General features: G+C 62.4%; 4 protein-coding genes across 13 annotated transcripts; 1 reads left to right on the top strand and 3 right to left on the bottom strand.

Annotated features, from left to right (window-relative positions):
- Positions 1–40,750: 40,750 nt before the first annotated feature.
- MICALL2 (MICAL like 2) lies at positions 40,751–60,623 on the bottom strand. 4 transcript variants are annotated; one of them, XM_066343887.1, is made up of 17 exons: positions 60,389–60,623; positions 51,402–51,450; positions 50,538–50,607; positions 49,688–49,875; positions 49,233–49,345; positions 47,851–48,639; positions 45,555–45,811; positions 45,272–45,365; positions 44,324–44,469; positions 43,714–43,881; positions 43,507–43,571; positions 43,307–43,430; positions 43,095–43,185; positions 42,934–43,007; positions 42,249–42,363; positions 41,491–41,537; positions 40,752–41,102 (listed from the first exon to the last, which is right to left on the bottom strand). In XM_066343887.1, the coding sequence occupies exons 1-17, from the start codon at positions 60,529–60,531 to the stop codon at positions 41,026–41,028; spliced, it is 2,610 nt and encodes an 869-aa protein (XP_066199984.1). In that variant the 5' UTR covers positions 60,532–60,623; the 3' UTR covers positions 40,752–41,025. The 4 variants fall into 4 exon arrangements, with proteins under 4 accessions (XP_066199986.1, XP_066199984.1, XP_066199985.1 ...); XM_066343888.1 differs by having other exon boundaries at positions 50,538–50,710; positions 60,389–60,528; XM_066343885.1 differs by having other exon boundaries at positions 40,753–41,102; positions 50,538–50,679.
- Positions 60,624–68,561: 7,938 nt separating this feature from the next.
- On the bottom strand, positions 68,562–94,770 carry INTS1 (integrator complex subunit 1). Of its 2 annotated transcripts, XM_066387932.1 has the most exons (46): positions 94,435–94,770; positions 93,719–94,000; positions 92,829–93,025; positions 92,339–92,476; positions 91,873–92,032; positions 91,632–91,737; positions 91,327–91,513; positions 91,096–91,241; positions 90,868–91,009; positions 89,880–90,056; positions 88,586–88,694; positions 88,318–88,438; positions 86,993–87,070; positions 86,287–86,444; positions 85,740–85,836; positions 85,142–85,233; positions 84,883–84,943; positions 83,762–83,959; positions 83,331–83,460; positions 82,911–83,090; positions 82,535–82,684; positions 81,950–82,234; positions 81,074–81,241; positions 80,883–80,994; positions 80,177–80,338; positions 79,582–79,728; positions 79,164–79,262; positions 78,843–78,967; positions 77,465–77,719; positions 76,843–77,002; positions 76,424–76,564; positions 75,940–76,114; positions 75,744–75,867; positions 74,860–74,990; positions 74,252–74,339; positions 73,934–74,160; positions 73,695–73,818; positions 72,607–72,740; positions 72,064–72,256; positions 71,043–71,170; positions 70,739–70,851; positions 70,002–70,115; positions 69,629–69,699; positions 69,163–69,254; positions 68,964–69,073; positions 68,562–68,866 (listed from the first exon to the last, which is right to left on the bottom strand). In XM_066387932.1, the coding sequence occupies exons 1-46, from the start codon at positions 94,490–94,492 to the stop codon at positions 68,751–68,753; spliced, it is 6,561 nt and encodes a 2,186-aa protein (XP_066244029.1). In that variant the 5' UTR covers positions 94,493–94,770; the 3' UTR covers positions 68,562–68,750. The 2 variants fall into 2 exon arrangements, with proteins under 2 accessions (XP_066244029.1, XP_066244030.1); XM_066387933.1 differs by lacking the exons at positions 91,873–92,032; positions 92,339–92,476; positions 92,829–93,025; positions 93,719–94,000; positions 94,435–94,770 and having other exon boundaries at positions 91,626–91,734.
- Positions 94,771–107,564: 12,794 nt separating this feature from the next.
- Positions 107,565–120,478, top strand: MAFK (MAF bZIP transcription factor K). 3 transcript variants are annotated; one of them, XM_066341752.1, is made up of 3 exons: positions 107,565–107,711; positions 115,614–115,693; positions 117,865–120,478. In XM_066341752.1, exons 2-3 carry the CDS (start codon positions 115,658–115,660, stop codon positions 118,282–118,284), a joined length of 456 nt encoding a protein of 151 aa, XP_066197849.1. In that variant the 5' UTR covers positions 107,565–107,711; positions 115,614–115,657; the 3' UTR covers positions 118,285–120,478. The 3 variants fall into 3 exon arrangements, with proteins under 3 accessions (XP_066197849.1, XP_066197848.1, XP_066197850.1); XM_066341751.1 differs by having other exon boundaries at positions 107,565–107,784; positions 117,865–120,477; XM_066341753.1 differs by lacking the exon at positions 107,565–107,711 and adding an exon at positions 109,758–110,105.
- Positions 120,479–123,253: 2,775 nt separating this feature from the next.
- Positions 123,254–133,583, bottom strand: TMEM184A (transmembrane protein 184A). 4 transcript variants are annotated; one of them, XM_066344287.1, is made up of 10 exons: positions 133,306–133,360; positions 132,572–132,802; positions 129,505–129,670; positions 129,010–129,100; positions 128,304–128,379; positions 128,118–128,209; positions 127,344–127,513; positions 126,261–126,458; positions 123,624–125,672; positions 123,254–123,435 (listed from the first exon to the last, which is right to left on the bottom strand). In XM_066344287.1, the coding sequence occupies exons 2-9, from the start codon at positions 132,800–132,802 to the stop codon at positions 125,446–125,448; spliced, it is 1,251 nt and encodes a 416-aa protein (XP_066200384.1). In that variant the 5' UTR covers positions 133,306–133,360; the 3' UTR covers positions 123,254–123,435; positions 123,624–125,445. The 4 variants fall into 4 exon arrangements, with proteins under 4 accessions (XP_066200384.1, XP_066200383.1, XP_066200380.1 ...); XM_066344286.1 differs by lacking the exon at positions 133,306–133,360 and adding an exon at positions 133,088–133,295; XM_066344283.1 differs by lacking the exon at positions 133,306–133,360 and adding an exon at positions 133,373–133,583 and having other exon boundaries at positions 123,257–123,435.
- Between the last annotated feature and the right edge of the window lie 2,167 nt (positions 133,584–135,750).

Raw genomic sequence — 135,750 nt, 5'->3', positions numbered from 1 at the left:
CACGTGTGTGCAGATCTTTGTGTGGACACGTGTTTTCCTTTCTCTGGGGCGTGTACCAGGAGGGGCATGGCTGGGTCACCCGGTGGCTCGACGTTGAACCCTTTGAGGAGCCCCCACAGCGGCTGCACACCAGCTCACCTCTCCCCCAGCAGCGCCCGCGGCTTTCGTCTGGTCCACGCCCTCGCCAGCACACGTCCCCTGGTTTATTTCAGCCGTCCTCGTGGGTGTGGGGTGGCATCTCGCTGTGGCTGTGATCCGTGCTACCCACGAGGGAATGGGGCATCTTCCCAGGGGCACATTGGCCGTTTGTATTATGTCTTCTTTGGAAAAAATGTCCTCGGCTCATTTTAAAAATCGTGTTGTCTTTTCGTTTCTATTTTTTTTTTTTATAAATAAATTTTTATTTTAATGGGGTGACATCAATAAATCAGGGTACATACATTCAAAGAAAACATTTCCAGGTTATCTTGTCATTTAGTTATGTTGCATACCCATCACCTGAAGAGAGATCGTCCTCCGCCACCCTCCATCCAGTTCTCTCTGTACCCCTCCCCCTCCCCCTCTCCTTCCTTCCCTCCCCCCACCCCCCATAGCCACCACACTCCTGTTCATGCCTCTTAGTCTCGCTTTTATGTCCCACCAATGTATGGAATCCTGCAGTTCCTGTTTTTTTCTGATTCGCTTATTTCACCCCTCACAATGCTACCAAGACTCCACCATTCCGCTATAAGTGATCCGATGTCACCATTTCTCCTAGCTGAATAGTATACCATGGTGTATATGTGCCCCATCTTCTTCATCCAGTCCTCTATTTTTTTTACAGTGATTAAAAGCCTTTAAGCAAACTCTTGGCCAATACAGCAAGAATCCATAAATGAGTAGTGTCCTTAACATGTTCCCCAAGTCCAAGTTGGCCCCATCACCATGCCAAATCCCTGAAAAATGCAACCCAACCACAGTTCAGTCTGTTAGGAGCTGTCACAGGGAGCAGAAGTCCAGGAAAGTTCCCCACAGGAAAAGTCCGCATGGCACTGGAATTGTTGTCACCATTCTATACTTTGCAGCTCATGTCCAAGTCCCAATGACCGCTGCTTCTAGCTGGTAATGGTTCAGGTAGACTGGAAAAAGCCATTTGCAGCATGCGTGGTTATGGAGCTTCTGTTCTCCTCTGCCTGGAGAGTTGAGACCAGGTTGCTTTTCCCTGGAGCTCTGTGACTGTGGCCTGGTAAAGAGAACCTTGGGATACACTAAGCCGGGTGGCAAAGGTAAATTCATAATACAAGTTGGCAAAAGGAGGAAAGAGAGCTCTAAATTAAGAGTAGGTCCCAGCCTGAAATATGAGTGGGGCAATGAGGTAGGAGGGATAAAGGAAACACTATATATTAAGCAAAGCAGCAGAAAATAGGACTATCAACACCCACAACAGAGATCTTTGAGGGAAGAATAAAAAACCTGACTATTCAGGCAAAACATAGTTAAGTGGCCCTTCGTTTCTATTTTGTAGCTACTGGTCCCTTTTCAGATCTCTGGCTCGCAGAAATTTCCTCCCACTTTGTAGGTCGTCTTTGCACTTTCTCCGTGGTGTCCTTTTGAAACACAAAAATTTTACATTTTGGGCCCTGGCCGGTTGGCTCAGCAGTAGAACGTCGGCCTGGCGTGCGGGGGACCCGGGTTCGATTCCCGGCCAGGGCACACAGGAGAAGCGCCCATCTGCTTCTCCACCCCTCCCCCCCTCCTTCCTCTCTGTCTCTCTCTTCCCCTCCTGCAGCCGAGGCTCCATTGGAGCAAAGATGGCCCGGGCGCTGGGGATGGCTCCTTGGCCTCTGCCCCAGGCACTAGAGTGGCTCTGGTCGTGGCAGAGCTATGCCCCGGAGGGGCAGAGCATTGCCCCCTGGTGGGCAGAGCCTCGCCCCTGGTGGGCGTGCCGGGTGGATCCCGGTCGGTCGTAGGCGGGAGTCTGTCTGACTGTCTTTCCCCATTTCCAGCTTCAGAAAAATGCAAAAAAAAAAAAAAAAGTTTTACATTTTGATGACCGTGTTATCTATTTTCTTCCTTCGCTGCTTGTGCTCTTGGTGCCATAGCTGAGAAACCATTGTCTCTAGCCAGTCCCGCAGATTTGTTCCTGTATTTTCTTTTAAGAATATTACAGTGTTAACTGTTACATTTAGGTGGTGATACAGTTTGAGCTCATGTTTCTTAGGTTTTGATACAAATGGAGCTAATGTTTCTCTCATCATGTAGATAGGGACCCCACTTTTTTTTTTTAAAGAAGATTGTATTTATTTATTTTTTTTTTCTTTTACAAGGACAGAGAGAGAGTCAGAGAGAGGGATAGATAGGGACAGACAGACAGGAACAGAGAGAGATGAGAAGCATCAATCATCAGTTTTTCGTTGCGACACCTTAGTTGTTCATTGATTGCTTTCTCATATGTGCCTTGACCACGGGCTTTCAGCAGACCAAGTAACCCCTTGCTCGAGCCAGCGACCCTGGGTCCAAGCTGGTGAGCTTTTTTGCTCAAGCCAGATGAGCCTGCACTCAAGCTGGCGACCTCAGGATCTTGAACCTGGGTCCTTCCGCATCCCAGTCCGACGCTCTATCCACTGCGCCACCGCCTGGTCAGGCAGGACCCCACTTTTTTATGTGGGTATCCATCCAGCTGTCCTGGCTCTATTTGTTGAAAACAGATGGTCTTGGCCCCTTGTCCAAACTCAGTGGACACTGGATGCGAGGGTTTATTTCTGCACCCTTAGTTCTAGCTCGTTGGTTTCTATGTCCATACTGATGCCCCGGCCACTGTCTTAAGTCCTGTCCCCTTGCAATACATTTTAAAGCCACGACGCACGAGTCCTGCAACTTTGTTCTTTTTTGTCAAGACTGTCTTGGCTATTTGGGGCCCCTTGCACTTCCACGCGAACTTTAAGACGACCTCTCCCGGGGCTTCCTCGCAACATGGCGTCTGGCTGCCCCCTGAGCGAGTGACCCAGAGAACAGGGGAGGGGCTGCCGTGACCTTAGGACCCAGCCCCAGAACCCATGCACTATCTCTCTTGCCACAGTGTCTTCCCTGGAGGCAGGTCACCAAGGCAGCCCACGCTCAGGGGAAGGGACTTTATCTCCACCTTTCTGTGGACCTGTTTTTTTTTGTTTGTTTGTTTTTTATTTTATTTTTTCATTTTTCTAAAGCTGGAAACGGGGAGACAGACAGACTCCCGCATGTGCCCGACCAGGATCCACCCGGCACGCCCACCAGGGGGCGATGCTCTGCCCATCTGGGGCGTCCCTCTGTCACGACCAGAGCCACTCTAGCGCCTGAGGCAGAGGCCATGGAGCCATCCCCAGCGCCCGAGCCATCTTTGCTCCAGTGGAGCCTCAGCTGTGGGAGGGGAAGAGAGAGACAGAGAGGAAGGAGAGGGGGAGGGGTGGAGAAGCAGATGGGTGCTTCTCCTATGTGCCCTGGCTGGGAATCGAACCCGGGACTCCTGCACACCAGGCCGACGCTCTATCGCTGAGCCAACCGGCCAGGGCCTGTGGACCTGTTTTAAAGCCACCGCAGGAGGCAGCTTTAGGAGGGACCGTGACAACACCATGGCAACTGGAGTCCCCAGCCTCCCTGCTCCAGGCCCTCGGTCCAAAACGCCCAGGCCCAGCAGCTGGAGAAGCAGGAGGGGACAGAGCGTGGGGACAGAGCGTGGCCTCGGCTGTGCTGGGGTGTCCACCTCTGGCCAGGCTAGTCCAGAGCAGCGAGCAGCTCAACCCCTGGGCTCAGAGCCACCACGTGTTACAAGAGCTACAGCCGTTCACCTTCACACGTGCTCACGGCCCTGGACAGTTTGCAAAGTCCACCGTGTGCCCAATAGGGCATCGAGCTGGGCCTGCCGTGTGCCACTGTGGCGACATCCCCACTTCTGTCTAGATGAGCAGCTGAGGCCAAGACGGGGCCCCTGCTCTGTCCAGAGTTCCACGTGTCACATGGGGCGGCCCCAGGCCCCTGAGGGCCTTCTAGCACACTAAGTGGCCTAGACGTCAAGGACGAAGAGTGGGCCTATTGCAGCCTCTGATCCCTCCTTACAGAGCTCGGAGCCCCTCAGCTCTGCAGTCCCCCAAACGGGCAGCAGTGAGCTTGCCTCTGCACCCCAGAGACCCAAAACCTCTTAGGATTCCCAGAGGAACCCCCAAAATGCCCAACCCACAGTTCTCCCTCACGTTTGTAACTCGAGTTTCCAGTGGGTTCTGACAGCCCTGCCCGCCCCACCCCCAACTTCCTGGGACTGTTAATTAAATGGAGGGCTCTGGGCGTCCGCCCACGCCTGGCCGTGGCCTCTGGGGCTGGACCCTGTCTTCGTGTAGGGCAGGAGCTTCTGCCAGGAAGCCCCCCTCCCCGAGTTATTTACTTTCCTTAATAACCTTTTATGAGAGCCTCGCTGCGGTCTTCGAGAGCACGGAGGAGCGGCTCCGAGGTCATCCTCAGATGTCATGTGATGAACGTGAAGTCGGGCGCGGGCGGGTTAGGCAGCAGCCTCCTCCCCGCAGCCGCTCCGGCCGCCAGCACCCCCAGCTCAGGTGAGACAGGGCCGGCCGGTGTCACCAACTCCTCCCCACTCTCCACCGTGTGTCCGCTGGGGCTACCGCAGCAGCACCACCACCGCCACTGGCGGCTTCTAACACATGGCTGCCACCTGCCTCTGAGCTGCGGGCCTGGACGTTAAAATTTGATCCATTTCTATCTAATCAATCAACATCGGTCAATTTTATTAATTCTACCAGTCATCTATTGGCGTCGAAGTACAGTTGACACGCCCTGGCGTGCTCCCACTCGGAGCACGCAGCTCGATGAGTCGTGACCACTGTGTACACGCGTGAAACGTGGCACGCGGGCAGGATGGGACCGGGAGGCAGGCAGCTCAGGCCACCGGGCTCCCCAAGTGCCCGACATGTGACCAGGATTCAGAACCAGGTGTGCTGTGTGTGCGAGATGCACATCGGGGTTCAAGACTTTGTCTTGATAAAAACACACACACACACACACACCAAAAAGGTAGACTGTCTCCCTAAGGATGTCCACAGTGATTACATGTTAAAGGTGACAGAGCTGCCGGGGGTGAGCACGGCGTGGCCCGGGTGTGCCGTTTCCCAGCGGGACTCTCCGATTTCACCACCGAGAGAGTTTCCTGCGCTGTCCTGTCCACAGGCACCCTGCCCGCCCCAACCTCTCCATTTAGTGAAGACGATGCTCGGGAAAGACAGCTTGTTCTGGTAGCTGGACTTTCTCCTACATCCAGCGCCCTTCACCCTAACCCTCTAATAAAAATACTGAAACTAAACAGGACACACGTGTCGGGTGACTAGGTCGCTGGGGTCTGTGACTCTGTTCCGGTGCAAGAGACCTCAATAGTTTGTCAGTCTGTCTGCAAGAGACTTTGCTAAGAGCACTGGAAAAACGCTCAGGGCAGCCCCGGGTTTCCTGACCTGCCGTTGCCTCATCTTGTCCCTCGCTCCGTGTCCAGGCCCTGCAGCCACCGGGGAGCCCGTGGCCGGGACACCTGCCCGGCTGGAGGGGCTCCTCTCCGTGAGGCCCCGCCTGGCAGGGGGCACACTTCCCCCTTCCAGGCTAGAAGCTGACCCCATGGTTCCCTCTTCTCGAGACCCTCCCTGCAGTCTTCAGCATGAGGCAGGGTCGTCCCATCACACTAAAGGACCAGAGAGGTGCAAGCACTTTCCTGGGCCTGCTCAGCCTTCGAGGGGCAGCGCATGCCGCCCTCCCGGTTCCTGGCCACCTGGTGGCCGCCTCGGGCACCCCTGTCCCGCCCTGCGCGCCCGCCCTGCACGCCTGCTGTCCCTCCACACTGGTCCTGCTTCCTGCCCCAAGAAGAGCCACCCCCAGCTATTTACCATAGACTCATTTAAGTTGGTTAATTTTTAATAATGTTGAAATTTTCCTGTGAATAATTCAAGTAAATTATTTATTAAAGTGCAGGATAAAGGGATCAGGAGAATTACCAGTCGACAGTGTTACCTGCAGTGCAGGCAGGGTGGGTGTGAGGCCAGGGCAGCCTGGGGGCCCCCGAGAGCTCTCCCTGGGTTGACAGGCGGCGTGAGGATGCATGCCCTCCAACCTGCTCAGAGCCCCTCGGCCCCACTGACCACCCAGACGCCTGGTCCTGCCGTTCAGAGCCCCTCGACCCCCACTGACCACCCAGACGCCTGGTCCTGCCGCTCAGTGGCCCTCGACCCCCACTGACCACCCAGACGCCTGGTCCTGCCGCTCAGAGCCCTCGACCCCCACTGACCACCCAGACGCCTGGTCCTGCCGCTCAGAGCCGCTCGGCCCCCACTGACCACCCAGACGCCTGGTCCTGCCGCTCAGTGGCCCTCGGCCCCCACTGACCACCCAGACGCCTGGTCCTGCCGCTCAGTGGCCCTCGGCCCCACTGACCACCCAGACGCCTGGTCCTGCCGCTCAGAGCCCCTCGGCCCCCACTGACCACCCAGACGCCTGGTCCTGCCGCTCAGTGGCCCTCGGCCCCACTGACCACCCAGACGCCTGGTCCTGCCGTTCAGAGCCCCTCGGCCCCCACTGACCACCCAGACGCCTGGTCCTGCCGCTCAGAGCCCCTCGGCCCCCACTGACCACCCAGACGCCTGGTCCTGCCGCTCAGTGGCCCTCGGCCCCCACTGACCACCCAGACGCCTGGTCCTGCCGTTCAGAGCCCCTCGGCCCCCACTGACCACCCAGACGCCTGGTCCTGCCGCTCAGTGGCCCTCGACCCCCACTGACCACCCAGACGCCTGGTCCTGCCCACCCAGACGCCTGGTCCTGCCGCTCAGTGGCCGCAGCTTTTCCCCGGAGCCCCCGTGGCCACCCCAGCCCCTGGAATCTGTTCCTAGCCGCCAGAGGGGACTCTCTGTGCGCAGACTGGATCGTGACACCCCAAGTTAATCCCCACAGCAGTGACTGGCGTTGATTTTAGGATGAGAATTCAGGGAGCCCGGTGAGCCCCTCGGGTCTGGTGGCCTTGCCCCCCCCCACAGCTCACCCCAGCCCTTTCTGGCCTCTGTGCCCCCGAACCTGCCCACACCAGGCCAGGGCCGCGTTTTCTCACTTCTGCCCACTCCTCGCGGGGGTTCTGGGGTGTGCAGGGCAGAGGTGCCCACAGAGCTGCCTGGACATCTGAAGAGACACCCCCCCCAATCCAGAGGCTGCAGCCCTGTGTCCGAGAGCTGCCCACACTGCTCTTTCCCTTACACCTCTGCCATCTGCAGCACTGTCAGCTCCGCCCCTCCTCGGCGGTCACCTAGGCCGCTGGACCGCCTCGGCCTCCTTAGCCATCCCTCCGTTCAAGGCTTCAGCTTGCCAGGACTGTTCTGAAAGGTAACGCAGTCGGGTCCCTCTAATACTCCACTCCAGGGCTCCCCAGGGCTCCCGGGGTGAAGGCAGGCGTGTGACTCCCCAGCCTTGCGTTCCGACCACCTGGCACACAGGTGTTCTTGAGGGACCGAGGCTATCTCGGGAGGTCCAGGGTGCCGGACAGCAGAGCGCCCATCCGCCTGCTGAGGTCGGGTGGGCGCTCGGAGAGCCACCGTGAGCTCACAGGCTGCTCCATGCGGTTGTCCAGGCCCCAGGGCCTCGGTCCAGTGAGGGGACGGTGCGCTCATGTCCCCGGGCAGCTCTGAACCTCAGATGCCACAGATGGTAAGTGAGGATAGGCCCCTGCCCATCTGGGAGCAGCACCCACTCGGGTCTCACTCCGGGAGGGTGCGTTGAGCACCCCAGAGAGAAGGGCTGTCGGGGCATTGAGTCAGCGGTCAGGCTGGATGGAGCCAGGCCACAGGGCTGCATGCTGACTCCACCACCTGCTGACCGGGCCTCTCTGGGTGCCCTCGGTGTTCCCATCTGTGAACAGGGGTAGCAATGCCTGCTTGCTTGTGTGGGGTTATATGCTGTAATGACCACAACAAGAACGGAGCCCCAGCGTGGTCACTGCTGCAGCTGAGCCCAGGCTCAGGCTCACATGGAGAGTCCAGGGCTCCCAGTGTGGGGCTCGCTGTGGGCCCCCGGGCAGTGTCCACAGAGACACCGGAGATACCTTTGGGCTTGATCAGTAGAGGTCCCACTGACCTGGGACTGGAGGCGGGGCTGGAGGGGGCAGAGCTCCCTGAGACCCACCACAAAGAAACCATTCTCTGCCTCCTCGCAGGGTGCAGACAATGATCAAACAGCTGGAAGCCAGGGTGCTGGACGCTTTGCCACTTTTCCTCATTGAATTTTCACCCACCCGAGGAGGAAGGCACCACTAGAGACTGGGACACTGAGGTCGGAGCGGTTAGGGACCCGCCTGAGCTCACACAGAGGTTAGGGACCCACCTGAGCTCACACAGCCAGCACTGACTTGAGTAGGTTTGGGGGCAGCCTGCAGTGGCCAGAGGGAAGCTCTCGGGGTGTCAGGGAGGCTCTGACCCCGATAGGGGCTGATGCCAGTCACAGAAGCGTCCCCCACTCGCATCACTGAGGCCCCCTACCTCCCCACTCCAGCTCCCTAACGGCAGAGAGTATGGGGGAAACACAGCAGCCCCCCCCCCCTTTAAAGAAACATCCCTATTTAATCAAGGAGTGCTGGTGTTTGCAAACGGCTATCACCAATAAATGAACAAACAAGTGCTGGCGAGGGTGTGGAGGGAAGGGAACCGTTGTGTGCTTTTGTTGGGAATGCTGACCGGTGCAGCCACTGTGCACGGCATGGAGACGCCTCAAAAAAATTAAAGCTGGAACTGCTTAACGGCTTTATAACCGGGTGATTCCTCTGCTGGGAATACATCGAAAGAAACCCAGAACACTAATTCGAAAGACTAGACGCACCCGTATGTTCACTGCAGTGTTGTTTACAGTAGCCAAGATCCAGAAACAGCCCAGGTGCCCATCAGTAGGTGAGCGGATACAAAAAGCTGTGGTGCGTTAACACAGTGGAATACTACTCAGCCTTGAAAAAGAAGGAGAGCTTATCCTTGGCGACAGCATGCCTGGACCTGGCGAGCATTATGCGAAGTGAAAGGAGCCAGGCAGGGAAAGACAAGTAGTGTATCATCTCACTGATGTGTGGAGTCTAGTGAACAAAATGAACTAACAAGCAAAACAGAGACAGACTTGTAGACAGATAGCTGGCTGACAGCTGTCAGAGGGAGGGGGCTGGGGACTGGAGGGAAGCCAAGAGAGGAGGGGGAGGAGGAGGCCCTGGCTGGTTGGCTCAGTGGTAGAGCGTCGGCCTGGCGTGCAGGAGTCCCGGGTTCGATTCCCGGCCAGGGCACACAGGAGAGGCGCCCATCTGCTTCTCCACCCCTCCCCCTCTCCTTCCTCTCTGTCTCTCTCTTCCCCTCCCGCAGCCAAGGCTCCATTGGAGCAAAGATGGCCCGGGCGCTGAGGACGGCTCCATGGCCTCTGCCTCAGGCGCTAGAGTGGCTCTGGATGCAACAGAGCGACGCCCCAGATGGGCAGAGCATCGCCCCCTGGCGGGCATGCTGGGTGGATCCCGGTTGGGCACATGTGGGAGTCTGTCTGCCTTCCTGCTTCTCCAGAAAAATACAAAAAAAGAGGAGTGGAGGAGGGAAGGGCACCAGAGGGGGATGTGGTCTGGCCAGGTGGGGACGGGGCATGGGCGGAGGAGGTGGGAGGGCTCCTTCTTCCCCAGCAGAGGCAGGGAACGAGAATGAGATAGCCCCGCTGACTCCTCTCTTTCCCTGGACGATCAGCAGTGTGTTGGGCCCCCCAAAGCTGGGTGAATCATCCTCACTGGAGTTTCCTCAGGAAGAAGCGTGGCCGGGCTGAGCTGTGTGGTTCTTGCAGACTCGTGTGCTCCGCTCCCGCGGGGGCCTGAGCCCCAGGGCTGTGATCACCCCGCCGCCTCCCAGCAGTCTGTTCTCAGGGCTCCCTCCCAGCAGCCCGACTTCCTGTCTGCCGGCACCAGGGCCGGCCAGGGGCCAACCTTGATCCCCACTGTGGCCTGGCCTCTCAGGGTCATCCTGGGGCTGGAGCCCTGATACAGACCTTTTCTCCCTTCTGTGCCCTGTGTCAGGATTGCTGGGTCCCAGAGAAGCCAGGAGGCCGCCTCTGCCGCTGGGCCCCGCCCCCGCCCCCACGCCAGCCCTCCGTCTCGCCTCTGCCGCTGGGCCCCGCCCCCGCCCCCACGCCAGCCCTCCGTCCTGCCGCTGCAGTAGCGTCCAAGTCACACACACAGGCTGCAGATTCTGCCCCCAAACCCGGCCAAGGCCTGTGCGGACCCTTCCAACACACACGCGGCGGGCTTTATTAAACGTCCTTGTTAATTGCACAAGTTAACGCACGAACACACCGGAGTGAGTTTTACACAAATCCCAGACACCGTGTCATTTCCCTCGTAAACTCTTCAGTATACAAATGAGGCTCTGACAACCTGCAACGGAAACAATGCTGGTGTCCCCTGCGGTCCCCTGTGTGTGTGTGTGTGTGGGGGGGGGGTTCGTGCACCCTGTCCTCTCACTGTGTCCCGTCACCAGGATCCCCGGGGGCTGCCCCCGCGGTGTGGACGCTGCGCTGACCGCTGCTGTGCTGGGGGCTGTGTGGTTTTTGGATCATTCTCCCAGGGAAGTTCCCAGACCCTGGACTCCACAATCAAAGCCTCCACCCCCAAATGGCTTTCCAAGAAGACACAAACACTGTCAGAACCTCATAAATCACCATGGGCGGGGGGGCCCTCAGTGGTGACAGTGTGGGGCAAGGTGGCCTGGAGGGTGGGGGCTGCTCCTGGTGGCCCCACTGCCTGGCCCCCGGGGCGGCTGGGCCTGTCCTTCAGACCCCACTGCATCAGCTTCCGGGTCTGTGGGTCTGTCCGCTGGACGCGGTCTGTGTCGCTGTGCCCATGCTCCAGGAGGCCTCCTGTCCCTGCGCCTCAGGGGAAGCCAACCCCAGAACCCAGAGGGACGACACAGTCCATGTTCTGTGACTGCACCCTCTGGAGGAACTTGGGAGGGGGTGGGCACAGGGCATGGGGTATAGGTATCCATCTCCGGGGTGGGCACAGGGCATGGGGTAGGTATCCATCTCTGGGGTGGGGCACAGGGCATGGGGTAGGTATCCATCTCTGGGGTGGGCACAGGGCATGGGGTATAGGTATCCATCTCCGGGGTGGGCACAGGGCATGGGGTAGGTATCCATCTCCGGGGTGGGCACAGGGCATGGGGTAGGTATCCATCTCCTGGGTGGGCACAATGGCATGAGGTAGGTATCCATCTCTGGGGTGGGGCACAGGGCATGGGGTATAGGTATCCATCTCCGGGGTGGGCACAGGGCATGGGGTATAGGTATCCATCTCCGGGGTGGGCACAGGGCATGAGATATAGGTATCCATCTCCGGGGTGGGCACAGGGCATGGGGTAGGTATCCATCTCCTGGATGGGCACAATGGCATGAGGTAGGTATCCATCTCTGGGGTGGGGCACAGGGCATGGGGTATAGGTATCCATCTCCGGGGTGGGCACAGGGCATGGGGTATAGGTATCCATCTCCGGGGTGGGCACAGGGCATGAGGTATAGGTATCCATCTCCGGGGTGGGCACAGGGCATGAGGTATAGGTATCCATCTCTGGGGTGGGGCACAGGGCATGGGGTAGGTATCCATCTCTGGGGTGGGCACAGGGCATGGGGTATAGGTATCCATCTCCGGGGTGGGCACAGGGCATGGGGTAGGTATCCATCTCTGGGGTGGGCACAGGGCATGAGGTATAGGTATCCATCTCCGGGGTGGGGCACAGGGCATGGGGTAGGTATCCATCTCCTGGGTGGGCACAATGGCATGAGGTAGGTATCCATCTCTGGGGTGGGGCACAGGGCATGGGGTATAGGTATCCATCTCCGGGGTGGGCACAGGGCATGGGGTATAGGTATCCATCTCCGGGGTGGGGCACAGGGCATGAGGTATAGGTATCCATCTCCGGGGTGGGCACAGGGCATGGGGTATAGGTATCCATCTCCGGGGTGGGCACAATGGCATGAGGTAGGTATCCATCTCTGGGGTGGGGCACAGGGCATGGGGTATAGGTACCCTCCCAGGGCAGGAAGGTATTTGCATTAAACCCAGGCCCGGAAAGCTGAAATCTCAACCTGGAGACCCACAGACCTCACCTCTTTCCACCTGCTCCTTTCCCAGCTCAGAGAGGGAATGTGATTTGCCCAAGGACACACAGCATCTCTTGCAAAGCTCAGAGCCATACTCATCCCTTCAGGGGTCTGCCCGTTTCCTGTCAGCTCTGAGAAGGATAACGAGGCTTCCCCCTGACCAGCGTGCCCACCCCACAGCAGCGCTATTCCCTGCCACCTCGGGGGGGCCAGCACCTGGCCAGGCCACCACCTGCGTGAGCCTTGCCTGGGCAGGTGCTCAGAGCGTCCCTGTTTCACAGACCAGCAAACCGAGGCTTGGCTCGGCCAGGCTCCCACAGGGCACCCAGCCAGCGGCACCTGCCAGGGGCGGGAGGGTGGGCTTGGGAGCTCCCCTGCCCGGGTGTGAGCTGGGATTCCTGTTTATTTGTTGATACCCTGCCCGCCTGGGTGGGTTCCAGAGAGGGCCCAGATGGGACAAAACACTCCGGGTGGAGGGAAATCGGGGGTGGGGGCGGCAGATGGATGGCACCGCCCCCTGGGGGGTCCAGGGGAGAGAAGGCGGGCGGGTGGGGTGGGCCCTGCAGCCCCCCAGCGCTCTCCCCGAAGCCCGCCCCCCGCAGGCGCAACCCCAGGTGCACGGCGCGGGGCCTGCGGCTCCAGCTGTCAGTCGGGCGGTGAATTACACGCTGTAAGAAGGTGTTGACAGGAGCAGCTGGACGCGAGCGAGCGGGTGATGAAAAGAAGCAAATTCGCTGCGATTTCGGGCGCGGGGCCTCGGGAGCGGCGGGGGGCGCCCCCTGGCGGCGGCGCGCGGCACTGCCCCCCACCTTGCCCACGCGTGCAATCCCATTTCACCGGCAAGGACGCGGAGGCCGGAGCTGCGGGCAGGGGTCCTGCGAGAGTCGTGGGGCGGTGGGGGACGAGCACTTGCAGGCTGCGAGGAGGGGGCCCGGCCGCTGGCTTCCCTTCTCTGGGCTGCAGTCTGGTCACTTGTCCACCAGCAGAGTGAGGTCCATTTTGCAGGGCCAGACTGGCACCCTGGGAGCAGCGTGAAGGCCTTGGTAGAGAGCTGAAATGTGGGTGTGGCTGGGGAGGGGAGGCCTCAGGTCCAGCAGAGACTGCCTGGCTTCCTTCCCCGTTGTACTGCTTCCGGATGTGGGGCTCTGGGGATAGAGCAGGAAGACCCACCACCCTCATGGCCAGGCCCCCCCACGCAGAGACCCAGTCTCAGGGTTGGAACTTGCAGAGGTAAGTGGGGAAACCTCCAGTGCTTCAGAGTGAGAGCTCAGTGCTTCCTCCCCCCAGAGACAGAGACAGATGGAGACAGAGAGACAGTGACCGGGAGAGACAGAGACACAGGGAGATGCAAAGAGAAGCTTGGAGCGCCCAGTGGACAGAGGGCGAGGATGGGCAGGCACGTGACTGCACCTGTCTGCAAGGGAGGCTGGGAAGTGTGGTCTCGCTGGGCGCCCGGGAGGAGGCCCGGTTTTTGCTGTAAGAGGTCAGCTCGAGACGTTCCGAGTCTCACCAAGGGGACAGGACACAACCAGGGCCCAGGAGGGAACATCAGGTGCTCGGTAACCAACACCTCGCGACCCCACCTCAGTCCCAGCCAGGGTGGCTGCCAACAAAAAGAAGTCCCCAGAAAACATGTGTTGGTGAAATGGGAACCCTTGTCCATATAAAATGGCGCAGCTGCTGTGGCAACAGTGGAAACAGTATGGTGGTTCCTCAGATAATCAAACCTGGGACGACCACGTGACCCGGCCCTGCCAGTCCAGGTATCCGCCCAACGGAATTGACAACAGGGCCTTGAAGAGACACTTACTTACACACCCGTGTTCACGGCACCATTATTCAGAGTAGCCACCAGGTTGAAGCAAAGCAACCCAGCTGTCCACGGATGGATGAAGAGTTAAGCAAAACATGGCCCGTCCTCCACACGATAGAATATTCTTCAGCCCTAAAAGAAGGAAGGACTAGCCTGACCTGTGGTGGCGCAGTGGATAAAGCATCAACCTGGAAACACTTAGGTTGCCGGTTCAAAACCCTGGCTTGCCTGGTCAAGGCACATATGGGAGCTGATGTTTCCTGCTCCTCCCCTTTCTCTCTCTCTCTCTCTTTCTCTCTCTCCCCCCCCTAAAATGAATGAATGAATAAATAAATAAAAAAGGAAGGACACCCTGAGCCGCAGACCATGGACGAGCCTTGAGGACGTTGTGCTGAGTGAGATCAGCCCGTCACAGAAGGACGGACGCTGACTCTACTCCTGCGCGGACGCTGCAGAGACAGATGCGTGAGCAGAAAGAAGAAGGTGGGCGCCGGGGGCTGGGGAGGGGAGGGGACAGTCAAGGTTTTAACGGAGACAGTTTCCATTTGGGAAGACGAGAAAGTTCCGGATGGATGCAGGTGACGGTTGCACAACAGTGCGAATGTGCTTAATGTCACTGAACTGTGCACTTAAAGAAATCTCTGGTTGGATGACGTCATTATGCCCCCTCCTTCCACCCAGGGCCACGCCACCCGTCCTGGCCACGCCTCCCGGGTCCGTCCCCTCCTGCTGCCGTAACACATTGCCCTCAAATCAGTAACTTAAACAACAACAACCTATTTTCTTTTTTATTTTTTATTTTTTTCTGAAGCTGGAAACGGGGAGACAGACTCCTGCATGTGCCTGACCAGGATCCACCCGGCACGCCCACCAGGGGGCGATGCTCTGCCCATCTGGGGCATCGCTCTGTCGCGACCAGAGCCACTCCAGCTCCTGGGGCAGAGGCCAAGGAGCCATCCCCAGCGCCCGGGCCATCTTTTGCTCCAATGGAGCCTCAGCTGTGGGAGGGGAAGAGAGAGACAGAGAGGAAGGAGAGGGGGAGGGGTGGAGAAGCAGATGGGCGCTTCTCCTGTGTGCCCTGGCCGGGAATCAAACCCGGGACTCCCGCACGCCAGGCCGACGCTCTACCGCTGAGCCAACCGGCCAGGGCCAACAACCTATTTTCTTACATTCCGGACGTAAGAACAGAGCTGGCTCCTTCCAGAGGCTCCAGGGGACAGTCTGTCCTCATGTCTTTTCCAGAGTCCACAGGCCACCTACATTTCTTGGCTCGTGGCCCCTTCCTCCCTCTTCAAAGCCAGCAGTATCGTGTCTTCTTGCCTCTCTGACCGCCTATCTCCCTGTAAAGACCCTGGTCCTACGTCAGCCCCCCCCCAATAGTCGCAACAGCCTTCTGTACTCACAGAGGCACCCCCTTTTGGCCGTGTAGGGCGACCTATTCACAGGTTCTGGGGATTAGGACAGGGGTATCTTGGGGGGCCATTATTCAGCCACTACACCTGAGTTTGGCCTCAGAATCTTTCTTACCTCTGTGGTCCAGGAAGAACAAGAGACAGAATTGGCCCGTGTGCTGGTCCAGCATCGTGGCAACTATGTCCCTTGATGTAAAATGAAACATTACCAGGAGCTATGAGTCGAGCAAGGGTCTGCAGGCGAAACTTTGTCTGTTCTCGTATACATGGAGTTTTCTAATTTTTACAATGAACATGTACTCTTACAATTAGATAGAGGATAGGTAGAATGATAGGTAGGCAGATAGCTAGATAGATATAGATTTAGATATAGATGACATAGATATAGATAAGTGGATAGATGATAAGTGAATAGATAGATGATGGATGGATGGATGAATGGATGAATAAACAGATGACGGATGGATGGATGGATTATGGATGGACAGAGAGTAGGTAGGTTTTCTCGGGAGACATGGGGACACTGGCTGCAGCAGCAGGCTCCATGGGGGCGCAGGTGACCCCTGCAGGGGTGAAGGTGGGGGTACACGTACAGTTAGTGCCCTGCTAGTGGGTCGAAGAGGCAGCAGGGAAAGGGGTGACCTCCGTGTGCCTGGAGGCCAGCAGGGGCGGCTGAAGGGGGCCAAGCAGGAGGAAGGGCGTGGATGGAGGTAGGAGCCAGGCAGGGCGGGGCTCAATGCGGCGGGGGCTCCCCACAAAGTCCAGGATGGAAGGGGGCACCAGGAAGCCACCGGGGGCACCGGGCAGGTCCTTCCCACCGCGTCTGTCTTGATGCTCCCGGCACCTGCGGAGGCACTCGCGGTGGCCCTTGCCGCGAGCCCGGGTGCTGTGTGACCGCCCCATCTCACCCAGCTGGACTGAGCCGGCAGTGCCCCGAGCTCTCACCAGACGGGGGCCCAGGCGCGGAGGGACAGGCCACTCCCGAGAGCTGGCCCCGGGGGCCAGGAAGGCAGGTGTGGGGCAGCCCTGCCAGGGCTGGAGGCTGGCGACCAGCCCCAGAACCCAGGGCGGCACCATGCCCGCGGCCGCGGCGCCTCCGTTTGTCAGGAATTCAATTAGGTGGGAGAGCCGTTATTAATTTTATGGGCTCTGCTGGTCTGGAGGCTGCGCTGGGGGCGGAATCCGGGGTCAGCCCGCAGAGGGGCACGGGGCCCTCGTGGAGATATTAATGAGATGCCTCTAGGTGCAAATAATAGTTTAATAGGTGCGACTTCACGGGGCGCCGCCTCCCCGGCCACCCCACACCTCCCCGCCTTGTCAGAAGAAGTCATTAGTGTACGAACACTCACTCTGACACTTTAATAAAGTGTCAGCCGTCACCGATTTGGTATTTAATAAAATAATATTAAATATTTATTACGTTCTTTGTATGTACTGTATTTTAAAAACACACGTGTCCCACACTCCTCACCCCCTGCTGGCTCCCCCAAGGTTCCGATCCCGGGGACACCTCATTCCCCCCTCTCAGAAACCCCAGCGTGGCTGAGAGGACGCTGATGACAAGGAGATGTGTGAGGCAGAGTGGGGGAGGGGCCGGGAGGGGTGTGGCCGGGAAGCACCTGCTCAGGTGAGGGAAGAAGGCAGGGGTGGGGCGCTCTGCAGACACCAGCAGGTTCGAAGGCGTTGTTTCTCCGCCTTCCTGTCATTCCGGGGGGGGGGGGGGGGCGGGACTTATCCAAAAGCCCCATCATCTCCCTCGAACCCGTTTGCAAAACGGCCACTTGAGGCCCCTGCTGAGCCAGCCAGTGTGGACAGCAGGTGTTGAGGGCAGTGGAAATGGGGCGGCTTCACAGACCCAAAGTGTCCAGAGACCTCAGAACACCTCCAACCTCCACCCTGGTGACCAACGGGCACGTCCTGAGGACCTGTCGGGGTCTGGGGGTTTGGGGATCTCGCTGTCTGTTCCACGTGTGGTGGAAAGCAGAAAGACCCCCCCATTCCGCTGACCGCACCACCCCAGACCCCCCTCCAGCTAAAGCCTTGATATTCCTCCCCCACCCCCATACCCACACTCCCACAACAACTACAAAAGCATTTTTTCTGATTACAAAAGTAACCCCAGGGGCCCTGGCCAGTTTGCTCAGCGGTAGAGTGTCGGCCTGGCGTGCGGGGGACCCAGGTTCGATTCCCGGCCAGGGCACATAGGAGAAGCGCCCATTTGCTTCTCCACCCCCCCCCCTTCTTCTCTGTCTCTCTCTTCCCCTCCCGCAGCCAAGGCTCCATTGGAGCAAAGATGGCCCGGGCGCTGGGGATGGCTCCTTGGCCTCTGCCCCAGGATCTAGAGTGGCTCTGGTCGCAGCAGAGCGACGCCCCAGAGGGGCAGAGCATGGACCCCTGGTGGGCGTGCCGGGTGGATCCCGGTCGGGCGCATGCGGGAGTCTGTCTGACTGTCTCTCCCCGTTTCCACGTTCAGAAAAATACAAAAAAAAAAAAAAAAAATAGTAACCCCAGGGAGGTCCAGAAAGGGGAAGGTGGGTGATGTCAGGTGAACCACAACATCTAGGAAGAAGCCCCAGCCGTGCTCCAGTCCACGGACGGAGGTAGGACTACAGCAGAAAGCATCGAGCAGGGCAGGAGGGCCGCGTGGTAACCAGGACAGCCACCAGGACCCTCCGTGGGGAGCCACAGGTCCGTGCGCTTGACCAGGAAGCTCAGGACCTCGGGGCAGCACACACGCCCAGGACAAGGCATGCTCTCAGCCTGTGTGCACCTGAAACGTGGCCGGGAGCGGACTCAGCTGCACCGTTCACGGTGGCCAGAAACAGAAACACCCAAGTGCCCGGCGTCGGGAGTGGAGTTCTACGCAGCAAGGAAGAGACTCACCCCACCGAGCGCATTAGTGTTGACGGGAAGGAGCTGGACGTCACAGTGGGACCCGCTGGACGCAACGTGCTGGGACAGGCAGGGTGGACGGCTTCCTCCCCCTCCTCTGCTGTGCTGACCAGGAGCCCCTCCTCAGAGCCCCCAGCTCCCTCCGCAGGCCCCAGACTCAGCCGCCTCCCCAGGCATCACCCCGCCCTGGCGGCGTCGGCTGAGAGGGCAGGTGGACCCTGCGGCGGGTCACCCGCAGAGAAGGGTCCTCGTCTGTGCGTCTGTGTTCAACTCTCCCATCCCACTGTGACCCACGCCCACCCTCAGCAGGACTCCTCTGTCCCATCGCCCGACCAGACGGACAGTCCCCTCCCAAAGGCCCCAGCACCAGCCCTTTCCCAGCCGGCTGTAGCCCGCTGCTGACCGGGGGCCCCGCCCGGGACCTCTGCCGTGCTGGACCTGCTGCCTCTAGGGCTGGACCGGACCTCCCTGGGGTTTGAGGCTGACCCACGGCCACGCCGGGCCACGCCAGAGCCTGAGACCAAACCACAGAACAGTCACAGCCCTCCCGTCTTTATTTTGCGTCTTGATATTCTGTTCATTGTAGATTTTTCTGTGTTAATTTTGAGTATTTTAAGTATCGGACTAAACTAACTGATCTTGGTGGCTGGGTGCGTGCCCCCCGCCCAGTTCCCCAACATCCATGCCCTGCTAACTCAGGTCGGTCAGCGCTAGAAGCCCCGCTGGAGGCCTGGAGTTGAGGCTCAACCCCGAGGCCGCTGTCCCCAGCCGGCCGCTGTGGGTGAGGACGGCCCCTAGCACACACACGCTGTGTGGTTAACCTTGGGCTGTGCCCCCTCATTGTCAGTCTAGGTGGCAAGGGCGGGCGGGCTCTCTTCTGGCCCGACAGGGCAGGGGTCTGGCTCAGAGGTGCAGCTCCAGGGCCTGAACGGACCCCTCCTCACAGGGGGATGTGAGCCTCGCTGGAGATTTTCCCACAATGCCCTGCGGCCCGAGACGCAGCCAGTCGCCGTGCAGAGCCCCCACCCCGTTGTGCCCCCACATCCCTCCTGCTGTCCCCGCTGCCCAGGGCACAGCTAAGGCAAGAGTGAGTGGGTGACCCTGTCTGACCCGAGGGGTCTCTGAGACCACTGCCTCCCCCCACCCCGTGCTGGGGGCGGGGCTGCCAGGGTCCAGCCCAGCCTGTTGGCCTCTTCCTCAAAGACCCGAAACCCCCAGGACCGCGTTTCCCCCTTCCGTCTCTGCACTGTACCCCCAGAACCCCAACCTGTGCTCAGACCCGCCCTGAAGGAGCCACCTCCTGGGCGCTAGCGGGTACGAGATAAAGTGACATTGCCTCCGCCAGCCAGCGGGGGTCGGGGACGAGTGCCATCCCGCCTGGAGCCCACGTGCCGGCATCAGCCTGGGACTTCTGACACCTGCCCGAGGTGGGGACTGTCAGGGTCCCGGGGCCCCCCCAGCCACCCTGCTCTCGGGAGCTTCTCTCTCAGCTTCCAGTCTGTACCAGATAACTCCTCCTGTGCTGGGGGAGCTGGTCCCCAGGGCCACCCTCTTGCCACTGGGATGTCCCTGAGCCCCGTTGCCGGGCAACCGCCCGGTGCAACCAGAGCAACCACCATCCCGGTCCCAAAGCCCTGTGTTTCCACTGCGTCAGCGCCTCTGGGCCCCAGGAGCCAGGACCCACAGCCCAGGGCAGTGCCGGCCTCCTGCCCATCACCCGGGGCAGGGGTGGACGCTCAGTGTCTCCCAACCTGGACACGCTGGTGTCCACTAGAGACCCAATGGTGGGCACCCTTCCCCTGTCCACAGGCAGGTGGGACCCCAAGGGCCTTGTGGAGTCCAGCCCAACTCTCAGGCCCTTAGTTGACCATCAGCCCAGCAAGAGGTGATTTCTGTGTGGCCTTGGGCCTCCCTGCCTGTGACAGTCCCCAGCTCTGCCATCGTCTGGGTGGGCTGGGTGACCGGGCTTTGCACACCACAGCGTCCCTGTCTGGTGCCCTCGGCCGGCCGCCCTGGAAGCCCTGTGTGCACGCACAGTCCAGTCGCACAAACAGCCCCAGCTGCATTCGCATCAAAATTAGTTGCAAAGAGCAATTAGCACTTCATTAATAATCAATGAGGAAACCAATTTACACTCGGGGGTTTGGCCTGTGACAGGGAGGGCAGTGGTGCCAGGGGCAGAGAGAATTCCAGAAGACTGGGCAGGCGCTGGGGCCCCTGCCCCCTCGCCCATCCCTCCCACCGCCCACCCCCGTGCTCCCACAGGGGCAGGCGTGCAGGCAGGCGTGTGGGCGCACCTGCAAAGGAAGGAAGGGAGGGAGGAAGGAGAGAGGAGCTCTCCCCTGGGCGCCCGGAGATGGGATAGCGAGGCTGCCCTTGCTGCGGTGGGACAGGGACCCCGCTGTCCTCACAGGCAGGTCCGAGTGACTCCCTGGGAGGGTCCTACATCGAGGGGGAGGAGCCCGCTCCTGAAGTGTTGGCGGGCGGCTGAGGAACCCAACCCACTGCTTTGCTTCTCCCTTAATGAGCATACGAGCCACGTGTCACTCTTCACACAGGTGTCCTTCTGCCCCCACTGGACCCGAGTGTGGCCTCCTGGCTCCGCACAGTGATCCTGCAGGTGGTGGCTCTCACCTACCATCCCCACCGCCCCTGGTTAGCAGCCCCTTTCCCGGCTCCTGGCAGACGGAGACTGGCAGGCAGGTGAGGCCTCTGTGGTTTGGGTCAGTCAAGGAGGGCTCCCTGGAGGAGGAGGGGCACAAGTCAGAGGACTCTTCTCCCTTCCTGCCCTCAGACCAGCCGCACCCTCAGCCCTCTCCTGCTGTAAGGCTTAGCTCAGGTTACCAGGGAGCCTGCTCCAGCCCGCCCCCACTCCACTGTCCTCTCACCCGTCGGAGGTGTCACTGGTCAGAGGTACAAAGCGCTAGCCATACATTGGGTACTCGGTATGTAGGGAGTGACCCTGGGCAGGCAGGGCAGAGGCCAAGAAGAGACCCACGATGAACAGTTAAGATGACCTCAGAGGGTGGTCAGTGTGCTCAGTCCGTGTGTCCCAGGCGTGGGGACGTCTCAGGTGGTCAACGAGGCCCCAGGGTGGGAATATCTGGAGGGAGAGCCCTCCTGGCAAAAGGAACAGCCGTGCAAAGGCCCTGAGGTGGGACAGGAGCGAACAGAGAGAATGAGTCAAAGCGGGAGGAGGGTCAGAGTTGAGAAGGGAGGGCGGGGAGGTTGGCCCAGACAGGGGTCTGCATTTTATTCTGGGGTCTTCAGCAAGAGACAGAGGATGTGGCCTGGGGTGCTTGGGAGGGAACGGGGACAGGGAGCATAAGGGGGGGAGGTCCTGAGGGCAGCTGGGGCCCAGGTGGGCGGGACGGGGCGTGGCCATGCTATTGGGTTCGCAGCGCCCCTGCCTGTGGCTGGCAGGTGGAAGGGGACCCCCGGCTGAGGCCACACAGCACCTCTCGGGTTTCACCCAGGACACGCCCCCCCCTCACGGGCCCCCCGCTTGCACCCGCCACCCTCACCGTGAGATTGAATTTACAACGGACACCAACACATTTAAATCCATTTATTGCAAAATTACTTTTCGATAATTACATCACCGTGCCGACTGTGTTGCTTAATGAAATTAGCATGAGGGATATTAGAGAGAATATAAAATTATAAGAAATATTGAAACACCCCTTTCCCGTCTGTCTTCATGAGGCCCCACAGCTTAACTGGGAACCAGGGGAGCATCATGGACGAGGCTGGGAGGCGGGTGGCGCACCGACTGTCAGATAAATTAATTATAACGATTACTGTGGCTTCCCATTATCAGGATGAAATTTCCCCCCCACTAGAGCCTATTAGGGGAGAAGGAGACCCCAGTCAGCCAATGGCCCCCCCATCCTCTGAGGTCACAGCGAGGAGGAGGCAGGAGGGTCGCATGGACTTCAGGGTCAGGCAGGTCAGGGTTCAAGTCTTGGCCCTGCTGTGTGTCTTCGGCGAAGCCACTTAACTTCTCTGAGCCTGTTAAAAACTGTACCGTCGTCAGGCCCTGGCCGGTTGGCTCAGTGGTAGAGCGTTGGCGTGGCGTGCAGAAGTCCCAGGTTCGATTCCCGGCCAGGGCACACAGGAGAGGCGCCCATCTGCTTCTCCACCCCTCCCCCTCTCCTTCCTCTCTGTCTCTCTCTTCCCCTCCCACAGCCAAGGCTCCATTGGAGCAGGGATGGCCTGGGCACTGAGGATGGCTCCTTGGCCTCTGCCCCAGGCGCTAGAGTGGCTCTGGTCGCGGCAGAGCGACGCCCCAGAGGGGCAGAGCGTCGCCCCCTGGTGGGCGTGCCAGGTGGATCCCGGTCGGGCGCATGCGGGAGTCTGTCTGTCTCTCCCCGTTTCCAGCTTCAGAAAAAAAAAAAAAAACAAAAAAAAACCACTGCACCGTCGTCTGAGGCTCTGTCACAAGCCGGAGTCTGCTCTCAGCTCCTGCAGGCAGGCCCAAAACAGGCAGCCTTCAGGGGAGTCCTCCCGGCTCACCTCCAGCACAGGTTCTGCACATACTCAAGGGGAGGGGACCTCGGGGGCCCAAGGTCACTCAGCAAGGGAGGGGCGGAGCCAGAACCCAGCCCCGCTCTGTCCACCCGAGCCCTCCACACCCCTCCCTTCTCCCCAGGTGGACATCTGGCTCCGGGAAGGGGGTGGAGAAGACCCTTGCTTGTAGAAACAGAGATGCTCAGAGGTGGAAATCGTTGGGTGAGGACCTGGCCGGTTGGCTCAGCGGTAGAGCGTTGGCCTGGCGTGCGGGGGACCCGGGTTCGATTCCCGGCCAGGACACATAGGAGAAGCGCCCATTTGCTTCTCCACCCCCCCCTCCTCCTTCCTCTCTGTCTCTCTCTTCCCCTCCCGCAGCCAAGGCTCCATTGGAGCAAAGATGGCCCGGGCGCTGGGGATGGCTCCTTGGCCTCTGCCCCAGGCGCTAGAGTGGCTCTGGTCGCGGCAGAGCGACGCCCTGGAGGGGCAGAGCATCGCCCCCTGGTGGGCAGAGCGTTGCCCCTGGTGGGCGTGCCGGGTGGATCCCGGTTGGGCGCATGCGGGAGTCTGTCTGACTGTCTCTCCCCATTTCCAGCTTCAGAAAAATACAAAAAAAAAAAAAAAAAAAAAGAAAGAAATCGTTGGGTGAGGTGGGAGGCCACGAGGAGAAGGGGAACCCAGGCCCCAAAGAGCCTTGGAAGCCACGCCCAGGTCTGGAAACCACCGCGGGGGGGGGGGGGGAGGAGCCGGGGGTGGGCGAGGCCATCAGGAGCCTGCACTGTCACGGACGGACGGACGGATGCTGTCCAGCGGGGACAGGCGGGGGACAGGCGGCTCAGTGGCAGCATTCTCGTACCACCTCGCTAAGACCAGTTCCGAGCATGGCTTCCTCTGTGAAAGAGGGTGGGGGCCCTGCTGGTGACAGCCAGCGCTGTCCCTGCCAGCGATGGTGACGGGTGGGGCTCCAACAGCCACGTGACTGGCTCTGCTGTGTATGGATTCTAACCACCGGATGTGCACATGCTGAGGGGCTCGGCCCCCTACCTGCACCCCAGAGAGAGGCAGGTTAATAGACGCAGCTGTGTGCTCCCCGCCCACCTGGGAATCCCCCAGGGTTGGTGGTAAACTACTCTTTACCAGATTAGTGGATGAACAGTCTTCCTCTCTCAGCTGGACACCCCCAAGCCTGGGAGGTGGGCGAAGGGGCTTACAGAGCGGGTGGTCAACGTGCAGCTAGGCCCCGTCGGGGTCCACCTCTCACACGTGGTTCTGCTCAGGAGGGTCGCAGGCCAGAGGACCCCGAGAGCCCTGTGCTAGGGGCTACTGAGAGTATCCTTTAATGCACAGTTTTTTTTGTTGTTGTTTTGTTTTTAAATTTTATTTATTTTTTACAGAGACGGAGTCAGAGAGAGGGATAGACAAGGACAGACAGACAGGAACAAAGATGAGACGCATCAATCATTAGTTTTTCATTGCGCGTTGCAACACCTTAGTTGTTCATTGACTGCTTTCTCATACGTGCCTTGACCACGGGCCTTCAGCAGACCGAGTAACCCCTTGCTGGAGCCAGTGACCTTGGGCTCAAGCTGGTGAGCTTTTGCTCAAACCAGATGAGCCCGCGCTCAAGCTGGCGACCTCGGGGTCTTGAACCTGGGTCCTCTGCATCCCAGTCCGACGCTCTATCCACTGTGCCACCACCTGGTCAAGCTGCACAGTTTTTAATATCAATGAGTTTATATGCTTTTTAAAAAATTTTTATTGATTGATTTTAGAGAAAGGAGAGAGAGCAGGGGAGGAGTGGGAAGCATCAACTCATAATAGTTACTTCTCGTATGTGCCTTGACCGGGCAAGCCTAGGGTTTCGAACCGGTGACCTCAGCATTTCAGGTCGACGCTTTATCCACTGCACCACCTCAGGTCAGGCTATATATTTTTTCTTTTGCCTGTGATTTTGGGATTCTGTGCAAGAAAGGACAGCCAAATCTATGTCACAGAGGTTTTCCCCCTATGTTTTCTTTTAAGAGCTTTACAGTTTCTCTGTTATTTTTAGGTCTTCGACCCGATTTGAGTTACATTTGTGTATGGTGTGAGGTGGGGCTCCAGCTTCACTCCTCTGAGTGTGGACGAATGTCCCAGCTGTCCCTGCATCACAGCTGAGAAGACTGTCTTTTCCCTGTTAGATGGCCTTGGCACCACGGCAGCGGCTTTGATTTGCTATTTAAGTGTCATTCTAAGTTTTTTTAAAAAAATCAAAAGTTTAAATTATTTAGCCTGAATTTTACTCTTCACCTTGCGTTGTGCAAAGTCAGTTTTAAATGCAGATTAAAGGACACTCACCTCGCATGCAGAGCCACCCTGTCACACGATGCGTATGTCCTGTCGTACGTCGCGCGTATTTTCTTCGTGTGGGGACAGTGACCACACTTCCCAAGGACGGCTGCCGCTCCACACGCTCTGTCCAAACCACCCTCCTCAGGAGGTGGAGTCCACGTCCCTCCCCTGAACCCGAGTGGATGTCAATGACTGCTGCCTCCACCAGCAGCAGAAGGGACTCACTCCCAAGGGCAGGGCATGAAAACCCCACACCACCCCCACGTTCTCTTGAGACGCTTGCTGCTGGAGTCCAGCTTACCGTGGCGCGAGGAGGCCCCTCAGCGGACGGTTCCACAGGCTCCCAGCACGGCCATATACATGGACAAGCTAGCTACAGGCTGAACCGACCACACAGCCCCCCACACCTTCCAGGGCAAAGTAAACGTGTTGTTGTTGGGGGCCACTGAGGTTTTTTTGTTTGTTTGTTTGTTTTTTTTGCATTTTTCTGAAGCTGGAAACAGGGAGAGACAGTCAGACAGACTCCCGCATGCGCCCGACCGGGATCCACCCAGCACGCCCACCAGGGGCAACGCTCTGCCCACCAGGGGGTGATGCTCTGCCCATCCTGGGTGTCGCCATGTTGCCACGAGAGCCATCCCCAGCGCCTGGGCCATCTTTGCTCCAATGGAGCCTTGGCTGCGGGAGGGGAAGAGAGAGACAGAGAGGAAGGCGCAGCGGAGGGCTGGAGAAGCAAATGGGCGCTTCTCCTGTGTGCCCTGGCCGGGAATCGAACCCGGGTCCTCCGCACGCTAGGCCGACGCTCTACCACTGAGCCAACTGGCCAGGGCCTGAGTTTTGGGGTGGTTTGTTACACAGCATTTGATGGCTGACGACTGATGTTCCGAGGGCTGGACCTGGTCCCTCCAGCATTGCAACCGTGGATACACTGCTGTCCAGACATGACAGTGGGACCAGGAAGAAATGAGCAGACTCAGGGTGCTCAGGAGTAGGGTGCCGACGGTGGGGACTGGACAGGGGGCAAGGGGCAATCCTGGAGGGCTGCATGCTGAGCTGGGGAACGCTGAGAGAGGACCAGACGGGGAGGAGGCATCTGGGGTTCGCTTTGGGGCACCCCTGGGAGCCGCCACTCGGTCGTCTGGTCGAGGGGACGTGGCGAGTCAGCATAACTGAAGTCATCTGTGTGGGCAAGACCTGGTCCCTCCCAGGCGGCGATGGGCTGAACAGTGTTCCCTCCCCCAAATTCAAGTCCTCACCCCTGAAACCTGACCAAGTGTGACTGCATTTAGAAGTAGAGTCCTTGCAGATGTAACCAGGGGGAGGCCCATCCTGCCACCTGGGGCCTGGATCCCTCTGCGTGTCCTCGCCCTCCTCCTCGCCCTCTACCCCGCACGCGGCACATCAGGTGGTCCACTGAGCACCAGCGGTTTCCATGGGCCGACTATCATTGATGGGAGCACCTGCTGTGTGCTTCTCACATGCTTCAAACATAACCGCAAACTTCTATTCATCCTACAAAGCCCAGCCCGGGAGTCACTTCTTCCACGAAGGTTTCCCTGCCAGCAACTCCCAAAGAAAGGGGAAGACACCTCACCCTTTGTGAACTAAGTTCTTTCAGCGTCCTCTTGTTTACCTCTAGACAACAGGACAGAGCAACGCGAGGTCTTCCCAAGAAGCTGTGGGCACGGAGAATCTTGTGCATCTCTGTGCCCCAGCACTTGACACAGGGACTTGCACACAGTAGGTGCTTAATAAATATTTGTTGAATGAATGCGTGGACAGATGTTTGCTCTAGTGGATTTGGGCTGAGTGTCTCTGAGTTTGCTCTTAAGGAGACAAACAAGTTCTCATTTTGCTAAATACAAGGAAAATGTGGCCAGCTATGGGCACCTGCTGTCCACCAGAGTCTAAGGGGAGGAAATCCAGGAGGTCTTCCAGGAGGAGGGGGGGACATCTGAGACCACTCTTTGAAGCATAGATAGGTTTACTTTGCCCAAGATGTGTAAAAGGGATGACCTTCCAGAAAGGAGTGAGGTGGTGGGGGACAAGACTAGAGAAGGAGACATGGGGGGCTGCCCAGCTGGACCCCAGGCGAACCCACCCTGGAAGATGCCACATTCAGAGTCTGCTTGCTGTACCTCATACTGCAGTACCGGCTCTCCCACAGGTCCCCGTCCTGGAAACCCTGGAGGATCCATGAGGTATGAGTGTGGATGATGGGGCCCTCTGGACCAGCTGCCAGTCACCCCAGATGTGCCTGCTCCCCAGCATGCGCCTAGACTGTCCCTGCTGTCAACTAGATGTCCCCAAACTCTCCTGTGACCTCTGGAGACACTGCTCCAGCTTCTCATCTGTTCACCAAAGGGTCACACCTAAGACTTCCTGACTCCCCTCTGGCTTACCCGCCCCCCAGTTTCCCCCCAAGGGCAGGCTTGCCCCTTACTGTACCCCTCACCACCACCATCATCCCAGGCCCTGGCAGCCTCTGTGCAAGCTGACCCTGACATTGGTCTGGCCAGTGTCATTTGGGGTCCAGGAAACTTCAGCCAGGCAGAGCCAGGCCAGGCGGCCAGGTGGTGGGAGGCAGCAGCCCTGCCTGGTGACAGGTGACATCCCTGCTTCCTCCTCGGGGCTGTTTGTTTTTGTAACCAATTTAATATTTAAGAACCGGCCAGCCACCGCTGGCCACCGCTGAGCTCTCGGGCTCCCCCTTCCTTTGTCTCCGGGCTCCCCTCCGCCCCTCGAACCTCCTCTGACAAACCGTGTGATTCTGATGGAAAATTCATTAGTCTAGTTCCTGCCCCCTCCCTCCCGCCACCCCCCCCCCCGCGTTCCCAGGCAGCCCCGCGCCTGGCGTGTCAGCCTCTCCATCCTGATTATCTGGAGACGCCAATTTCAAAGAGACATCTTAATAGTGATGTCAACGAATTAATTAGATGTGTTAATGAGCTAAAAGCAACCCAAATTAAATTAATGCAGTAATAAGCACAGACAGCAAAATTAGCTCCAATTTCTCTAAATGATTCTGAACTGTACACAACACCTCATCTCGCTAGAACATCACCATCCCCCAAAGCTAATCAAGAACCCGGCGCAATTAACTGCTTAATTACAAACAGGCGCGCGCACGGGGCAAGGCGCGCAAGCGCACACTCGCGCGCGCGCGCAAGCGCGCACGCGGGCCAGAAATTCGGCGCCGGGAAGGAGTTAGCTTGTGCCAGCCTGTGGGGGGCGGCGTGGGGGCGCCCCCCCCCAATAGCATAGCTCCTCAGCAACACCAAGTCACCGCTCATGGTTCCAGACCCCCGATGGAGGGCAGGCAGAGGGGCCCGGCTGATTCAGTGTTGGGTCTCTGTGATGTGGACAGTGTGGGATGGCTGGACCAGTCCAGGCAGCGAGCCCCTCGAGGTCTGGGCATCCGCCTGGGTGGGGGCTGAGGGTGGGGACGCTGGCCTAGGTGACCAAAGAGCAGGAGCAGGGGGGGAGCCCCGGAAGCACAGAGAGGCGGGGGCAGGGAGTGCTGAGTTGTTTATTGCTTGCATCAGAATCTGAGTTGCAAGTGAAGAGCTAATTGTCCAGCCGGTTGATTTCCCACCGGGCAGAGAGAGCTGCTAATAGCTTCGTGAGAGGCTCAGGTATCTGATTAGCTGTAATTGCTGCTGGAGACAGGAGAGGGGTGAGGACTGAGTGTGGGGGTGGGTGCAAAGGGAGGGTGGCGTGGTGGGGAAGGGGTCCCCGGCCTGAGTGCAGAGGAGGTGGAGGGCCAGCCAGGACCGAGGGTGGGCCAGGGTGGAGGGGACCAGTCAGGGGCAGAGGAGGAGGGACTGTGATCAGAGGCAAGGGGGGAGAAAGCGGGTTGGAGGAGAAGGGGGGCAGTCACACACACCACACCACACCCCACCCCATCCCACCCCCGTGTGGGTCAGGATCCAGGAGTGGCAGGATCCCCCAAAGTGACTCCACCGCCTGGCCCATCTGTAAACAGGAGCATGACCCAGAGCCAGGTGCTAGGAGCAGGCCCCGGAGCTGTTTACAGTTGGTGCCAACTGACAGGGGCTGCGGCAGCTGCCCTGTGGGCACGGGGCCAGTGCGCAGTGAGGCTGGGACGCCCCCCTCCTCCCACCTTTTACAGCGATGAGCTCGGGCTCCCAAATCAAGGATGCTTTTCTTGTTGTTCGTTTCAGACCCAGCTGATGGATCTGGAGAGAGAAGTAAGGAGCTGATGAATTGGGCTGCTCTGGGGCAGCTAGCCCCATGAACAGTGGCAGGGGGCAGGGGTCTCCAGAAAGACCATAGGTCGGGGTCGGGGGCTGCCAAGCCCACCCTCCTGCCACCTGCAGGAGTGCCCGCCACCTCTCTCCTGTCTTCCTCCTTCCTCCCTCCCGCCTCCATGTGCATTTCCCATCATGCACATGCTCGTTCGTCCGTTTGTTTCTCAATGTATTGATTCATTTCATACCATCCATGCTGCCTCATAACTACTGGCCACAAGCTGCCGTCCGGGTGGGTCCCACCCAAGCCCCCCGGGGCCCCGAGCTGACCAGCTCTTGTGTGCTATAACAGGAGGGCCGACAGCCCAGTGACATGTGCACTGGTAGTGTCAGCACAGGGTGTAGGGGAGTTGGGGCCTGCGATGTTCTGTGGCAGGAAAGCTAGGGGCTGCCTGAGGGTCCAGGGAGGCTGGTGGGAGCCATACCACGGCCCCCGGGCAGGCAGCCCACATGGACCACAGAGTCCTGCAGGGGGAGGGGGTGGCAGGCTGCTGACCAGACCCCCACCCTGGGGTTCTGGGGGCCTGCCCGCCACCCCGCCCCAAATGCCAGAGCCAGTCTTCAACCTGCAGAGTGGGCCAACGACAGCTGTGCTTCTAAGGGACAGGCTCAGGGTCCCCAGGACGAGATGGGACCTGCTGCCTCCCAAAGCCACCACAGCCACCGGCCGATGGAGGGGTGGGTGTCACGCAGGGCTCAGGAAGGCAGGGCCACGCTCTGTCCCAGTTGGGGAGTGTGAGGCTGGGGGCCGGGCCGACATCGTCCGGGGTCACACGGGCCCAGCTCGCGCTCCTCAAATGCCGCCGGCCACCTTCGGACATAGTTGTAGGGTTTTATTTCCCAGTAGGAAAAGATAGGCTTGTTTTGTTCAGTCGAGCGCTCCCTGCAATGAGCTTTCCACTCCCTGAGCAGGGGTGAGTCCCAGAGGCCGTAGGGTAGGGACAGGGGGGGTGGGAGGGGCTGTGAGGCTGGCAGGTGACTCACCTGAGCAGTCCCTAGGGCTGCCCGCCTGGACAGCAGGCATCCTCCACACTCTCGTCCATCAGGGGGTTGGAAGGGGCAGGCACACAGGCCTTCCTTGGTCCCCATCCTCTGACCTGGGGCAGCGAGGGAGCTGGAGGTGTCTGTGGAAGGGAGAGCCCAGCCTGGTAAACACACGCAGGCAGGTGCACGCACGTGGACGGCCGGCAGGAGGCAGGCGGGCCTTGGGGAGCCAGGCCGTCACACCTGAAGGCCGCCCCAACTCCCACAGCCCACGCCAATTAGGGACTCACTTGACATTATTTTAATTTGTCTCTGGGGCCTTGAAAGGAAAGTCATGCGATTATTGTTATTATTATTTTGGCTGGAAACTTGGGCAGCCGATATATAATTTACATATAATTGAATCCCACAGAGACTGTTTCTTTTAAACAATTGTGTTTTCTCCCCAACCAGGGGGGCCGCCTGCCCCCCTAACTGTACTTCTGAGCTCCTGATGCCAAAACTTCCCAGGAGGAAGAGGAGGGAAGTCTCGGGACCACCCAGGCCGCCTTCTCCATGGGGCCCGGGGGCCTTTGGAGTCCGTCTGCTGTGGGGTTCCTCGCTGCACCACCCTCGCTGCACCACTGGCTCGCTGTGTAACCTGGAGCAAGTGGCCTAACCTCTCTGATCCTCAGCTTCCCGACTGTGACAGCCTCTGACTCCAAGGGCTGGCACGAGGTCTAAAAGGGATCATGCCTGGACAGTCGTCAGCGCTGTGCCCGTGTGGAGTGTCCTGCTCGGAGGACACGGTCCCCGGCCCCCCTGCGGCGTTTGTTTTAATCGGGTTTGGGAAGACACACAGATTGGAGCCGGGTGTCATGAAGGAACACGCGTGTTTGTGTAATACTCAGTCCTAGACGCAGAAGGCCGCACACGTGCCAGGCCACGCGGGGGAAGCTGCAGGGCTGGTCAGGGAGGGGAAGCGTGGACCAGAGCCTGCCTTGTGGCTCCGTGGGAGGCGACAGGTGAGGCAGGGCAAGCAGACTCAGGACTGGCTGCTTGGGTCATTTCAGCGGGCTCTGGGGCCCAGGTCAGTCCCTAGCTGTCTGGCACCCGGCTCTGGGTGACAAGGGACTAGGTAGGGGACAGTGGCCCAGAGTGGGAGAGCCCACCAAGGAGGGGTGGGGTGTGGACTCCGGGCTGGTGAGTTTGCATCTGAAAGGTGTACTTCTGGGCAAATGGTTTCCTATCTCTAGGACTCAGCTGACCCTGGGAGGGCAGTCCCGGCAGGTCAGCAGGGCCCCAGAGGTCAGGGACACCAGCACACGGACAGTTAGAAAACAGAGTTAATACCAGGGAACAAAACAATGCCAGCTACCTGGAGGGCACCGAGCCCTGCCCACGGGTGCTCAGCACCCTCTCCACCTGCTGGGCCAATTCCACAGTCTCCCCTGAGTGTGGACGGGGACTGTGAGACCCAGAGGGGGCCCTTTAGGAGGGGGACTGCTGTAGCATATTGTAGGAGTTTCCTGCGGCCGCTGCAACCTAATACCACAGACTGGGTGACTTGAAACAATAGAATGTATTGTGTCACAGGTTTGGAGGCCAGAGTCCTGGATCAAGGGGTCGTGGGGCCGGCTTGAGGGGGGGGGGGAGCCCTCGCCGGGTGGGCTTCTGGTGTAGTTTCATCCTCAGGGCTGGCTCATGCACCTGTCCACCTCCATCCGCACACGACCTGCTCCTCCCGTACAAGGACGCCAGCCCTGGGTCAGGGCCACCCCAGTGACCTCATCTTAGCCGATTTCTTCTGTCAAGACCCTATTTCCAAATCAGGTCACCTTCACAGGTACCGAATGTTAAGGACTTCGGCATAACTTTTGGGGTACACAATTCAACCCCATGGCGTGTATCTCAGTAAAGGTATTTATTATTTTTAAGTTTTAAGCAACAACACGCATACAAAGAAAGAGGAAATATACACCACTGCCGGGAGACCCCGCTCCGGGGTGTGGGGGGGGCCTTCGCCACCCTTGGCACCACGATAATCACTCGAACAATGTCTGTGTGAACCACAGAAGTAATAGTAACACCCCCCCCTGGCCCGTGGCCCTGCCCCCCCTCCTGGCCTCTTCCCTCCCCCCCCCCCTGGCGTCCACCACCCAGGCAGGCCGGTCACGTGCCAACATCCCTTACTTGTAGCAACCTGTCACACGCACACAACCTCTTTGCACCCAAAATGTTCTCCGATCTATGTAACTGCCGTTGATACGGGGCCGCTAGATAGCAATATCTTTTGTTTGTGCGTCAGGGTTCTGCGGAATCTAATTAAGGCGTGTTCTCCGCGCATCCGGGGTGTTAGAACAATTCCGTGGAGCAGATGACGCGGGCTGTTGACCTGCCCAGATCGCTGTGCTCACTGAGGGCGGAGGCGACGCAGCCACGCCCCTGCAAGCTGCGCCCCTGCATGGTGGCGGCCGCGTCACTCTGGCGTGGATCATAGCAGCCACGCTCTGTATGTGCCTCTGTGGGTCCATATGTATGCACATGTCTGCACACACATGCCCGAGCGAGGCCTCCCTGGGCGGGCGCCTGCTGTGTCTGTGCCTCCCTACACGTAAGTGCTCGGGGAGCTGGCACAATGGCCCGTTGCGCAGACGGGGAAGCTGAGGCCCCTGGTGTCCTGGGAGCGGGCGTGTGTGTTCCCGCGGGAGTTCCAGCAGCCTCCGAGCCGCCATCAGGCAGCAGTAAACCCACATCCGGGAAGGCCGGACCTTGGCTTAGCCCCGGTCAGTTAATGGCTCACACAACCTGCAGTCCATCCTCTGGAGCAACTAGGGAAACCCAGCTCCAGAGGTCAGGGCTTTTGCCCACAAAGCACAGAGGGCTGGTACACAGCTGGCCCTTCCTGACCCTGCAGGCTATAGCATGACTCCCTTTTGAGGGACTCCCATGAGCTCTGATGGGACCAAGAGGGCAAGGCCGGGAATGTCCTTCAGTCTGAGGGCAATTCTTGGACCCCTGAATCTGGGGTCCTAACCCCACATGCAGGTGACCTTGGCAAGTACCCACCGCTCTCTGCCCGAGTTACTCCCCCTGGAGAGCCCAGCAGGCAGGGTTGATGAGAGCATCACAGCCCTAAGTTCCTGACCCCAGAGGGCACCCAGGAGGTGCGGTGGCTCGAGCTGCCGTCATCACTCTGCTGTCCTCACAGCTCCGGGGTCAGCAACTCCTCTGCCCTGGGGGTTGGGGGTCTGTGCTCTGCAGTGTGCATGGTGTGGGACAGTGCGCACCCCAGCTCAGAGCCTGCCTGCCCAGCAGAGCTGCCAAGTAGAGGGGCACGCTCCAGGCTGGGGACGTGCTGTGAGCTGGGGAGGGGGCTGGACCCAGACCCTAAGTACACAGACTCTTGAGTGCCCTGAACAGAGAAAACCAGAGGCCAGGTCTGCTGAGGGCCAGGTGGGGGAAGGCTCCAGGCCCCAGGCTGCAGGTTGGAGGAGGCATGTGAGCAGAGACATGGTGAGGGCTAAGGCCCCAGACATCTGACCCAGGATTCGGGGAGTGGGGGTAGAAGGGGTTGGGTTAGGGACCAGAGTGACCGTGCTTGTGCAGGACCGCGCCCGTGTGTGCAGGTGTGGAATGGACACGCAGGTATGAGCTTAGGTGTGCATGCAATCGGGTGCACACGGAGCCAGTGTGCACCCCATGTCTGCTTTGCACACGAAGGACCAGCCCCGCGCACCCAACCGGGCTTCGCCGCCTGCTCAGTTTAGGAAACGCCGCAGCGACACCTGCTGTCCACGCGCCAGGCCGCACCGAGGGCTCGCGCCCGATCGCGAGGCCCCGCCCCCACGAACGGCCACGCCCGCCGCCAGGCCACGCCCCCTCCTGTGTGGGGTCGACCCTGACCCAGGAGTGGCGGCTCCGAGAGGCTTACAGCCCGTACTCAGCTTTAGGGGTCCTGGCTGAAAAGTGGGGACGACTTCGAGGACTACGGGGAGTACAAGAAGCACACTCATTGTGTCATATAGCCCTGCCCTTCCATGGCCCATGGACGGATGAGCAAACCGAGGCCGAGAAGGTGAGCCACCTGCCCAGTTCTCCAGCAGGAGCGGCAGAGCGGGCTTTGACCCTGGCAGCCTGGGTGCTGGGTGTGCACTCAGCACCGACCTCCAACCCCTGATAAACCGGGAGGTCTTTGTTCACTATGTTATCTGCAAGTATAAATCCATTGAGCCCCCCCTCCCCATCTCACACTTGGGGGGCAGAGACCTGCCTGTATCTCCATGTGACAGGGCAGGACTCACCCAGTTATCCGAGTGTCACCCTCCCTGATGTGGCAGGAATTGGGGGTGGAGGGAGAGGCTGTTAACATTTCAGAGCAGGCAGGAGAAGTGAGGAGTGGGGTGGACAGAGGGTTACCTCCTGGACAGGCCTGGGAGGCAGGCCCCGTGGCAGCTGCTGGGTAGCCTTCAGCCCGGCCTTGACCCCCCAGTGGCACCTCATTTTCCCAGCTGTACAATGGGGTGCAGGCAAGGGGAGCTAGAATAGGTATTTGCTCAGCTTCCGTCCCAGCCACTCTAGACAGGGCAGGGTTGCAGGAATCCATGAAGGACTGAGCTGGTCCTTGGGGAACTGGGGTCAGGTGGTCTGTGGCTGCACCCAGCACCCCCTGGGGACCCTCCTGGCTCCCCTGGTTGTCACTGATGGGACGTGTGAGCGCCTCTGTTGAGTACTGCCCACATCTCCTGCCCTGACCCAGGCCCCCAGCCCCCCCCCCCCCAAGGGAGAGGCATCTTGGAAGGAAAGGGGCTGCCAGATACAATGTCACAGAAAACCATAGAACAGATATCCATTTACCCAGCGAAATTAAACAGAGCTGAACATTGTGCTCTATTTTAATCAGAACTCTTGAACGCGCTCTGCCTCTTCTTGTAAATAAACATTTGACGTTAGAATCGTTTAGATTTGCAGAGAAGTGGCGGAGACGGCACAGAGAGATGCCGTGCACCTGGCACACGACCGCCCCCGCTGCTGACATCCTTGTTCTGGGCACTTGTCAACCAGCCAGACGTGATGCTGAAGGATTCCTGGTGACTCACCTCCACGTGTGGTCCAACTTCCTCAGTTTCCCCAGTGACTTGTCCTGCTCTGGGATCTCACCCAGGACACTTCCTCACCTATCTCCTTGGGCCACTCTGCTCTGTGACCCGCCTGGCCTGGATGACCTGGGAGGGTTTGAGCAGTACTAGTCGGCTGTTTTTGTGGAATGCTCACAACTTTGGTTTGTCCGGTTGAAACGTTTTGTAACTAAACATTTAAGAAAACACAAGCCCAGGCCCTGGCCGGTTGGCTCAGCGGTAGAGCGTTGGCCTGGCGTGCGGGGGACCCGGGTTCGATTTCCGGCCAGGGCACATAGGAAAAGCACCCATTTGCTTCTCCACCCCCTCCCTCCTTCCTCTCTGTCTCTCTCTTCCCCTCCCGCAGCCAAGGCTCCATTGGAGCAAAGATGGCCCGGGCACTGGGGATGGCTCCTTGGCCTCTGCCCCAGGCGCTAGAGTGGCTCTGGTCGTGGCAGAGCGATGCCCCAGAGGGGCAGAGTGTCGCCCCTGGTGGGCGTGCCAGGTGGATCCCGGTCGGGCGCATGCAGGAGTCTGTCTGACTGTCTCTCCCCGTTTCCAGCTTCAGAAAAATACAAAAAAAAAAAGAAAACACAAGCCCAGTTTGACTGTGTCATCCCAGCCCAACATCCTGCAAAGGCTCCAGGAGCCCTGAGGATCAAGTCCAAAATCCTTAACCAAGCCCACAAAGATGGACCACAAAAATGCTGCCCTCTGACATTGCCCAAGACCTGGCCAATCCCTGAGGTCCGGTCCTCTGACCTCACACAAGACCCGAAGCCTTCCCTGCCGCCCTTTCTGGCCCCTAGACCAAGACCCCAGCGGCAAAATATTGCAGGTCCAGTGTTGGGAGGGGTGGGTCACCATTGTGTGTGCCCCCCCTGGTCATCGCCTGTTTTGGTTCACTAAGACCTCCGAACCCCCAGGTCAGGGTCCTGGGGCCACCTGGGACGCAGACGTCACTCTCCCATTTCACAGATGGGAAAACCAAGGCTGCCCAGGAGAGAGAGAGGGGTCTGCCCTGGACTTCAGTCTCCGTCTCCTAGACCAGTGCTCTAGCACACTGCCCTCCTAGCCCTGGTTTCTCCGCTGTAAAATATTACAGGAACCGAGAATCCACCCTCAGGGTCCGGCTGGACAGAAGAGACCGTCGGGCCCTTATGTTCTGGTTCCTGTTCCGTTTCTTCCCTGTGCCCCCCACACACACACACCAAGCCTTGTTCTGTTGGGCCACAGTGGCCTCCTCCCTGTCTCCCTACCAGGCCGACCTGCTCCAGGGCCCACAGGACCCTGATGTGGAATAGCATGTATTGCTCGCTGCTCCTTGGCGGGCCCACAGCAGGGAAACCAGGCCCAGGGAGCAGGGGTCTCTGGGGGGAGGGGAGACAGGGACAGCTTATTCGTCATGTCCTCTTGGCCTCTCTTGTAGAAGCACACGCAGTGGGAGGCCCATGGTCTCTGACCCCAAAGGCTGGCTGGCCCGGGGTGTCCTGAGCACCAGCTGCACCAGGCCTGTCCACTTCTGCTTGGTAAATGTCCCCCCACCTGCCATGGGACTGGCAGGGAAATGGGGGGACAAGGAAGGGACAGGGGAGGCAGCCAGCAGTTTTCAGCATTTACCCAACATCAGACCAAAGGGAAACTGAGGCCCAGAGAACAGCTCAGACCCCGTTCAGACCCTTCAGAAGCTTGGGACAAGCTGCTGGGACTAGCTTTTGGGGCCCCTACCTCCTTGGCCAGGTGTATACAGGTAGGTGGGCAGGTGTGTGGCTCACCTGGTGGGCAGGTGTCCCGGAGCACAACAGAGTGTTTTGGTGAGAGAGCTTAGCCAAGCTTCCAGTCAGAGCTAAAGGCCCTGGGCAACCAGGTGGGCCAACCACCCGGCTTCGAGAAAGGGAAACTGAGGCACAGAGAGGGCCTGCCCCTCGCCTGCTCCAGTGCACCTGAGTGCCTACATCTCCACCCACCCCCAGCCTCGGTGACAAAAAGAAACCTGGGCCGGGGGCCACACCCCACCCTGGCCTCGTCCTGCCCCACCCCCCCAGGGAGCAGTTTACCTTTCAGAGCCCGTCCAAGATGTTAATTAAGATAAATCTACCTCAATTTTGAGATTCTCTTATCATGTAATTTATCAAAATTATGTTAATTATTTCTGTAGGGCAGCAAAATTATTACCTCTTTTGTGTCTGATTTGTATTAATATTCATAATTTAATAATTCAGCATCCTGGCCATCTGGTCGGGGAGCAGGCTCCTGTCCCTCCCTCGGTCCCAGCCAAAGCGTCCCCACCACCCCGCGGGGCGTCCTCAGGGCCCGGCCGCCCAGCCCGGTGCCTGTCCGCCGTCCAGGCCAGTGGACGCTGCCCTCGCCTGGGCCCTGGCCCCCAGCGGCCCCAGGCGGCCGACCCCGCAGGGTCTGCGCCTACGGATCCACGCACAGGTCGGCCGCACACTCTCCACCCCCGCTTGGCAGGTGAGCCAAGCTGAATTGACATTTTCCACACTTTGTGAGTTTTACACTGTAATTTGACATAATTAATGCCTACATTACTGCTGATAATTTAGCTAGTTAATTAAACTCGGAGGAGATAATTAAGGAAAGGCTACTGCTTGGATTGCTAATTGTTTTTGTCATTATTTCAGGGGGCCGACAGCTGCCGGCTGAGTCATCCTGTTTTGTCAGCTGACGGGTCATGTGACACGGGGGTCCCTGGAGCCCCCCACTTCCAGGGGAGGGAGGCACGCAGCCGGCTACCTGGCTGCCGCCTGGAGCCCTGCCAAAGGCTGAGGGCTGGTCCAGCCCCTCTCCCCTCTCCCTCCTGCTCCTTTCTGCTGTGACAGCCTCCCTCATTGCTGTGGCCTCTGGGGCCCTCTGACCAGAGCTCTGGCCGGGCGTCACATAAAGTTCAGCCTAAGCAAGCTGGAGGAGGAGGGGACCCCCCCATCCCACATCCGGGCCCAAGGGATGGCCTCTGATAACACCTGGCCTCTGGAGTGGTCAGATATGAGGCCACCCAGGACCGCCGGGGCCACAGGAAGCTGGTGGGGACGGGAAGGACGCTCCCAGGAGCTTCCAGGGAGAAGACGGCCCTGCCCTTCATCTCCCACGGGCCATGTTGCAGGCTGAACAGCCACACGTGGGCAGCGGCAGCTGTGTCGGGTGGAGGACACTGTCCCGTCCGTCATCGACCACTCAGCAGACCCACGTCTGTCCTCAAGGTCTCCTTGGCAACCTGCTGTCTGCCAGTGGGCCACCCTTCGTCCCTCTAGCTCTTGAGGGGGCCTCCTCTGTCAGTGGTCACCTCTGCCCTGTCCGAGCCCTCACTGGCCCTTCCGCCTGTCCACCACTGCCGCCAGCCCTGGGCCCACACCCTCACATGAATCCAATCACCTGCTTCCAGAAAGTTCTCCCTTGTAAATGAACGAGAATAGAAATGGCCCATGTGGAAGCACAATGGTGTTAAAATCACTGATTGAGTTTTACACAAACACTGGAGAACAAACGAAAGGCTTTAGCTTTTTAATTTAAGAAAAGAGGGAATATGATAGAATTTCAATTTGTGATGAGATGAGATGTTCCCGACACGGTGGTTTCAATGGCATTACACGCGAACGCGCTTTGTCAAGTGTCGGCGTGCCGCCGAGGGCGGTGCGCTTGCGGTCTCTTCTCCGTTTGCAGCGCAATGGCCGCACTACAGCCGCGCTCCATCCGCCCCACGGCGCACAGCGGGCACCTGGGGGCCTCCTTCAGGCGGTCTGGGCCGACAGACAGGCTCGCAGGGCCGGCTGCGGCCACCTGGACGTGGCCTCTGCGTGGGGGTCCCCGGGCAGGAGGGCCGCAGGAGTCAGAGCTCTAGACCGTTGGGTGAGTGGGAATCCCACAGCCTCAGGGGGAGGGAGGCTCCAGGCTGCAGGAGACAGATGTTCTTCCACTTGTGGGGTGACTGTGGCTCTCACCATGAGCCCAGTTGCACGGAATCCCTCACCTAGGGAGCCCCCAAATGGGGCAGCAGAGCCCCCCAAGGGAGAGGAGCTGAGGTTCTGCCAAGGACACAAATCCAGGACCTGTGACCCTGGACCCTCCTGTGGCTCGGTTTCCCCTCTTTTCAAAGGGATAGAGCACCGCTTATGACCGTGTTTCCGTGAAGGGCCTGCTTCCTGCGTGGCTGCCCCTGCACCTTCCACCCGTGAACCCCTTTCTGCTGCAGCCGCCCTGGCCCCCCCAGCCCCCCTGAACTTCCACACAACCAGGCCTTGGTCCACGGGTTCCCTTTGCCCTGAATGTCCTTCAGTTCAGGCCGCAGACCCTCAAGACATGAGGAGTGCTGTCCAGGGAAGAGCTCTCCCTAATGTCCCCTACCCCCACGGCCACTGGCAACATTGGTTTTTCTGAGAGAACGGCCCGGGCACGTACGGAGCATCTCCTGGCAAGTTCTGGGGGTACCCGGGGTAGGTGGGGCCTGGGCTGACTCCACCAGGTTGGGATGGCACAGGGGTGAAGCCAGGCCCCACCTGTGCACCAGGGGCCACTCTGCTGGTCCGCACAACACCCCCTGCTCTGCCCTGGGGCTGAATGGATATCACAGGCCCTGGTTAACTCCGGTGACCCCCAAGGACTCATGCATGCCCTGCCATGACAGTTTCGTATGGGGTCCCCAGGCGCTGGCTCTCATGAAGACGGGGGACATCCTGCCAGTGGCTCGGGGCTGAGGGGTCTCCTTTACTGAGCACCAGGGTGCCCACGTGGCACCCCAGGGGGCCTCTGAAGTCACAGGGAGCTCCTCCTCCCTGCTGAGGCCACCAGGGCCCTGCGTGCAGTTCCTCCTCCCAGGACCCAGGTCACGGAGCCCGAGCCACAGAGAGGGGCACATGGCCAGCACCTGAGTGCAGCTGGCAAGGGTCCTGCCTTCCCCTGCTCCTGGGAAGCCGCTAAGTGCCCACCTCAGACATCCTGGCCAGGCCCAGCGCAGGCCAGCACCGGCCCAAGACCACGGGCACATCCACATGTTGCCGCAGGGCTGCAGGCAAGTGGGAGATGGAGCCCAGGCCATGCGGTCAGTTTCTTTCTTTTTTTTTTTGTATTTTTCTGAAGCTGGAAACGGGGATAGTCAGACAGACTCCCGCATGCACCCGACCAGGATCCACCCGGCACGCCCACCAGGGGCGAAGCTCTGCCCACCAGGGGGCGATGCTCTGCCCCTCCGGGGCGTCTCTCTGTCGCGACCAGAGCCACTCTAGCGCCTGGGGCAGAGGCCAAGGAGCCATCCCCAGCGCCCGGGCCATCCCTGCTCCAATGGAGCCTCGGCTGCGGGAGGGGAAGAGAGAGACAGAGAGGAAGGAGAGGGGGACGGATGGAGAAGCAGATGGGCGCTTCTCCTGTATGCCCTGGCCGGGAATCGAACCTGGGACTCCTGCACGCCAGGCCGACACTCTACCACTGAGCCAACCGGCCAGGGCCCGGTCAGTTTCTTTATTGAGGCCCTTGGACCCCACTCACAGAGGGTGGTCCAGGTCTGCCCACAGTGCCCGCCCTGCTCAGCCCACGGGCCAGCATCCTACAGCCAGGCAGGAAGCTCATTCGGGGGCCTTGCTTTTGCCCTTTGCAGACCAGATCTTGGACAGGCGGAACTTGGACTTCTTCCTCTGGAGGCCTGGAGGAGGAGGGACACAGAGGACACTTGCCCACCTCTGGGCCACTGCCCCCTGCCAGGAATGGCCTCCTTCCCACCCATCAGAGCCCAGCCTGGGCCCTCAGAGCCCGTTGGCAACCAGGCCCAGCAGAGGCCCGGACCCTCCGCCCTCCCCAGGGGAACCGCCTGGACCCCTGCCTTTAGAGCACCCACTGGACTGGGCACTCCTGACCAGGGCTCCCCTCACCCCAACCAGGTGGCCACCAGCTGTTTCCCAAACCCCTCAGCTGATGGGGAACTCAGTCCCTCCAGGTGAGTCCGCTGGTCCTGCGCTGAAGCTGCCAAAGGCACCCGCTCCCTGGGAAGCCCGACCCCCCCCCCCCGAGTGTAGTCCCCCGTCCCCAGTTACCCAGCCTCTGGATCATGCTCTCGAGCACCTCATCCTCCTCCTGCTCCCTGAAACGAGACGGGGCCGTGAGGACAGCGTGTCTGGGGGGAGGCGAGCCCTCTCAGGCACCTCACGCCTCAGCCCCGCGCCTACCGGACGCCTGCCGATAAGCCACACCTTGGCACCGCCCTCTCTCTTCCCGGGCAGGTCTCTGCCCTCTGGGGGCCCAGGTTCTCATCAGTGACATGACAGGAAGGGATAGGGACATCCTGGGCCAAGGGCCCCTCAAACTTATAGTGACACGTTTGAGTCTTGGCCTTGACCTGGCCAGGACCCTCGTCTAGATATGGGGACAGGAAAGCTCTGTGGGGACAGTCACGAGGTTGGTGGCCCAGTGCAGGAGACATATGTATGTAGAACAGGAATAAAATCTAAAATTCTGTCCCTCCGCCACACTGCAAGTGCTAGGTGGTCACATGTGCCTGGTGGCCGCCATTGCGAACAGCTCTGGCCAGAGAGCATTTCCTTCACTGTGGACAGTGCTAGTGGACAGTGCTAGCAGCTAGTGCTGACCCTGAGAGTCAGGGGGTGCGGGGCTGTGGGGGCTTTGTGGGCGGTGGCCCCCCATACACAGGCTGCCTGGGCAGAGCCTGCCCTCAGGGCTATTTGTGAAATGCACATGGTGGATCTCACTGATCAGGCTCCAAGATTCTGAGCTCAAAGCGTCCCCTCGCCTGGGAGAGGCTGTGCTCCCCGCCCTCACCTGGGCCCCGCCCCACCTGAGCCGGTCCTCATCCAGGCAGTCGACGATGTCACTGCGGTCGTTGACTGTGCTCAGGTACTGGGTCAGCAAATCCTGTTCCCGCTGCTGGTCCTGGGGTGACTTCAGACCCTCTGTAGGGACCGTCTGTCATCAGCACCCCACCCTGCTCAGAACAGTGTCCCTACTCCTCCACTGGAGGAGGGTAGGGTCTCGGGTGCATGTGGGGCGGAGGGTGCGGCCAGACTGTATGAATGAAGGCAGGCAAGACCAACCACATCAAAGCCTGGGTGTTGCTGGCCCCTCCCTGGGTCACCTGACCATCCTCACGAATCTGCAGAGATGCGGACAGTGGCTCAGGACAGAGGGGATGAGGCGAGGACCCCAGCGCTCAGCCACGCCGCCCCCACACTACACTGATCCCACCCGCTACCTGAACCTCACACGGATTCACTCAACCGCAGCAGCTGGGAACTCGTGCCCCTCTCTGCAGGGGGTGAAACGACTTGACCAAAGACGCACAGCCCAGGAGTGGAGGAGCTGAGATCCGACCGCGGGCTCGAGATGTGTGCCCTGAACAGGACTCGTCGGCTCTCCCACGGGTGACCCCCCCAGACAGCCAGCAGGGCGGTGTTCTGGGAGCCCACCTGCTGGGCTGACCCCCCCTTCCCTGCTGGCCTGGGCTCCAGGCGGGTGGGACGCACCGGGCACGGCTATCAGCTGGCGCAGCTCCCCCAAAATGTCCTGCTGCTGCTCCTCCAGGCGCTGGTCCCTGGCCCTGCCAACAGGACAGGTGTGAGGCCCGGGCCGACCAGGGAGGCGGGCCCTAGGGGACGTGGCCTCCCGCCGGGGCGTGGCCTCTCACTTGTACATCAGCTCCGACTCCAGGCGCAGCAGCAGCTGCTTCTCGTGAATGAGCCGGAACCAGTCCACCATGAGCGCGTCCTCGGAGTCGTCTGCAAGGGGAGCCGGGCTGGGCTTGAGGCCGGGCAGAGAGCCATGGGTGGCCCCAGGGTAGGGCTGGCTGCGGCCAGGGCAGGGCAGGGCAGGGGCCTTTGCGGGGAGGGCGAGGCTCACCCCCTTCGGCTGCCCGCAGCTGCTTCTCCAGGTCCACGCCCCTGAGCTCCAGGGCGTCCAGCTGCCTCTCGATTTGCAGCAACTGCCTCTGCATCTCCTCCTGCGGCACGTAGTCGGGGTGCAGCTGAAGACAAAGGGGTGGTGAGGGGCAATCCATGCCCTGGGGGGCTGGGCTCCCGGCCCACACCCAGCCTACTCACCCTGACGGGAGAGGTCACTGCCTTGCCAGGTGGAGCAGGGACATCGGCCGGGCCCAAGGGCTTCTCTGCAGAAGGGGCGGGATGAGTGTCCTGGACCGGGTTCACCAGGCCCAAGGTGACTGGGCGTGTCCTAGCAGGGGGTCTGAGGGGCCTTCCTCTGCACCCTCTGCACTGCAGCAGAAGCAGGGCTGGTGTCCCTGCGCTGACCTGGTTTGTCCTGAGGGGAGGGCTTCTTCTCCTCCTCCTTCCAGCTCCTGGCCGGGGCTTCCTGCCGCAAGGGTCTGGACTGAAGCCAGTCCCCAGAAACGTCCAGGCTGGCCGGGATGGCCAGCTTCCTGCGGGGGGCCGGGGAGGGGGCCGGGGAAGGGGATTGGGCTGCTCGCGGGTGAGAGACAGAGCCATATGTCAGGCCGGCAGGCCCGGAAACTCCCCACCGCCCCCCTGAACTGGGGCCACCCACTTAGCACCACAGCTTCCCTGGCCAGCAGGGGGTCAGCCCCACAGCCCTGTGCTCATGTGCTCAAGTGTCCAGCTGGCCACCTGCACAGAGGGGACAAAACCCTCAGCACAGGAAGTGGGGGTAGATGTGGATGCTGGGGCCACCGAGTGCTGGGAACAGTCACGCACATGTACACACCCATGCACTCACACAACACACGCACGCCTACTGCCCACCCAGGACCACTGTCCCTCCTTTTCCCTGGAGGGGTGGCCCCACAGGACCCATTTCCCTGACAACTGCCCCTGGAGAACATGTTCCCTGACGGGGGAGGGGGGCAGGAGCGTAGCAGGACCCTGGTTTCTTGCTGTGAACTACCTGAGAGGCTGGGCTGGGGGCCAGCTGGGCCAGGCGTTCTGTCAGGCCGCACGGGGGTCAGGGTGATGTAGATGCCCCCCTCGGAGCCCCCGGGGACCTTCTGGGGCACATGCCGCAGGACCCGTGGCTCTGTCAGCTCCGAGGTCCTGGACAGAAGGCAGGAGGTCAGCAGAGGGAGGGGTGGGTGGCTCCCTCACCCCCACACAGGCAAACGTGAGGCCAGCACGCCGGCCAAAGGGAAGGCAGGGCTGTGTGGGGTACCCCGAGGCCGACACACCTGTGTCTGTGACGCTCCCAGCACAGGTGTGTGTTTACACAGGCACCCCCTCTGCAGGTGTGGGCATGTGCTCAGGGGTCATATCTGATGCCCACACAGCACAGGCATTCTCCCAGGCCAGGGGCCCCCTGTGCACATGCTGCCCGCCGCCCGCCTGTGCACACACGCTGGGTCCACACGCCCAGCCGCCGCGTCTGTGGGAGGCGCTCTCCCTCCCATCCTGAGCTCTCTGTGGGGAACTGCCTCTTCCTGTTGCCAAGCCATTGGGTGGGTGAGGGTCCCAGCACGCTCCAGGGTCAGGCCCACTGAGCGTGTTCTTGTCCCTCGGCCACCGCGGCTGGTTCACACGAGAGAGGACTCCAGGGGCCCCGACGGACCCACCCCAGCCTCCCGCCTTCCTGACTTTTCAGATGTATGAAGGGGACACGGATCTGTGCCACTCAGGCAGTGTGAGCTGGTGGCTGCTGCCTCAGTGGCAATGTTCTGATGTGCCCACATCTCTGCTTGCAGGGTGTTGATCAATCAATGATGTATATGCTGCCTTTCACCTGAGAGCATTTGTTGAGCACCTACTATGCACCAGGCCCCGCGCAGCCCTGGGACACAGCCCACAGGCAATGGAGCAGGTCCAGGCGCACGCGCCCCAGAGCCCAGCCCTGTCCACCCCTCACCTCTCAACAGGGTTCTTCTTCTCCACGGGCTTCAGGCGGCCCCTCCACCCTGCTGGCCCGTCCTCCTGGCCTTCCTTGGGGCTGGCACTCGGGCCTGGGTGGAGGGCAGGGAGGTGGTCATATTGGGCCGGGAGGAATCACACTGCCTCTCTGGGCCTCAACCTCCCCTGCTGCCACACAGGTGAGAGTGTGTCCAGCCCTGTGGATGCTGACTGTCCATGCATCTATGGGCCACCTCTTGTACCCTGTACCCCTTCCTCGCCCCACCGAAGGGGGCTCTTACCCTTTGTCAGCGGAGCCTCTGGCTTCTGCATGGAGCTAGCACCTGCCCTGCCAGCCCCCGAGGATACAGCCGAGCTCTTCCTGCCCGCCTGGGGCGACGTGGATGCCTTCCAGGGGGTGCCCACACTCAGGGGGGCTGGCGGCTCCGTCTTTGCAGGGGGGCTGAGGGCCCGGGGAGGCCCCGACTGTGGCAGCTTGGCGGACGGACTTGCCTGTGGCCCGTCAGTTCTGGGAAAGCAACTTGAGGCAGGGGAGGGCCTGTGGGTACAAGAATGGGCATCAGTCACAGGTGGATCCAGGAGTCCCTCACACCACGACCCTCCTCCTAAGGGAGGACAGACAGGCCATCTGAGGAGGAGGGACAGGCCACGAACATCCACGTCAGGACTGGAATGTCTGCCTGACTTACTCTCTTGTTTACCACTGGTGTGGGATAAGGTTTAAATGCCCCCCAAACACACCATATAGCAGGCGTCCCCAAACTACGGCCCGCAGGCCACATGTGGCCCCTTGAGGCCATTTGTCCGGCCCCCTGCTGCACTCCCGGAAGGGGCACCTCTTTCATTGGTGGTCAGTGAGAGGAGCACTGTATGTGGCGGCCCTCCAACGGTCTGAGGGACAGTGAACTGGCCCCCTGTGTAAAAAGTTTGGGGACCTCTGATATAGGGGGTGTGCAGGGGAAGGCCACACCCCAGTCCCTCGCTCCTCCACCTGCAGAGATATGGACGGGCCTGGGTCTGCCTAGCTCGCTGTCCTGGTCCTGTGGCCACCCTGGGAGCCCCGGGGCAGCAGCAGCTGACCTAGTGGCAGATGGGCAGCTCTGCGTAGATAAGGGGCAGCATGAGACAGTGGGCACAGCGTTCTCTGCCACCCTGGAGTGCAGTCTCCTCATACCAGACAGGAAGGCAGACAGACAGACATAGCAGGAGATGACATTTGACAACAAAGGCACAAAGAGGGGACAGAGCCACGAGCCTAGGACGCCTGGGACCAGCAGAAACAGGAAGAGGCAGGACGAACCAGCCCCTGAGAGCCCTGGGGGAGTGTGGCCCTCTTGGCCTCCCGGCTGTGAGGAAAGCAGTGTCTTTGGGTCGGCCCGCCAGTCAGGGGTGCTTTGTCCCAGCAGCCCAGGACACTGACACAACCCTCCTTCATCCGTGACAGCCGTGTCAAGTGTGCAGAAGGCACAGGCCGGGCTGGGACGTGGGCAGGGGCGGCTCAGAGCCCCATTCGGGTCAGACAGGTGAGACCTGGGCCACTGCAGCCTCTGCTTCCTCGTGTGTTAGACAGGTGTCCTCAGCAGGACTGTGTACCACACAGAGACCCCGGGTGGCTGTGCGGCTGTACCTGTGCCCCCCCCCCAGCATGCATACGGCGGCTTTGGAGTGGTAACTGTATCCCTCCAAGCAGTGGCTAACTGTGTATCCCTCCAAGCAGTGGCTAACTGTGTTCCCCTCCAAGCAGTGGGTAACTGTGTATCCCTCCAAGCAGTGGGTAACTGTGTATCCCTCCAAGCAGTGGCTAACTGTGTATCCCTCCAAGCAGTGGGTAACTGTGTTCCCCTCCAAGCAGTGGGTAACTGTGTATCCCTCCAAGCAGTGGGTAACTGTGTATCCCTCCAAGCAGTGGGTAACTGTGTATCCCTCCAAGCAGTGGGTAACTGTGTATCCCTCCAAGCAGTGGCTAACTGTATCCCTCCAAGCAGTGGCTGTGTATCCCTCCAAGCAGTGGGTAACTGTGTATCCCTCCAAGCAGTGGCTAACTGTGTATCCCTCCAAGCAGTGGCTAACTGTGTTCCCCTCCAAGCAGTGGGTAACTGTGTATCCCTCCAAGCAGTGGGTAACTGTGTATCCCTCCAAGCAGTGGGTAACTGTGTATCCCTCCAAGCAGTGGGTAACTGTGTATCCCTCCAAGCAGTAGGTAACTGTGTTCCCCTCCAAGCAGTGGGTAACTGTGTTCCCCTCCAAGCAGTGGGTAACTGTGTATCCCTCCAAGCAGTGGGTAACTGTGTATCCCTCCAAGCAGTGGGTAACTGTGTTCCCCTCCAAGCAGTGGGTAACTGTGTATCCCTCCAAGCAGTGGGTAACTGTGTTCCCCTCCAAGCAGTGGGTAACTGTGTTCCCCTCCAAGCAGTGGGTGCTGCCCACCAAGCACTCCGGTTCCCCTGTCGCATTCTCCCATTTCCCACACAAGGAAACTGAGGCTGAAGGGTGAAACCCCGCCACAGCCATCCGACTCCTCTGGCCGCTGGGAACCCCAATGGGCGGGTAGGAGCACCCCAGTCCTCTCCCACTCACCTGCCAGGCACCTGGGTACCAGCCGCCCCGAGCCCCGGAAGGGCCTTCCGGAGGCAGCTCAGTGCTTGTTCCCTGCTGCCAACCCCAGAGGGCGTATCTGCTGCAGCCTGGGTCCTGCTGGCCAGCCCAGTGCTGGGGGCAGCTCCAGGCGTCTGCAGGAACCTCTCCCGGGCCTGCTGTGTCCTGGAGGCAGACGGAGTCCAGGCAGGAGCGTCCACTGGGCCTGGGGATGCTGGGCTCGAAGTGAGCTTGGTCTGGGGGGCTGACACTCGGGGGTTGGCCCAGCCTTGTGGTGTGGCCGGGCAAGGGTCCGGGGCACTCGGAGTCACAGCAGGACGGGGAGTGCCTGCCACCGTGTCCTGTGCTGGCGATGACCACCCTGTAGGGGAGCTGTTGGTCACACGCATGCTGGCTTTGCCACCCACGGGGCCTGGTGAGAGCCTGGGCCCAGCTGGGCTCCCCGAGGGGACACGAGATGAGGTGGTGGCCGGAGGGTGAGCTGCAGCAGGAACAAAGCCTTTGGCTGTCGAGTTGCCCACCGTGAGCTCCCAGGCTGCAGGCCTGGCCTCTGGCCCTGCACCTCTCTGCCCATGCGCCTCCTGAGCCGTCCGGGGGGCGCTGGGGGGCTTGGAGTCCGTGGGGGCAGCCCCTGGCTGTCTGGGGGCCAGGCCCCGTGGCGTGGGGCTTGCCGCTGGGGCTGAGTGGTGGTGGCTGGAACAGACGAAGATGCCCGGCTCCCCCGTGGCCCTGTAGGCGCCCGAGCGCAGTGTGCTGGAGCACTGCTTACACCTGGGGGGGGGCAGAGGACACCGGGGGGGGGCCCAGCTGACGTCATGCGTGCTGGAGCACCGCTTACACCTGGGGGGGGCAGAGGACACGGGGGGGGGCCCAGCTGACGTCATGCGTGCTGGAGCACTGCTTACACCTGGGGGGGGCAGAGGACACGGGGGGGGGGCCCAGCTGACGTCATGCGTGCTGGAGCACCGCTTACACCTGGGGGGGGCAGAGGACACGGGGGGGGCCCAGCTGACGTCATGCGTGCTGGAGCACCGCTTACACCTGGGGGGGGCAGAGGACACGGGGGGGGGGGCCAGCTGACGTCATGCGTGCTGGAGCACTGCTTACACCTGGGGGGGGCAGAGGACACGGGGGGGGGCCCAGCTGACGTCATGCGTGCTGGAGCACCGCTTACACCTGGGGGGGGCAGAGGACACGGGGGGGCCCAGCTGACGTCATGCTTTCCGGAGAACACACTCAGGCATTCCGGTGCCTGTTCACTCCACAAAGCCCCTCTCATGGCCACTCTGTCACACGCTACACCAGGGACGGTATACCGTGTCCGTGTGCTCACGCACACGCGCATGCGCACACGCAGGCCCCACCTGAAGCAGCTCCGGTGGTACAGCTTCCCGTCCGCCAGGTGTCGCTGCACCAGGTGCACGTGCTGGCCGCAGACCCCGCAGGTGCTGGCAGAGCTGCCCCCTGAGGCCGGGCCCTTGTGGGGGGGGGGGTGACAGCTGACAGTTCTGAGCTCCCGCTCGGGCCCAGCCTGCCCCCCGTATAACTGCCCCATCAGTCCGTGGGACATACCCACTTTACAGACCGGACAACCGAGACCACAGAGCAGCAGCCAGGCCTCATGCCCGGGCCAGCTGGACGCCAAGTTCAGGGTCTCCACCCTGGCCCAAGGGGATGGGGTTGGATGCCTGGCTTTTGGGGGTCTTGAGGAGCCCCACCCGGTTACTGGGGGTCAGGGCCCCACGCAGTCCAACAGCCCCGCTCGGTGGGAACCAGTGGAAAACCTCAGACCAGAGGGAGGGCAGAGTTGGGCACTTACAGCCTTCAGCAGGGGGCCCTTTGCATCCCTGTCCTTCTGCTGGACAATGGCGTTTGTGCTGACCGGAGACAGCGGCTGCCCCCGGGCTGGGGTGGGCAAGGGCCTCGCCAGCTGGGGTGGGGCCTTCTTCCCAGTGGGTTCCTCGTCAGAATCCAATGAGGGCCTCTTAATGCCGGCCATGCCCCCAACTGGCATGAGACACAGGGTCCGGGGTCTGGCCCAGCTCCCACCCTGGCTCTCAGTTTCCGGGCCACCCCCGTCCAAGTCCCCTGAAGGCGCAGGTGCCCAGCCAGGTGCCAGGGATGGGGGGGGCAGTTCCTGCTGGTGGGGGAGGGGCAGCCCCAGCAAGCAGCCAACACCCACCCCAGCCATCCCAGCCGGGGCCTGGCCTCACCCACGGCCTCCTCTCCCTCCCTCTGAGACCCTGATCTGGGGTCAGGAAAAGGGACTTTTTCTGTTTCTTTACAAAGTGGAGCTATAAAGGCCGGGCTGGCCCTGAGCCCAGAGCAATTCCGGGGATTTCTAAGGCCTGGATGAGGGATGTGGGGGCAGGGCACGGAGCAGCAGGGGCGAGGACAGTCCCAGGGCCTGTCTCTCCCTACCCACCAGGGCCCAATGTCAGGACCAGATGGGGGGACGTCGGGAGCTGGGCCTCCAGCCTGTGGAATCAGCCCCCTGAGGCAGGACCGCTGGGCGCCGACCCCCAGGGGTGCAGACAGGGAAACCGAGGCCCAGGGAGGGGGAGGGAAGGCGGGAGTGGGGACAGCTGAGCCTGCCCTGAGCTGGGGTGTGTGGAAGAACCAGCCCCCGGCCCCCCGGGAGGGAGCCGCAGCCCGGGGACACCACTCACTGGGGGAGCGTCCGTGGAAGTAGTTGTAGTACTGAGACACGTAGGTCAGGATGCTCAGCCGGTCGGGCACCTTCAGAGACACCATGTCCTCAGCGTCCAGCAGGGCCGGGATGCCCAGCTGCTCCTCCGCCACCCGGAAGGCCTTGGGGAGGGGCAGGTCAGCAGGCCGCGGGCTGGGGAACCCTCCTCCTCCTCACCCGGGTGGGGAGACGGAGGCAAGACCCCCACTAGGAGCCCAGGGGAGTCTGTGTTCAGGGTCCCAGTTCAGTCTCATGACCTCCCTGGGCCCCAGTCTGCCCAGTGCACACAATGGGGATCGTATCCCGACCACGCAGGACTCCAGGAGCTTGGGAGCCGGTCCCCATGGGCTCCTGATACACGTCAGCTGAGGCCCGGCCGGCACCCAGGGGGAGTGGGGGCACACGGACCACAGGGCGGTCTCTGTCTTCCGCTGGGACACGGAGCCTACTTTGTAGCAAGGAGACAGGCTGGCCGGTCCAGGAAAGGCCCACCGCTGGGACAGCGGGCAGCCCACGGCATGGACAGCAGCAGGGGGTGCAGGACCCTGGCGGCCAGGGCTGAGTGTGTGGGTTGGGGAGATGGTTCCCCGGGGGATGAGGAGTGGCCAAAGGCCCACCCAGGACCCACCCGTCTCCGGCCTGCTCTGCCTTGGGCGGGAAGGAGGGTGCAGCCACCCCCGCCCTGCCGAGAGGAAGGGGACCAGCTGGGCCTGGCTGCAGAGTAGAGGCCGTTTCTGGGCAGCTGGGGACACCAGGCTCAGGCTGTGGAGCTTGGGGGCGAGTCCGGACGCCCTCCACAGCTCCCGGGAACCCAGCGGGGGTCAGGGCAAACACAGGGACTCACCAGATGGTTGTTCTCATAAATGTTTTCCTTCCTGAGAGCGTCGAAGTTTCTGGAGGATGAAAACACAAGTGTGCAAAGAGGCTCAGACCCCCCAGGTCACTCTGCCCAACGGGGAAACCGAGACGCGTGTGTGGTTCTCCTGTGAAGGAATGCGGTCACAGGGGCCTCAGAGGGCTCGCTGGCTGGCACAGGGGCTCCAGCCCCTCCGGTGACCAGGGCACTGGTGGCTGTCACACCCACCGCCCAGCTCTGAGCGCTGCTCCTGCCCCCACCAGCACACAGCTCAGAGGGCAGCCTCCAAACCCCAGGAAACCCATGGGTCCAGTGTGGCACAGGACACTGATGTCCCGGGGGTGAGGACAGGGGTGGACACGGGAGGCTCCCAGGCCAGGAGCTCTGCCACCTCCCCCCACCCTGGTCTACAATCACCCACTGGATTTCTCTGGCACCTCCCATGATACCCACTCGGGGCTCACGCCCCACATGCTGTCAATGCCTTCCTCTCATGGATGAGGAAACAGGCACAGAGAGGCTGAGTGACTTGGCTGAGATCACACAGCAGGGAAGTCCAAAGCCAGGCGATGGCCCAAGAATCCAGGCCTTTGAGGTTTGACCACTTGGGGCGTGACAGTTAAGTGCCTACCAGGTGCTCAGCCTCCTCCTGGGGGGGGGCAGGCCCTCATCCCCATGCTGAGAGCATTAGAGCCCCGCCTCACGCACACACACTTGACAACAGGGTGCAGGACACCCTGGACACAGGGGTCCCACCACCAGCTCCAGGCGGCCCGGGCCCCGTGTACACCCAGAACGATGCCCTGACCAGGAAGCACATACAGAGGGCTGGCTCAAAACCCATCTGTCTGTCTGTCTGTCTGTGTTGCTGTCTGTGGGGCCCAGGCAGCACCCTTGCAGCTTCAGCATGAGCTGGATTGTTCTGGAAGCCTCACGGCACGGGAGAGAGCTCGGGAGAGAGTGCTCTGACTCCTCCAGGCCACGCCGTTGACCCCGGGGGGAGCCCTCCCTTCTCACAGGGCCCCAGCGTCCCCGTGTGAGAGGACGTCAAAGCCCCTGGTGGTGAATTCGAGGGTCCTCAAGGCTGGGCAGGTTTCAAACAGAGGGGCACCTGCGACCCTGTGGCCAGCTGGCCCGGGACCCCATCACCACCCTGGATGACCGATTACACCGATGAGGAGACTGAGGCCAGGCCGCAGGGTGGGAGTGGGAGAGGCGGGGGCTGCGTTCGCCCATGACCCCCCCCCCCCCCAGAGACCTCGCCGTTCATCAACCTGCCCCGCTCTCCCGGAAACCTCCCCGTTTCCGCTCGGACCACCTCCCAGGTAACGTGTTCCAGATGCTAAGACCACCCCACGAGCACAGAGGGTGCTTTTGTGTGCAGGACAAAACGGTGGACAGATTTGTCTCTGGGTGGACAGATGACCAAAAGGAGTGGGAAGGGTGGGGGGAGGCACACCCGCATTCCACCCTGGCTTTGTCCCATCGATGTCCACTGGCCTGTAAAGTGTGGGTCTCCACCCGCCACCTCAGGGGGCTCTCAGCCACGCTGTCCTCAGTGCCTGGGGCTCGGGGCCCCTCCCTGCCCCCACCCCATCCCTTTGAAAGCTCAATCTCTTTTGCAGACCTGCTTGGGGTCACTGACAGCCTGTGTGTCCTCAGTGTGATGCCCCCCTGGCAGAAGGGCAGGAAAACAAGCTCTGTTTTATCTCCAAACAATCGAGAGGAGGCCCCCCTTACTCTAGGTCCACGGGGGGGGGGGGCTGAAGCCTGGGGATTGGGTGGCCAGTTGTCTTGTGGGGCCCTCTCTTCCCCCAGACCCAGCGTGAGTGCCCCAGAGCTCCAGGCAGGTCATGGCACCCACGAGGCGTGCCAGCCCCCAGGGAGCAGGGTCAGAGGAGGCTGCAGAAATGTCCTTCCACTCAAGGTCAAGGACCCACGCCCCTCAGGACCAGTGCTCCCCAGGCGCTGAAGACCTCCCTGCTAAGCCTGACCACCCCGGCCAGTCCCTCCCAGACCAGGCTCCCCACATATCCTGGAATGGACACTCATCTGCCTGTGGCCAGAGCACACATCTCTCCCAGCATGGGGTTCCGGGCTAACACCGATCAGGGCTGCCTCCCCAGTCTCTTCAGAAAGCCCCAGGGAGAGCTCCTGCTGGCCTCAGGAAGTCCCGCCAGACCAGCTTTCTGCCAGCCAGGGGATCTCTGCTAGGCTGCCAAGTCCCCCCAAAAAAGATGCTAGAGGCCCTGGCCGGTTGGCTCAGCGGTAGAGCGTCGGCCTGGCGTGCGGGGGACCCAGGTTCGATTCCCGGCCAGGGCACATAGGAGAAGCGCCCATCTGCTTCTCCACCCCTCCCCCTCTCCTTCCTCTCTGTCTCTCTCTTCCCCTCCCGCAGCCAAGGCTCCATTGGAGCAAGGATGGCCTGGGCGCTGGGGATGGCTCCTTGGCCTCTGCCCCGGGCGCTAGAGTGGCTCTGGTCGCAACAGAGCGACCCCCCGGAGGGGCAGAGCATCACCCCCTGGTGGGCAGAGCGTCGCCCCTGGTGGGCATGCCGGGTGGATCCCAGTTGGGTGCATGTGGGAGTCTGTCTGACTGTCTCTCCCCATTTCCAGCTTCAGAAAAATACAAAAAAAAAAAAAAGATGCTAGAGTCCTCACCGCACCCCTCACCTCAGAATGTGACCCGATTTAGAAACAGGGTCTTTACAGAGAGAATCGACTAAAAATGAAGTCCCTGGGGTGGGCCCTGACCCAAAACGTCTGTGTTTTCACTGAAAGAGAAATTGGGACGGGACACGCACACAGGGGTGACCACGGCGCCTGGGAGGACCTGGCCAGCCAACGGCTGCTGTCAAAGCTCCCGGTCTGCGGCCGTCTGTCCAGCAGGCTGGTGAACGAACTCCCCACCCCGGCCTTGGCGAGTCCTCGGGAGGCGGCTTGCATGTGAGGCCCTGCTGGACCCCCAGGTTCTGGCCCTGCTGGACCCCCAGGTTCTGGGGCTCTGAGGGGCTGGTCACGGTCAGGCACACAGCCGGCGCTCCACAAAGGCTGGCCGAGAGCGTGCGGTCATGGCGTTCACCTATTCCTTCACCGTGGGCTGGCACGGGGGCGACATGTCCTCCTACAGGGGCTCCCTGGGCCTCTGTCTGCCGAGTGCCACCACCATGTGCCCAGCCCGCGCCACCCCCTGGCCTGCCTCCTGGGGTGGCCACAGCTGACCAGGGCGGTTGACTTCAGTCTGTTCAGCCAGCCAGCCTCCTACCCCCCAGCGCCTGGGGGCTCCAGGGAATGTGTGCCCCCTCCAAATTCCTGCAGAGCTGACCTCATGCTGTTTATTTCCTGGAACAAAATGCAGTTGTGGGGGAGGGGGGAGGTGCTGGGGGGGGGCAGCCAGAAGGAAGAGCCGTTCGCTGAACTTGCTCCAGGCACCTCCAGCACATCTGGAGTTAATCCTGCCCTGCAGGGGGGCAGAGGGGAGAGGGCGGGACAGAAGGACAGAGGAGAGGGTGAGACAGTCAGAAGGACAGAGAGATAGAGCTGAGGCAGAGACAGACGGCAGGGGAGCAGAGGGGAGAGGGAGAGACAGACAGAAGGACAGAGAGACAGAGCTGAGGCAGAGACAGACGGCAGGAGAGCAGAGAGGAGAGGGAGAGACAGACAGAAGGACAGAGAGACAGAGCTGAGGCAGAGACAGATGGCAGGAGAGCAGAGGGGAGAGGGCGAGACAGAAGGACAGAGAGACAGAGCCGAGGCAGAGACAGACGGCAGGAGAGGTGGAGGGGAGAGGGCGGGACAGAAGGACAGAGGAGAGGGTGAGACAGTCAGAAGGACAGAGAGATAGAGCTGAGGCAGAGACAGACGGCAGGGGAGCAGAGGGGAGAGGGCGAGACAGACAGAAGGACAGAGAGACAGAGCTGAGGCAGAGACAGACGGCAGGAGAGGTGGAGGGGAGAGGGAGAGACAGACAGAAGGACAGAGAGACAGAGCCGAGGCAGAGACAGACGGCAGGAGAGGTGGAGGGGAGAGAGAGAGACAGACAGAAGGACAGAGAGACAGAGCCGAGGCAGAGACAGACGGCAGGAGAGGTGGAGGGGAGAGGGAGAGACAGACAGAAGGACAGAGAGACAGAGCCGAGGCAGAGACAGACGGCAGGAGAGCAGAGAGGAGAGGGAGAGACAGACAGAAGGACAGAGAGACAGAGCCGAGGCAGAGACAGATGGCAGGAGAGCAGAGGGGAGAGGGCGAGACAGACAGAAGGACAGAGAGACAGAGCTGAGGCAGAGACAGACGGCAGGAGAGGTGGAGGGGAGAGGGCGGGACAGAAGGACAGAGGAGAGGGTGAGACAGTCAGAAGGACAGAGAGATAGAGCCGAGGCAGAGACAGACGGCAGGAGAGCAGAGAGGAGAGGGCGAGACAGACAGAAGGACAGAGAGACAGAGCTGAGGCAGAGACAGACGGCAGGAGAGGTGGAGGGGAGAGGGAGAGACAGACAGAAGGACAGAGAGACAGAGCTGAGGCAGAGACAGACGGCAGGAGAGGTGGAGGGGAGAGAGAGAGACAGACAGAAGGACAGAGAGACAGAGCCGAGGCAGAGACAGACGGCAGGAGAGGTGGAGGGGAGAGGGAGAGACAGACAGAAGGACAGAGAGACAGAGCTGAGGCAGAGACAGACGGCAGGAGAGGTGGAGGGGAGAGGGAGAGACAGACAGAAGGACAGAGAGACAGAGCTGAGGCAGAGACAGACGGCAGAAGAGGTGGAGGGGAGAGGGAGAGACAGAAGGACAGAGAGACAGAGCCGAGGCAGAGACAGACGGCAGGAGAGGTGGAGGGGAGAGGGAGAGACAGACAGAAGGACAGAGAGACAGAGCTGAGGCAGAGACAGATGGCAGGGGAGGTGGAGGGGAGAGGGAGAGACAGACAGAAGGACAGAGAGACAGAGCTGAGGCAGAGACAGATGGCAGGAGAGGTGGAGGGGAGAGGGAGAGACAGACAGAAGGACAGAGAGACAGAGCCGAGGCAGAGACAGACGGCAGGAGAGGTGGAGGGGGTGGACAGAAGACAGGAAGGAGAAGCCCCACAGCAGAGGCGGGGAGAGTCGGGGACCGTCCCCAAGGCGGACACCTCAAACAGACCTCAGGAGACGTGGACCTGACCCGGGGTCTGAGGCCCCCACCTGGTGAGGGGCCTGTGGATGGGCACTGAGGCACCTCAGCGGGCTGCCCGCCCACCTACAGGCCTCCCCAGGCCAGCACTGACCCACTGACCCTGACTCCTCAGCCCAGAGTCCGGCCCAGCCTGCAGGGGTCCGTCCTGGGCTTTCACGGTGGCCTGGAGTGGGGGCTCTTGGCTCTCCCCAGGAGGGGGCGCCTGCAGCCCCTCCCGTGTCCATCCTGGAGGTTCTGGCCGGAAGGCTGGGCAGCAGGCCCTTAGGCAGGGGAACAGAAGGCCTCTGTCCCCAGGCAGCTTCCTGCTGACCTCACATGGGGATGGTGGGGGGAGGGCCTGGCCCAGGAAGGGAAATAGTGCTCCCTCTAAACCGCTGGGTGGGGACCTCGGGGAGTGAGTCTCCCCTGAGCCCCAAAAGCGGGTGTGTCTAGACTAATGGTCAAGCAGCCGCCCCTGATTCTGGCCCTGGGCCCTGACATCCTCCGGAGCAGGGAAGGACCGGGTCACCCCACCATGGGACTGGGGGTGCGGGGAACCAGCGAGTGTGCAGCTGCTTCCTATGTCCCGCCCGGGCCAGCCGTCCACCACGGCTACAAATGGCCCGGCCTCGATGGCCCCCTTCCTCAGCCGGCCCTGGACAGAGCGCTCTGCCTGCTGTTGGGAAGGGCTCCTGCCCCTACACCAAGCTGGCCCGTGCCCCTTCTCCTGCCTCTCTCCTGGAAACCTGCTCCCTCCTGGTCAGGCCCCAAGCAAAGGAGCCACTCCAGCCCGAGAGGTTTACTGCCCTGGGCTGCTTCTATTGGGCGGTGACTGCACTCAGCTAGCCACTCCCGGGCCTCACTGGGGTGGGCACAGCCGGCTGACCTCCCCGCTAGGCAGTGCTGGGTGAGCCTGTCTCGACAGCTGAGGTTCACCCACACCTCCCAGGGTCCCCGAGGAGCCACCAAAGCGGGCCACACGGCCTCCTGGAGCGAGGCCACATGGGAGCTCCTCCTGGAACTGGGCGGGCAGGCAGAACCAGCGATCTGCGTCAGGCGGCTGTCCCCACCTGGCTGGCTGAGCGCCCAGCGGCTCCTCACTGCGCCCTCCCTCTGCCAAGGACCTAGAGGAAACACTTCCCATATCACAGGAAGGACTGAGACGAGACAGGGGAAGGGGCCACAGAGACAGGATGTCCACCTTCCCGCTGCCACAGGGTCTTCCGTGGGGTGGTCTCACCCTACACTGTCCTCCTTCACAGCACCCTCCTCTTCCGGCACCTCTGGGGGCCAGTGGGGCAGCTCAAGAGTTCAGGGCGAGACACCCCCCTCCCGGCCACCAGCTTGCCCAGAGGCACTGCGGAACCAGAGCCGGTGGGGGGGTGGGGGGGGTTAAGGCACAGGCACAACAAAAGTCTCAGGCACGAAACACGTGTGTGCTCACACTCACTCCATCGGCCAGTCTCTACGGAGCCCCCGCTGAACCAGCACACACAGAAACGCACTAGTGTCCCGGGCCTGCCCTAACAAATGACCACACACCGGGCAGCTAAACACAACACAGCTTTATCCCTCACTGTCTGGAGGCCAGAGATCGACAAGGTGTCGGTGGGGCACGCCCCCTCCAGAGGCTCTGGGCCAGATTCTGTTCCTTGTCCCTCCCAGCTGCTGGCATCTCCCCGAGGTCCTTAGCTTGTAGCCAGCTCCCTCCAACATCTGCCTCCGTGGTCACATGGCCTCCTCCTCCTCCTCTTTCTCCCTCTGACTCGCACCTGCACGGCCTCAACTTCACGATAACTCCTGCCGTATCTGCTGAGCCCCAAGTGCAAGCCCTTATCTGTAGACCGCCAACTATGTGCTGATATCTACTGAGCACCTGTCACGGACTAGACACCGTTTCAGGCACTGGGGACACCCAGCAGTAAACGGAACAAACAGACACCCCCCCACCCTTCTGGAGCTGAAAGTCCAGTGGGCAGATGGACAACAGCCAAGTCAGAAGTAAGATAATTCGATGCCACGTGAACCTGGGACCAGGCGGGCAGCCTCCCCGTCCTCCCCGTCCCAGCCCTCACCCCTCTCGGAAGCTGCCTTGAGCTTTCATTCATTTATGGTTCGCTCTGGGTCTCTGTGGCTGAAATGTCACTCCCTCAGGCAGTGTGCAGTGCCGAGTACACAGCAGGCACTCAATAACGCTCAGGCTGCCAGCTCATGCACACGCCCACGTGTGCGCTCACAGGCAGGGCATGCTGGGACAGGCGCACACGCAGACACGCAGACACGGAGCCTCTAACCCCAGCACAGTTGGGAGCAGACGGACCCTCTTGGGGCTCAGAAAGGCCCCCAAATCTCCAGCTACCTCCGTGCCATCGCCCTGAGGCTGCTGAGCCTGCAGGCGACAGCACCATCTTGCCCTCCAGTCACAGGCTTCTGGGGCTGGCCCTGTGGAGGCTGTCCCCGCTCGGCCCTCAGCCAGCTTTATCTAGGACCCTACCCTGCCAGGCACCCTGGTGGGGCTCAGCCTTCCAACCTCTGCTCCCGGTCCCTCTCCCGGTCCCTGTCTCAGTCTCCACATCCCCAACCCCCCTGGGGTCAAAGCTCAGCTTCCGGTGTGCAATGTTTCAGAAGCACATTCCACCCCCACATCTTCGCCTCCAGGATTGACCAGGCACCGCCCTGGGCTGGGCAGCAGAGGCTACTTGCCCCAGTGCCACACAAGACCCCCCCATGAGGGTCTACAAATACATCTCAGCTCCTTGGGAGAGAAGAGGAACTACATGTAGGTCCCTTTCTGAAAAGTAGCTTCGCCAGAGAGCGCGGCGGTCAGGGACAGGCCCTGGGGTCGCAGAGGACATCTGGGTGCAGGGGAGGACCCCCTGCTACCAGCCCCGACTCTGCCTGCCGTGCTCTGTGACCTGAACGAGGGCGTCTCCTCCCTGAGCCTCAGTTTCCTCGTCTGTAGTGTGAGCACCCCGAGGGCAACATCTATGGCCTCTGGCCTCTCCCGGCCTGAGATCTCCCTGCAAACACACTCCACCTGGTCCTGACTCCAGCCTGGACTTCTCTCAGGAGACAGCTTTAAACATCATGCTTTTTCAGAAGGCACCTGAGCTGCAGGTGGGTGGCCTTCCTAGGAAGCCCCTCCTGAGCTTCTGTCCACCCAGCCCAGGTACCCCACCACCACCACCACCTTGTCGCTTTGCCCCTCGAGAGCTGTCGCAGCAAGCCGAGTCCTAGTCAGAGCCGAAGTGTGTTTGCTGAGTGAATAACTGACGGAGTGGGTTCAGAGTGGGGTCAACATTTGGCAACAAGGCAGGGTCCAGCCTCTCAGACATGAATCCTAGACAGTCCTCAGGAGCGATGACCTGGCCCCTCCCCTGCCCACCTCCCGCAGCTCCCAGGGGTGGGGTGCGCCTCCACTCCATCCCCTGTCACCCTAAGGTCGTAGGAGTGGGGGGTAGCCAGCATCCTGTTCTGCGTTGGCCCCTCTCAGTACCCCTGAGCTGCGCTCCTAAAGGTGCCTGACAAGCGGGGGGAGGGGCAGACCACACACAAAGCCCCGAGTGGCACCCCCACCCCGCCACCGTTGAGCTGGTGGGGAGGCTCCAGGGAGACGGCGCGGGAGGGGCGCTGTGACCCGAGCCGGGGACGCGAGCCTGACTCACGGCCTGACTAAGCCAGCGGGGCTGCCGGACGTCCCGGCTCCGGCCCAGCTGCTCTTGGTGGACGAGCAAGCTGCTGAGGCCCCGCGGGCGGCCTCCAGGGCGCCGGCGCAGGTCCCGCGGGGTCGAGCGGGCGCGGGCAGCGCGGGCAGCGCGGGGCACTCACATGAGGTCCGGCCGGTGGCGGTGCAGGATGGCGCAGAAGGCCAGGCCGTCGCGGAACGACGTGGTCATGTTGCTGATGCTCACGTCCCGGTAGCCCTCGCACTGCTGCCGGCACCACTGCTGCAGCGCCTTGATGGCGGCCATGCGGGCAGCGCCTCCGGCGGGACGAGGAGCCACCGCCGAGCAGCCCGCGGGACAGCAGCCGGCGGGAGTGCCGCCCGAGTCCGCCGGGCCGCCCGCCCCGCCCCCTTCGCGGCCCCGCCCCTCCAGGCCCCGCCCCCGGGCCCGCACCGGCTCTGGTCTCGACCAGGCCCCGCCTCGCGGCCAGGCCCCGCCCCTTAGACATGGGCCCCGCCCCTCCTGGTCAAGGCCCCGCCCGCCCACCAAGGCCGGCGGGTCCCGGCCTCCGTGGCTCCCGGGGACGGAGGTTGACATCTGGGTTGTCCTTTTCAATGCTCCCTACACACTACCGACAGCACCCTCATGGCGAAGTGGAAGATATGACCTCTCTTTCCAGACGGGGAAACTGAGGCTTGCCCGGGGCACATGCCTGGGAAATGAGGAAATGAAGGAGCCTGGCTGGCCTGCCTGTGGTCTCCCTGGAACGCTCACCTCCACCCCGCACCCAGTACTGCAGCAACGCCCTGGGAAGGGACTTTACTACTGGGATTCTCCTGCCCACGTAGGGTGACAGGCAAGATGGGGCTAACTCCTCCCCATTCACAGAAGAGGCACCTGAGGCTGGGACAGGGCTCCCCACGCCCCCTGGGAATCTACCCTCCTGGAGCCCGGCTATTCGGGCTGCACGAGACCCTCCTGGGGTCGCGGTGATCTATCTGCTGTTTCCCAGTTTCTCACACGGGTATCTAAGGAAATGCACCTCTCCAGGGCCCTCAATTATAGGGGCGGCTCCCAACACATTCTTCTCACGGAACCTTGTCTGTGGCCACGTGGACAGGCAGCAGGATACACCGACACCAGAAATGTGAGATGACCCCACCCACCTGGTGGCCCAGCCGCAGGGCTTGTTCAGACAAAGCTCGCAAGGAGGGAGGGAGGTGTTTTCCCAGAACAGCCCCTGACAGGACGCCGGGGGCTTCTCTGTGCAGAAAGGAGCAGAACCTGAGGCCATCCAGCTCAGAGCCAGCACAGGGCATTCCAAGTCTTTCCTGCGGCTGGGCCCTGAGGTGTGGACACCCAACAGCCCAACAGTATGAGGCCTGGGTATATAGATGAGCTCCCCGTCTCAAGGGGCATGCAAGCAGGTGCTTGACAGGGAGCCCCCTGTGACCTGGGATGCTCGCTGGCCATGGCTGCTGCTCACCCCTGCTGGGGTCCCCGGCACGAGGACAAAGGGCAACGTGAACCAGTTCTGCCGGACTGGCAGCTGGTCCTAGAACAGGAACCAGCTGGATTTTCTTGACTCCAGGGTAGTTAGTGGTCAGGACAGGGGTCGGGAACCTTTCTGGCTGAAAGAGCCATGAACGCCACATATTTTAAAATGTAATTCCGTGAGAGCCATACAACGACCCGTGTACCTTACGCATTATCCAATAAAAATTTGTTTTCCCGGAGGACAGCTGTGATTGGCTCCAGCCACCCGCAACCATGAACATGAGCGGTAGGAAATGAATGGATTGTAATCCATAAGAATGTTTTATATTTTTAACATTATTATTATTATTATTTTGTATTTTTCTGAAGCTGGAAACAGGGAGAGACAGTCAGACAGACTCCCGCATGCGCCCGACCGGGATCTACCAGGCACGCCCACCAGGGGCCCAGGGGCGATGCTCTGCCCCTCCGGGGCGTTGCTCTGTCTCGACCAGAGCCACTCTAGCGCCTGGGGCAGCGGCCAAGGAGCCATCCCCAGCGCCCAGGCCATCTTTGCTCCAATGGAGCCTTGGCTGTGGGAGGAGAAGAGAGAGACAGAGAGGAAGGAGGGGGGGGGGGGTAGAGAAGCAGATGGGCGCTTCTCCTGTGTGCCCTGGCCAGGAATCGAACCCGGATCCCCCGCACGCCAGGCCGACACTCTACCGCTGAGCCAACCGACCAGGGCTATTATTTTATTTATTTTATTTTATTTATTATTATTATTATTTTTAAGATTTGTCTGTGAGCCAGATGCAGCCATCGAAAGAGCCACATGTGGCTTGCGAGCCATAGGTTCCTGACCCCTGGGTTAAGAGAACTACATAGAAAAGCTGATGAGGAAGGAAGGGGCCAAGATGTCAGTCACTACGGACCCAATCTGGGGACGGTGACTTGGGAGGCAGCATTGGTGGTGCTGTCCCCACCAGCACCTCACACACAGCACCTCCTTCTGTTGGTCCTGCTCCTCTCCAGCCCCCAAACCGGGGCACCCCCTCTCCACCCCCTTCTGCCCTCCCCCGCTAGGCCAGTGTCGTCTCGCCCCTGACCATTGTGCCCGTCTCTCTAGGCTCCCTTCTGCCCTCCAACCGCCATGGATGGTCCCCCCCCCCCCCCAGCAGCGAGGGACAAGCCCTATCCTGCCGGGCCTGCACGGCACACTGAATAAAGTCCGGACCTTATCAGGCCTTCCAGCCTTTATCGCCCCCGCCACTCCCTGGCCTCACCCTCCCCGCCCTCCCCGGGCCTGGCCTGCTCCTCCTGCCCTCAGTCTCCTGGCCCTCGAGACCCCAAACCCACCCCGCCCACAGCCAGCCCCCACAGTCCCTGCCAGGTGCTCGGGACAACAGCCTGGTGCACTCCTTGCCTCCTCTCCTCTCACCACCAGTCCTGGTCCTGCAGGACAATGCTCCCTGTTCCCTTCCACACCACCTCCTCACCCTCTCCCTGAGATGAGCCTGGACTTGTACAGGAGCCTTCTAACTGCGCTCTGCTCCTGCCTGGCCACCGACTCGACAGTAAACACCACACCAAGTCTTTAACAACAGGAGTGAGAGTGTGACACCCTGCTCCATCCCCTCCCGTGACCACCCCTCTCACACAGTGAAAGCACAGTCCTTATCAGGGGCCCTCCAACCCCCTTTCCAGTCCTGACCTCTCCCACCTCCTCTCCTGTGACCCGGGCCACAGACACCCTTGTGTCCTTGCCTCAGGACCTTTGCACTTGCTCTTTTCTCTGCCCGGTCCCAATTTTCCAGCCTCCCTTGCGGGTAGGTGGGGGCCATGTGGCTGAGTTCCTGCCAGTGGGGGTAACGTGTGCACCTCCAGACTCGACGTTCCCGGTCCACTGGCTGGATGCCAAGGACCCGTGGGACAACAGGGCCAGAGATGGAAGAGCTGGGGCACTGCAGGGTCCGGTGGAGGCCACCACTGCACAGGGACAGCTGTATTCATGTTCGCAGTCAGAGGGCCTCTCACTTAGGCCCTGGCATTTCGGGAGGGTGGCCCCAGGGCCGACCTGTGGAGGGAAATTCAGCTTCCCGCCTGGCCTACAGCGATCGATCGATCGTGGTTGTAGGAGGCAGACGCACAGAAGAGGGGTCAAGGAATGTCCCTCCTCCCCCCGGTTCCCAAGGCCACGACCATAGAGCCCAACGTCGTTGGGCCTGCAGACTCAGAAAGGAGAGGGGTCTGCAAGCTGTGACACCCCCATGTTCAAGGGGCCGCCCATTAATTAATTAGGCCCCATGGATAACGCGCTGCCTCGGGTATATTAATAGTATATTTATACGGTGTGCTGTGGATAGTATACATTCTCACAAATAATTCACGACCCCACTCCCCACCCCCGGCTCCAGGACAGCTTGGCTGGCCAGAGCTTCGCTGGGCCTTGCGGCCGCTTCCAACGGCCAAATTTTACATTTCATTATAAATGGCTTTGCCGGGCATGTCGGCAACTTTTACATTTCCATCCACTTTATTATTAATGGCTTTCCTGAACTGTGGCAGCCCGTCGCCGCACACAACGCGTTATAAATATTTGATCCGGCATCTATCGCCTGCCATTTATCATTTATAACGGGTTACAAAAACATTATAAAACATTTACCGGCCATTTATAGATCATTTCTGGCTACCACGACGATGTGTTATAAATACATTATTAATCCTCACACCGTTATAGGAACCCCTTGTAATGGGGCCCGGCCCTCGAGTTCCTGGTAAACAGCGTGCAGGGCTGGCAGGGTGGCCAGGGGAGAGGACCAGGGCGAGCAGGGCCCGGCCTTGCCTCTGGTCGCTGTGTGTCCTTGGCCAGATGCAGCACCTCTCTGTTCGCTACAGGTCAGTGACAACTGCCCTTCACTGAGCACACGTCCTTGTTTCCCACCAAGCCTTGCAGTCTCCGCCAGGCCAGACTTTATCCCAGGAGGGCACAGGGGAGAAACCAGGGCTGTGGGCCCACCACCCACGCCTGATGGATGATAAGATTCGAGTCCTCCCTCACCTAGAAAACTCCTTTTCACTAAAGACCCACTTGACATTCCACCTTCTCGGAACAAACGGCCCTTCCGGACTGCCCAGCGCATGGCTGTGCTGTGAGATCCAACCTCAGGTCCCCTGGGGCCCGGCCTGGGCCAGGCCCCTGGGGACAGGCTCTGGACCAGGCCCTGGGGACAGGCTCTGGACAGGGCAGTGCTCGGAGGTGAGAGGACTGGACTTCTTGCTTGGCCTGTTCTCTCCGAGGCCCTGAGGGAGGCCTCAAGCCACACCCTCTCTGTCAAGTCACCTGAAATGACCCCACCTCTGTCTGTCCTGGCCTAACTGGGCCAGAGCTGTAAAGCCACTCTGAGGAAGGACGTGGGGTGGGGGGTGGGATCGGTCCTGGACCTGGACCCTGTGAAGCTTGACCCTGTGCGACCTTGGACAACTGTGGCCTCCTCCGTGACATGGGCCATCAGCCAGCCCTCCCAGGATGAATGCGGGGGCACTGGCCCTTGGGCATCCTCCTGGGGAGAGACTTGGGACCCCAGGGCACTAGCTACTGGCCATCTAGCTGACCTGTTTGAAGGTCAGGGCCCACCCCTTCCCATAACTGAAAATGAAAGCAGAGGTATTTGTTAGGAGGCTGTGAGGAAGCAGGTGAGCTCATCACCATGGAAACGCCTCACCTGGCCCCACCTCTTCCCACCTGGGGAAGGAAGCAGTTACCGGCCCTTGCACCCTTCCTGGACTTAGCCAGCGCCCGGATTGCAGGGCCTGGGGCTGGACCCCTGTGGAGCCCTGGCCCACAGGCTCCCTGTGACGCAGAGCTCATGACCACACCACGCTCACCACTGGAACGTGCTGATTCCACAGCAGATGGGCAGGAGCTACCCTCAGGGGTCCTGTTGAGTGTCCTCTCCCCATGGCTGGTCCCTGGGCCCAGTGGCTCTGTGGGAAGTGGCCATGGGTGAGGAGCTCAGAGGGCTGAGAGGGAGGCCAGGAGCATGGACCACGGCCAGACTGTGGCCACTGGTCCGTCCTGGAGACAGTGCCATCACCCCGACCCACTCACCTTTGCTGTCACACTCCTTCCCCTGCACCCCACCCAGCAGAGACCAGTAGTGGTCTGTTCAGCACCGGCTCAGGAGCCGTGCGCCAGGGGCCTGGTGTGTGTCTGCCATGGCCGTCTGTCCCCACCACCTGCCCGCCTTGGCAGGGATTGAGCAAGGATGCCGCAGCTCAGATGGGGGGGGGGGACGCAGTGCCTCTACAGGAGAGGGAACCCGAGGCCCAGAGAGGTGAGCCCAGGTGGGCCCGCCCCGCCCCGTCTGCCTCACCAGCTTCCTGACAACTTCCGGGATGTGGGGAGCAGCCCCGGGGAGCCTGGGTGGAGGGGTGGGGGAGCAGGCTGGCAGGAGCTGAGCCCCTGGCCTCTCTCCAGCTCCCACCGGGATCCAAAGCTCTGGGCTCCCGAGACAGGGCCCCCCTCACCTCCTCGCTCAGCACTCCCCGGGCCGGGCCGGGCAGCTGCCCCTCCAGTGTGCTGTGAGCGACCAGCAGTGACGTGAGAACACACAGAATCCAGTGGCAAGGAGGCCCCTGACCCAGGGGTGCAGGAAGCCTTCCTGGAGGAGGTGTCCTGGGAGTTGAGAGCTGAGCACGAGTGAGGGCTGGTTGGCTGGGAGGTGAGAGTCAGGAGGGCTTGCGGAAACTCCCGTGCTGGGTCTGGGGTTCGGAGGAGCTGCGGCAGGGTGCTGAGGGAGAAGGGCTGGGAGCAGAAGGGTCTGGCATTTGCTCAGCGACCCCCTCTCAGCAGCCAAGCCGACCCTGGTCTGTGAGGGTAGAGACCCCCGTTCAGGCCTGGGAGGCCACCTGGGTCTGAGGCGGTGCCGGGCAGGGAGAAGGGATGGGCCACAGCAAACCCACACCCCTGCTGTTTCTGTCGGGACCAGGGGGGGTCTTGTTCTCCACGTCCCCCCACGTCCCCCGCGTCCGCGACCCCCGCGTCCCCACATCCCCACGCTCATGCACACCCGCTCCCCAGGGTTGGGGAGGCAGGCGCTCAGCACCTCCTGGCCTCTTGGCTTTCTCTCTGGACAGCTGCAGCCCAGGCCTGGGGCTGGGTGCAAGTGGTTGGTGGTTGGGTCGGCTCAGCTCTGCCCAGAACTGGCTGGACAACTGGGCCTGTCACTCCACCTCCTTGGGCCTCGGTTTCCTCGTGTGTGAGAGGGGACAGTGTAAGGAACACCTCCCACAGCAGCCTGGACATGCGCACACACCTGCACACCGGCCTCAACCTGCTGCTGACACCAGATGGGCTCACATCCTGGCCAGAGAAGCCCCTCTGGCCACACTCATGGCCACGGCGCCTTGACAGGCAAACGTGGGTTCCTCCCACCCAGGAGATGGGCTCCGGCCTGTCCGTCAGCTCCAGGAGCTGCACTCCCAGCCCAACACAGAAATGCACCCCCCACCTGCTGGTGGCTCTGGGGCCCTGGGCGAGGCACTGGCAGCATGTGGGTGTCCCAGTGGCCGTTTTCCCAAGCCCGGTGAGTGGTGCGGAGAGGTGGGGGGATTGTGTAACTGACGTGACACAAGGGGGGCTTCCTGGGCATGGCGGTTCCTGGCAGCCAGGCTCGGGGCCCGCTGGGCAAGGCGAGGATGCCACACATGGCACCCAGGCTGGGCAGCAGGAAGGGCCTCTTTCCCGTGCCTCGAGCCTGCCCTTCCTTGGGTTAGGGTGTCAGGGCTGAGCCACAACCCCCAGAGTGGCCATGTTCTGTGTCGGGCTCTGTGGGTCACACCACAGGGCCAAGAGACAACCCCCTCGGGACAGAGCAGCCCGTGACACAGGAAGGATGTGGACATTGAGGAAGTGCTGCCCAGGCCAAGGCTGTGGCCGACATGCCGGGAGCTCTAGGGAGGGAGCAGGGGTGCCTGAGGGGGGCTGAGCGAAGCCTGCTCCATCTTGGGAGGTGCCTGCAGGCGTCACCAGGGGCCTCTGGGATGGGGGTGGGGGGAGACCGTTTCCTCCCCTTCCCAGGGCCAGGCTCACACGACCCAGGTGTGGCCAGGAGGGTGTGGCCAGGAGGGTGTGGCCAGGAGGGGTCCAGCCTCATGCCACCTGGCCCGGGTCCATTCTCAGCCACCGCGCCCCGGGTGGCCCCATCTGAGCTGAGAGGGTGGCAGGTGCCCAGGGACCCAGCAGCCAGCACCCGAGCCCTGGAAGCCCCTGGGGGAGAGGGCACAGGGGTCCGCTCACTGCTGGGCTAGTGGGGAGTCTGCGGGCAGTAGGACAGGTGATGTCTGTGTCAGAAGGACCTTCTGGCTGCTGCGCGTGTGGATAGGGTGGGACACCTTACCCACAATGACAGCAAGGGGCCAACCCAGAGGTGTTAGTGCCTCCCTGCCAGGTGCCCCAGGCCAAGTTCTGGGCAGAGACCCCCCACCAGCCCCCTGCCCTGTAGTGGACGGGCACTGCTCCAGCCTTAGTCAGTGACATTTGGAGGTGGGCCCACTGGTCCTCGCTTCCTGACCCCCAGCAGGCCCACCCACCTTGCCCAACGAGGCCTTGTGGCCTCTACTCAAAGGGGCCACGCCTGAGAGCAGCCCAGGGACTGTCACTTCTCCCTCCTGGTGCTGCCCGAGAGGAGGAGTCGGGACTGTCGCAGCAGGAAGGGGCTCTGGTCTCCAGATGGACACCCACCCGGAAGCAGGCTGCCCAGACCGGCCCCTGGGGTAACCAGCTCCCAGGCGTCTCGGGGCACAAACACCAGCAGCCAAGACGTGTGAGCTCAGAATGTTTCATTTAGGACCAAACCCTCCCCGTGGAGCAGTCCCCTCCCAGCTGCTGGCTGGAGCACTGACCTGGCTGAGCACCAGCCTTGGGCAGCTCACCCCCACTCCCCACAGGAGACCCCCAGTGAACCGGAGGCCCCGGGGCTTGGCCTGCGGGACCCCAGTGGATGAGTCGAGGCCCCGGGGCTGGTGTGCGGTCTGCTACGGCCGGTTCACATCACTGCCTCCATGTGCAGGATCCTCAGGGCCTCGGAGATCTGAGCACTGGTGTCCACCTGGCCGTACATGCCCACGAGGAAGGCCCGGTGCAGCAGCACAGCCGCGTGCTCTGTGGGGGAGACGGCTCAGACGGGGCCACAGGGACGAGGCCTCCCTGGGGGACCGCCAGGCGCCTGGGCGGGGTGGGTGGGTGGGTGGGGGCTCACCCTGGCAGAGGAGGGTGTACTCGGGCAGGTTCCTGAGGGCCGTCTGTACCACCTCGAAGTCCCGGCTGCCCAGGCAGTACATGAATGTGGGCAAGAAGTCGGCTGCGATGCTGGAAAAGGCATGTGCTCGGTGGGTACCCCCCATGCCCGAGACTCTGCCCTAGAGCCTGCGGCCGCCCTGCCACACGCGGGGGCTCACCTGGGGTTGTTCTGGATGGAGCGCAGGGCCAGGCTGAAGGCCAGGGTGCGGCACGCCTCCTCCGCGGAGCTCATGAGCCGCTGCAGGTTGGTCTGCAGGGTGGGGAAGGAGTTGGGGTGTGACCAGGGTGGCCTGCCGTCTAGGGCACAAGCATCTCAGCCTCCTGACAGCTGGCACAACTCTGTCGAGGGCAGGGAACCCCATCCCCAAAGCCCCCTCCTCTCCTGTCCCTGGACGGCTCTGGGACCTCAGACCCGTGAGTCAGCAGGTTCCGGCCCGGAGCAGAGTGGAGGCCCGGCCTGGCCCATGTGCTGGACTCTGAGCACGTGGAGGGCTGGGTCAGACCCACGCTGCGCCCACCCCACGGGCTCCCCCACACGGGCCTCTCCCCCGCCTCTGGGACGTGTCACAGGCACGGCGTCTAGCCTGCAGCCGGAGAAGGCCTCCGTGTGGGGCACCCCCTCACCGAGAAGAAGCCCAGGATCTCGGGTCGTCTCCGGGACATCTCGTCAATGTCGCTCAGGACCTCCAGCAGGTCTAAGGCGGGCAGAGGGGCACGTGAGGGCCAGACCACAGCCGCTGGCCTCAGGGGTGAACTTATGTCCCCCGAGAAACCCACGGGTAGGGGGTGCAGTCCTGGGCTCCCAACTTTCTGCCTCATCTCGAGTCTGCTTCCCAGTGCGACCGGCCAGCACACAGGCCTCGTTCCCGGCCTGAGTCTCACCCCCACCTCCGGCCCTTGGCCCCCATGGGGAACAGCCCAGCGCCCTGGGCCCTGGGGGCCCACTCCTCTGCTGCCCCTGCGGTGACAGCCCGTGGGCCCCGGCTCCCAAACTCACCCTCAACGGTCTGGCCCCGGGAGAGCCTCTTCATGTAGGGGGCCATTTCAGCCGCGGTCAGAGGGGTGAAGAGGGAGACACTGACCAGGGGCAGGGAGCCAGCTGAGCTCTCGTCTGCGAGACAGGAACCAGTGCTGAGATGCAGACAGACGGCTGTGTGTGTGTGTGGGGGGGGTGATCGGGCCACCTCAACACCAAGACTCTGGGATCCGTGGGTGCAATGCCCCAGATCACACAGGACTCCAGAAGGTATGGCTGCCACCCTAGGCTGAGCGGGGTGCCTGGTGCCCTGTGGCGCTTGTTAAATGTGAAAAAGGAGCCATGGGGAGCACCTGTCACCCGCTGTCCCTTCCTGTGTCACCGGGCACAGCGCAGGCACTCAGCAGAGACACCTGAGTGCTGAACACTGCTAAGTGCTTCCATGGGACACCGAGAGCCACACAACACCCACAACTCGGCAGCACCTGCAGGGCCCCTGTCACTCCTAACCCCCTAGCCGCTCGCGGGGCATGCCAGAGCACCAGTGACCCCGCCTGTGTGGGCTGGGTCACCAGCAGGCAGGAGGGGCCACAGACGGAGACGAGAACAGGACAGAGCGGGACGTGGCCGGCTTCATGGAGGGGCACGGGGCCACTCAGTGCTGCCTGCAGGTGACCCCAACCCGCGGCCAGCAACGCCCAGGGACCCGAGACGGCAGACCTGCAGCCCCTCCCCCAGAGCCCCGCAGGCCCGCTCACCCTCGCCCTCCTCGTCCAGGCCTTGGTCCACTCGACCGTCCCTGCTGGGCAGGCTCAGCCCCGCGAGGAGGGACTTGAGCATCACCAGGTCGCTGCTGTCGAAGGACAGGTCACTGGGGAGAGCACAGACGGACTGTGAGGGCACCGGTCCAGGGGGAAGGCGGGTGTGGTGGGGGTGGGGAGGTGGGGCGAGGGAGGCCTGGACACTCAGGAGGCAGCCGGCTCAGAATGGGTGGTGACCCTGGCTGGCCGCTGTCGCGGAGCGCCAGACCAAGCGGCGCTCGGGAGACACGCGCACACTCACTGGAGCGCGTCGGAGTGCTTCTGCAGGAAGGCGATGGCTGCGGGGGCGTTGCAGGCGATGTACTTGTGGGTGAACTGCACGAACTTGCTGAGGAAGGGGGCCAGGTGGCGGGAGGACTTCCTGTAGTTCTGCAAGGGGCAGCGTGCGTCGTGGAGCTCTCAGAGCGCAATGTGCCCGTCCAGCCTCACGGCGGCCTGAGGCCCTCACCCCAGGGACTCAGCACCAGCAGTGCCCATCATGCTGGCCACTGGGCATGATGTTAAGGGCCCCAGAGGGTCAGAAAGGGCCTTGTCCTTCATGACTCCCACGATGACAGCGAAGCCCACTGGAGCCCGTGCCACGCAGCACAGGCTTGGCAAAGGCATAGCCGCTGCAGAGGGCAGCCCTGAACCCCGCCTGGGTTTTGAAGAACCTGGGGTCTTCCCAGGGTGAGAGCTGCTCCCCTGAGCAGGTCAAGGGGCTCTGCTCTCCTGCAGGGGTCCCCCGGGAGCCCTCACGCCAACGGCCGGCGGTGGGTGCCGCGGGACGAGCTGAATGGGGAGTGGTTTCAGAGTGGCCGGGCGGCTGGCGGGAGAGGGGGCGGGACGGCGCGGGCCTCACCACCGGCGGAGACGGCACCCACCAGCAGCAGGCGGAGGAAGGAGAGCAGGGTCGGGGCAGAGGTGGAGGCAGAGGCAGGGAGGCGGCGGGGCGGCACCCACCAGCAGCAGGCAGACGAAGGAGAGCAGGGGCAGAGGCGGAGGTGGAGGGCAGGGAGGGGCAGGGGCGGAGACAGGGGCGGAGACAGAGGCAGGACCCACGCCGCGGGGCGGCACCCACCAGCAGCAGGCGGAGGAAGGAGGGCAGGGGCGGGGCAGGGGCGGAGGGCAGGGGCGGAGACAGAGGCAGGACCCACGCCGCGGGGCGGCACCCACCAGCAGCAGGCGGAGGAAGGAGGGCAGGGGCAGGGTCGGAGGTGGAGGGCAGGGGCGGGGCAGGGGCGGAGACAGAGGCAGGACCCACGCCGCGGGGCGGCACCCACCAGCAGCAGGCGGAGGAAGGAGAGCAGGCAGTCCCACAGCGCCCCCTGGTGCTCGCTCTGGAACACCTGCGGCTGCAGCAGCTCCAGCACCCCCAGCACGTGCTGGAAGAAGGTCAGGTGGTTCTGCTGCCGGAACTCCTGGAAGTTGAGGTGGGTGCGGCCGTGCAGGAGCGCCGCGATCATGGGCAGGTGCCTGGAGACAGGACGAGCGCCCGGCGGGCCTGAGTGCCCCGCACGAAGACACGCTGCAGCTGGCTGAAACTCCCAACCCCGTGGGCGGGTCCGGGCCTCCTGCCACCCCTGGTCCTAGGTCTGGAGGAGGCATGACGCACTGCTCGCCCTCTCTGAGGTCCCTGGTCTCTGCCACCGAGGCCAGCGGATGGCCTGTGCACCTTCCTATCGGCTGGCAGCTCACACAGGTTCTGGCATGGCCAGCGGGGGTGCTGGCAGGGCCGAATGCCCCCTAGAGAGCCCACTTGGGGTGGGGTAGGAGGCCTCTACCAGGAGCTGTGCTCCCAGAAGCCCTGGAGCGGTGGGCAGTACCTGAGCAGCAGGATGGGGTGGGCTACAGCCAGCTTCCGACAAGCCATGTTGGCATCAGCCACGCGGCTCTCGGCCGCCCGGGAGTCGCTGGTGTCAGCGAGGAGGGTGATGAAGCGGTGCGTGAGGACATCCAGCTGGAAGGAAGGGGTCAGAGGCTGGGCCGCCACAGCCTTCACGCCACACCTGCCCGCCCAGAGCCTGCTGTCGCCCTGAAGGGGCAGCAACGGCACAGTGGGCCGTGGACGGGTCTCTGGGGCCACAATCCCCGCCCCCCAGGACCGGGCAGGGCCACGCAGTGACCCAGAGAAATCCCCCAACACTCTCTGGCACTCCTGCAGGTCCCAGGCCGCAGCCGAGTTTCCAAAGTCACACGCGCAATATCTGCGAGTCGACTCCCACACACGACAGAAGCTCTAACTTCTGTCCAGATGCCCCAACGAGCCAGGAAGCCAACGCTTCACGTAAAGCACGACCAGGCGTGTGAGACAACAGGGACACCCAGGAACAGGAGACAGCAACCCCCACGCTGCCTGAGAACACAGGTGCAGGGCCCAGACCCGCCACCCCAGCCAGGAGGAGTGCAGGCAGCTGCCCTCGCAGGGCCCACCGGAAGTGGGAGACGAGGAGGCGGGCCTGGCCCACAGCAGAAGCCACGCAAAGGAGTGCACCCCCCACACGCTGAGGCACGTGTGCGTCTCCATGGAAGTACTCTTGAGTGACCGGCGCCCACCCAGGGGGCACAGTGGGCAAGCTGGTCGACAGATGTCCAGACAGTGCAAGCTAAGGTGCGGAGAGAGCGGCTGGGGACAGGAGCCTGGGGAAGCACGTGGGGGGCTTTCTGGGTGGTGGACACGCTCACTGCTGTGGGTGTGTGAGGGCACCCCGCAGCTCTTGTGCTGGTGGTGGGGACACAGGAAGACACCGCTCGCCTCTGCTCTGCACCCAGAGGGCTTTGTAAGGAGAAAAGCCATTTCCGAAACCCTCCGCGAGGTGGGACAGACGACAGGGCTGAGGTTGGTGCACCCGCTTCCCGGTTCGGGCTCCACCTCAGGTGCGGGGACAGGAGCGGTGCGCAGTCAGGGCCTCACCTTGCAGATGCTGCTGGCAGAGGCGCCCGCGCCGTGCAGCAGGCCCTCGGGCGCCAGCACGCGGAGCTCCGGCAGCTGCAGGTACAGCTGCACCAGCAGGTCCCGGCAGCACTGGCCCAGAACGCTGGAAGAGACGGGCGCGGGGCTGGGGAGGGATGGCCGGGAGCGGGGCCCGGGCACAGGCGGAGGTGCCCACCCTGGGCAGAGGGTCTCCGGGCCCCGCCCGTGTGCGCCCTCACCTGTCGCCCCACTGCTGGATGCAGGCCGTCAGGTGGGCCGTCACCTTCCGCACGCTGTCGCCATCGCCGCGGCAGCAGCAGAGCAGCAGGGGCAGCCGCGCCTGGAGGAGGCTGCCCGCCGCGGCGTCCCCGTCCTGGCCCCGGGCCTCCGCCTCCGCCAGGATCAGCTCCACCAGGCCCAGGAGCTCGGGGGCCTGGACGCGCAGCACCAGCTCCTCCCTCCGCTTCTGCAACAGGCCCACCCGTCAGCCAGCCCCGGGGGCGGGCGGCTTGCACAGGCGCCCCCCACCCTGCGGACAGGGGCACCCCGAGTCCTGCCTGAGGGGTGCGCTGGTCCCGCCCCTGCCAGATGCGAGGCACGTGGATGCAGGCCCAGAGGAAGTCCAGAGAGGCTGAAGGGTCAAACCTGGGAGGAAGCAAGGAGCCCGGCTGTTTCTGGGCAGAGGGGAGAGCGCGGTGTGGGGCAGACGGCGGGAGACATGGCTAGGACACAGACACTCCCCAGGAGCTCGCTAGTGAAGGACCAGGCCCACAGGTAGAGAACACGGGTGGCCCGCCCTGCCTGACCACCCCCTGCCGTACGCAACTCTGCCCACCCCCCAGGCTGGCCAGCAACACAGAGGATCATTGGCACCCCTGCAACACACTTAGAGGAGAGCTGCTGACCTCATCTGAGGATAGGGGACAATTCCACATCCCAGCTGCCGTCTATCCAGGTGTGCTCTACACCCTGAGGAGGTGATGCCCCCCAAAGGGCCCCTTTCCCAGAGCAACGGGGCAGCAAGGACCAGCAGAAAGAGCCCCGGTGGGCAGCCAGTGGGAGTGCCGGTGGGCTCAGGTGCTGGGTCAGATGCCTGTGACCCTCCGTGCCGCCATCCCTGCTGGGCTCCTGAGCTGTGCCGGGCGGGGGGGAGGCCAGCACTCACCTGTGCTCCCGGTTCTTGCCCAGCAGGACGCGGGTACACTGGTGCAGCGTGGACCAGTTGGATTGGTGCGTGAGGAGGGCCAGGAGGTAGGGCCGGAAGGAGGGCACCTGGGGGCCGGGCTGGCCTTTGCCCTGGGGAGGAAGGAAGCCCGATGGCCCCTGGTCCAGCCAGAGGAAGCAGAGGGACGGGAGGAAGACCGAGCTCCTGCCCAAGGAGCAGCAGCGGCCCCTGTACCAGGCCCGGCAGCCACCCCTCAGATGACAAGGAGTTGAGCTGAACTGACTCCTTGGAGACCAGCAAAAAGGACAGAACCAACCCAAGCTCACGGCCCCCTGCCCCCATCCCTGCATCACCCTGCGGGTCCTCCAGTGTCTCCTGTGGACAGGCGGGCACCTCCAAGGGCCCCAGCCCCTCCCTGCAGGGCCTTGCCCCTCTCATCGGGGTGCCCAGCCCCAACCTCAGCCTGTAAGCCACGGCACCTCCAGTGCCCTTTGGAGAGGACCTGGACCCACTCCCAGCTGGGGGCCCCAGCAACCAGGTCTCATTGGTTGGTATGACTGGCTCATAGAGGGGACATGGGGCCCATGTGGGTGGGTGAGAATCAGGCCCAGGGCTCTCTATTGATTTTTGATTTTTAGAGAGAGGGGAGAGAGAGAGAGAGAGAGAGAGAGAGAGAGAGAAAGGGGAGGAGCAGGAAGCATCAACTCCCATATGTGCCTTGACCAGGCAAGCCCAGGGTTTCGAACCGGCGACCTCAGTGTTCCAGGTCGACACTTTATCCCACTGCGCCACCACAGGTCAGGCCCCAGGGCTCTTTAGTAGACACCGGACCCCAGAACGGCCAGGGTCACTGGAGGCCACGCCCTCAGGCGCACACCACCCACCTTGCTCCTCGAGAACAGGAGCCTCTGCTGCAGATCGGGGCAGCTGCTGATCACCTCGGGGTCCAGCATCTCCAGCCAGTCCACCAGGAGCCCCGAGCAAGGCCCCAGCCGCATGGCCTCCAGGCTGAAGAGGAGGGAGGGCTCAGAGACGCCGGCCAGGGCCGCCACCGGGCTGGCTACTGCCGCGCCAGCTCACCTGCTGCTGTCGGTGTCCTGCTTCCCTGCAGACGGGGGCTCCTCCTTGTCCTGCAGCAGCAGGGCGCTCACCACTGCGATGGGCCTGGAGGCCGGGAAGGCCGAGGCCGCAGAGAAGAGTGCGGTCAGCAGCTCCTCCAGGTAAGGCGACCTCACCTCCATCAGACCCCGCAGGACTGCGGGAGGGACACAGGGCTGTGAGTGGAGCCTCAGCTCGGGGATGGACCCCGGAGAGACAGCCCCCATCCTGTGCTAACTGCGCCCCGTGTGCCCTGACCCCGACCAGCTAGCAGGTGGCAGCTCGCAGGTTGGCGGCCTCCAGGTGAAAGGAGACCATGGGTCAGCTGGTCAGCACCAGGCCCAAGTCCCCTCAGCAGAGCCCAGGCGAGGGCTGGGGGAGCCACAGGGCGAGGCTCACAGGGCCGAAGTGGGGCCTCTCTGCGGGGTGGCGGGGTGGGGTCTCCACAGGCCTGGGTCCCAGGTACCTTTGCCGACAAGTTCGGGCTCCACACCACACTTCTCCCCAGACCTGAGGGTGGCGACAAGGGCCCGGACACTGGAGCTGACCACCTCCATGTCCCCCTGGAACGCCAAGGCGTCTGCCAGGTGCAGGAACCCACTCCGCACTGTAAGGACACATCTGAGTGACCAGCCGGCCTGGCCTTGGCCTCTCCTCACTCCTGCCAGATGGCCTTTCCAGAAGGTCCCCAAACTGCCCATGCCCCTCGGATCCCATCTGCACTTTCCTCCCTGGGAAACTCCCCCAGGCCCTAACCCCACACCACTTGGCCACATCCACATGGATGCCAGTCCAGGGCCCGCAGACCCCGCCGGCCGTCACTGCCCAGGCAGAGGCTGGAGCCCCAGCACGGGGGCGGCCCATCTCTGCCACACCCACCCTCACCGTCACTGACGCGGCGCTGCGCGGAGTACTGGGTGGCGAACAGCTTGAGCTGAGCCTGCAGGGGCCCGGCCTCCATGCCGGGGTTGTCCAGCCACTGCAGCGCCTGCATGAGCACTTTGAGGAACAGCGAGGAGAAGCCAGTGTCCTGGGGCACGCAGCGCTGTGGGGACAACCGCAGCTCGTGGCTACATTGGCACAGAGGACCCTGCCGGAGGCGGTGGCCCAGGCACGTTGTCACGTCGCCTCTCCACAATGCTGCCCCAGTGCTGCCGAACCTCAGACGTCCCCTGAACACCACCGCAGCGAGGCACAACTGCCGTCTGCAACTTACCTTGACGAGGTCAGTGGAGGGGGCACACACACACACACACACACACACACACACACGGAGAACCACAGTGACAAGACACACTCGCGCACACACCTGAGCAGGGAGGCGGCTCGGCTAACTGCACGTCCAGCTGGCAGACCCACAAAGGACCCGCCTGACCCCACAGGCTGCGCAGCTTCCACCGTGAGGGGCGGGGCCCAGGAGGGGAGGGGCCGGGAAGAGCAGCCCCGCCCCGCCCCGCCCCCCCCGCAGGGAGGAGCCCCGCCCTCCCGCGTGGACCGACACACCCACCTGGTACTGGCGGAGCAGGCGCAGCAGCGGGCAGGCCAGGAAGTGGCTGCGCTGCATGGACACCACCAGGGCCCCGCCGTGCGGGGAGTTCAGCAGGGTGGCCAGGGCCTGTAGCAGGCGCACCGCGAAGCCCGTCACCTCCGGGCTCCCCTGGCGCACTCGCGCCAGCTCCTGGCCCAGGGCCTGCTGTAGCGCCAGGGCCACAGGGCGGGCGCTGGAGCTCTGCCACCGCGGGCCCGGGTTCAGCGGGAAGACCTGAGCAGAAGGGCCATGGTCAACACGAGCCCGGCAGAGAGGGGGCCCTTGGCCCTCTCGCCCTGCACCTGTCACCACCACGACCCCTCAGCATCCCTGTAAGGCTCTCCTCCATTCAGAAGGGGCGTGCCCAGGACTGAGGGCCCCAGCGTGGCAGTGAGAGCACAGCCAGCCCAAACCCTGCCACCTCGCCCGCCATCCACAGAGCCGTCTGCGGTGGCATGTGTGACTGTGGACAAGTGGTACAAGCACTCTGCAACGAACATGGCTGCGTGTGGTAGGGGAGACGTGCGTGGACACGGAACCATAGGCCATGGGGCTCCACACACACGTGTCCAGAAGAGGTGAAGCACAGAGGAAGGAAGCAGAGTGGGGGTGGCTGGGGAGTGAGCGCGGAGGGGGCGGGGCTGCCAGGGCAACACCGCAGACTACACTCAGCCAGAGGCTGCTGCACAGCTCTCCTGTGCCGAAACCCCGACTCCACGCTGGTGGATGCCGTGGGCAATGCCGCAGACTACGCTCAGGCAGGGGCTGCTGCACAGCTAGCTCTACTGTGCCGAAACCCCAACTCCACGCTGGTGGATGCCGTGGGCAACACCGCAGACTACACTCAGCCAGAGGCTGCTGCACAGCTCTCCTGTGCCGAAACCCCGACTCTCCACGCTGGTGGATGCCGTGCAGGGCGGAGTCACTTCTCAAGGACAATGTGAAAGGCACACGTGTCAGCAGAGTGGCCACGCTTGGGAGGGCTGTGTGTGATACGCAGGCTCGCCTGGGCACGAGGGCATGAGCCCTGTGGAGCCAGGCCGCAGACGCTGGGCCACTGATGCTGGGCTCGTGATGGGAGCCACAGCACCTCTGGGCCTGATGACACTGAGCGTCTTACAAGCACCGTGAGGCAGACACTGTTCTGAGCCTGATTTCACAGAGGTAGAGACTGAGGCACGGAGAGAGTAAGTGGCTCATCAGGGTTGAAACTGAGGACAGAAGCCAGTTCAACAGAGCCCCCCACTCAACCTCAGTGTGAGGTCTCAAGTAAAACCCGGCTCCAGGAAGGAGGAACGGGACAGCTGGCGGACACCTAGCTTCCGCAGACGGCCATCCCAGGAAACAGTGGCTGTACCTGCAGCAACATGCTGGCCAAGTCGTCCTCCGGGCCAAGCACCCGCACCTGAGTCACGGCCCGGACCCGGCCCTGGCCCGGTGCTGGCTCCGGGCTGCTTCTGGGTTTTGGCACCTCCACACTGTCTGCAGAGAAAGGGAACAGGTGTCAGCTGAAACGTCCCCGGCCAGCCCAGCAAGGGTCATGCCAAGGCCAGGCTCACCAGAGGCCCACCACCCGGAGAGGTGCCAGCGAGCAGGCGTGCAGGGCCGTGGGGCAGAAGCACAGACACTGGCCAGCAGCACCATTCCCCCTGGGTCTGGGGACAGGCCAGGCTGGTACCTCGCCGAGGGGGCAGAGAAGCAGTGAGCAGGGAGTGGAAAGTCTGGCCTCCGGACGCGCCTCGCTCGTGCTGGACCTCGACCAGGTGAGCCATGTAGTCTGTGAAACAGCAGCTGGAGGTGAGCACCTGGCCCAGCGGGAGCAGGGCTCTGCAGACTTCAGAAGCCACCTGCTGGAACTCTCGGTGGGGCAGGTCGTGCCGAGCAAGCACCCCCACCCCCAGGAGCGTGTTGACACCTGGGCTGTCTTAGACGGGCAGTGTGGGCCTGGCCTCTCCTGACCACCTCAGCTCCCTTCCACCCCCCTGCTCGGAGCTCCAGCCGCCCTCCCCTTTGCCCTCTCAGCCCCCGACCCCCACAACTGCACACACCAGGTCCCGGGGTGCTGATGACCAGCACGGGGACCCCCCTGGCCTTACTCTTGTCCATGATGTTCTGCTCCAGGGTCTGGGGGTCGTGGGCCACCGCCTGGTCCAGGTACTGCAGGAGCTTGCTCATGCTGGACACGGGGATGCCAAACGACTGCACAAACAGCAGCAGCTGCTGCGGCTCCAGGTCCTGCAGGGCTGAGGCCAAAGGCACTCAGTGGGCGCCATGGCAACCCGGGTCCCGCCCCAGAGCAACGCCAGGGGCAGCCAGCTCCCGGAAAGGCTCACTCCAGGACTGTGTGCACCCCGCAGCTCCTCTCCTCTGGCTCCACCCCCTGGAGCCACCCAGCTCCCCACCACTGCCAGAGTCCCGACTCCACAGAGCATATGCTCCGCCACGCTGACCAGGGCCACACCACCGCTCACCAACCTGCCTCCCCAGCGGCCCTGCCCTGCCCAGGCACCGCCCAACAGGGCGTCCTACCCTCTCTAAGGTCCCAGTCCTTGTGTGGAATGACTGCTCACGCCGAGCCCTCAGCCTCACAGCTGAGGTAAGGACTCGGGGACAGGGCGTTCTCCTGGGCTACACGGGCCAGGTCCACCCTCAGCCCGACCCTCCCCGCAGCCCAGCCCAGCCTGGCTGTACCCGCGTCCACCAGCCGAGGGACCTCGGAGCGGATCATGCGCAGCTTCAGCCAGTCGGGCAGCAGCAGTGCCTCCTCTGACGTGTCCACTAGGAAGGCTGTGGGCAGGGGTTTCTTCTCCGGGAACCAGATGTCCAGCAGAGCCTGGAACTCGCCGTCGCCAGCTTCAGGAGAGAGAACAGGGTAAGTGGCAGGGACGGCTCCCCAGGGCCTTTCTAAACCTCTCCGTCCGAGGAGCCCCAGGACCCACGCACGACTTAGAGCCAGGCTGGAGGAAGCAGCGTGCGTCCTAGTCCCACCTGTGGGAGCAGAGACTTTGTGAGAACGTGGAGTCAACCCTGAGCAGCCTGTGTGAACCCGAGAGTCTCACTGGCCGGGCCGAGCGCAGGGAGGTGGAGACGCAGGGGCAGTGTCCCGGGCACGGCCGCGGGCACCTCTGATGACGGAGCAGTGTGCGGCCGGGCAGTGAGGAGCCAGGCTGTGGATTTGAGCAGCTCACCAGCTTTGGAGGTCCCCCACATGGAGGGGGTCAGGACTTCCCCCAGAACCCCGCCCTGCCCCCCACAGACAGGGAAGTTCCTCATCTGTCTCCACTCCAGGGCCCCCCCCTGCATACGGGGAAGGTGGGCCAGGCTCTTCCCGTGAGAAGCAGCAAGCCCTCCTGGACAGACCCCGGCACCGCCCCTTCCACGCCCGCAGGCTCCTCACCACGGGGCGGACCCAGTGTCAGGAGGATGACCATGGCGTGGACCACCAGGATGTGCATGGTGGCCGTCTCCCCACTGGTCCAGCGAAGGAAGACCTGGTCCTGTGACTCCGACTGCGGGGAGAGGAGGAGGTGACGTCCGGATGAGAGCTCCGCGGGCAGGGCGGGGCTCCGTGGGCGGGGGCGCCCTTACCCAGCTGTACACCTCCTCCCCCTCCTTGCTCTTGCGCATGCGCTGGACGTAGCGGGAGAAGATGGAGAGCAGCGCGGCCAGCACGGCGTCGGACTCGGCGCTGCAGGAGCGCTTGGAGAAGAGGTGGGACATGATGGTGGAGCGCTCCACGATGAGCCGGGCCACGTCCTGGGGGCGAGCACGGTGTCAGGGCCTCCTCCCAGCTGCCCGCACACCACGCGGCCGACCAGGAGCGGGACCATAGCGGCCAGTGCGTGCCCGTGCCAGGAGGGCGCTCTGCACAGGGTCTTCAGACACACAGGGACACATGTCTCCCTGGAGAGGACGCGGCCCTGCTGGTGCACGGTGTCGCCGCATGCCCAGCAAGAAGAGGGCCCACTGACACCATCCTGCAAGCGGCAGGAGTGTGCCCCCTCTGGACGCAGAGGGGAAGGCCTGCACCTCGGTCTTCCACCTGCAGCAAAGGCTCTGCCAGCCAGGGACGGGTGGGGACCTCCAGTGCCCTGTGCTGCACAGGCCGCCATTGACCCCATCCCTCCACAGGGACCACTCGGGCACCGAGCCACAGCGGCCAACGGGAAAGCAGGTAGAGAAGCCGGCCAGAAAAGGGCGGGCGATGAGAAAACGGGCACGTACTGAGTCCAGCTGCTGTCCCCAAAAGGAGCAGCAGCACAGAATACCTGGGCATGGCCAAGCCCCTCCCAGGACTCAGAGTGACAAAGGCAGGCAGGCGCTGGGGACCGCAATGCCCAGTCCAGCACCTCGGGGCCCCTGGTTCTCCCGCCCTTGACGCCCGCTCTGGACGGAAGGGCAGCAAGGAGGTGCCGGGAGCTCGGAGCCCCCACCCCAGGGCAGCCCCGCCGCCCCCGCCCTCACCAGGGCCAGGTCGCTGTGCTGGCCCTGCTCCTGCACGGGCGTGTGCTGGGACAGGTAGACCAGGTAGGCGCTGATGGTCTGCGGGTCGGTCTCCATGTGGATGGCCTGCTGCAGCGCCAGGGCGGTGGCGGAGCAGACGCTGTGGAACAGGGGCAGCCGGGGCAGGTCGCGCAGCAGCCACTGGTAGCCCGGCAGCGTCTCCGCCTCCCGCGAGTCCTCCTCCGCCGGGGGCTCCTTCTCCTCCCCGTCCCGCAGGCCGCCCTCCGACAGCACCAGGGACAGGCCCTGCAAGCAGACACGCGGCTGAGCCGGACCCGCACGCCACACTCCGCCGTGCACCCCGATGGGGACGGACGGGCCCCAGGGCCTGGGGAGCACGCGGCGGCCGGGTGCAGAGCTGCCAGCGCCGGAAGGAGGCAGCTGCGGCACACGCGTCTCCAGCGGGCCCGGGTCTGGAAAGGGTCACTAGTACTGGTCCTTGGTGCGTGAAACCAGCAGGGAAAAGCGCTGTAGGCTGAGACAGCACCCGACTAGGAGAGTTGTGCCGGGGTAGTGTGCAGGGGTAGTGCCGGCTGCCATGCTCACCTTCATGGCCAGCACGCGGGAGGCCACCTGGGAGGAGCCCAGGCGCCGCAGGAAGTAGTCCAGCACCTCGCACGTGGTCTGCTCGTCGGCCTTGGGGCCCAGCAGCAGGTCCTGCAGGCGTCCCAGGAGCTGCCGCTGCTTCTGCTGCCTCTGCAGAGACGAGAGGACCTCAGGGGGGGCGGCCGGCAGGGTGAGGGCGGGGGCGGGGGGGGGGCTGGCAGGGTGAGGGCGGGGGCGGGGGGGGGGGGGCGGCAGGGTGAGGGCGGGGGCGGGGGGGGGCTGGCAGGGTGAGGGCGGGGGCGGGGGGGGGGGCGGCAGGGTGAGGGCGGGGGCGGGGGGGGGGCCGGCAGGGTGAGGGCGGGGGCGGGGCACCGACCTGCCGCTTCTTGGCCTTCTGCTCCTTGCTCCCGCCCTCCTCCTCCTCCTCCCCAGAGGTGGCGTCGTCCGCAGCGTCGTGCAGCAGGAACTCACACAGGCACTGCACGGGCAGCACGTCCAGGGAGCCCTCGCTGGCCTGCACCAGGTCAGCCAGCCAGGGCATGGACTGCGACGAGGCCTGGCACGGGACAGCCGCACTCAGTTCCTTCCGCATCAGAGCCACCTCCTCCCCATCCTCAGCCCGCTGTGCCCGCACCCCACGGCACTGGTCCTGTCCATCCGCTGCCACTGGGGCGCGGTCCCTGTGACCCTCCCACCTGGTGCCTTCTTCTAGCTACAGTCTCGTTGAACGCCAGGGCACAGATGCCCCTGGAAGGTGAGCGCCCGCCCCCCATCGCTGCACCCGGGCGGGACTCGCCTGCCTCTGGATGATGTTGAGCAGGAAGTCCGGGTTTCGGCTCCGACACAGCAGGTGTCCCAGGCGGAGGGACTGGTTGAGGCTTTTCACTTGGTCCAGGATGTGAGGGGGTGGCCTCCGAGGGGGCCCTCTGAAAGTCCCAGAGGACACGGACTGTGTCAGAAGCCGCAGGAACAGCAGAGGTGAGGGGGGGCCGGGAACTGCCTGCGACCCCCTGAGGGGCTCTCCCCCCGCCCAGTGGCCCAGGGTCCCCTCCTCCCGCGCCTGCTGCTGTCTAGCTCAGCCCCACCTGCGGCCAGCTCCACGAGGACCGGGATGGTGGCCTGTCTCAGGGGCTGTCCTTCCTGCTGACCCCTCACCCCACCCCACCCCAGGCTCAGTATCCCCAAGGTGAGGATTCCAAGCTGCCAGGAACACAGTGCAGCTCGTACTGGGGGTCCAGGCTGGTGAGCTGAGACAGGAGGAGGCTGCTGCTCTCGGTGATGGTCTGCTTGGTGGACGCGGCTGCCAGGTGCCCCTCGAACGCCAGGATCTCCTGCTTCTCCCGCTGGGAGATCTGCAGCTCCCGGTTCAGCATCTCCGTGCGGGTCTCCTCGTCCGTCAGGGTGCACGGTGGGTAGGAGTAGTTACTGGGGCCAGACAGGGAGGAGCTGGTTGCCGTGCCATCAGAGGCCCTCAGGGGCGCCCCCGCCTGGCGCCCAGCTTCAGCTGTCAGGGCACACTGGGAGCCCTGGCGGGGCCATTAAGATGAGACCTCTGTGAGGGACCCCATGCCCGGCTGCCCGCTCTCCTTGCACTGGAGAGTGTGCTGGCCACCTGAAGACCAGGCCTGACAGTGTCTGAATCCGGGACCCAGAGCTGTAGCCCAGGACATCCACGCTGGAACCCCTTGCCACAGGCAGACTCGCCCCTTCCAGAGGCATGAGCCCCTTCTCTCCCGCACCCTGCAGTCACATCCGCCCTCCTCTGGTGTCCGCACGTCTCGGGTCTGTCCTCAGGCTGGTAAGTCTCCTGTCAGCCCCCGGCCAGCCCTTCGAGGTGCGGATGGAGCTGCGTGTCTCCAGCGGGGCACAGGTGACACAGAGGTGACACAGCCTCAGCACGTGCAGACACAGGCCCACGGCACCAGCACCGCTCTCTGGGCTCACTCAGGAGCCAGCGAGGCGCGTCACACCAGCCCCGTGTCGGCCGTGCAGAGGTGGGTCACCTGTCGCTGCTCCAGGCGGGCCCCCACCTGCTTCTGTGAAACCACCTTGTCCCTACCTGCCACCCCTGCCTGGTTCCCGATAACTCCGCTGTGTCTCCTCGTCACACCACCCATCAGTCTGACACGAGAGCCACCCAGGATGGCCCCTGCAGCCTCGGTGCCCCCCCCCCCCCAGCAAGGGGAAGAGAGTAAAGCTCTGAAGACCCAAATTCAGAAGTTCAAGCCCACGATAACGGGGACCCAGGGGGCAGCTCGGCTGAGACGAGAGCCACCCAGAGCCCAGCCTGCGCTCCACCTCCCGGGGCGGACCAGGTGTCCTGTCTCAGTGGTGGGCCAGCGACATACTTGGTCATCACCATTTCCATGAGCATCTTCAGCGTGGGGTACTCCTCCCAGGCGGCCAGGCCTAGGGGGCCAGGAGACAGCAGGTGGCAGAGGACCCAGTGCCCCGCCCGGCCGCCCGCCAGCCAGCACCTAGGCCCTCTTCCCGCCTCGTTACCCAGTCCCGGTCAGGCTCCACTCCAGTCCCAACAAGCAAGACACCCCAAAGGCAGAGGGGCCAGTTCCCCGCCAAGATGACCGGTGCTGGCCTGAGGCGGCTCACCGATGTTCTCCGGGTTGAACGCAGCGACAACCAGCAGGAGGGGCCACGCCTTCCAGTAGAGGGTGGAGATGGCGAGGTTGGGAGGCTGGTACCTGAAACAAGGGTGTGGACAGCTGGGCGGCAGCCACACTGAGGGACCCGATGGGCCTCGGCCCCGGCCAGGGCAGCGGCTCGACTCAACACCTGACCAACCCGGCAAGGGCCTTAAAGGCTGCACAGCCCTATGAGTCTAATGAAAACACTGACTCTCAAACTTGGAGGGGAGCACAGGGGCATTCTCTCCCAATAAAGAGTCGAGAATAAAGCACAAGCTTGTCACTGTAGAAACAAGTGTGCGTGTTAACAAATGCAGGAAACGAGAGTCTACGGGACCCGAGAGGAGAGGACAAGGAGAGACGCAGACACCCGGAGGACGGCAGGAGGGCAGGCCTCGGGCATCCCCGAGCAGGCGCCCCACAGCGTCTGCGGCAGGCCGAGAGCCGGCCCGTGGTGGGCCCGTGGAGGGAGCGTGGCCGTGGACCATGAGCCTCAGTGGAGCAGGAGGAGCTCCCGGGAGTCTGACACAAGACCCCGTGCCGGCGCGGGGCCCTTCTCCTACCCCGGGGGCAGCTGGATGTTCTCCGGGTGGTGGTAGGTACACAGGTTCAGGACGGCGTCGAGCAGCTGGACCCTCTCCACCTTCAGCACTTCCACATCTGAAACACAGGGTCCAGGGCCCGCTCAGTGGACACTGAGGTGCAGGATGCCAGGGAGGGGGAGGCAGGGCCTTGCTCTCCAGAGCGGGGAAGGGGCAGGACTGACAGAGGCACCAGGCAGGACATGCAGTGTGACCAGCACAGCCCAGTGAGGGCATTGGAAGCAGCCGCAGAGCCGGCCAGGGAAACGGAGGCCTGTTTTCACTCGGTGGCACCTGAGCTGGTCTAGAGAGCGAGCAGTGCTGTCAGGGGCAGCGGCACAGCGGGCATGGGGACATGGACGTGAGAGTGTTCTCACTCGGTGGCACCTGAGCTGGTCTAGAGAGCGAGCGGTGCTGTCAGGGGCAGCGGCACAGCGGGCATGAGGACGTGGACGTGAGGGTGCGTGGCGTGGCCGGGCAGTGGGTGGATGCCACCCGCCAGGCCAGACAAAGCCCCCAGGGACCTTACCGTCCGCCTGCACGGCCGCAGCTCGCTTCACGAGGTGGTCGGCGAGCTCCATGGCGTCCGCAGGGCCGAGCGGGAGCTCCCGGGACAGCCCGATGACCAGGATGCGCATCAGCGTGTCCTCCAGGATGGGCACCTCAGAGCACAGGCGGAGGAAGAAGCTGGGGGCAGATCCGGAAGAGGCTGGGCTCAGCAGGGCCAGCGCAGGCCTGCCGGTGACTCCCTGTGCCAAGTGCCAAGGCCAGAGAACGCGGCCACCACCCACCCTCTCCCAAGGTGGCTTGTTGCCGATGCCTCTGCGGACGAGGCTTGGCCACCCTAGGGAGAAACGTGGAAGGTACCCAGCCCTCAGGGCTCGGAGTCAGGTTAGACAGGTCCGTCCCCCCCCATCCCCCGAGATGCCGAACTGTGACGCGAGGAGAGGGAGAGGGACCCGGAGGCAGGTGCACAGGGCGGGTGGCCCTGGGCTCGGGGGAGGCAGGGCCACGACTCTGGCCAAGGCAGACGGATGTGTGTGCAGCTGTGTGGAAGCAAGAGCGGGCAGTGAGTCTGGGGTCACCAGGGAGTCGTGCTGGGAAGACCGCTGGCAGGAGCTCGGCCTCTGGGAGTGAAGGCGACACACCCAGGGTTTGCGAGGTGGGACGGGCAGTGTGGCCCCTTCCTGGAGCTGACCCCCGCCCCACCCTGCCCAGTGCCCCCAGGAGCTCACTTGCGGTCACTCTCGGGCGGCCAGTTGTCCCACTTGTAGTAGGTCTCTGGCTGCTCTGTGAAGAGGACTTTGTGGAGGCTGTGGGAGGAGACGGGCGTCAGGGGGAGGGGACGGGCGTCAGGGGGAGGAGACGGGGCGTCAGTGGGAGGGGACGGGCGTCAGTGGGAGGAGACGGGCCGTCAGGGTGGGGTGCCCAGGGCAGACACGTCTTCCACAGGCTCAGAAGCTGCGTGCTCAGAGGACGACCCATTTCCTACAGCCTGAGAATCCAGGGCACCCCACGAGCCTCCAGCAAACCCCCAACAAGGCTGCAGGGCTGGCAGACGACAAGGTGGTGTTTACAAAGTCCCAGCCCAGACAGACAGATGCCACCTTCACCCCCATCCAGGGAAGGCTCTGTCTGAGGTTGTGACAGCACACAGGATGACCCCTGTGTCATGTGACACAAAGGACTACTGCTGTCCACTGGCTCCTCTGAGTCAAGCAGTGGTAGTCAACCTGGTCCCTACCGCCCACTAGGGGGCGTTCCAGCTTTCATGGTGGGTGGTAGCGGAGCAACCAAAGTATAAATAAAAAAATAGATTTAGCCTGACCAGTCCGTGGCACAGTGGATAGAGTGTCAGACTGGAATGCGGAAGACCCAGGTTTGAGACCCTGAGGTCGCCAGCTTGAGCGTGGGCTCTAGTTCGAGCTAAAAAGCTCACCAGCTTGGACCCAAGGTCGTTGGCTCGAGCAAAGGGTTACTCAGTCTGCTGAAGGCCCGCGGTCAAGGCACATATGAGAAAGCAATCAATGAACAACTAAGGTATCGCAATGAAAAACTAATGATGCTTCTTATCTCTCTCCATTCCTGTTTGTCTGTCCCTATCTATCCCTCTGATTCTCTCTCTGTCTCTGTAAAAAAAAAGAAAAAGAAAAAGAAAAAGATTTAACTATAGTAAGTTGTTTTATAAAAGATTTATTCTGCCAAACTTAGCAAAAATCCAACATAAAATACTTGGTAAGTAACTATTATTATATGCTTTAACTTGCTGTAACTCTGCTTTATAAATTTTATAAAGCAAAGTTACTTTCCTACTTTATAAATCACCATGACTGTGGAACTGGTGGGTGGTTAGAAAATGTTACTACTAACAGAGGTACAGAAGTGGCCAGTAGGTATATAAAGGTTGACGACCCCTGGTCTAGAGGCTGGTGTCAGCCAGTGCCCAGACCCAAGGGGACAGGCTTCTGCATGGCGAGCCTTGTCCCTCATCACCAGTAAGCCCCGGGCAGGGAAGTGGCCCTGCCTCTCCCAGGGCCAGCCAAGCAGCACGCGGCCGTACCAGTGCACGTAGTCCTTGGGGGCGAGTTTGCTGATGGAGGGGACGACAGTGTGCAGCCACCAGACCGCGTCCCGCTGGATAGCGGCGATCTGGTTCTGGAAGGAGCGCAGCACCTCGAGGTCTGGAAGGGTCAACAACGCCTCTCAGGGTCGAGCTCAGGCGGGCACAGGGAGGGGGCCAGGGCCTTGGGAGAGGGCCTGCAGCCACGGGAGCCCCCTGCTGCCTGGCCCGGGCCCCCGAGCAGGGTCAAGCCCGGCCCAGTCCTTACTCTTCTTCTCCCCTTTGTCCCAGGCGATGCCGGCCTCCTTCACCTGGGCCGTGATGCCCAGCATCATGGACACGGCCAGCACGTCTGTGATGTGCACCACAAACCGCTCCTGCAAGCCCAGCACAGCCCGGTGAGGGTCTCACCCAGGCCCCAGCACACACACAGAGGGACAGGACACCGGACCAGTACGATGCCCAGGGGCCCCCGCCAGGCCCCCAGCACACACACAGGGACAGGATGCTGGGCCAGTATGATGCCCAGGGACCCCGCGCTAGAGGGCCAGTAGGAGCAGGTCTTGGGACCAAGAGCATACTAGCAGCAAGGTCAGGTCAGGCCACGGGAAGGTTCACCCAACAGAGCTGGACAAAGGTGCTGCCCCCAGAGAGCAAGCCCACACAGGGCCGTATCTTCCACAATCTTCCCGACTCCACCTTCTGAGCATTACCTCCGTCCACCTGTCCCTTACCCTAAAAGCGACCCAGAGCAGACTGCCTGGTCTATGCAGTCTGCATCACCCTGGTTCCCTGCTCACTGTCCCCTGGGCTCCCCCGGCCCGCCGGCTACCACTCTGTCCCCACCTCCACACCCAGCCAAGAGGCTGCTGATGCCCCTGGGGGCACCTGGCCAGCCCACCGGTCCTCCCACAGGATGGACCCCACGCTGTGTTCTGGGACAGGCTACCACGTGGGCGCCCACCACTTAGCCCAACGCACTGCCAACAGCTCGGGAGAGGCAGCAAGCAGGAGCGGAGGGGGGCCGCGCGCAGAGCAGCTGGAGCAGCGGGAGCGGAGGGGGGCCGTGGAGGGGGGCCGCGTGCAGAGCAGCAGGAGCAGAGGGGGGCCGCGCGCAGAGCAGCCGGAGCGGAGGGGGGCCGCGCGCAGAGCAGGGGGAGCAGAGGGGGGCCGCGCGCAGAGCAGCTGGAGCAGCGGGAGCGGAGGGGGGCCGCGCGCAGAGCAGCGGGAGCAGAGGGGGGCCGCGCACAGAGCAGCTGGAGCAGCGGGAGCGGAGGGGGGCCGCGCGCAGAGCAGCGGGAGCAGAGGGGGGCCGCGCGCAGAGCAGGGGGAGCAGAGGGGGGCCGCACGCAGAGCAGCTGGAGCAGCGGGAGCGGAGGGGGGCCGCGCGCAGAGCAGCGGGAGCAGAGGGGGGCCGCGCACAGAGCAGCTGGAGCAGCGGGAGCGGAGGGGGGCCGCGGAGGGGGGCCGCGCGCAGAGCAGCGGGAGCAGAGGGGGGCCGCGCGCAGAGCAGCGGGAGCAGCGGGAGCGGAGGGGGGCCGCGCCCCGAGCAGCGGGAGCACCTTGAGCTCCATGTCCAGGTGCTGGGGCTCCTTGCGCTCCTGCATCAGCCCGAGGCAGAAGGCCTGGAAGTTGATCTCGTGCTTGGTCTGCTTGATGATCTCCCGCAGCAGGGCCCGCGAGGCCCGCAGATAGTCGTCCTTGTTGGTCAGCAGGTCCTGGAACACCATGGCCAGGAACTGGGGTGCAGAGAGACAGTGCGGGGAGCTCACAACCGGCTCCCGTGCCGTCACAGGCCTGCCATTGGAGCCGTGCTCAGCCCTGCCGGGACACGGCGCCTGCGCCTGTTGTCCTGAAGCATAAGCGGGCACATGAGCATGCCCACATAGATCTGACCGACCCCTTCCCGACAGTGAGCATGAGCCAGCCCGCTCCACACCCCGGGCTCTGAGAGCATCGCTAGGTCTTATTCAGCTCTCCTGGAGGCTGGCCTGTGGGATCTAGTCCTCGTTACACCAGAGGACAGATCAGTCAGCAGACACGGGCTGCAGGGAACCATGCTGTAGGGACAAGCACGCTGGCTCGGCCCTGCCACACTCCCAACCTCCAGTGGGACGACTGGTCCACCACCTTTCCTGACACACTGGCTGCAGGATGACTGACAGCGGCCGTGAGGGCTGCACTGTGCCGACCCTGACATTCTACACAGAATTCACTGTTTAAATGCCTGGCTTGTGTTAATAAGAGCAGTGCGGCTTTCAGATCTCTTCAAAAAGGACATGAAATACAAGAGACTGAAGGCCCAGTGCCAGGAGGGCTACAGAGACGCCAGCAGAGACCCTCTGGAGCTGACTGCAAGTCACACGCAGGGTTCCAAGGGCACTGGGGCACAGCCGCCACCACTCCCGCAGCGTTCTCCTACAGCTCACCTCCACCTTCACCTACACACCGGCACTGCAGACGGGGCCACGCGCGCCCGTCCAGCCCTGGCCCGGTGTGGGGCCCCCGGGCACGGGTCAGCGTGGAGCCGCCAGGCACCCGGCGCCCTACCTTGGGCGCCAGCTCCGAGCTGTGCTGCAGCACCGTGTAGAGGATCTGCATGTTGTTCGGGTTCCGGGCGTTGGAGAGTTCGTTGAAAATCACAAACTTGATGGTGGTGCCCAGGTTGTCCTTGTGCGCGTTCAGCAGCTCCCTGGGGGTGAGCCAAGCACAACGGGCGCTGGCACGAAGAGGCCACCCCTAGGCCACCTCCCGCCACCACCCTCCGGCCGTCCGCACCTGATGCAGAGCATGTAGTGGTTGAGGAGGACCTTGGGCTTCAGGCGGATCTTGATCAGGTGGGAGATGACGTCCATGTCCTCGGCGCCGTGCGTGGTGCAGTTCATGCACACGGACATCAGCAGGTCCTGAGCCGGCCGGGTCAGCTGCGGAGAAGCCGGGATCGGCCCGTCAGCCGCGCAACCTCGGCCACAGGCGCGGCCCGGGAGGGGCCCCGGGGGCTGCCCTCACCTTGGGGTTCTGCAGCCACATCTCCAGCTTCTGCACCGTCATCAGCCGCACCTCCTTGTACCCGCAGGTGGAGGCGAGCAGCCGCAGCAGGTTCCGGGAGACGTTGTCTATGGGCTGCCGCCGGGTGAGCTGGTCCCGCAGCATGTCCAGCACGTACTCCTCCACGCTCTCCGTCAGGTCTTCATACCTAGGCCAGAGGGGGCGAGGAAGGAGGAGGGAGGGAGGGAGGCTGTCCTCACGGGGCCCACCCGCCTCCCATCCACACCCGGGGGCCTCGCTGGCTGGGGACCGGGCCGCACGCCTACCTGGGCATGAGCTGGCCCTCCTGCTCGGGGCTCAGCTTCTCCTCGGCGATCAGGAGTTCCGTCTGGCTGTCCTCCTCCTCAGTGAGGGAGGGGTGAGGGCTGCTCCCTGCAGACCGGGGGCCTCGTGAGCACATGCACCCACCCACCCCACCAGCACCTACTGGAGGGAGGTGACCCCAGCCCTCACCGTCTGCTGAAAAGCCCCGTTCCCTCCCCAGCCTGCGGGCCCAGCTTCTCTCACCAGCACTGAGGTCCCCTCCGCTGCGCCCCGCCTCCCCCTGTAGGAGCATGCTCTTGGGGGGCATCCTGGTATTAAACGCTGTTTGGATGTTGTCCACGAATGCCTTGCAGTGCGGGCTGTCCACCCAGATTCGCTCCCCCAGGGAGTCCTCGATGTATACCTGCTCAGCAGAGAGGCTGATGTCAGACCCCACGGGCAGCTCACTCCTGCCTGCCCTTGGTTGCATGAGGGCTGGGCCATGAGAAGAAGCAGGACAGGTGCTTCCCCAAACTGCCAGTTGCCCACAGCGGGGCTCCCAGGAAGAGCTCTCCAGCGACCCATGCAGAAGACAAGCTCTCCAGGCCCACCCTTTGAAGGAGCTTGCTTCTTTCTCTCCCGTGACCCAGCCATCACCCCCCCTCCATGGCACTCTGCTCATTTCACCTGAGAGCAGCACTCAACTGCAGCTCCCGGACAGGCCACACACCTTGACAAAGATCTCGGGCCAGTTCTCGTCCTCCTCATACGCAGCCATGAGGAGGTTACAGGCCAGCACAGACACCAGGCTGTTCCCCTTGGCCTTGAAGTTGATGGAGGCATCCCGCCGCAGAAGGCTACAGAGAGCCTGCAGGAGACGGTGCCCATAGCCCAGGGAGCCTCGCCTGCACACAGGCAGAGCCAGCGTGCTTGGGGAGAAGGGGGAACCCAGGGAGCCTCGCCTGCACACGGGGCAGAGCCAGCGTGCTTGGGGAGAAGGGGGACCTGGGCAGGTGAAGCAGCCCCGGTCCCTGGGCCCGTCTGGCTCTGCCCAGCTCTCACCTCGATGACGCTGCAGAGAGCCTGCAGGAGACGGTGCCCATAGCCCAGGGAGCCTCGCCTGCACACGAGGCAGAGCCAGGGTGCTTGGGGAGAAGGGGGACCTGGGCAGGTGAAGCAGCCCAGGTCCCTGGGCCCGTCTTGCTCTGCCCAGCCCTCACCTCGATGACGCCCTCCGTGGCGAAGATGTTGGGCTTGATCTTGGCCAGGTACATGAGGCTCAGGTAGAGGGTGCTGTCGGGCTTGGCCCGCGTGACCTTCAGCTGCTTCACAGCTCCGCACAGCACGCCCTCGATCCTGTCGTCATTGCCCTCCAGCTCGGCGGCCTCGATCTCGTCCAGCAGCGCTTGGGGCGGGACTGCGGCGCGGAAGGCCCGTCAGAGCAGGCCACCACGGAGAGGCTGCCCCTCAGGCGCCCCCCGAAGCCACTGGACGCAGAGCACCCACCAGAAACCCAGCAGGCTGGCCGGTTCCAAGGACAGCAGTACTAGCTGAGGTGGGGAGCAGGGACACACAACCCTGAGAGCAGGATCTGGTCCTTAGTCACCATCTACCCTAAGTGCTCAGAACTGAGTCTCACAAACACATTAGACGGACCAGTGGATGAAGGAATGAGACATTCCCAGCCTCCAAGACGGCACCCACTTTCTCAGTAGCCCCCCACCCCCACCCCAAGAGGAAAGACAGTGGATAGACAAAGCAAATGCATCTGCATAGCACATTCCAGTGATTCGACTATGGGCTGCTCTGCCTGACTGACAGGAACCAGCCTCACGGAGATGGCCACCGAGACTCGAGGCGCGATGTGCCTGGTGTCCAGGCACGCTACTGCTATGTGGCTGCGGCCCGTGAGCGCCCAGGCCCCGTCCCGGTTGCATTCCTCACTCTCTCCAAGAATTCAGAAGCACAAATGGGGTAAAGTCTCCTGCCCCACATTCTCCAAGAACCAGCTACACCTGTCGCGCCCAGCCTGGAAGTGGCCTCCACGACCCCCGTGGACAGACAGGATGGGGGGATTCATTGTCAGGGGAAGCCCAGGGACCGACTTTACCTTCAATTGGGACCACAGACGGCTCCTTAATGGAGGGAGAGATAGCGCGTTTTTCTGCCACAGCTGCCTCGGCCAGGCGCCCCAGGGCACTCAGAGGGGGTGTGGAGGACAGTTTGGGGCGCTTGGTGAGCGCGGCTCCCGCCAGCGCAGCAGCAGCAGCATCCCGCTTGCGCTCGGAAGGCAGGCCGGAAGGCGCAGGCTTCAGCAGGGCAGACGCTGTTTTCGAGTCACTGGCCTGACCCTTTGAGCCAAGGGCAATAAAGTCCCCAGGCGGAGGGTGTCCTGCAGAAGGATTGGGGTGGAGAAACGGGCACCTTCACACAGCGGTCCAGGTGAGAAAAGGCGGGGACGCCCTCCGACCTCCCGCTGCCTCGGAGGGGGCTCTCCATCCACAAGGGTCAGGGTGGCAAGACACAAGTCACCCAAAGGTCCCCAGGCGATGGTGACAGTCCCCAAGCGCGAACTGCCAACCCGGCCGCCCCTGCGCACACGTGTCTGAGACGGGCGTCAACACGCTCACTTGACAGAGGAGGACAATCGGGCACAGGGAGGTGGAGTGAGGATCGCGCCCACGGCCTCACAGCGGGACAGTGGCGAGACCGATCCGAGACGAGCAGCCTGCGGGAGGCAGTCCCAGCCGTCCTAACCCTCCCGGGGGGCCCCGCAGAGACCCCGACCCTGGAAACCGCCGTCCCGCGCAGGGAGGAGCCGCGCACCTGAAGTCTTGGCCGCAGCGCTGGGCCTGCGCACGGCGGGGGCCTTGGCGCGGTTCATCGCGTCCCCGGCCCGTCGCCGCTCCTCGCTGCAGCGCCGTCGCCCGGGTAGAAGACCAGCGCCAGGCGATCGCTCACCAGCTCATTCATTCATTCTTCCCTCGGCCGATCGGGGCCACGAGCCGGGGCTGACAGGGGCCCCGCCGAGCGGAGCGAGTCCGAAGGGGCCTCAGAACCGCCGAGAGGGTCACTATCGCGCAGCGGCGGACCCAGCACAAGCCGCCCAGAAAACCCAGCGACCCGCCGCCGCCACGGCTTCCCCGAAACCGGAAACCGACCTCATCGACCCAACTTCCGGAAGAACCGGAAGCAAAACAGCATGGGAGTGCAGGCCCGGAGGCTAGAGGGGCCTCGGCGCCTGCGCGTTGCTTGTAGCGCCCTCTGGCGGCGGGAGGCCGGCGGTGTCTCGCAGTCGCGAATTTCTATTCGGAGAGGTGGGTGGTGCTGTCACCCTCTTTGTGCAGATGCGGCTGACGTTATGTTGTGGCGTACCCAAGGGTGCACGCCAGAAAAGGTGGCATAGGGTTCTAATCCACACGTGCTGGACTTTCAGAGTACTGATCACCCATTTCGGGGTCAAAGGGGAGATTCTGGGGTCCCCAGGTGAGAAGTAGCAGGGAGCCCAGGGGACACAGCGCAGAAGAGCAGGAGCCCTTCCCTGGGGGAAGGGGGTCTCACGCCATCCTAGGGCTTCAGCAGTCCCGAGACCTCTGGCTGTAGCCCACCTCCCCACCAGGAACAAGGAACCGGGAGCAACAGCCTGGCCTGCGGCCCAGCCCCTTGCCCAGTGACCTCCTTTGGGGGGAAGCCGTGAAGGTCCCTGAGAGCTGACAACCAGCATTACAGGGGAGGGATGCCCTGTAGGACTCAGGCACATTCCTAACAGACCAGGTGCTGCCGGGGGCAATAGGGATAGGTAAACAAAGCCAAATGGGTCAGAGGTGTGAAACACACTTTATTCAGTAACTGCTGACACTGGGGAAGGCTGAGTTTTAGAGGCAGAAGCAGAGACTCCGGTGAGAACTCAGAGGGTGGTCAGTGTAGATGCCAGTGCTGGCTGGCAGGGGTCCAAGTCAGGTGTCCAGCACCTGGACTGGTCAGTGCAACCACAGGGTGTCTAGCAGCTGCTGCCAAGGGCCAAACCGACCCTTCTGGCAGTTAAGGGAGGAGGAAGCCCTTTATGGACCGGCATGTAGGAAGTGACCACATCTATCTAAAAGTGGAGAAAGTCTGGAAGGAAATGCACCCAAGTGGTTCCCATGGTTACGGGGCAGGGCAGGCCACGCCAGCCCTCCGCTCTGTGTTTCAGCTTTGCCATCATGGGAATTATTTCCAGTACAAAAAGAAGATCGCCCTCACCTGGTGGGCTGTCACGGGACCCTTCCTGCCAAGGCTGCTCGGGTCCCAGCCTCCCTTGCCCAGGATGCAGGAGGCAAGGTCCAGGCCTGGCACTGGCCCCGATCTTGGCATGCCCCTCCATTCTCTTCCTCACTCCGCATCCTCCTCCTTGTCCTTCAAAGCCCAGCCTCCCAGCCCCATCCCCTCCTCTGTGAAGTCCTCCGGCCTCCCTCCCTGTCAGGTAGTGGCTGCTCTCTGGGTGGCTGCTCTCCGTAGGCATTTCCTGGGCTCAAGGTCAGTGCTTCCCTGGGACCGTCTGTCTGGCAGACCAAAGTCTGGAGAAGCCCAAGATGCTGGGAAACCCTGGTACGGAGGTTGAAAGCCATGGGGTCAGGTGGAGAGATCTTTCCCTCGTGGGATTCTGGGGCGGCGGCAGCCCCAGGCCTCAGATTGCAGCAGGGGCAGCTTTGGAGGACTGTCCTCCCGGAGGCTGCCTGCCACCTGGGAGCCAGCCTCTGGCCCAGGAAGGAGGGGAGGCAGCGAGGGGCCTCCTCAGCTGCAGTCCATGGGGGACCCAGGGCTCCCTGCAGACGCCGACACAGGTATCTCTGCCCCGGTAACACACCCCACAGACCGGGCAGCCTAAACAGCGGACACGTATGCTCTCGCGGTCCCGCAGGCCTGAGATCGAGGTGTCGCAGGCTCCAGGCGTCCCTGGGCTCGTGGCCGCATCCTCCGTCTCACTCCATCATAGTCTGGCCATCTCCCCGCTGTGTGTCTGTGTGTCTCTTCTCCTGTCTCTTATAAGGGCACGTGTCAGTGGACTTAGACCCCCCCAATCCAGGGTGACCTCACCGTGAGATCCTTACCTGGTTTATATCCACAAAGACTCTGTCTCTAAATAGGGTCCAGCCTGACCAGGCGGTGGTGCAGTGGATGGAGCGTCGGACTGGGATGCGGAAGGACCCAGGTTCGAGGCCCTGAGGTCGCGCCAGCTTGAGCATGGGCTCATCTGGTTTGAGCAAAAGCTCACCAGCTTGGACCCAAGGTTGCTGGCTCGAGCAAGGGGTTCCTCAGTCTGCTGAAGGCCCACGGTCAAGGCACATATGAGAAAGCAATCAATGAACAACTAAAATGTCACAACGAAAAACTGATGATTGATGCTTCTTATCTCTCTCCATTCCTGTCTGTCCCTATCTGTCCCTCTCTCTGAATCTCTCTCTGTCCCTGTAAAGAAATAAATAAAAATGAAAAAAAAATTATAAATAAATAAATAGGGTCCATTGTGCGGGTCAGAGTGGGCAGTGCCGCTCCACACCGAGGACCAGGCCTGCGGGACGGGCGCTGTCCCATCACGGTTCCCTGAACGCGCCTGGTGCTCGTCTCAGGGCCTCCATGCAGGCTGTTTCTGTGTCAGTAACCCCCTGGCACCCCATGGCCCAGGGGTCTTTGCTAAGTGTGGCCTTCCTCCCTCACCCCCAAAACCATGGCCCCAGCGCCCACTGGGCGTGGCCAGCACCTTAGCACCCTCCTCTAGAAAACCACCACCCCTGGTTGCTGGTACCCACCTCTCTGTGGCTTGCCTCTCTGTCCCATGTAAGCTACCAAATGAGCTGCCGACGGCACATGTACTGCCTGGCTCCTGCTGGATCCAGGGGCGAGCACTTCGGCAGCAAGTGAGGGTCCCCACGGAAACCGTAATTGTTACGAGCTGGGTTTGGCCTGGAGGGATGTGTCAGGCATGGCAAATCCAGGTGTCTAACCCCCACAGACCCTGGTCATCTTTGCTGTGACCCTGGAGCTAGGCGAGAACCTGTACCCCCACACACACACCACCACCACCACCACCGGACCCTGACCTAATGATCACATGGTGGGTACACTCCTATGCTGGGCCCCACTGTGGCACCGCTGAGGGAAGGAGGGGGTCGCTGCAGTGGAGGGCAGCCTGGGGCAGCCAGCAGGGTGGGGGTAGACGGAGACGGGACCTGCCCCAGTCCCCCACCCCACCCCCCGCTCCCCAGGGAGATGGGTGAGCCGGGCAGGTCTGCAGCTGCTGTGGTCTAACTGCCTCTGGGCCAGGAAGCAGCTGCTGCCACTGCATGGCCTGGGTCCCAGAGCTGGGCTTAGACCTGGGCAGTGTCTCCCTGGGCCCAGGTCTCCCAGCCCCCGTCAGGTGTCCCAGACCCAGCCAGGCACCTCGCAGCCCTCAGGACGGAGGTAGATGTGAGATGAGGTACTCTGGGAGCAACCACAGGGAGCCCTGGGGGACTGGTCATCTCCCAACTACCTTGTTCTCTATATATTTTTTTATTTTATTTTATTTTATTTTTATTTTTATTTTTTTGTATTTTTCTGAAGCTGGAAACGGGGAGAGACAGTCAGACAGACTCCCGCATGCGCCCAACCGGGATCCACCCGGCACGCCCACCAGGGGCGATGCTCTGCCCACCAGGGGGCGATGCTCTGCCCCTCTGGGGCGTCGCTCTGTTGCAACCAGAGCCACTCTAGCGCCTGGGGCAGAGGCCAAGGAGCCATCCCCAGCGCCCGGGCCATCTCTGCTCCAATGGAGCCCTGGCTGCGGGAGGGGAAGAGAGAGACAGAGAGGAAGAGGGGGGTGGAGAAGCAAATGGGTGCTTCTCCTATGTGCCCTGGCCGGGAATCGAACCCGGGTCCCCCGCACGCCAGGCTGACGCTCTACCGCTGAGCCAACTGGCCAGGGCCTGTTCTCTATATTTAAAAACTGCTTCACCCACATTGGAAGCCCCATCAGCCCAGTGACCGTTTCAAACACATGAGTCAGCAGTTACTAGAACTCACATGCCCCTTCCTGGGTGGGATGGTGGGGGCGATGCTTGGACACCCATCTGGGTTCAAGTGGAGGTTTTGAGAGCTTCCTCTGCTGGATGGGTCAGCGCTGGACTCTCTCAGGAGATGCCGCCAGGGCGAGGCCCGAGGCTGGCTGGCCACACAGGAGGAGGAGACAGTGCCTTCTCATGGGCCCTGGCAGCCCCCGCCTGAAGCTGTCTTTGGGAGGGGGGGGGGGCTGATATCTGAGCCTCCGCTGGGCAGACCCTGGCAGAGGAGCGGAAGCCCCTGCGAGGCAGCCAGCCTCTGGCTGGAGGCGGGAAGCGCTTTCCAACAATTGTCTGAAAATAGACCGCGCGGCTCACGAGGAAATGAGTCCCCTGTCACGGAAAGCGGCCGCGGGGGTGGGGGGTTCCAAGGTCCCCGGCCCCTGAGAGAGACTCCCCGACCAGCTGCCGTGCTGACCTCGGCCTGGGACCACAGTGGGACCCCCGAGGGGGTGACCTGGGTGGGCTTCCTCACAGCACACGCTGGGTCCCCAGAACGCGAGGCTGAGGAACAGAGCCGGGCGGAGGCTGCACCGCTGTGCAAAATAACGTAGTCCAAAGGACGCCTCTGGTCCCCGTCTGGTTCCTGGCACAGAGCTCCTGGAAACCTTGGCATTTCCCGAGGGCCGGGAGGCCGGGAGCATCTTTTGGTTCACCTTAAAGTGCCCGTGTCTCCCATAGCTGAGGTTAGGCTGATGAGATGAGGCGAGCAGCTCCCGGATGGAGGCCTGTCCCCAAAAGGAACCCACCATGATGAGAGGGTTGGTCCTGGGGGTGGGCTTCCAGGGAAGGGAGGGGAGGGGAGGGGCTGGAGGCTGAATTCCGTCACCCGTGGGCAACCACGGGATCAGTCGTGCCCACGGAATGAGACTCGGTGAGAACTGGAGGCGAACTGGAACTTTGAAGAGCCTCCCGGTGGATGGACATGGCGAGGGATTGAGTCCGAGTGCCCTCTCCCCCTCAACCTTGCCCTGTGCCCCTCTTCCATCCTGCAGCTCCTGACGTGGGTCCTAAGGACGGACCTTTCCCAAGTTCTGTGACTTGCTCTATGGTGGCGAATTGTTGAACCCAAGGTGAAGGTCATGGGAACTCCTGGATTTGTACTCAAGTCAGGCAGAAGCACGGGTACCCTGGGCCCCGAGACCTGTTACCGGCATCTGAAGTCCGAGCCCTTCCCTGTGGCGTCTACGTGGATGCCAGCAGCTGGTGGCAGAGTTGGATCGGAACCATCGGGGACCCCGTTGGTGCTGGAGAGGCAAAGTGTTGGTTGGTGCCAGGAAAAACCGGAGGGTCCCGGTCGTGACTCATCCTTGATGGCATTAACGTCAGTTCCACTTTCTTCTGTTGGCCAAGGCTCTGCCATAAAGGTCATCAGGTTCACAGCCACACACACTCCACCTCTGGGCGGGGGAGGGGGGGTATTGTCATAGCCACCTCCGGAAAATACAGCCTGCTACAGTCATGACACGATGACTTGGCAACCGGCCTGCTGCCGACCACGGACATGTGGTGACAAGCCATGCCCGCCTGTTGGTGGCCATGCGGGTTGTTGCCCCTTGGGGAGATTACGAACACGGTGGAATAAACACCTGCCTGCAGGCATTTCACTCGAAGCCACTTCCACCTGCAGACACACCTGCAGGCCTTCGTCCTGGTTCGTGGATCCTCCTTAACTCGGAGGGGCCAGCGCGGCTGGGGTCTTCAAGGAGTCCGATGAGTGCATCCGAATCCCTAATGGGTGTCTGTCACACAAAAGTGACTCAAAATTCACAGCTGTGAATGTGGCTGTTGTTGGGGGCAGGGGGTGAGGGGGTGGCTGTCACATGGCAACTTGTATCCCCAGAAGTGGAGTTTCTCAACCACAGCCCCACGCACCGCCTGGGCACGGGTGACCCTTTGCTGATGGGGCTGTCCTGTGCCTTGTAGGGTGTCCCACAGCGCCCCAGCCTCGACCCACGAGATGCCAGCAGCGACCTGGATGGCAGGAGCAAGCTGTCCGTCGCAGGGCCCCAATGCCAGGCTAGTCCGGCAGTCCTGATGGGCCGCAGGGATCTGGCCTGGGGGAGGCACTCTGCAGAGAGGACATGGCTGCCGTCCCATGAACATGGAAGGGCTGGGCAGAGCATGCTCTTCCGGAACCTTGGCTGAATTGCTCCCAAAATTGTGAGTGGAAATCAACTTTCTTACTCAACCATAAGTAAATAGTATAGTAGTCATAACAATAGTGGCAGCCTTTGTGTTTGTTTGTTTGTTTGTTTAAATTATTGATTGATTTTAGAGAGAGGGGAAGGGAGAGAGAGACAGAAACATCAAACTGTTTCTGTATGTGCCCCAACTGGGTTTGAACCAGCAACCTTTGCGTCTGGGGATGACGCTCTAACCAATGGAGCTATCTGGCCAGGGCCACAGTGACCGTCTTTTCATTTGAGAAAGCTTTGCGTTTTACAGAAATCTTCCCCCCTCTGGTTCTCAGTCGCTCCTATTTCCAGCTGAAGAAGGCAGGAACCGGTTCAGAGGTGTGGACTGACCTGCCCAGGGACACCCAGATGGAAGCCAAATCCTGCTTCCTTTTTCCCCAGGGCCCCGCCCCCCTCCCTCTCCCTGATTCTTCCCAGCAGCTCAAGACCAGTTCCTTCCCTGCCCTGGTGGGGTTTCCCAGTGGATAGAACATCGTTCCAAAGCATAGAGGTCACAGGCTCGATCCCCAGTCAGGGTACAATTAAGCGGAATGAGGAGTTCATGCTTCCCCCCTCCCCTGCCCCCTCCGCCTTTCTCACAGGTGCTCTCAAATCAATGGGAAAAAAAAAAAACATTTAAAAATAAATTAATAAGCCTGACCAGGCAGTGGCACAGTGGATAGTGTCGGACTGGGATCTGGAGGACCCAGGTTCGAGACCCCGAGGTTGCCACCTTGAGTGCGGGCTCATCTGGTTTGAGCAAGGCTCACCAGCTTGAGCCCAAGGTCGCTGGCTCGTGCAAGGGGTCACTCGGGTCTGCTGTGGCCCCACGGTCAGGGCACATATGAGAAAGCAATCAATGGACAACTAAGGAACCACAACGAAGAATTGGTGTTTCTCATCTCCCTCCCTTCCTGTCTGTCTGTCCCTATCTGTCCCTCTCTCTGACTCTCTCTCTCTGTCTCTGCCACAAAAAAAATAAAAAAAGAAAAGAAAAAGATTTTAAAAATAAATTAATAAAAATAAAAGAAAAACTGGCTCCTCCCCAAGCTAAGCTGACCCCCTCTTTCACTGCCAGGTGGGGACCAGCACCCAGAGGCTCCTCACTCTCCCCCCAAAACGCTCACCGTGGCCATCAGCTGCTTCCTGTCAGGGGACTGCAGGAGCCTGGCCCAGGGTTTCCGGCTGGACATCCACCCTCCCTGGAGCGGCCTTGGCCCTGCTTTCTGGAGGGACAGCTCCAGCCCCTGGGGACACCGTGGGCGGCCAGTGTGCACTACCTCATCCTCTCTGAGCTTTGCTCCTCACCCTCAGAGGACAGCGCCGGAGACGGGAAGGGCATCACTGAGCACAGGGGCACAAGCCATTCGGGTAGTGGCCAGCAAATGTCCGCCTGCAGAGGCTGACCCTTACGGGGCGTGGGGTGCACAGTCCGCCTGCAGAGGCTGACCCTTACGGGGCGTGGGGTGCACATACTCGGCCCCCACTGAGCATGTACAGAGCTGTACCTGTACTTGCTCACGGGGGAGTGTGCAGCAGGACATCCCCCAAGTCGACCTGTCCAAGGTTCTAACCCCTCCTTCCTGGAGTCAGGGCCCCTGGACATGTTGGTGGGGACCCTGGGATGGTGACTGCTGGGGGGCTCCTCAGGGCCGCCAGCTGTTCCCTCTGGAGTCAGGGTCCCTGGACATGTTGGTGGGGACCCTGGGATGGTGACTGCTGGGGGGCTCCTCAGGGCCGCCAGCTGTTTCCTCTGGGATAGAGCTAGTCCCTGCCTCTCCCTTTTCTTGCAGAGTCATTGATCTCAAGTCCTCAGTGTCCCCCTCTCCCCCTCGCGTCAGCCAGGGCCACCTCAGTGGGGTCATGGAACTCCCTGCCTCCACCTCTCCGGCAGGAGAGGGCAGCATGGTCCCACCCTCCTCCTCCAGAACCAGTTCCACGCAGCTGGGTGACGGGGCGGGTCCCATCTACCCCAGTCTGAGGCCCTGCAGGGCACAGGACCCTCCCCCCAGCCAAGAGGACAATATATCTAACACGAATGAAACGGTCCCATTTATCACGGCCACTGAGGACGAGGAGCCACAGGGCCACTCAGAAACTGAGTCCTCAGCCCAGTCCTCCGTGGTACCCTCCACTTGACTTCACTGTAAACGTCACTTCATAGTTTTGAATAGGTAACACAACAACACGGTCCAATGCTCAGAACTAAACAACAGAAAGAGATTTACGGCCCTGGCCGGTTGGCTCAGCGGTAGAGCGTCGGCCTGGCGTGCGGGGGACCCGGGTTCGATTCCCGGCCAGGGCACATAGGAGAAGCGCTCATTTGCTTCTCCACCCCTCCCCCCTCCTTCCTCTCTGTCTCTCTCTTCCCCTCCCGCAGCCAAGGCTCCATTGGAGCAAAGATGGCCTGGGCGCTGAGGATGGCTCCTTGGCCTCTGCCCCAGGCGCTAGAGTGGCTCTGGTCGTGGCAGAGCGACGCCCCGGAGGGGCAGAGCATCGCCCCCTGGTGGGCAGAGCTTCGCCCCTGGTGGGCATGCCGGGTGGATCCCGGTCGGGCGCATGCTGGAGTCTATCTGACTGTCTCTCCCCGTTTCCAGCTTCAGAAAAATAAAAATAAAAATAAAAAAGAGATTTACACAGAGCGATGTCATTCCTCTCCCCACCCCATGCGCCCCGGCCACCGAAGGCAACCCCTTCTACTATTTGCTTGTAGAACCCTCCCGGGCTCCCCACGTTGGGCGCAGACAAGCACAGACGGACGCTGTGACCGCCTCCTTCCTCGCCAGCGGAAGCCCCGCACCTTGGCCTGCGCTCTCAGCGTCCCAAAGTTATCTGTGCCCACGTTCAGGAACCCGCTGTGCCCCTTTGGCGCAGCTGCTCAGGACTTCATCTGGTGATGTCCCACTGTTGATTAAGCTGGGCCCTTAACAATGACAACTCAGTGGCTTCCGACCTTTTGTCATAGATGATGCCACGGGAGAAGCCTCCTAACACCCCCAATTTCGCCCATGAACGGGTGTTTCCAGCACAGATTTCTAGAAACGGGGCTGCTGGAGCCGAGGAGGATACGCCAAGGCCGAGGTGAGTTTACAAGGAACCGGGCGCTGTTCCTCTCCCCCCCCCCAACACCCCACCCCCACCCCCACCAGCAGTGCGGGAGGCCCCTGCCTGTCACAGGATGCGGTCCCATTTGGGAGATTCTGATAGATGAGGAACGGAATTGCAATGTCATTTGAATGTGCCTTTTTCTTATTACGGCCCTCTTTCTCTGCGTTTGCCAGTCACTTAGGGTTACCTTTCTGGGAGCCGTCTGCTTATACCAAACCCTTTTTCCTAGTACAAATGTACTGTGTTCTGACTTGGCTTGTGGTGATAGTTGCTTTTTTATTTTTATTTTTTTAAGATTTTTATTTATTGAATTTGGAGAGAGGACAGAGAGAGAAAGGGAGGGGGAGGAGCAAAAACATCAACTCGTGGTAATTGCTTCTCTTATATGTGCCTTGAGCAGGGAAGCCCGGGGTTTCAAACCAGCGACCTCAGCATTCCAGGCCTATGCTTTATTCACGGGCGCCACCACAGGTCAGGCAGTCTGGATGTTTAATCATGATTACAAAAGACCATCTCCCACTCGAAATTTTAAAGGAAAAGTCATTCATGGCCCTGGCCGGTGGTTCAGTGGATGGATAGAGCGTCCTTCCCAGAGGTCACATGTTCAATCCCTGGGTCAGGGCGCTTAGGAGAAGCAATCAGTGAGTGTACAACTATCAATAAATGGAACAGCCCTGGCCGGTTGGCTCAGTGGTAGAGCGTCGGCCTGGTGTGCAGAGGTCCCAGGTTCGATTCCCGGCCAGGGCACACAGGAGAAGCGCCCATCTGCTTCTCCACCCCTCCCCCTCTCCTTCCTCTCTGTCTCTCTCTTCCCCTCCCGCAGCCGAGGCTCCATTGGAGCAGAGATGGCCCTGGTGCTGGGGATGGCTCCTTGGCCTCTGCCCCAGGCGCTAGAGTGGCTCTGGATACAACAGAGCGACGCCCCAGATGGGCAGAGCATCGCCCCCTGGTGGGCATGCCGGGTGGATCCCAGTCAGGCGCATGCAGGAGTCTGACTGTCTCTCCCCATTTCCAGCTTCAGAAAAAATAAATAAATAAATAAATAAATGGAACAACTAAGTGGAACGAGTGGATGCTTCTCTCTGTCTTTCTCTTCCCCGTCTCTTCTCTCTCCCTCCCCACCCCTCTCAAATTAATGGAAATGCTTTTAAAAAATAAAGGAAGGCGTTCATGTGTTCATCAAATATTTTGATTTTTTTAAAATTTATTTTTGTGTTAAAATACACATAACGTGAAATTGACCATTTTAACTATTTTTAAGTGGATAGTTCGTTGGCTTAAGTACATTCACGGTGTTCTGCAACCCTCACTACTGTCCATTTCCAGAACATTTTTTTCCCTTTAATGGTTTCTTTTTATTTTCTGAAGTTGAAAACGGAGAGGCAGTCAGACAGACTCCCGCTTGTGCCCGACCGGGATCCACCGGCATGCCCACCAGGGGGCGATGCTCTGCCCATCTGGGGCGTTGCTCCGTTGCAACCAGAGCCATTCTAGCGCTTGAGGCAGAGGCCACAGAGCCATCCTCAGTGCCCGGGCCATCTTTGCTCCAATGGAGCCTTGGCTGCAGGAGGGGAAGAGAGAGACAGAGAGGAAGGAGAGGGGGTGGGGCGGAGAAGCAGATGGGCGCTTCTCCTGTGTGCCCTGGCCGGGAATCGAACCCGGGATTCCTGCACGCCAGGCTGAAGCTCTACCACTGAGCCAACCGGCCAGGGCCTAATGGTTTCTTTTTAAAGAATGTTACATCCTTGATCTAGTTGAAATGTCTGATATTGGTGTATGGTGTTGATGAATGATGAACCCAACTTCATCTTTTTCTAGATGGTTATCACGTGGCCCCAACATCATTTATTAAACACTCCATCCTCGCTCTGTTTCAATCAGCCCATTTCAAAGTTGAGTCAACTAAGTAAGACCCAGAGCGGTGAAATGAAGAGACCTCCCCCCTCCCACAAAGGTCACCCCATAAGCGTGACCAAACATCTCCCACTTCTGCAGTCAGGTTAGGAAAATGAGGATACTAACAAGAAGCTAAATTATATCCACCATGGCAAGGTCTGCAGAGGGGCCACGAATTGGCAGCTCGAACTCAGAAGCGGTGGTGGGGAGAAGGGGGCTACCACCTTTCCAGTCCCAGGGGGAGACCACTCTGAAAATGGCCTGGAGAGGCAAGATGGGTAGCTACTGCTGCTGCGTTGTTGGTTGGCAGCAAGCCCACAGGCGAGTGTGCCCAGTGAGCACCAGGCCAGGCTCTGGGACGGAAGCCCAAGCTTCTCCAAAGCAGGAAGCCACATCTGCTCCCTAAAACTCTAGGCCGCGCTGTAGTGCTAACTAACTGCACACAGAAGACCCACAAACTTCTCGGTTGTCTCCTCTCTGTTTCCCAGGATACAAGGGAAGGCACCAGAGACCCCCCGGCAGGTGCCCCATCAGCTGGGGCTTAGGTGGGACTGTTCCCCAGGCCCTGGTGTCTTGGAGCCCTCGACACTAAAGCTGTGCGTCAAAACCTTTTATCACCATGTTACATTACTGGCTTTCCTACAGAAGGGAAATAGTTCCCTACCCATTTGTTGATCAAAAACGGGGGGAAGCCTGACCTGTAGTGGCGCAGTGGATAAAGCATCGACCTGGAAATGCTGAGGTCGCCGGTTCGAAACCCTGGGCTTGCCTGGTCAAGACACATATGGGAGTTGATGCTTCCAGCTCCTCCCCCCTTCTCTCTCTGTCTCTCCTCTCTCTCTCTCTCTGTCTCTCCCTCTCCTCTCTAAAAAATGAATAAATAAATAAATAAATAAATAAATAAATAAAAAAAATGGGGGGAAAAGACAGATGGGAACGTGCATTAGGAGGGGATGCCAGCCGCCCTCACCTGCTTTGTGGGGCGGCCTGGCGGCAGGCAGGGAGTCTGTGTGCCCCTGCATGTGTCCAGCCCATCTCTTGTGGTCAACCATCCGGACGCTGCGACCTGGTTGTAATGTCCGCAGCATCGTCCTAGGGCTGGCCTGGGAACGGGAGGTTAGCCGGAGGCTCTGATGAGATTGGGGTATGCGGTGCGCCTCCCACTCCAGAGATTATGGACACGGGATTCAGACAAGGACCAGCCTCTCTTACCCCCGAGCCCAGAGACGGAGCGCTCGAAGGGAAAAGGGGTGTTTCAGGCTCGGTACGACCAACCCGGACGCCTGAGCCACGTGCGGGACTCGGTGCACACGGGGTGGCAGGCACGCGGGGCGCACCACCGGCACCTGCAGTACAGGTGCAGCCTGCCGGCCCCACACACGTAGGTATTGGGGGGGGGGGCACTCGGGCGCTTCCACAGCTTCTCCCAAGGCCGAGAATCTGCAGACTCGGCAGCAGGGGCCAACTCCACCGGCTGCAGGTGCGTCCGTAGGCGGACCGGGAGCCTGGAGCCGAGCGGGGTGGGGCGGGGCGAGGCGAGGGCGCGGCCTCCGTTGTAGGCGGGACCTTAGTGGGCGGGGGCGCGGCCTTCTTTGTGGGCGGGGCGTGGTTGTGAGCTGGGGGCGGGGCCTGGGTGGGCGCGGCGGCGCGCGCGGTGGGCGGGGCGGCGTGACGCGCGCCGACGCCGATCCCGGAAGCGGTGTCAGATGCTGGGGAGCCGGGCTGGCGGGCGCGCTGGCGGCGGGCGGCGGGGGGGACTTGTTGTTCTTCTTCGCGAAGTCGGAGCCGGAGCCGGAGCCGGAGCGCGCGGCGGAGGCGGAGGCGGCGGCCCAGCGGGAAGGCGAGGGTGAGCGCGAGCGGGAGGAGAGCGCGTGCCCGGGAGGAGCCCTTGCGCGCCCGCGGCCGCCGCGCGAGGCCAGGTGAGGGGCTGCCGGGCGGGCCGGGGGCCGGGGGCGCGGGCCGGGGCGCGGGGCGCGGGGTCGCGGCCGCCTGGGACTCTTGGCGAAGTTGGCCGGGGACTGTAACCCCCGCCCGGCCCCGCGCACCTGCCGTCAGGTGTGCTGCCCGAGCGCGCCGCGCGGGCGTGGGTCTCGGCTCGGCGGTCCGACCTCCGCGCGGTGCCAGGGCGCCCGGGTATGGTGGGCACCCCGCGGAGGGCGGGGCGGCCGTGCCCGCGTGTCCCCGTTGTCCCGCCCTCCCCACCTGTCCGCTTGAAGCCTCCGGAGACCCTCTCCGAGGCGGGAAGACAGGGGCGAAAAGAACCCGCCACGTGCAGGGAGCGCGCGGCTGCGCCGGGGCCACTCGGCCTCGGGTACCCGGGCGCCTCCGCCGCTCCCGCGTGCTGCCCGGACGGCCCTGCGGCCCCTACCCCACTGCGTCCGCGGCACGGTCCACATCGGTGGGCGGTGGGTAGAGGAAGGAGCAGGGGACTCGCTGACCGGCCTGGGTGGGGGGTTCCCCGGAGGGAGACCTTGCTGGGGAAGCTCTGGGTGGGGAGGGGACCTAGGCACACGTGTCACTTCTCCCAAAACCCCATGGTCCGCGCGCGTCTGACATTTAACCATCTGTGAATGAGGATCTCTTCTGACTTGAAATGCGGGTGATTCTGTGATTCTGCTGAGTTTAGGACACAGGACAGGTGTTTTGTCTGTCCGCTTCCTCAGTTTCTCCGGAACCTCGGAGGGGAGGGGACGCCTTACCCTGTCTCCCGTAAGATTCCCAGGCAGCTGTGGAGTCTTCACCATCGCGACACCTGCCCGGGGGTGGGGTGGGGGAGGGGGCGGGGTTGCTGGGAATTCCGTGCTCTCTGCCATGTTAATGATTACGGTCCTGTTTACCTTTCACACGGCTCTTCTGGCCGAGACAGAAACGGGATCTTCTTCCTCTCCTTGTTCATTCAGCAGCTGACCAACACCCAACCACCTTCCCTGGGCAGGTGCACACCCAATACAGGGGGATAGAATCAGTGGGTTCCCCCATTCTTGTGGCTTGGCTGCCCAAGTGCCCCCCACCCCCACCCCAGCCCTTTATTGGCGTTGATAAGGTTTTGCCCTCAGTGAGCCGTGCCCAGGTGTGTTGATAAAGTGCAGGTGTATGGGGAATGCCCCCTCTGGAGCCCTGGCTCCACGCCTGACATCTTCATGGGGGTAGAGCTTTTAAAAAGGTTAGTCCTAGCTGGTGGGAGGGGTCTGGGAAGCAGCAGGTGATGGGTAGGGGACACACCCGCCACCTATGGCATTGTGGGTAGCTGACGTGCTTTGCAAACACTTCCCTTCCCAGGTAACAACAGTAGCAATATTGGAGATTGAGCTAGGTAGAGAGGACCTGCTTTTACAACAGAAAGCTAGGTGCTCCTTATTTCAAAATAAAGCGCTTGTTAACTGAAAACACAAAGCGAGGCTTCTCCTGGGGCACCTGCGCTTGTGCGGGGGACGCAGCTGGGCTTTAAGGGACCGCTTCCAAGGTCAGCATCACCCTCTCTCAAGGCGGTTGCTGAAATAGAAGGCCACTTGGGGAATGGGCTGTTCCTGAGTGTGGGGTGGCTCTGGGGACCGTTCTTGGCGCACAGCTGTGTGTGCCTTTTCTCTCTGGGGCTCTCTGACAGTACGCCGGAGAGTTTGTGGACATGCTCTCGGCGGTCTGGGAGAGGTCCTGCCTGTGGCCTGGCTGCTCCCGAGTCTAAAGGTTTCTGGAAGGAGCTCGCTGGATCTCGGTGCTGTCCGCAGGGGAAGTGCAGCCCTGGGCAGCTGGGAGCCCTCTGCGGGGCCTGCTCCTCAGCGCAGTAAACAGTGACTCACCCCCCCCCCAGGCACCGCCCCCTGGTCCCTGCTAGTGGAAGGTGTGCGGCTCCTCCGGTATTTACTTTTGCTTTTCATAATCACACACCCGTCATGCTTCCTCTTTCTTACAGTTTCAGGAAGTCGAAAGTGTCATCTTTAAACCGTAGAATTTGAGGGCAGGTAGGGATAAACCTCGGGTCGCACAGGAGACACACGCATTCACACATTCACGCCCTGTCTTAGATGAGGGAGTCCAGCCCCTGGCTGCCTGACCTGGCCTGTGGCAGTGGGGTCCGGGTTCTGCTACCGCACCCTGCCTGTTTTCTGTGCTGCCTGTGTGGGTGCCAGGCAAGGGGGTGTGGAGAGGTGCTGGGGTGGAAGCTGCCCCCAGACCCGTCCTTGCTGGCAGACGTGCTACACAGCAAACCTCTCGGCTGCCAGGAGTGAGGGAGCAGGTGTAAGTAAGTGTCCCCTCTGCCCACCCAGGCAGGGAGACAGGCCTTGGACAGGAAGACCAGGGCTGGGTCTTGGGTGCAGCCCTGGATGTGCGCTCAGGAGTGGGCACCTGCCTGCCCCAGAGAGGGCAGGAGGGGGCTTTCTGGCGAGGCATGAGTTGTGGGGGCCTCTGAGAAGCCAGAGGGGAAGGGCTGGAATGCCACAGGGCGACAGGGGGCCGGGGCAGTGGAGGGCGCTGAGAGGGTGCTGAGCAGAAGTGGGTGACCCTCTGCGTGCCTGTGGGGGCTGTATTTGGGGACCCAGGTCAGAGTCCAGGCAGGGAAGCTGGAGGCCTGAGCTGGGAGGGATGGAGCTGTGGGGCTGGAGCCAGGGTGCTGGGGCCGAGGCCAGTAGGCCAGGGTCAGTGGACGTATAAGGAGAGTGAGGCCTTGGGGGCTGCTTCTGGGTGAGTAGTGGTGGGTCATCCCCTGCGATGCAGTCGCAGCAGGGGGCCTGTTGGATGCGTAGGCCATCCGTTTCCCAGGTGACTGAAGCCCTCGGCAGCGTGAGATGGGCTGGGGAGGGGACAGAATCCGCAGGGAGCCTGGAGGACCGCCCAGAGGTGTGAGGGGAGCAGGCCTGCTGACACTGGGTGGGGGGAGCCAGGGTCCAGCACAGCTGGCCGAAGGGTGTGGCATGCAGCCTGCCATCAGCCAGCGCTGCCTGAGTCACCTCTGGACGTGGTCAGGATGACACAGCTTCCTCGAACTGCACAGGCAAGGTGACCAGACGTCCTCCAAGCCCAGCAGACAGTCCTGTCTTGGCGGAGGGCAGCCAGCCAGGGCCGGCCTGCAAGCTGGGTGTGGGCCGGGCTGGTGGGGTGCCCAGCAAGGCTCTGTGGGATGTAGCCCCACGTTGAGGGGAGCTGGCTCGACGTCAGCACCGGGTGTCCGGAAGGGGGTGGCCGTGGGGAGCCCTCCTGGCTCTGGGAGCCGACTGCAGTCGGGTGGCGTGTTCTTGTCAGACAGGTGCCTGCTGTGTGGACTCCAAGCTGCTGGAGGGGCATCTGGCACGGGGTCACTTTCGAAAAGGCCCCTGGGCCCCTAGAGCGGAGGTGGCCGCGTCATGGTGGTCAGAGTTGGTCCTGGAGTCAGGCCTGCTTCCCTGGGTGGGAGCTGCTGTACCTCCCTTCCTGGTCTCCCTGCTGCTCCGGCCCCTTCTTCCAGGACCTGCCCTCCTGACACCTGGGAGAGTGGAGTGGAAGGGACACCCTCTGTCGGGCCGGCTGGGGGGCTGACAGGGCCGGCACCTGCGGGACCCTCAGGGACAGTTGCCCTCGCTCCACACTGGACGGGACAGGTGTCTTTGGGAGTCCACCCATGCTCAGTGCCAGGCTGACGCACGGGGCTCACTCTTGGCTGGGCAGCTGGTTATAATATAGGTGAGACTGAGAGCCCCTTGAAAGTCTAGAACCTCCTTTTCTGCTGGGTTATCTAAACCGAGGGCTGCTTGGGTGGGGTCCTTGCTCCCAGATGGCTTGACTGATGGGCCCTGAGCCTGGGTCCAGCCCAGCGCCGCCCGTGCTCGTCGGGAAGGCCCGGTCTGCAAGCCGCCCCAGAAGAGCAGAGTCAGAGCGGGGGGTGAGCCCCTGGTACTGTCTGGGAGTTAGAGAACGGAACCCGGAAGGGTCTGAGACTCTGGCCTCCAGCTCACCCGCCTCCCGGAAGGGCAGTCCTGGACTGTGCAGCCGGTGCTCCCTGCCCTGCCCTGCCCACCGGGGTGCCCCAGGGCAGAACTGGGGGCCCTTCTTGGGCAAAGCGGCCCTGCCCTGTTCTTAGGGGGCTGGAAGGGGAGGGACTCCCAGCCCCTAGTTTATTTCAAACTGCAGTCCCCGGAGCGGGCCCATCTCGGCTGCCAGAGCTCCTCCTTTCCCTTTAGAAGAAGGACGTTCTCCTGCTCACCTGGCCTAGGTGTGCGTCAGAGTGACGTTTCTGGCTTCGGGTTGAAAACCAGCCTCTTCAGTTAGAAAAGTAGTTGCCTAAACAGTGTTCCGAGTGACAGGTGCTGAGGGTATGCTCTCTGGAGCAGCAGCTTTGCCAGGGCGTGGGAGGTGCGCACGGGGCCGTCCCTCGGGCAGCGAGCGGTCCGCGCAGTGGCAGGCAGACCTGCCTGGTCCTGGGACTCTGGGTGGCTTGAGTTCTGGTCCTCAGTGGATGTGGCAGCACCCTCACGGAAAGCTGCTGGAGGGCCACTGCTGACCAGTTGCTGAGGTGGGCACGCCAGCAGCAGGCTGCCCAGGCGCCCAGCAGCCCAAGGCTGCAGTCTCTGACCCCAGCTGGGTGCCCGAGTCTCAGGACAGTCCTTCCTGCACGCTGGGGGTGCTGCTGCTCAGTGGGTTACAGACGTCTACTTTAGGACGGTTGTTTTAAAAGCAGGTGTATTACAAGTTCTTTCATGCGTACGGGGCTCTTCTCCAAACCTCTTCAAAAGTGGGCGGTCGTTTTTCTAACGTGTGCTTCAGGTCAGTACTGTGTACTTGGTGAGTCTGGGGAGATGCAGCCCTGACTCGGGGGTGGCTGAGACTCCAGCAGATGGTGGTGACCCAGGAGAGTGGATCCCTGAGAGTGGGCAGCACACCTGCTCCTGCCCGAGGCTTCCCCATCTCCCCTGCACTCTGGTTGCTCACAGGGGGCCAGGCGCACCCCAAAGCCCTAGGGTAGGGGTCCCCAAACTACGGCCCGCGGGCTGCATGTGGCCCCCTGAGGCCATTTATCCGGCCCCCGCCGCACTTCTGGAAGAAGCACCTCTTTCACTGGTGGTCAGTGAGAGGAGCACATTGACCATCTCATTAGCCAAAAGCAAACCCATAGTTCCCATTGAAATACTGGTCAATTTGTTTATTTAAATTTACTTGTTCTTTATTTTAAATTTTGTATTTGTTCCTGTTTTGTTTTTTTACTTTAAAATAAGATACGTGCAGTGTGCATAGGGATTTGTTCATAGTTTTTTTTTATAGTCCGGCCCTCCAACGGTCTGAGGGACAGTGAACTGGCCCCCTGTGTAAAAAGTTTGGGGACCCCTGCTCTAGGGGCTGAGAACAGAATGTCACCCGCTTGGCCTGCTGAGGCCTTTGGAAGCTGGACAGGACCCTGGGGTTCCGTGTTTCTGACCCCCTCACTTTTCAGAGAGCAGCTCCATCTCGAGATGATGACCGTCACCCCTACAGGTTCCCACACCCGCTCTTTCTGTCTGGAACAGAAGGTCTGAGAACCAAAGACCCTGATGGGAGGGCCCCTGGGCCTCTCTTCTCCTGTCTCTGCCAGGCTCCTTGCCTGGGGTGCAGCCCCTCAGAGGCTAGGGAGGCAGGAGAGGTGGGCTAGCAGCCGAGGGACCTTGACTCTGTGGGTGTGGCCAGGAGACGACCCTCCTGGGGCCTCTGTGGAGGGGAGGGCGCAGAGCCCAAGAGCGCTGAGTCCAGCCTGTGTCCATCCTGGTCAGTCCGTGTGAATCCCCGGACGGACCCTCCGCAGGTACCCGGAGGGGGTGTTCCTGCCCCAACCCTGGGCTGCGTCCCGCGGCCTGCGTCCTGCGTCCTGGCTGAGCTGGCTCCTGACCCCGCAGTCCTGCCTGGTTGGGGTCTGTGTGGGGTCTGCCCGAGGCGAGTCCTTGGCTGGGCCTTCCTTTCCCCTTCCCCTCGGCGGGCGGGGCGGTCTGTGGGAATGTGAGCTCTTGCTCTGTAAACAGCCAGTGACTCACCGCACAGCTATGCCTGGCGGCTGGCCTCGTGCGCTGACGCTCTGGCGGGATGTGAGCGGCAGTGGTACCCGCGGCCCCTCCCAGCTCCATGTGGAAAAGTTTCTCACAGTCCCCGTGGCTTCCCCAGCCCAGCTCTGACCCCAGCCCTGCGGGAGGGGCAGGCCTGCGGGGCCCTGGTCGGGTCGCCCGAGACGCCAGAGACACGGCCACTGGCCGCTGTGGGCAGCAGCTCTCGCTCCCTCCTGGCCCTTCGCAGACCGTGGCCTGCTGTCTCGGGCACATGTGTGTGGCCGTGCGAGGGGCTCAGAGAGACCTGGAGCCCCCACCCTTCTGCCCACTGCCCAGCCATGCTCCTTGTTACTCGCTGTTCGCACCCAGGAGAGTGGCCCCAGTGCGGGGGGTGGGGGGCTTGCAGGCTGGGGTGTGAGACCCTGTGCTGAGTGTGCAGCCTCTGGTGGTGAGGGGCCGGTGGGCCCGTGTCGGCGCTGAGCTGGGCCTGTGAGTGGAGGGTCCAGGCAGGGCTGCAGTGAGGGTCCTGGGCTGTGGCCGAGGGAGGGGAGGCTTTGAGCCGGCTCATCGCCGGGGCCCAAGGACCCTCTGTGGGTGGTTTTCCTGGTGTTTGCTCGGCTCGGTTCACCTCGCCCGGTGTGTGGGACGTCAGAGGGACCGATCCTGCAGGCTCCTGACACCGGCAGCTTCAAGTCCGGTGCCCGAGCCACTCCAAGGGGTTTGTTTACTGTCCCACAACCTGCGAAGTCTGCGCTGTTGGCCTGGAGCCATTGTTGCTGTGGGCTTCTCAGTTTCCACGACGACCATCAGGGGTTGGCTACTTCCCAAGGTCGCCATGGCAACTATCAGAGGGGAATCATGCTTGGGATGCTTGGCTGGCTTTTTCATGAATGATTAGAATGTGTGACACAATGCAGACGAAAGGAGGAGGAGGGCGGACGCGGGGACAGCTCCCGCCAGAGGGGCCAGGAGCTCTCCGGGCAGCCGCTCCCACCGCCCCAGCCCCCTGTTCCAGGGGACCCCCCACCGCCACTCTGGGCCAGGTCACACTGTGGGGCAGCCCAGGTGGAGGCGGTGATGTCACAGCTGCAGTGCCAGTGCCCTTGGCAGAGGTAGGCCAGCCGGGAGGGCGGGGCCGGCTGGAGGGGCACGGGGCTCCTCCGCCCCCCGGGGTGAGCTCAGCAGGGCCAGAGGCTCCCCGAAGGGGCCTTGCACCTTGGGGACAACGGGCTCCTGCCAGGGCAGCTGCTGTCCTGAGGCTGGTGGCTCCTCAGGTGACAGGTGTGGCCGTTCTTGGAGCGCCTTTACTGTGCGCACTTTGACTCCTAAACGTGGCATCCTGTGCTGCCCGGGGGCAAACGCCTGTCCCCAGAGGGAGAGGCAGAGCAGGGAGCAGCTGCTCAGTCCACCTCACCCCTGGGTGCGGGCACTCGTCACAGTGGGGAGGGGGCACTGGGACCAGGGGGTCCGGCCACTGTGGGGGCTGTTGCTGGAGTGGGGGGCACGGCTGGGCGTCCACCTGGGTCCCCTGGGCAGAGTCCAGGCCTGGCCAGGGTGCCCGCGTGGGGGGAGCCCCTCAGGATGGGAGGGGGCCCCTCAGGATGAGAGGGGACCTGCTGGTCTTTCGGGGTGCTGTGACCAGTCTGGAGGGAGAGTGAGTCTCTCTGCAGTGGGGCTGGCCCTGCTCCGCATCACCTTGCGGGCAGCACGCCCTGTCACAGCCCAGGAGGACCTAACCATTCTCGTTTCTGTGTCCTGTGCTTTTCCAGTTACGATTTCCAAGCAGTTCTGTCCGGGTGACGGTGCCCAGGTTATGACGACTAATCCCAAACCGAACAAAGCATTAAAGGTACGTGGGGTGGGGTGGGCGGACCCAGACCCCTCTCCCCGTCCCTCCTGGCAGCCCCTCCTCCCCAGGACCACCCTCAGAGAGTGCGGCGGGAACAGGGCGGGGCTGGGGCTGGACAGAGCATCACACAGGGACGGAGTCCGGGGTGGTGGCCTCAGGAGACGCCAGCCCCAGGGTCCTGGAAGAGGACTCCAGTGTGAAGGGTGGTGGAGGGACAGCACCCAGGTGGGCAGTGTGGGCCTGGGCCCGGGCCGGGCTTGATTGTCCCTCTCAGCTGCTGAGACTGGCTGTGCCCTCGTGCTGCTGTCTCTGGTCTCGGGCGCAGAGCGGGGTCTCCATGTGTGTGTGTACCCCTCAGCCTTCCCGTCGCCCGCCTGCCTGTGTCAGTCCTGCACCAGGCACTGGAGAGTCGCAGGGCAGCCCACAGGTCCGGCACGCCAGCGGTGCCCAGGTAGTGGCTGGTGCAGCCGACAGCCCCTCGGACCGACATGTGCCTCGGTCACTGTGTGCGTGGTGTCCAGTGGTGCCCGGTGGGGGCGCTGTGTTCACTGTGTCCAGTGATGCCCGGTGGGGGTGCTGTGTTCACTGTGATCAGTGATGCCCGCTGGGGGTGCTGTGTTCCCTGTGTCCAGTGATGCCCGGTGGGGGTGCTGTGTTCACTGTGATCAGTGATGCCCGCTGGGGGCGCCGTGTTCCCTGTGTCCGGTGATGCCCGCTGGGGGCCCCCGTGTTCCCTGTGTCCGGTGATGCCCGCTGGGGGCGCCGTGTTCCCTGTGTCCAGTGATGCCCGGTGGGGGCGCCGTGTTCCCTGTGTCCAGTGATGCCCGGTGGGGGCGCCGTGTTCCCTGTGTCCAGTGATGCCCGGTGGGGGCGCCGTGTTCCCTGTGTCCAGTGATGCCCGGTGGGGGCGCCGTGTTCCCTGTGTCCAGTGATGCCCGCTGGGGGCGCCGTGTTCCCTGTGATCAGTGATACCCGCTGGGGGCGCCGTGTTCCCTGTGTCCGGTGATGCCCGCTGGGGGCGCCGTGTTCCCTGTGTCCGGTGATGCCCGCTGGGGGCGCCGTGTTCCCTGTGTCCGGTGATGCCCGCTGGGGGCGCCGTGTTCCCTGTGTCCGGTGATGCCCGCTGGGGGCGCCGTGTTCCCTGTGTCCGGTGATGCCCGCTGGGGGCGCCGTGTTCCCTGTGTCCGGTGATGCCCGCTGGGGGCGCCGTGTTCCCTGTGTCCGGTGGTGCCCGCTGGGGGCGCCGTGTTCCCTGTGTCCGGTGGTGCCCGCTGGGGGCGCCGTGTTCCCTGTGTCCGGTGGTGCCCGCTGGGGGCGCCGTGTTCCCTGTGTCCGGTGGTGACCGGTGGGGGCGCCGTGTTCCCTGTGTCCGGTGGTGCCCGGTGGGGGCGCCGTGTTCCCTGTGTCCGGTGGTGCCCGGTGGGGGCGCTGTGTTTCCTGGGGCCCGGTGGGGGTGCTGTGTTCCCTGTGTCCAGTGATGCCCGCTGGGGGCGCTGTGTTTCCTGGGGCCCAGTGGGGGCGCTGTGTTCCCTGTGTCCAGTGATGCCCGGTGAGGGCGCTGTGTTCCCTGTGTCCAGTGATGCCCGGTGGGGGCGCTGTGTTCCCTGTGTCCAGTTATGCCCGCTGGGGGCGCTGTGTTCCCTGTGTCCAGTGATGCCCGGTGAGGGCGCTGTGTTCCCTGTGTCCAGTGATGCCCGGTGGGGGCGCTGTGTTCCCTGTGTCCAGTTATGCCCGCTGGGGGCGCTGTGTTCCCTGTGTCCAGTGATGCCCGGTGGGGGCGCTGTGTTCCCTGTGTCCAGTTATGCCCGGTGGGGGCGCTGTGTTCCCTGTGTCCAGTGATGCCCGGTGGGGGCGCTGTGTTCCCTGTGTCCAGTGATGCCCGGTGGGGGCGCTGTGTTCCCTGTGTCCAGTGATGCCCGGTGGGGGCGCTGTGTTCCCTGTGTCCAGTGATGCCCGGTGGGGGCGCTGTGTTCCCTGTGTCCAGTTATGCCCGCTGGGGGCGCTGTGTTCCCTGTGTCCAGTGATGCCCGGTGGGGGCGCTGTGTTCCCTGTGTCCGGTGATGCCCGCTGGGGGCGCGAGGCCCAGCCTGAGATGTGGAGGGGCTGCTGCCAGGACTCAAGCTCTGGTCCACCGGGCTGTCCCCCGTGCTGACCCATGCCCTGGCCTGCAGGTCAAGAAGGAGGTGGGCGAGAACGCCCCAGTGCTCAGCGACGATGAGCTGGTGTCCATGTCGGTGCGGGAGCTGAACCAGCATCTGCGGGGCCTGTCCAAGGAGGAGGTGGTGCGGCTCAAGCAGCGGCGCCGCACCCTCAAGAACCGCGGCTACGCCGCCAGCTGCCGCATCAAGCGGGTGACGCAGAAGGAGGAGCTGGAGCGGCAGCGGGTGGAGCTGCAGCGGGAGGTGGAGAAGCTGGCCTCGGAGAATGCCAGCATGCGGCTGGAGCTGGACGCGCTGCGGGCCAAGTACGAGGCCCTGCAGACCTTCGCACGCACCGTGGCCCGCGGCCCCATCACGCCTTCCAAAGTGGCCACCACCAGCGTCATCACCATCGTCAAGTCCCCCTCCGTGCCCTTCTCGGCTGCCTCCTAGTGCCGGTGGCAGGGCGCTGGGTGGACGGGCGCTGGGCACGTCCCTCGTGCTCGTCAAGAGGGCCCGTGGGGACAGGCCCCCCAACATCCAAGTCCAAGCGTAGACTCTGGGGGGGTCCCCCAGGGGCGGTTGTGGGTGCCGGATGAAGAGTAGGGTCTTGTGAACCTGTGTGCCACACGCCTTCCCACACGCGCCCACGCACGCCCACGCACACGCACACACACCTGGCCTCCCCCAGGGCTCGCCCGCTCTCTCCAGACTGTTTTCAGGGGTGGTTGGCACATGCGGAGAGAAGGTCCTCAGAAGGTTCCTGGCCGTGCGGCCCAATGGCAGGGACTCTGTCTTCCGTCCCTCAAGCAGCCTGTCAGCACCTGTCCCACTGTGGTCCGCCGGCCCGCACAGGGGCCCCTCACTGCCCTGGCTGAGGTCTGCTGCCCCAGGAGGAGCCATTTGTCCCCAGTGTCCAAACACGCGGTGACTGCTTTAGCCGTAGCCAGAGCCATGTACCGGGAAGCAGTGGGAGAAGGCGGCTTGAAAGGGCAGGTGTGCGTGTGTGGGTCCTGTGCCTGCATCACACCTGTGCACCAGCAGTGGGCTCTCAGGGGGGACTTTTGTTACGGGTGGTCTCCCGGGGGCCTGCGGGGTCCGTGTGGAGAATTGCATGTGTTGCAGAGAGTCCCTGTGCAGCCCAGCTCCCAGCAGGAGCCATCGGGCCCCGCTGCCACCCAGAGCCCTGGGGAGGTGGGGCTGCAGGCAGAGAGGCCTGGGCCAGGAGGGGAAGGGGAGCCATTCGGGGTGCACCAGGTGTGCAGCTGGCAGTGGCCTTGGGCAGCAGTGGAGCCGGGCTGCCTGGCCCCTACTGCTGGAGAAGGAAAGAGCAGGATGGCAGGTGGGGGCGGGGGGGCTCTGATTTGGGGGAGGTGGGGGCCCTGAGTGGGATGTGGGGCAGACCCGCCTCCCGGGTGGGGGGCACCTGGCCAGCTTGTCGTGCAGAGGACATGGGGCTCTGCAACCTTGGTGCTTAATCATCTGCTGCAACCTTCACCTGTTCTTTCTGGCCTCGGAGCCAGGGTGAGCTTGGTGACCTTTGCTGGGCTTCCTTCCCTGACAACTGCTGCAGGTGTGGCCACCCCTTCCCGCCCCTCCTGGGGAGGATGCTGGATGAGCTGCATGCCTGAGCCCCACCAAGTATGACCCCAGGAGCCGTGCGGACCCCAGACCCAGGCAGAGTGCCGGCTGCACCAGGAGGAGGGGGTGGGAGGTGCCCACCCTGTGTCTGCGCCCAGGTGGACAGAGAGTGGCTGGGCAGCCGGTGGCGGTGCCCTGTCCTGGGGGCCGGGGGGGGCTGGGCGCGCTGCATCCTGAGAGCGAGGGCCGGCGTGAGAGGAGCTGTCGATGCTGTCGCCGTGGTAGGTAATCCACATTGGATATCAGTAAGGACCATGGGGAATATTTAAAAGAGAGAATATATATATATATATATAAAATTATATACACATTTTATCGTACAGATTTTTGTACCTTTTCCTGTTTGATACTGTAAGTCCCCTAGGCGGAGCTGCAGTCCGAGTGTGGGTCCAGGTCTGCGGCTGGAGCTCTCCCCGCTGCTGCCCCGTCCCCCTGCCTGCCCTCTGTGTGGGATGGTCAGGCGTCCTGATGGGCGGCCGCCCCAGGTCCCTGAGATGCAGGGGGCCCCCCTCCCTGGGGGTTATGGAAGGAAGACTGGCAATGTCCCTCCCGCTTTTCCTTTCAGAGTATTGGAATGTCATTGTCACAATTTAATATATGGATTTTTATTTAAGAGAAAAGGCAAGGACCTTTGTCATTTTGTGGGTTTGGTTTATCCCCTGTGCTTCAGATCAGGAGTCCTTCCCGAAGGGGGCGGCCCCTGCCTCTCCCGGGGGGTGGTCTCCGGCTGCAGGCTCACACGCCTCCCGCAGCTGCTCGGCAGCTTCATTTCAATATTTATTTTGTGCTGCTGCTTCCCTGGTATAAATTATTGAGAAGAGACCCTCTGTCGTGCCCCGCCCACCTTGTCCCCACCCACGGCCACCGTCTAATTTATTGCTGTACATCTCTGCTGTGACGCTTTTGTACCTTTCAATAAAGAGTTTTCTGGTTTCAGACCCGTCTCACTGTGTGGTCAGTGCTGCGCCCCATGCTGCCACCCCATCACTGTGCCCCTCACCCAGAGGGCAGGTGCTGCCCCAGTGGGTCTCCAGGCCCCCAGGTCCCACCCCGTCACTGTGCCCCTCACCCAGAGGGCAGGTGCTGCCCCAGTGGGTCTCCAGGCCCCCAGGTCCCACCCCGTCACTGTGCCCCTCACCCAGAGGGCAGTTGCCCCCAGGTCCCACCCCGTCACTGTGCCCCTCACCCAGAGGGCAGGTGCTGCCCCAGTGGGTCTCCAGGCCCCCAGGTCCCACCCCGTCACTGTGCCCCTCACCCAGAGGGCAGGTGCCCCCAGGTCCCACCCCGTCACTGTGCCCCTCACCCAGAGGGCAGGTGCTGCCCCAGTGGGTCTCCAGGCCCCCAGGTCCCACCCCGTCACTGTGCCCCTCACCCAGAGGGCAGGTGCCCCCAGGTCCCACCCCGTCACTGTGCCCCTCACCCAGAGGGCAGGTGCTGCCCCAGTGGGTCTCCAGGCCCCCAGGTCCCACCCCGTCACTGTGCCCCTCACCCAGAGGGCAGGTGCCCCCAGGTCCCACCCCGTCACTGTGCCCCTCACCCAGAGGGCAGGTGCCCCCAGGTCCCACCCCGTCACTGTGCCCCTCACCCAGAGGGCAGGTGCCCCCAGGTCCCACCCCGTCACTGTGCCCCTCACCCAGAGAGCAGGTGCTGCCCCAGTGGGTCTCCAGGCTGCCACCCTGTCACTGTGCCCCTCAGCCAGAGGGCAGGTGCTGCCCCAGTGGGTCTCCAGGCTGCCACCCTGTCACTGTGCCCCTCACCCAGAGGGCAGGTGCTGCCCCAGTGGGTCTCCAGGCTGCCACCCTGTCACTGTGCCCCTCAGCCAGAGGGCAGGTGCTGCCCCAGTGGGTCTCCAGGCTGCCACCCTGTCACTGTGCCCCTCAGCCAGAGGGCAGGTGCTGCCCCAGTGGGTCTCCAGGCTGCCACCCTGTCACTGTGCCCCTCACCCAGAGGGCAGGTGCTGCCCCAGTGGGTCTCCAGGCTGCCACCCTGTCACTGTGCCCCTCACCCAGAGAGCAGGTGCCACCCCAGTGGGTCTCCAGGCTGCAGGTCCCACCCCGTCACTGTGCCCCTCAGCCAGAGGGCAGGTGCTGCCCCAGTGGGTCTCCAGGCTGCCACCCCATCACTGTGCCCCTCACCCAGAGGGCAGGTGCTTCCCCAGTGGGTCTCCAGGCTGCCATCCTGTCACTGTGCCCCTCAGCCAGAGGGCAGGTGCTGCCCCAGTGGGTCTCCAGGCTGCCACCCCGTCACTGTGCCCCTCACCCAGAGGGCAGGTGCTTCCCCAGTGGGTCTCCAGGCTGCCACCCCGTCACTGTGCCCCTCACCCAGAGGGCAGGTGCCGCCCCAGTGGGTCTCCAGGCCCCCAGGTCCCACCCCGTCACTGTGCCCCTCACCCAGAGGGCAGGTGCCCCCAGGTCCCACCCCATCACTGTGCCCCTCACCCAGAGGGCAGGTGCCGCCCCAGTGGGTCTCCAGGCCCCCAGGTCCCACCCCATCACTGTGCCCCTCACCCAGAGGGCAGGTGCTGCCCCAGTGGGTCTCCAGGCTGCCACCCCATCACTGTGCCCCTCACCCAGAGGGCAGGTGCCGCCCCAGTGGGTCTCCAGGCCCCCAGGTCCCACCCCATCACTGTGCCCCTCACCCAGAGGGCAGGTGCTGCCCCAGTGGGTCTCCAGGCTCCCACCCCGTCACTGTGCCCCTCACCCAGAGGGCAGGTGCTGCCCCAGTGGGTCTCCAGGCCCCCAGGTCCCACCCCGTCACTGTGCCCCTCACCCAGAGGGCAGGTGCTGCCCCAGTGGGTCTCCAGGCTGCCACCCCATCACTGTGCCCCTCACCCAGAGGGCAGGTGCCGCCCCAGTGGGTCTCCAGGCTGCAGGTCCCACCCTGTCACTGTGCCCCTCGCCCAGAGGGCAGGTGCCCCCAGGTCCCACCCCATCACTGTGCCCCTCACCCAGAGGGCAGGTGCTGCCCCAGTGGGTCTCCAGGCTGCCACCCCGTCACTGTGCCCCTCACCCAGAGGGCAGGTGCCCCCAGGTCCCACCCCGTCACTGTGCCCCTCACCCAGAGGGCAGGTGCTGCCCCAGTGGGTCTCCAGGCCCCCAGGTCCCACCCCATCACTGTGCCCCTCACCCAGAGGGCAGGTGCTGCCCCAGTGGGTCTCCAGGCCCCCAGGTCCCACCCCATCACTGTGCCCCTCACCCAGAGGGCAGGTGCTGCCCCAGTGGGTCTCCAGGCTGCCACCCCGTCACTGTGCCCCTCACCCAGAGGGCAGGTGCCGCCCCAGTGGGTCTCCAGGCTGCAGGTCCCACCCCGTCACTGTGCCCCTCACCCAGAGGGCAGGTGCCCCCAGGTCCCACCCTGTCACTGTGCCCCTCACCCAGAGGGCAGGTGCTGTCCCAGTGGGTCTCCAGGCCCCCAGGTCCGCATCGGCATGGCCCCTGGCTGGGAGGGCAGTCTGGCCCACTTTGTGGATGGTGGGCTGGATTCTGAGGGTCCCACCTGCCCTGGCCTGGAGCCCCAGTCTGGGGACATGGCCTTTCCTTTACAGGTAGGAATGACCCCAGTGGGGTGGGGAGGTGTGACCGGTCACTGGGCTGGGCCTCTCACTTTAGGGCTCTTAAGGTGAGCTTGCAGGAGGTGGGGGGCTAGCCAGAGGCTTAGAGCAGATAGCCCCTGTAGCATGGCCTAAAGGAAGTGGACTGGCCCAGAACTCCAGAGCCGAGGGCCCTATCCCCCCTGCCCTGCCCTGGTGAGCAGCCCCACCCACCTGCCCTCAGCTGCAGGTGGGTCACCACTGGGCCTCAGCCTCTGAAGCAGGGTCAGACTTGCAAAGGAGCCCTGTGTCCCGGGGTGACCGGAACCAGCCAGCCCTCTGGCCCATTGTGTCCAGACTAACAGGGACAGTGTCTCATCTGAGCTGCAGGGCCAGCAACTCAGGTTTAAGTCCCAGCCTGACTTCTGGGTGACCTGGGCGAGCAACTCAGGTTTAAGTCCCAGCCCGACTTCTGGGTGATCTGGGCGAGCAACTCAGGTTTAAGTCCCAGCCTGACTTCTGGGTGACCTGGGCGAGCAACTCAGGTTTAAGTCCCAGCCCGACTTCTGGGTGATCTGGGCGAGCAACTCAGGTTTAAGTCCCAGCCTGACTTCTGGGTGACCTGGGCCAGCTCCTCTCTCTCTCCAAGCCTCGAGCTCCCTCTGCGATCGGGTGTAGGGGTGAACCACTTAGCACAGGGGCTGCTGTCACCCCGAGCTTATCAGCGATAACTACAGACGTTCTCCCAGCTAAGCAGAGCCCCCTGCAGCCAACCCTGGGCGGACCCGACCCTAGCCTCCTCCTCCTCCTCCTGGGGGCCCCGCAGACCAGCGGTACCGTGACTCCGAGCTGGGGAGGCACAGACCTTGGCCCCGTGCTGGACTCCGGGGCAGTGGTTAAAGGACACCCTGTGTCCCAGGCCACTTGTCTGCCCTCTGGGTGGATCGCTAGGGCCATTTCACAGATGAAGAAGGTGTGCCAGGGTGTGTGGGGGCAGCACCCCTTGTTCACAGCGGAGCCTGGCATCTTGCCTCCGTCCCACAGCCTCCAGATAACCCCCGGCTTGGTTGGCACTTCTCCAGGAGGGCCATGTCCTCTCCCAGACTGCTGACTGAGATGTGGAGGACGTGGCCATGGGAGCCACGGGGGCCGGCGGGGCCTGCCAGCTGCAGAGGGCCCGATGAGTCAGGTGGGGGACTTCCCAGCGGGGGGCAGGGGGAGGCTCAGTCTATCTTATCAGGAAGCCCTGGTGGGGGCCCTGGGGGAGGCTGCTGGCCCTGAGTCCCCTGTGCCCAGGCCCAGGGAGCAAGGGAGCAGGAGAGACCCCCCTCAGCGTGGGCACCGCCGGCCAGGTCCTGCCCGCCGAGTCTCAGACTCTTGGCACCTCTACCTCTTTCCCCAGTGACAAGGGAGTGGGCAGCCAGGAGGGCGGGATGGGGGTCGTCAGGTGGTAGCCACTGGACCTCCCTGCCTGCAGGCTCTCTCATACCTTTCCCCGAGATCTCCCCTCCCACTGCTGGACTTCCAGACCCAGGACAGCACTTGGCCCTGCTCCCCTGCTGCAGTGCCCCTCCCATGCATGACCCTGACATCCAGGCCCAGCCACGGGGGCTCCAGGAGGCCTCCCTCAACTCCACAAGGGCCGCTTCTGTTCCCTCTCCCGTGCTATCAGCTTCCGGAGGGCAGGCCTGCATCCGGCTTAGCTCCCCTGCGCGCTCTCCCCCGAGGACAGACGTGGGAGGGAGAGGGGACAGGGAGGCAGGTATGAGCCACTCTGTGGTGCTCTCTGACCCACGGGGGGTGGGGCTGGCACGGAGGAGACAGGCCCCAAGGGGAAGGCGCTCTGTCCCCAACCCCCATCTCAGGTGGCACAGGGCAGGACACTCCATGTCCGGGTGAGCTCTTTGTCTTGCCCTGCTTGGAGCTGGACACTTCCCCCAACACCCAGGACTTCACACAACGGGCCCCCTCGACCTCACCACAGTGCATCCACCTGCCCTGTAAGCACAGAGGCCACAGAGCCACTAGAAAACCTGGGTGTTTATGTATAAATAAGTCACCTGCTCCACCTTCCCAGGGTGGGGGGCTGACCAGGGCGGCCACGGCTGGAAGGTGTGCAGAACGGCACCCCGTTAGAGCACAGTGAGGCCCAAGCTGAGTCTCCCCCCACCCCCCACCCCCCGCAGCCTGTGTGGACCTTGCAGCCTGCAGCTGCCCAGCCTGGGACCTGTCCATCCAGGGAGGCCACACTGGCCCCCTGCCCCACAGCGGCTGCTTGAGGGGACGGCCAGCTGCCCCCAGCAGGTCCCTGGGCTCCTCAGATAAGCTCAGGTGCCCTCTCCCACGGGTCTGGACGGAGGGCTCTTGGGAGGGGCTGGACCGTTTGGCAAGAGGGTCGGTGGGCGAGGGGCTCTGTGCTCCCTCAGAGGCCAGACCACCCAGCGCTATAGCTCGTCTGAGGGGATCAGCATCCTCTTCTCCACGTTGCGGCTCTTCCTGCCCCCGCTGGCCAGACCGGGGTGGGCGCTGGGCGCCGGGGCCTCCTGCGTGGCCTGCTGCGTGTAGTGCTGGTAGGCAGGCGAGAAGTTGTGGATGGCGTCGTGCACGATGTCCTGCGGGCTCATGGTCTCCTTGAGGCCACTGGATATGCTCTGCATGGGCGCCGTGGGGGCTGGGGGCGGCAGTGCGCACGTGGCGGAGGCTGGGGGTCTCCCCGGCTCCCCCCCTGCGCCCCCAGCCCTGGGGCACGGACCGCTCCTGCCCACCGCGGACGGCCCAAGGCTGGACTCGGCCAGCAGGGGCCCCCAAATGCCAGTCCCACTCCCCAATGGGGCTGTCCCGGGGCCACAGGTGGGGAAAATGCCTTGGCTGGCCAGAGTAGCCACAGGCTATTCACTAGGGACACCAGCACCAACCAATCCTTGTCCCCGACCCTGTCAGCCTGGTCCGGGAACCTGGGTGTAGTGGGCAGGAGTCCTGTAGCCCAGCATACAGTCCTGCCGTTTCTGAGCCCAGACTGCCTGCCCCCAGCCCCAGCTACAGTCTGCCTGTCCCTTCCCTGGACCAGGTGCAAACAGCACACCTGTCCTGGGCTCGGTCCTCCCTGCCCATCAGGTTGACAGTCCCCGGGCCCTGGTGCAGGACGGGGACAGAGGGCGCCTGGGGAAGGCAGGGCTGGCCGTGCCCGGCACCAGGCCCGTGGCGGCACCATTCCGGGAGCTGCACCCTCCTCGCCCCCTGGCCGGCAGGGCCCGCACACCTGGAGCGTTGTTGTCCTTCTCCGAGTACACCTGGCAGGTGAAGGCGTAGCGCAGAGCGACGGAGGCGAAGAGCATCTCGACGCAGATGATGAAGTTCTGGTAGCCGGCGGCCAGCGTGCCAGCCCTCACTCTGCTTCCGTCCATGACCTGGACCTCGGGGATGACCCCACACCTCTCCAGGATGGCCAGTAGCATCCCTGCAGGTGGTGACCGCTGCTGAGGCTCCCAGCTGGACAGGAGGCTGGGCCAAGAAGCCCACTACTAGCCCTGGCCGGTTGGCTCAGTGGTAGAGCGTTGGCCTGGCGTGCGGAGGTCCCAGGTTCGATTCCCGGCCAGGGCACACAGGAGAAGCGCCCATCTGCTTCTCCACCCTCCCCCTCTCCTTCCTCTCTGTCTCTCTCTTCCCCTCCCGCAGCCAAGGCTCCATTGGAGCAAAGATGGCCCGGGCACTGAGGATGGCTCCTTGGCCTCTGCCCCAGGCGCTAGAGTGGCTCTGGTCGCAACATGGCGACGCCCGGAGGGGCAGAGCATCGCCCCCTGGTGGGCGTGCTGGGTGGATCCCGGTCGGGCGCATGCAGGAGTCTGTCTGACTGTCTCTCCCTGTTTCCAGCTTCAGAAAAATACAAAAAAAAAAAAAAAAAAAGTAAAAAAAAAAAGAATCCCACTACTACTTGCCCCAGGGGCTTGGCAGGGGTCTGAGGGTAGAACGAGGTTCAGACCCCTGCAGAGGCTCCCAGCTGGTTCTGGAATGTCCCATCCACATGGTTCTGTCCCATGCAGGGGGAGGCCCAAGTTCAGAGGGACTCCTGGCATATCATATATCCAAGAATTCCTCACAACCCCACACCTCACTGCCCTCCTCTGCCAAGTGGGGGCTGGGAGCGCCCACAGCCTGGCCCAGGGCCGCTGGAGACAGGGCCACTCTGGTGCTCGGAGTGTCCATTCCCCCCACACTAGCCAGCCCTGCACCCAGGCTGTACGGCTTCCAGCTGAGAGGTTCCTATGCTACAGCTGGGGAAACCGAGGCTGGGCCCGAGGGTGCAGGGGGTGGGATTGGGACCAGGCTCTCTGGGCCCACCCACCCTGCCAGAACGAGAGGAAGATGACGGCTTTGATGGTGAGGAACTTGAGGACGGGCTCGAAGGGCTGCAGGAGCTCCCTGGTGGCGAAGTAGAAAAGGAACAGGGCGTACAGGGCCAGGCTGACGGAGACGTTGTAGATGAGGGTGACGTAGAGGTAGCCGCTGTGGATGCTGGGGGCCAGAGCAGGTGCTGGGAGTCAGGGCGGGGCCCCACGCCTCCTCGCCCTCCCCGCCCTCGTCAGCTGTGCCAGCAGTGACCCAGACCTGCACTGTCCCTCCAGACGGAGGCGCTGGGGAGCACCGGGAGGGGGAGGGGCTTGCGGGAAGTCCCGACACAGCAGTAAGGACGTGGCCCTCCCCTGCCCCTGCCCCTCCCCGCATCCGCCTGGGCACAGCCTGAAGGAACGAGCCCTCTGTGCTGTGGACGCAGGCATACATGTGCCTGTGTGTATATCCATGTGTGCACGTGCACACGTGAGCACTGTGTGTGCCGTCATGTGTGAGCATGTATGTGCATGCGTGTGTGCTGTGTGCGTGTGGACCTTGGCCGGAGTGCCCTTGAATCCCGCCCTCGCTCTCCCTTGGTGGGTCCATTGCTGCCTGGCCCTCGCAGCACAGGGCGCACACGTGACAAGGGCCCCGCTTCCCTGGGCCAATTCGCCACAGCCTCGCCCTGGCACTCCCAAGGGGAGGAGAGACCTGTCCTTGCATGCTGAGCTCTCCTCCCCTGTGTCCCCCGCCCCCCGCTGGGACCACCACTTTCTGCCAGCTTTACTTGAAGTCCCCGTCGTGGTATTTGCCGACGGCCTGCAGGACGATGGTGACCAAGGCCATGACAGGCTTCACAATGCAGAACTGCAGCGTGGCCTGGAGCGGGGGAGGGGAGCGAGGGGCGCGAATGTGAGAGGGGCGGCACACCGGCCACTGAGGGTGGGCAGAGTGGCGGGAAGACCCCACTCACCTGCTTGCAGAAGCGCAGGAACCCGATGGAGTAGGCCATGCCCCGCAGGCAGCAGGTGCCGTAGAGGCAGCTGGACCTGGGTGTGCGAGTCCCTGAGGCCTGTCCCTGCAGGACAGGGCCCCAGCCACCTGCTTCCGGGCATGGAGGGGCGGGGCGGGCTCTGGGGGAGGGGCCGGCGGGCTCTGGGGGAGGGGCCAGTGGGCTCTGGGGAGGGGCCTGTGGGCTCTGGGGGAGGGGCCGGTGGGCTCTGGGGGAGGGGCTGGGCGGGCTCTGGGGGAGGGGCCTGTGGGCTCTGGGGGAGGGGCCGGTGGGCTCTAGGGGAGGGGCCGGTGGGCTCTGGGGGAGGGGCTGGGCGGGCTCTGGGGGAGGGGCCTGTGGGCTCTGGGGGAGGGGCCTGTGGGCTCTGGGGGCGGGGCCGGTGGGCTCTGGGGGAGGGGCTGGGCGGGCTCTGGGGGAGGGGCCTGTGGGCTCTGGGGGAGGGGCCTGTGGGCTCTGGGGGAGGGGCCTGTGCGCTCTGGGGGAGGGGCCTGTGGGCTCTGGGGGAGGGGCCGGTGGGCTCTAGGGGAGGGGCCGGTGGGCTCTGGGGCGGGGCCGGTGGGCTCTGGGGGAGGGGCCTGTGCGCTCTGGGGGAGGGGCCTGTGCGCTCTGGGGGAGGGGCTGGGCAGGCTCTGGGGGAGGGGCCGTGGGCTCTGGGGGAGACACTTACCGGACTGGCTTTCCCCGGATCTCAGCCATGATGGCGCTCTCGCCCCCCAGGTACTGGAAGCAGAGGCTCAGGAAGCTGTAAATGACGAAGGCTGCGGAGCCCAGGGCCCGGCGGGCGGGCAGGTGGGCGCAGTGAGCCTGAGCGACCACCCAGGCACCCTGACTGTGGGAACTCCTTTCCGGGACCTCCACGTTGCACCCATTTCACCGAGGGCAAGCTGAGGCTCAGGTCACATAGCAGGATCCTCCACCCGCGGTGTTCCACAGCAGTCACTGTGACTGGGAGGCCCCCCACCAGCACCCTGTCTAGGGCCCTGTTTCCTTTCTGGGCTCTGGGCAGGCCCGGCTGTAGCCGCCCACACCCACCATCCCCCCCTCCCCCACCATCGGGCCTCGCTAAGCCAGACTCAGGCCTGAGGGTGGCCACCCATCACTGGGCTCTGGCCTCCGGGACCCTCTGGACCACACTCTGAGCCCAGAGCCAGGGGACACTCACCTTCGTAGCAGTCCCGCACGGAGTCCAGGTAGATGTAGTGCTGGTGGCCCCCCAGGAGGAGGAGGCTGAGCCAGGAGTCGAAGGCGTAGACCGGCACGATGAGGAGCAGGCGGATGATATACCGCTGCTCGTTGGGGACCGTGTAGGAGCGCAGGTGCAGGTAGATCTGGGCGGAAGCAGGAGGGCAGGCGTGGGGACCGGCCACCGCCACCCTGCGCGGGGGCGGGGCACACTCGTTCACTCCTGGCTCGGGCTCATTCACCGACTCACTCATTCGTTCACTCATTCATCCGAGGAAACTCTCCTGAGGGGCAGTCACCGTCCCAGTGGGCACAGACGGTCGAGTCGGCAGGCAGTCTGGCACTTTAGTGGGGACACAAGAAGGGCTGGAACCCTTTGACCCCCGTGGCAAAGTCACTCAGAAGCGGAGAAGGATGTTCTTCATTGCCGCGCACGGTGATGGCGGCCAGCTGATTACACTGTGGTGCAGCCACGCGCAAGGGTGTCGCACAACCAGGAAAACGGGACGTGCCCTCCCTGATAGAATGTGACCCGGACAAGTCTGGACGACAGGCCAAGCAGCACCCCCAGGGTGTCGAAAACGCATGGTCAAAATGGACAGAAGCGCTGTCTTACCCCTGGACAACAGGCACCATGGGTGACGACAGCTTATCTCTATACCTTTCTAGGTTTTTCTACGAGGACATAAAAAAGTGACAGGGTCGCCTGACCAGGCGGTGGCGCAGTGGATAGAGCGTCGGACTGGGATGCGGAAGACCCAGGTTCGAGACTCCGAGGTCGCCAGCTTGAGCGCGGGCTCATCTGGTTTGAGCAAAGCTCACCAACTTGGACCCAAGGTCGCTGGCTCAAGCAAGGGGTTACTTGGTCTGTGCACGTATATATGCATATATATGAGAAAGCAATCAATGAACAACTAAGGTGTCGCAACGAAAAACTAATGACTGATGCTTCTCATCTCTCTCCGTTCCTGTCTGTCTGTCCCTTTCTATCCCTCTCTCTGATTCTGTCTCTGTAAAAAAAAAAAAAAAAAAAAAAAAAGTGACAGGGTCCTCAAGGGGAAGAGGGGAGCCGGGTGCCTAGGTGGCTGACAATGTGGTCTCATAGCACCTAAGGAAGGCTTCCTGGAGGAGGTGCTGTGAGCAGAGGGGGAGAGGGGGAAGGTGAAGGGCAGGCTGAGGCAGAGGGAGTGGGGCCAGTGTGCCCAGCTTCCTAGGGCACAGCTCGGGGCAGGCGGGGGCAGGCTGGCAGCAGGGACAGGCTCCTTATCAGCGGCTCACTCCCTAGCTGGAGCAGGGACAGGGCACAGGGTGACCAGCCACTCAGAGCCCTGAACTCTGCTCCTGGTGCCGGCATGGCCTGGCTGTGTGGCCTTGGTGAGCTGCTGTCCTCTCCAGCCTCGGTTTCCTGTCTCGATCACAAGGGCCTGTGTCCTTGTCTGTCTTGCTGGGCTCTGGATGGGCACAGGGCCTGGCAGAGGGGGTGGGCTGGGGCTGGAGGGTGAGCGTGGGGCCGGAGAGCTGCAGCCCGAAGTCTCCGTCGATCCTGTCTGGGTGGTGGGTGTCCAGGAAGCATAGACAGACACACACAGCTGGTCTTCAAGTTACAGAAGGTCTAAGCTAGACCTGGGGATGGTGTGTGTGTGTGTGTGTGTGTGGGAGAGACCAAGGGCTCTACCGTGATTGGGACTGAGAAAACTCGACCCTGGGCACTGGGTGACTTCCCCTTTGCTGCGCCTTGTCCTACAAATCACCGCATATACCAGACCTAAAACCATTCCACCACCAGGCAGTCAGGCATGACTTGATGCAAATGCAAACGTGCCACTGCCTGTCCAGATGCAGCTGGGTAAGACTCAGTGCAAACACTGCCTCCTCCAGGCAGTCCTCCCTGATGGTGCCACAAAAAGAAACCATCTCCTCTCACCTCCCCTCAGCTGCACTGGTGTCCACTTGGCCCACCCTTACACACTTGTTGTGTCTACTTTCCATTTGGTTATTCGAGGCCACACAGCAGGTGACCCTCATTGAGAGGGCCGCCCACTGTCCTGCCTGCCAGTTTCCTGACTGCCCCCTGCCCCAGGCTCACTTGCCAATCCATTCGCTACACCGGTGCCGGCTGAATCTTCCTGAAGGGCAGCTCTGTTTGCAGCTCCCCCTCAACAGTCTTCCATGGCTCCCCAGCACCCCCCATGCTGAAGGCCATTCCCCCCACACTGATGTCCAAGGCCCCTCTAGCCCAGGTGGCTCTCTTGCCGGCCTGCCATGAGTTCCTGCCTTCCATCTTTGCTCTTGTGCAAACATGTCCTCCCTGTGTCCTTCTGCGTATCTGAGAAATCTCAGGGCCTCCCACTGCCGGGGTCCTGGGCTCAGAGAACCCCTCCTGCAGCCGCTGCCAACACTCCCTGACTCTTCCTGGCTTCTGAGCCTGGCGCTCTTCCATCTGGGGGCTGTCCTGTCTCCCCACTTGCAACTGTTCTGGGCTGGACACATTGCTTCTGTCCCCTGCTTCTCTCATGAAGCATCTGAGAGGGACAGTCCCTTCCTGGTGCTCTGACCCTGCTCTTGGCTCTCAACTCCCTACAGAGCAAAGTTTAAGCCCCCAGTGGCCTTCAGCATGGGGGGTGCTGGGGAGCCATGGAAGACTGTTGAGGGGGAGCTGCAAACTTCCCCCTCCCCGCTATGAGAACCTGCAAAAGACCCCTGACCGCTCTTAGCCTCAGTCTTCTCATCCGTGAAAGGGAACGAGACTGCTGACCTGGGTGAACATGCTGATGGGGCTGATGAAATACTGCAGGTGAAACACCTTCTTCCCTCTGCCGGGCAGACCTCCATCTTCAGGCTCAGAGTCCCGGCTACGCTCTGGAGAGGCCGCCCTCTCCCCCCGCCTGCCCCCCACAGGCGCCCTGGCCTGATGCTGCTTCTGAGCAGCCCTGCCCCTCTGTCTAGCTGGACCATGATCCCAGCAGGGCCAGTCACGACCAGGCCGAGCTGTGGTCACATCTCAGGACGAGCGGGGACCGGAGGCAGGTGCAGAGAGAAGGGCTTACCTGGTGGCAGGTGAGCACCAGGGCCGTCCACACGAAAATGCCCGAGATGCCGCGGGCCAGCGCGGTGGTGAGGAAGAGCTGGGAGGTGCCCTGGGAGCTGTTCCCCACCGGGCCGGTCTGCAGCCCGGCGGGTGCGGTGGGCATGGCCGGTAGGTGGCTGGGCTGCGGCCAGGTTGCTGGCACCACCAGGAGGACGCCGGCTGTTCCCGGGAGCCCCGAGGCATTAGTCATCTGCCGAGTCAGGAAGGACATGGCAGGGAGGAGAGAGCAAAGGTGTCTGGCAGCTGGAAGCATCCCAGGTCCAGGAGGGGAGGGAGACAGTGGGGAGGGAGGACTCCTCCTCCAGGCAGCCAGCCAGCCTGCACTAGCCTCGCAGTGGTCACTGTCCCTTCCAGGACAGCCCAAGTCTAACCATCTTGCTCACTTTCCCTCTGTGTACAGGGTCCCGGCCCCAGGGTGCCTCCTTCCCTAGGTGCAGACATCAGCCACCTGACTGTGACCGAGGGTAGTGCCCACCTTCGGGAGCCCGTGGTTTAGAGGGGGAACCCCAGTTGCCAGGCCTGCTTGGGCTGGAGTCCAGGGAGCAGGTGGCTTGGGGCGGGGGGTGAGACTCCACTTCCACTGGCTCCCTGGGACAGTCTGGGTGCCCAGCTTTGCCACCCGCTAGCCCCACACGCCTGTCCTCAGCTGCTTGCCAACTGGCTGGGGCGCCGGGCATCTCCCTCCTCCCACACCTGCTCAAGGCTGTGCGTCCCGGCCGCCCGCCTCCTTCCTGCCCTGGTCACAGGGCCCGACACCTACCTCTCAGGCAGGAAGCTACCAGCCCAGCCCTGGGTGGCCTGGTCTCCAGGGAAGCCTGACTGGTCATTCGTGTGGCCACGTGGCCCCCAGTGGTGGCCTCCCTGGGGGTGGGGCAAGGGACCTCTTTGGAGGCTGGACCAGCCCTAGGGAAAGGCAGCCACTGGCTTCACCAAGGGGTGGCCGACCTGAGCTCCACGGGAGTTCCTGGCTGCAGGGAGGGGCGGAGGAGGAGGAGGAGGAGGAGCAGACGCCTGTCCCCTCCCCCTGTGGACACTCGATCCTTCCTGGCTTTTGCTGGGCGGCAGCTGGCTCGCTGGGACCTGCCGGCCGCCAGGTGCCCTCACCTGCCTGTGCCAGCTGGCCGGGCAGCTGCCTCCAACCAACTGGCCGGCCGGCCGTAGAGACCGGTGGGAGGGGTCTGTGGTGGGTCAGGGTGGGTGGACCTGGGCTGGCGGCTTTAATAGGACAGGCCTCGAGCTGGAGGGTGGGGTGCAGGGGGACACGGCTTCCGTTTGGGGGATGAAAAGTTCTGGAAGAAGGAAGTGTCTGCTGTACAACATCGTGGGTTGTAAAACATTGGGCCCTCAAGAGGTACATGGGAAACATTTCTGGGTTTGGGGGTGGGTGGGGCGGAGGTGACAGCCAGGTCACTGGGCCCGGCTTGGAGGCCTGACTCGCCTGTGCCCACAGGCATCCCGTGCCAAGGCTCCTGAGGAAAGAGGATTCCTGCTCAGTCTCCGGAGGGGGTTGGTGGGTGGGTGAGGGCCTCAGCTCTGTCTTGGCACCTGTTCTGGTTACAAAAGGGCTCGTGCCGTGGTGGGTACTGGGAAGAAGTGCCTGCTCTATGCCATCCTGGGACCACAGGTCCTGTCCTTTGTTGCCATCAACCGTCCCTGTGCCCCGGGCCCTAGCGTGATGACCTATGATGCTAAAATTGTGCCCCTTTTAGAGATGGGAACACCCCACAGGAGCCTCCTCCGCACCAACTCTTCTCCCAGGGGACGCCTGTCCTGCCGTCTCAGGTGTCAGCTCCCTTTCCCATCGCCGCTTTGAGGTCGCTGCCTCTGCCTTCCCTCCACGGGAGCCTCCGGAGCCTGGTGCCGACTGGCCCACACCCCCTGTGCAGGGAGCCGGGGTCCTGGAGCGGGGGGTGGGGCTCCCACTAGCTCAGCGGGGGTGGCAGTGTGGTCTATACCATCTCCAGCCAAAGTGATTCCTCCTGCATGCCACAGGTGCTCCCCAGAGCCCCCCCCTGAGACCTGGCCACGGCTCCCAGGGACCTGCCACCTGCCCACGGCTCCCAGGGACCTGAAGTGTTGGCTCCGCATGCGCTGACCAGTGTTTACTGCAGGGGTCCCCAAACTACGGCCCGCGGGCCGCATGTGGCCCCCTGAGGCCATTTATTCGGCCCCCGCCGCACTTCCAGAAGGGGCACCTCTTTCATTGGTGGTCAGTGAGAGGAGCATAGTTCCCATTGAAATACTGGTCAGTTTGTTGATTTAAATTTACTTGTTTTAAATATTGTATTTGTTCCCGTTTTGTTTTTTTACTTTAAAATAAGATATGTGCAGTGTGCATAGGGATTTGTTCATAGTTTTTTTTTTATAGTCAGGCCCTCCAATGGTCTGAGGGACGGTGAACCGGCCCCCTGTGTAAAAAGTTTGGGGACCCCTGGTTTACTGCCTACGGGGATGACGGCTCAGGGGCGTCAAAGAGCAAAGACTCGGATACCAGGATGTGGACAGGGCTGGCAGGGACCCAGGGGACCCGTTCATGTGACAAGTGGGGAAACCAAGGCCCAGGTCCTTCCCAGGTTGATGCTGGGGGTGAGCGAATATACAGCAGGAGGCACTGTGGTTAGATGCCATGAGGACTTCCCTAGCTGGAAGCGCCAGGGCCACCTCTGGAAGGGCCTTCCAAAGCTCTGCCCTTTCCTCAAAGGCCAATGGCGCTGTGCAGAAAGGCAGGTGGAGGGGCTGGTGGTCAACTCGTCCCATAGCTCTGCCTGTACGAGTGAGGACGAGGTGATTCTGACATCAGACTGACCCTGAGGGTCCCTGATCCCTGGGAAGCTCCTTCTGCTTAAGGCTCTGATGGTGGAGGCCAGGTCCAGTGTCACTCGGGGCTGTTCTTGCAGCTGTCCTCCCCTGGAGTATTTTTGTTTGGTCACTGCCTCCAGGAAGGCCTCCAGAGAGCCTTGGCTCTGAAGCCTCCCCGCTTCAGAATCTCTTGCATACTCTGGGCAAGGTCTTTGCCTCACGGAGCAGCTTTGGCTTCGGCCTGGCCCTTCCTGCCAGCACGGGCCTCATGTGCATTTTCTAAGCTGCGTGGTCATTTCTGCAGCCCCATTACTGCTCCAGAGCCTTGCTCATCTGTAG

The sequence above is a fragment of the Saccopteryx leptura genome, chromosome 6, assembly GCF_036850995.1.
Source record: "Saccopteryx leptura isolate mSacLep1 chromosome 6, mSacLep1_pri_phased_curated, whole genome shotgun sequence".
NCBI lineage: Eukaryota > Metazoa > Chordata > Mammalia > Chiroptera > Emballonuridae > Saccopteryx > Saccopteryx leptura.
The sequence above is the reverse complement of the archived record's forward strand: the minus strand, read 5'-3'. Positions and strand labels throughout refer to the sequence as shown.

What these genes read in the sequence shown, in the direction of transcription:
- MICALL2 (XM_066343885.1), bottom strand. Translation starts at nt 60,531, where the DNA reads ATGGCCGCCATCAAGGCGCTGCAGCAGTGGTGCCGGCAGCAGTGCGAG. An exon ending in AAGAAGAACCCTGTTGAGAG is followed by an intron (nt 44,470 to 45,271) that starts GTGAGGGGTGGA and finishes CCTTCTGTCCAG; the next exon opens with GACCTCGGAGCTGACAGAGC. An exon ending in CTGGATGAGGACCGGCTCAG is followed by an intron (nt 41,538 to 42,248) that starts GTGGGGCGGGGC and finishes GTCTCGTTTCAG; the next exon opens with GGAGCAGGAGGAGGATGAGG.
- INTS1 (XM_066387932.1), bottom strand. Translation starts at nt 94,492, where the DNA reads ATGAACCGCGCCAAGGCCCCCGCCGTGCGCAGGCCCAGCGCTGCGGCC. An exon ending in TCAACATCATCCAGAGGCAG is followed by an intron (nt 83,091 to 83,330) that starts GCGAGTCCCGCC and finishes GTCCCGTGCCAG; the next exon opens with GCCTCGTCGCAGTCCATGCC. An exon ending in AGATCCTGGGCTTCTTCTCG is followed by an intron (nt 69,255 to 69,628) that starts GTGAGGGGGTGC and finishes CCCACCCTGCAG; the next exon opens with ACCAACCTGCAGCGGCTCAT.
- MAFK (XM_066341752.1), top strand. Translation starts at nt 115,658, where the DNA reads ATGACGACTAATCCCAAACCGAACAAAGCATTAAAG. An exon ending in AACCGAACAAAGCATTAAAG is followed by an intron (nt 115,694 to 117,864) that starts GTACGTGGGGTG and finishes CCTGGCCTGCAG; the next exon opens with GTCAAGAAGGAGGTGGGCGA.
- TMEM184A (XM_066344283.1), bottom strand. Translation starts at nt 132,802, where the DNA reads ATGACTAATGCCTCGGGGCTCCCGGGAACAGCCGGCGTCCTCCTGGTG. An exon ending in TGGTGCTCACCTGCCACCAG is followed by an intron (nt 129,671 to 132,571) that starts GTAAGCCCTTCT and finishes GCTTCCGCCCAG; the next exon opens with ATCTACCTGCACCTGCGCTC. An exon ending in CGTGCGGGACTGCTACGAAG is followed by an intron (nt 129,101 to 129,504) that starts GTGAGTGTCCCC and finishes TGGGCTCCGCAG; the next exon opens with CCTTCGTCATTTACAGCTTC.